The sequence below is a fragment of the Chroicocephalus ridibundus genome, chromosome 1, assembly GCF_963924245.1.
Source record: "Chroicocephalus ridibundus chromosome 1, bChrRid1.1, whole genome shotgun sequence".
In the NCBI taxonomy this organism is placed as follows: Eukaryota; Metazoa; Chordata; class Aves; order Charadriiformes; family Laridae; genus Chroicocephalus; species Chroicocephalus ridibundus.
The window spans coordinates 192,094,469-192,238,647 of NC_086284.1; the positions used below are offsets into that span (position 1 = coordinate 192,094,469).

General features: G+C 38.0%; 1 protein-coding gene and 2 long non-coding RNA genes across 9 annotated transcripts; 1 reads left to right on the forward strand and 2 right to left on the reverse strand.

The window, feature by feature from the left end:
• Positions 1–22,875: 22,875 nt before the first annotated feature.
• Positions 22,876–32,873, reverse strand: LOC134510205 (uncharacterized). The gene is made up of 3 exons (XR_010069535.1): positions 32,769–32,873; positions 31,812–31,923; positions 22,876–24,158 (listed from the first exon to the last, which is right to left on the reverse strand). It is a non-coding gene; the product is annotated as an uncharacterized LOC134510205 (long non-coding RNA).
• A 7,555-nt stretch (positions 32,874–40,428) lies between these two features.
• Positions 40,429–48,471, reverse strand: LOC134510204 (uncharacterized). 3 transcript variants are annotated; one of them, XR_010069533.1, is made up of 5 exons: positions 48,228–48,465; positions 47,675–47,879; positions 46,761–47,259; positions 44,415–45,076; positions 40,429–42,245 (listed from the first exon to the last, which is right to left on the reverse strand). It is a non-coding gene; the product is annotated as an uncharacterized LOC134510204 (long non-coding RNA). The 3 variants fall into 3 exon arrangements; XR_010069534.1 differs by having other exon boundaries at positions 40,429–45,076; positions 47,675–47,763; positions 48,228–48,471; XR_010069532.1 differs by having other exon boundaries at positions 40,429–45,076; positions 48,228–48,471.
• On the forward strand, positions 47,067–100,696 carry MDFIC (MyoD family inhibitor domain containing). 5 transcript variants are annotated; one of them, XM_063323219.1, is made up of 5 exons: positions 47,067–47,198; positions 49,362–49,518; positions 61,069–61,200; positions 83,949–84,224; positions 97,100–100,693. In XM_063323219.1, the coding sequence occupies exons 2-5, from the start codon at positions 49,428–49,430 to the stop codon at positions 97,345–97,347; spliced, it is 747 nt and encodes a 248-aa protein (XP_063179289.1). In that variant the 5' UTR covers positions 47,067–47,198; positions 49,362–49,427; the 3' UTR covers positions 97,348–100,693. The 5 variants fall into 5 exon arrangements, with proteins under 5 accessions (XP_063179289.1, XP_063179288.1, XP_063179292.1 ...); XM_063323218.1 differs by lacking the exon at positions 47,067–47,198 and adding an exon at positions 48,019–48,147 and having other exon boundaries at positions 97,100–100,695; XM_063323222.1 differs by lacking the exon at positions 47,067–47,198 and adding an exon at positions 48,369–48,503.
• The last annotated feature ends 43,483 nt before the right edge of the window (positions 100,697–144,179 follow it).

The window sequence follows — 144,179 nt, forward strand, 5'->3', positions numbered from 1 at the left end:
CGTCTAACAACTTGAAACAAGAATTTGGCATTATTTTTACATTTCAAATGAAAGAAAGTGTTTTTGTCTAAACACACACACCCACATGTACATAAAGATGGGAAAACCAATCTAACTGATCTATCAGCATTAAGAATGGCTTGGCGGGGGGGATATTTTTTTCCAAAGCATCAAGACAGCCTCCAAATTAGACTATATGAGTGGGAGTTCTTTCAGGAGCCGCATTTCCCACTAAAAAAAAAATAATAAATTGATCTTTGAAGGAAATATGAAGTCTTCTAAAGCTTAATTCCTTTAGTTATTTGTTTAAAAGTATTACTCATTGGAATAGTGAGAGGATGGTTCATTGTAATTATCAAAAGGATGCTAGTACTGAGGTGACATTTCGGATAAAAAAAACACACCATGCTAATGCGATCCCAACGCATGTATAGATTTGTACGTATACATACACATATATATGTGCATAAATATGCCTAGAGATACAGCAGAAACAGTTGTAAGAACACTGGAATTAGTCTAAGTAGCCATTAGCTGTTATTTAACCCGGCCATCAAGGCAAGACACTGTACACTATGGCACGATGAACCTTCCTTTTGCATAGGTGAAGTTTTCCATTCACTTGGTAAGCCTGAGTGGAGAACATCAATAGCTGGTCATTATGCACCATGTAAAATAATTTGATGCCCTATGATGCATACAGGCTAAGTAAGGCCATCTTAAATAATTTTTATTGTGGAATGATTTCTTCCATTACAGATTCTATGCACTGTAAAATAGCATGGGGCTGTAACAGTCACAAGCCAGTGTGTACCCATGTATCTTGCTGCAGCAAACGGTTCAACGTGAAAATGAATCCTTTCTGGCAGGCTAAACTCACGGCCCTCTGTATTAGTGGCATCTGCTCTGGCATGTGAATCAGCCTTGCTCTTAGTGGGTGCATGCCAAGCAAGTAGAGGTTTCTAGGCAGCAATACATAATCTGTCCAGACCCACACCCACAGCCCCCATGAGTGGATCCATTAAGTACAATTAGTCTTGTAATTAAGGGCCACAGTATTAAGCCCTTCAAGCGTTATTTTTTTTTCTTTTTGACAACACAGAATCAATCTTGCAGCAGCTTCCCTGACATAGAGTCTTAGATCTCCGTAAACAAAGTGCGAGGATTATAGCTAAAATGATGTGAAAGCCGGTAAAGCATGAGGTGCTCTTACACCAATTAGACTCATTCAGACCTGTGGAGAAAATAGGTAAAAATAGAAGGAGAATAAGGCAGTGCTACGTATACACAACGGTGGTATGAAGGTGTAAAAATGTGAGCTTTAGAGACAAGATCTTTGGGTATTTTTACCTAAGACGTTTGCACATGTTGGATATTTTCTGCTGGAATAAATTGCATCTTTTGCAGTGTCAGTAATTTTGGAAGCAGTCGTGTGAATTTTTGTACCGTCTTGGGAAACACTGGATAGTTGCAGTACACAGAAATGTAGAGTGGAAGTTTTGTGGATTAATCAGCCACTATGTGATTTCCTGGGATCATCTGTGTGTGTTTGCAGACAGAAAGGTAGGGACTGGGCTGATCTCAGTGACTTTGGGACATAAATGGGCCGTGAAACTGCCATGTCCTTTAAAAAGTTTTATTGTATTAAAATGTAATCTTTAAAGGGAAATAGCTAAACAGAAAAAAAAAGATAAATCAGTGTAATGTCATCTAATATGAATCACCACAGAGCTAGCTCTGAATAGGACCCAGAGTTTATAGACATTCAACAATGTTTGCGGACAAACCAAAGTGATCCTCAAAAAATGGCAAGTGTCCTATAATCTGATCCTGTTTTACTTACAGCTAAAAGGTCAGGTTTTTGTCTGTTTGGTGGTGCACAATAGTTACTCAAATATTTTTACTAGCTCTGAAACCTTTTGAGGAGAAAAATACAAACCCAACCATACTGAAAAGCATTTAAAAGTGTTCAAATATTGTTACTTATAAAATACAGTAGCCAAAACAGTTTTAAATTTTCTGCCATATTTCATAGTTTAATCAATGCTTTTATTGCTTAATAGAGCACTTTAAAAAAAAAACAAAAAAACCACAACCAATCAAAAAATTCAGCTGACCAACAATAACATTACTGTAATAAAGACAAACCTTTGTGACATTACGTTAAATCCTAGAAATCTGAGGTTGGATCCAGCCTTAAGTCATGGTATAAAAAAATCTGAAGATCCTGTACAAATCACCCACAACAGCAGACTGTAAAAATCACCACTAAATCTGACGCAGTATGACAGCACTACTGGTCTCGCTCACACTTCTGGTGCTTCACTTCTTCCTATGTGCTGCACCTGTGTTAGCAAGGAGGTTCTTTATGTAATCACATGAACACAGCTGGTGAATAGGACTGAGTTTGTTAACATCTGATTTAAAGTTAAACCAGCTGCCTTTTCTCAGTTTCTCAGTCATCAGTGAAAAGGCCGGTAGAAAGGTGGGCTGACAGCAGCTTCCCCCGTTTAGGTGAGAGGAAACAGGTTAGGAGCGATTGTTGTCTTACCCTACAAGAAATACTGCCTGATGATCTCCAGGTGAGTTTACTGATGAGTCGTGTCTCAGTTAAACTTTGTGATTTGTCATTTGCCTATGTGCTTTGGACATTGACATGAATGCTGCAAACAGAGTAGCAGAATACAAGCCAAATCCTCTGCAGCTCAAAGTAGTTGCTGTGATGTCCTACTGCTAATAACCATTAATTTTCTGACTCTACAGAGCTCGCACATGCGGAAATCCTCTAGATTTTCCTGACCCCTGGGACACTTAAGAACAGCAGCATTTTACTTAAATCTGTAACTGTTTGTGGTATATTGGCTTTAAGCACGGCAAGGACCGAGGTGATACTGCACGTTCAAGAATAGAAATAGTCCAGATACAGAATTTGCCAGGCAGCCTCCTAGTTGCTCGCAGATGCAGCTGGTTTGGGTTGGAGGCTGCAGCTGAAAATGAAGTGTGGCTGGATGCAGCTTCTAAATATTGGGCCAGAACCCCAGCTGATGTATCCTGGCACGGCTCCGCTGAAGTAGTTGCGGAAGTTTATGCCAGTTAGGCTCTTGCTCAAGAGCTTTTCTGATGTGCTAACTTGGTGCTGTTGGCATTTGTCTTTATTGCTCTTCTGATCTAGATAAGATAACCCTGATTTCTTAAAAAGGCAACATTAGCCTTCCCAATGCAGGGGCTGTTTCTATGTGTGACAACATCAAAGTAAAAAAAAAAAAGTTGACAAAACAAAAATGCTACTTCAGTGTAGGAGAAATCTCTCACCGTCACTTTATGTTGAATTATCCATCTGCGTTGCAAAAAAAATAGTAGTGTTTGGATTAAGTAAAGTGTCATTTGTAGGGTGTATTTTGAAATACGGTGTATTTTGAAAGTGATGGACATCAACATTTCATCAGCTTTATATTACTGAAATATTTGGGGATTTCCTAATGACTGTTAATAGCCAATGAGTATAGATTCTTCACTACCTGCTGGTCAGTAGACTATTATGGAAATATGCTTCCATCTATTTTGGGAATATAGATCAAGTCAAAACTCTATTTCCTTGGTTACTCAGTATCAGGTATTTCTGATGAACAACTACTTAGGCTTCCTGATTCTAATAGTGCTTTGAAATGTGAAAATTTAATAATGCTTGTATATTATGCAGTATGCAAACTTCAATGTTATAAATTAAAAATTGAAACCATTTACATGTCTGCATGCTAACTGCTTGCCTTCTGTTCTATATTGCGTAAAACGTATCTTCTCAACACCTATTTCAGGTTGTTGGTATGAAAAGATTTAAAAACATTTTTTACTATGAAAACTAAAACACAGAGTGAAAATATTTGTTCTGAAGAACTGGAAATATCTGACAATTTGAATTCTATTTGGAATGACAGAGATTCAGCACTACAAAATAATCGTGGGATTAGTATTTGGCCTGTGACTATTCAGGCTATTGCTCAGACAAAATGACAAAAACAAATGTGAAAGTTCTATGAAAAAACATGCAAGGCTGTGAAAGTCTAAGTACAGGGGACATATTCTTTAGTATCTATTCCCCATCTTTCTATGGTTTAATCAAATACCGTGGTAATAACTCTGATACTGTAAGACCTTTTACTAGCTTGCTCTGATGTTTTTCTGTCAAGGGCTAACTAATAGTTTTAGCTCTCCAAAGAACAACATAACAAAGATAAGGCAAATGCCAGGAAATGTATTCATTAAATAGTCAAGAGAATGCCAAGGACAAGCTCACTGTATAATGTGTTAGGAGAACATCAATATTTGAGAAAAGGAAGATGCTGCTTTGGTATAACATATTTGTGAAAACTGGAATAAGCATGTTTTAAGCAGGGCTTCTCTTTAATTATTGTCTGAGTTTCACATAAAGTCTGCTTCATCAACTGGATAAATATTTGACTGCTGTTCAGTAAATTGCATTAGTTTACTTTAACTGTATGCTCAGCCTTATTCAGGCATCCTACATTAGGCAATGTAGTGTGTAATGCATCTCTGCAGGTGACCAGAGCTATTCTCTGTATGAGGTAAATTAAAACTCATATTTTAAAAATTAAACATTCTTGCACTTCATGATTTCAATATTTAATTATAACCTGTGTCAGGGCCTAATCTCTGACTGAGTCAGGCATGAAATTAATCAAAAGCGAGGCAAAAGCTTAGCAGTTCTACTGCACTGTAAAAATAATTTTTTTCAGCAATTCTGTGATTCTTACAGAAGTTTTATGAGAGAGATGCTCGTGAGCATGTAGTTAGGGCAACAGTTAAAAGGTTAGTAAGTAGCCAAAATAATGATGATTTTTGCTGGTTGCCTTGAAAAAAAAACCCAGCAGAACAGTTTACTCCTGAGATGTGAGCGCACTGAGGATGTTGTAACACTACAGATGTGATGAGGAAAGAAATCTTTGACTCTTTCTAAATCTATTTCAGGAAGAAAGCCCAACTACATTAACAAAGCACAGCTCTGTCACTCTCATGGAAGTCGCATCAGGCTGCTAATACAGGACTAGATTTTATGTGAAGTTAAGAATACTGCAGCTATAGAGAATACAACTATATTTTACTTTGCAAAGTCCTTGTGCAAATTAATTTGCTGTAAATGAACTATTTCTGGTTATACTTTTTTGACTGATGGAAAAAGCTGGTGCAGAGCAGTGAGTTTCTTTTTCACCGTGCATAATAACCTTATCTTTCCCCCCTTTTAATCCGCTCTTTTAAACTTCACAAGCTCAGCGCCAAACTTTGTAGCTGAGGAACAAAGGAAATGGTGAGGTGCTGAAAAAGGTTGAAAATAATTCCTGAAATTTCACAGAGTTCAGGCTTTTTCTGCAAGCTCATGAGATTGTGCTTCGGTTTTACATGAAAAACACAGATTTGGCTGAGTTTGGTTTATTTTGATGAATTTGTGTGTTTTTTTGTGGCCTCAGCACTTCCTGAAACGAATCATCCATAAAAACAGGAAGTGCAGATGCGGCCCACAATAGTGGAAAAATTCCCAAACGGGCTTCTAAAAGCTGACTGAGTTACTTTTAGGCATAACAATATAAAGTATATAAATATGTTTGAACATACGGCATAACCGGTAACTTTCTCCCATCCTGGCACAAAGCTGACTGTCTTCTGAAGGCACTCAGGTAGCAGGACCGGCAATTTTATTTAGCTCAGCTCTATATTCTGCTCAGACACAGGCTGCCTTTGTGGTTTTAGGCTAATCATGTGTAACCTCCCTAGTTTTACCTGTTTAAAACACCTCACATTGCTAACGATTTGTCTGAGAATTAGGAAGGTGTTTGGCATATGAAAAATTTCTTATTATTCCTGGAAGAAAGATTTGGAAGGCAGTAGCTGAGCACGAACTTAGCTGCTGGTTTGTTTATTTGGGAGAAGGAGCCATTCTAGCAGGCACAAGTCTTGAAGTGCCGCATTTTAAAAAGAAAAAAGTTTTTTGCAGAGTTTATTCCTATGAGCCAGCTGCCCAAGATGGCCAAGACCGAGTCTAGCCCTTGGTGATAATTCAAGAACCACCAACTTACACCCACTGTGTTCTTTTGTTAAGATTATCCCTTAGCCCTGGATTCACACTGAATCGCATCGCTGAGAATATTTTACACCCACTAAAGTACCTTGGCTGGTCGCAACTAGAAATCTACCTGGCTTCACCTAGCCAAGCTGGTGTTCTCAGGGAAACCTCTTGCTCCCCACACATACACGGTATGAGACAGCTGGAGTTGGTATTGTGCCACTATCATTGCTTTAAATGCAGGTAGGATCACTGCTTTCATTCCCCCCTAAAATAAAGTAAGTAATTGCAGACTAAATCATTCCCTCCTCTATTCAATCCAGTTGTCCTTGGGAAGCCGAATCTTGTGGGGGCTGTGATGACTTACCAGGTGGGACTTCCCAGGCCGAGCTCTGCCTTGTTACCTGGGCTTAACTGAACCACACCACTTAAACAGGATTTGCGGTCATTAACATACCTTCTGGTGAATCTACCAATTATTTTAATGCCACGTACCCATCCTTTATAAGTAATTTAACTTTATGATAACATTTCAAAAATATACAGAAATACTGCATGAAAAACAATCTATGTGATCTAATGCACTGATAAAATAAATTATTACAAAGTATATTTGTTTTTAATAATGTTGGACAGCTTCCATTATGTGACTCAAATATTACATTTGGTCATTGAGTTGAGTCTGTTAAGAAAGGTTTAGCAGACTTTCTGACTATTTTTAGTAGACTGGAGTACAGTACAGAAATTCAGAAGCTTGTTTTTCAGTTGATTTAAGAACACTTTGGTCATGTTAATATACTTTTCTGATTTCCTTCAGGCTTTTTGGGGTTCTCTGAGATCTGGAGTTCCTTTTGTACTTTTCAGTTACAGGATAAAATCGGGGTTTTTTTATAGGTTTCTAATGTGCAGTGAATGCAAATTATTTAAAGCAGTTTGGTAGGATTATATTAGCCAGCGTAACTGTTGCTGTCACTCAAGCCTCCCCAGGCTTCCCTCAGAGATGTCTCAGCTGTTGAGCAAGCAGAGCCCACAAAAATTCTTCAAAATCAGAACCATGCATCTCATGCGTGCTGCTCCCTTTTCCACGTAGGGGAGAAAGATTTACACCCAGGTCTCACCTCAGAGAAAAGATATTTCTCCAACACATTGAATAAAAAAGTCAGTTTAGAACAGGTCCAACTTTTAAGTGAACTCAAATAATTTATTCTTTTTAAAATAATGGATGTTATCATTTGTCTTTAACTTTTTTAGAGTTGAGTTGATATGCTGAAGAGTTATGGCAGAGTATGTGTGATTGCATTTTGTAAGCATTACACAATTAGATTTGTTAAAACATTTTTTTCTCATTTAAAGTGATGTAGAATGCACTGTAATCAGAATGATAGCTGCTTTGCCTATAAAACAAGATTAATGACAACAAGGATATTTTTGTACTTATTGTTATGCGGTAGTGGAAGCTAGATAAAAAAGTAACCATTGTCTTTTTTGTGCAATTCTAAAAGGCTTTTCTTAGCAGCCTGAGGGTTATTTGGTGTAACACCCTATTTACTGGGAAACGTCAATAATTTCCCAATATTTTCCTTTCTAATAATGGCGTAAAACAATTACAGTTTTAGGAGTTCAATAGCCGTCACTGCTCTAGAGGTTTTCTAAATATTTTCATTATCTGATAGAAAATGGCTTTCTGCTCAGTATACCATACAAATCTGACCATGAAGTTACTTACTAGGGTAAGTGAAAGGTGTTGGTCTGTGCTTTTATTGCCCTATTTATGGAGTGATTGCTAAACCCAACAGTACCTTATAACCTCATGAATAAATCATGGAATCAGTCACTGTATTTATAAAAATGTCTGATACTTCTTTCCAGTTTCCAGCATTTGAACATCTTTGGGTGACTGAAATATATAATTACTAAATAGCGAGCAAATAAAGTTACCAGAGCTGGCTTTTGTGGCTCAAAATGCTTCTAAGTAAGGGCTCCCCTGAATTAAGGAACTTTAAATGGCAAAGCTAATCCATCGTGTCTACACGCAAAAACACACTTTCATATTTTTGTGCCTGGAGTTTATGGAGAGGCAAAAATCTCACATTTGAAGGCAGCTGTGTCACAGCGCCGTGCCTCCTACCTAACCCTGCCCTTCCTGCACAGTCTTCTGGACCGGAGGACATGAAGCTCATAGCCATGAGCAGAGCCAGCAGGTCCCTAGGCCGACTGCTGGAGCAGCAAAGCAGTTCCACCATGGGACAGTGACAGCACTGCTGACTGCACTCCTGGTCCTGCTGCCGTCCCCCAGCTCCATCCCGCCCCGTGGAGTCAGGGGATGGGCGCCAGCAGGGACAGCGGTACGGCTGCGCTGAGTTCATGTTCCTCTTGCCCCGTTGAACCCTGGCTCCATCTGAGAGAGCAGTGAGTTCTTCTTGCTAACGCGTAAAGGCAGAATCAGAATCGCGGCATAGGGGTTGGGAAATCTAATGGTGCTGCCAGATCCTGAAAGTTTTATCATGCTTCCCTCAACGCTTACCTGGATATTGCCAGCTATTTCCCACCGCATGGCTGAGTACTGCAAGAAAATGACTACAGCCACAGATCTCGTTAGATGCCATACAAACACAAAGCTGCATTAATGTCTCGTAGACCCACACGCTTGCTCTAAGCTGTTTTGTGCCTTTTATTTAGAACTCCATCATCCCTTTTTATGACTTTACTAATGTGCTCCAGACAACTGTCACAATGATTGACAATGTCTCAATTTTAAACAAACTGGCAGTACTCCCCGGGCTTCCTGTGTTACCTCTTCCAAAAAGACAGCCCCTGAACACCCAGTGGTCCTGGGGGTCTCGCTGAGCCTGGACTCGCTAGTGAGTCCTGCAGGCGGTTGGAAAGATGCTGGGAGCGGTGTCATTGGTACTCGCCCTTAGGCACTAATCAAATAACCAGTGGATCCTGTAGCAGGTACCACAAAGCCATGACCAAGGCTGTTCCTCTCCTTCACAGATCGCATACATGAGACACTGGGAGCCACCACTTATGCTGGCTCTTTGACACCACAATGCAGGAATGTTGCTGCTGATTCAGCTCCTTCACACAGCTGGGCCAAAACCCTGTTAACTCTCTCGGGCCTAGTGGTAAGACCATAGTTTTGAATGCTGGTTTCATTTATTGAAAGCAAGTAAAAAAATCTTGTAACAAGGACTATGTCTCCATATTGCTTTTATTGCAAAAGATTCTAGCTGGTTAAATCTTTGTTATACCCGTGTGTGGTACATATTTGGCTGTAAATAATCCAATAATGTAAATAGGGAAATGATAAATTAGTTTTCATTTCAATGTACCAAAAAGTAAGTTTAGATGATTTATCTTGAAGGAAGCGTAAACATTTCCATGCAAATTGGGTCAACCTGGGACTCATTTGAAAAGGATATCAGAACATTTATTTCTTTAAATGTCGAAGATATCTAACCTAACACAACGTAGATTCAGTGCTTCAGACAAGCACAGAGTGTTCCTTGGAGATCTTGTGAACAATTTCTCTCTATGTCTGATTTACCAAGTATAATTTCTTATCTATCTATCTCCAGCACTAGCTGCATTCTTTCACTCCTTGTGAAACACTTGCTCGGATCCTATTTTGAATTGTTTTACATCTTCCATGCTATTTTGTTGTATATTTCAGGTGCCTGAAAGTAAATCACATCTTTTAGTATATGAAAGGATGTGTCAATATAATTTTATATATATAAAGTGCTAAAATTAGATACACAGATAGGTAACTGAAACGTGGACTTTCACATCATGATGTTTTTTGTGCACTGCTGGCGCATTTTCAGTCCTTTTCAGAAATGACCTTCTGCCTTTGGATACACTAGAGCAAAGTAAACCAGGTAGTAATTCAGTGAAAAGACCGTATTTTTAATCTTTTTCACCCTTCTACATTCTAGTATTAAATCTGTACACTCTAATATTAAATCTAATGACTGATTGTTTTTGGAAGCATTGGCAGCATTCATCTTCTACCTGCTGGTACCCTTTCAGTGACAATTTCTGTGCTGTGAGCATTTTTAAATAGTTCCTGATGCATGAGAACAGAATGGACTCAAAATGTGGACAGTTTAAAATGCATGACAGGGGAGTTGTCTTCATATGTAACATACACTTATCAAAACATCAGGAACATATAAAAGCCAATTCTTAAGTAACTGTAGTAGTATATATAGATAAAAGTAAAATTTTCCATGTAAATGAGGAAAACAAACCTACTGGTAGTCTCAAGCTTATTGTCAGATAACTGGAAATCCATTTTCATTTAGATTATTTCAATTACTTGTTAATATTCCATTAACATTTGGAGGGTAGAACCAGTATGAGGGGCAAATACATTTTTGCCAGGGTTCTTCATTATCACTGTCTTTCATCTCATGTAAAATATCTATTGACAAAGGGAAAGGCTGATTCAGAAACAGAGAATGGTTTGGACTGCATTTATCTTAAAAGACAGAGCCATTGGGTGACTATATCAAGTGAATATCAATCTTTGTTAGTAGTTTCATCCTATGGTAGTCTCCACATCATGTGGACAACCTATTACTGCTTTTTTTTGATTGCCACCTATATTGTCAGTGTCAGTGGAAAGATATTAAAATTAACTTAGGGACTAAACAAGTTTGTCTCCAGTTCAGATTTAAGGCATATTGGCAAGGTAAGGTGGGTGAACTCCCAGAGGCCAATAGACAGTATGTCTGTCACGTGGGGAAAAAAACCCTGGAAGATCTGGGTTTCAGAGCAGCATTTAAGCCAGTTTGGGGAAAGTTATGCATAGGATTGCAGTCTTTCTATTTCCATGAAAATACAGATCCATGATGAGGTTATTTTTCCTTCAGTGACACACTGACTTATTCTCATCTGTATGTCGATGTAGAGCTATGTGATTGCATTAGGCTATTAGGATTCCCCAAGACCTCCAAACCTTTCTGATGTTTCCAGACTTCTGGAATCTTGGATGAAGTAGGATGAATCCTGCCCAAGCAGAACTTATAGTGGAAAAATCATCAAGACCAGGGAAACTCAGACATACAGTAGCTTTATTAAAGGTGTTGGTTTTTCTTCAGAATGTTTCTGGTGAGAAACTCTGGTAAGAAAAAATGTAATATGTGATATTATGTCTGTGGAGAGCTCGCATTGTTTCAAACCTGTATTATTTTAAAAAACAAATACCTCTCTATATCAAGTTAACCTGTGTTGCTTGTCTTTTAAACTCCTCTGTATTAGTCATAATTGAAAAATTGCTGTCTCTGAGTTTAACTTTTTTTCATATTTATGGTCAATAGAAAGCCAAAAGCGTAGTTATTTTCCTAGTATGTCTTGTTACTCTACTCTGCTGTCAAGATTTATAATTCATATTCATTTTAAATAGCAAAAAATAAAGAATTATGCATTCATGTGACTGAAAGAACATTAAAACTTCCATTACCCGTGATTTCCAGCTAGGAGAGATGGCAATCTACAAAACAAAGTTACCATGATGTGGGACTTCATTTCACATATCTAGAACATTCAATGAATATCTTAGTAGAGAAGTACTTTTACATCTCTTTAGCTATGTCCTTTTGCAATGAATTTTGATTGATGTTTCTTTGGTGACTACAACAATAAAGTTTGAAAAAATTATTCTAAGGAATAGCCTGTAGTATATATTTAGCTATGTTAATGCAGTGGCACTACAATAAACAAGAAGAATCAGGCTGCAAAACGTAAGTTGGCATGAAACAGTATTTAGAGTGTGCAGTGGTCAATCATACTTGCTTCAATATAACTTATATTTGGCCCATATTTATTTCACAATCTCTGTGAGTAACTTGCTTGTCATCTGCAAGTGGTGTCTGGGTTAGAGCAGTGATCCGCTGCTGATGGACCAGGCACGGCAGCTGCTGGGGTTGGTGTTGAAGCTGGAGCTGGTGGGTGCTGCCATGGTGGGACAGCTGGGGTCTGTGTTGAAGCTGGAGCTTGTGGATGCTGCCAAGGTGGAGCATGTAGGGTCAGTGTTGAAGCTGGAGCTGGTGGGTGCTGCCATGGTGGGGCATCTAGGGTCAGTGTTGAAGCTGGAGCTGGTGGGTGCTGCCACCCCTCAGCACCGCGGGGCTCATGGACGCAACTGCAGCCACTCACTTACCATGGCAGCAGCTGCCTCCCTTTGCTGCATCATTGCTGGCAGTATTTTATGCCTTTTATTTTAGTCTAGCAAGTCAACAAAGACAGGCTTAGAGACTGGACAAAACCTGACTCTACGCATAAGACATGTAAAGCAGAATTAGGCAGTCCTGTCGGTGGGCTCTGATTGGCTCCATTTATCAGCCAAATAGTAAGCAAGTAACATGCCGTGGGCAACGTTTTGCTGTTGGCTTTGGTTTTAGCTTTTTAATATATACTGGCATGAAGCACGCCAGAAGAGCTTACAGGCTGCCAGACTGGGAGTTACTGATCTAATGGTTATAGCAGAAACTGCAGAAACAGGACATCTGGTGCTTCTTCCTACTATTTTCACTGGCTTTCTCTATGACCTTAAGTAGATCATTTCCCTCCTCTCTGTCTTAATTAACTCACCATCTATATTATAAAGGTATTAATTCCTACCCATCTTGGACTAAATATCAATTATTAGTATGCTCTGGCTTCATATGAATATGCATTTTATAAGTAAGGGATATTTCACAAATAAAATTACTTGAATGCCTTTCTTTTGTTTTGTGCTATGTCAGTTAGATGCTCTCTTCAAATCTGAACATGGTTGATTGTCTCCTATATCTTAAACGATTCTTCTGTCTGACTTAATCAAAAAGAGTTGTTTCAATGATGATTAGAACTCCTTCATTTGTCTCTAATACGGCTGTTTTTAAGATTGGAAAAGCTGTTAGTCCCTCTTCCGTGCAATCAAACAACCTTTATCTGCCATTTGGTATCACAAGTAGGAGTTTTCTTTATGCCCAGAATGCACCCAGATACTTTTGGTACACGAAAGGAAATTTTATCCGTTTCCTCCATTTTCTCTGCTTCATTTTCACTGAATGAATGGGTGGGATATGCCCTTGTTCTCACAGAATGGGATGTTATAATGCCTGAACTTTATCCCTTGTATTTCCAAGTGATTGGATCATTTCTTCCGTTCTAGTAAAATTGGACGGTGTACTCAGGTTTTTGTAATACCATGTTGTAGACTGGCAAATAAACCACAGGATGCTGCCTTTTTTTTTTTTTTTTCCTATTTCAAAGTGACAAGATCATCAGAAACTCAGTAAAGAGACTTTGCAAGGGGGTTAAGAACATTTTTCAGACTGTTTCTTCAGGAAGATAAAAGTAACACCCATTTTTTTTCATTTGGCTGTGGGTGGCCAATTATGAAGACCTGTCTTTGGATGAAAGAAATAGGGAGCGTGAGGCACCTGCCTACTTGAATCCACTTCATACAGAAATACTTTGCGTTGTGTGGATCCTCAGCCAGCTAGCTGTTCGCTAGCTGTGCAAGTGTCCGAGTGTCCGCCAGTGAGCAGAGTGGGGTGCTGATGCTCCTGAGGCCAGGCATTTACCACCTGCCTAAATACCAATAAGATTCTCTAGCTCGAGTCCAAGACACAGGTTCAAACCTCAGAAGTGTTCTCAGACCTTACAGGAATTGGACGCCGTAGCAGAAAATAGCTGGAAAGAGACGCTGGCTTGGCATGTGTCTCTATATACAGGGCAGGAGCTCCTTAAGATGCTGCAATTAGTGTAATTCGAAACAGGAATCTGAAGCCAAATCCCCCACATCTGATGTGGGAACGTCCTAATCACCACTGTTCTCGAAAAGGAGGTAGAGCTTCCTCAGTATTTCCCGTTAAGGCTATTAAATGCTGTATTAAATAACTAAATGTGAATTAGGAGAAAGGTTAAGGGGGGAGGAATCCCTGGGCACAGGGAACTTACATTCACATACCTGTTCCAAAGAATGCTTAATTATTTACATGAAATGCTGGTCACTTGGTAGAGAGAGTTTCACCTAATAACTGTCAGATAAACATACTGAAAGCAGGAAGACTGAGCAGGAGACAAATACATTACTGTTGTCCCTTCAGCCCCTGTGATATCGCATCTGCTTTTTCGGTAAGTAATTTCCTTTTGATAAAATAAATGGTGAAAAATAAGTCTTTTCATATTACCCATTTAAGCTGGAAATGATTTCTCCCCACCCCCTTTTTGAAACAAAGTAGAATGTCGTCCTGGTATTGCGTGGAGGGGCAGCAGGAGCTGTGATCTGGTAAACTAATTTCATTCCTGTAATTTAGATCTAGTTGCAACCCCTTATTGCGGAACCGGCACTCCCAGTGAGTAATCAGGGAAAGATGGTTTACCTTTGAGTTTATACCAGTACGGCTTAGGCTGAGTAAATGCTAGGTGTGCAGAGTATCATCTAATTGTCTAGTTTTCCCTACAGGGGTCTATCCCTGTTAGGCAAACGCTGTGCCAGCCCAGCAATGGCTTGAACCTAACCTGGGTAATAAGTGCACATGAAATTTAGTAGCTCAGCAGAACCCAAAGCTTTTGACAATCAAATGGTTAACCCTTTCACAGATCTGTTTCTTGGGAATTGAATAAATGAGGGTATTGTAATGTAAAGAACATTTGTTGGCTGAAGGCCACCATGAGGGAGATTAGTGGGGGGTATTAAAGATGAAATTATAAAGTCTCAGTGAAAGAGATTCAGTTGAATTCAATGATAAATGACAGTGAAAGGAAGAGAGGGATATTTCTGAGATGAGCTGTATTTCCCTAAAGAAAAATACTTGTGAGATCAGATTTTTAAAGAAGGAGTATTCTTTTTTTATTATTGAAAAGGTTAGATTATATCATTTTTGAGAGCTCTGTTCTACTGAATGTAATAAAAATTGACATGAAGTGTTTTAAGTTTGTTGATAATTCCATACTATTCTGACCCACTTTATCTGAATATCTTAAAATTCAATTTCACTTGTAGAAGGTATTCTCATATTATCCCGCTATATAGGCTACAAAAGGCTGGTAAATCCATAGATGTTCACGACCACTCATGCAGAAATGAAATATTTAACTACAAGGGTATCTTGTATTTCAGAAGTTATTTGCTGACACTTCATTCTCTGATCCTTGTAGTCCATACAAAATGATTTGCACATAGGAAATACAAGTAAATGCTTTACAAATTGACTTTTTGAATATTTTGTTACTACTGCTAATAGATTTTATTAAGTGCTTTCTGCTCAGAAATGTTTCAAATGTTGTGGTTTTTTATCATTTAAAAGCACATTGCATGTATTAATCCTCTTAAAGGATTCCTCGGTTTTCCTCAACAAAAACAATAAGAGGATAGGGGTGTACATTCTCATAACAAGACATATGAAAGCTGATGTGTATTAATTATGCTTATTAATTTAACTTTTGTTAAAAGAAAGATTAATTATAATGCTTTTATTATAGGAAAAAATCCTTACATGTTTTACCTAAGTCTAAACAGGTAGAAGTCACTGGGTTTTTTGCTTAGTTTGAGTGGTTATTAATATAGAAATCTAACTAATCTTCCTCCTTTAACATTTAGAACAAATTACAGTGCACATTTCATCGAGTAAAAATGCAGCCTCATGTCATTCTAAATCACATTAAGAATCAGTTGAAGTTGGGGAGGTGGATGTCGAACTGTCAGATTTTAGAAAGAGTGGAAAAACTTGAGATCAGATTTTCAGCCTACAAATTCAGATGGAAGAATTTAATCAGCCACTTTCCGTGTGCTTCACTGACTATCAGAAGTTCTGTCTGTCACATACAGATGTGGATGCGAATGTCTGATGTGTGTTTCCCAGCTCTACCTAATTGGATAACTACAGAACTGGTATTAGAATAGACAGTTAGTAGTCAGACTTGTAAACTGGACAACAGCCAAATTTGGAACAGGAAGCTATATATTTTCAGCGTACCTTCTCTGTCGATAAACAGGTAAAAAAATATTAGCACTGAATCAGCCTTTTCATGTTGGTTTTTGGGATACGGTTTCTATTATAGAGAATAGGTTTCTGTTGTTTGTTTGAAAGCATAACTCTTCAGTTTCCATGTGTATTAAATAGCCCTTATTTTTAGCTCATGCACCCTGGAACGGAAGGAGAATAGAACGACCCTTAGCAAATGCTAAAAAATGCCTATGAAACATCTCGCCCCAAAGATTTCCATTCTTAGTCACATGCCCTGGTAACCCAAAGGGAATCCCAAAGTGTTACTAGCCACTGTCATGGATGGAAATGAGAACATTACAAATTTTACCATTGTAAAACATGTTCTGAACCTGCTTCTTATGCTATGCAAAGGCTGTTACTCCATCCAACTCAGCAAACAGACTGTCCTTTATTATGTGTGCAATAGCATTAGCATCACAGACAGTGTTCATTTTCTTGCCGTTCCCCACTACAGGACATGTAGAAAAAAGATTCATGATCGGAGCAGACACTGTTCAGCGGGATTCGAGCATTGACAGAGCAGGTTGAATAGTAACATACATTTCAAACATTATATTGTAAAATTCCTGTAACACATCTGGTCAGTGCTGTTGCTAGAAGTTGTAGCCTGACTCCACTGGGCACACCGTTTTGCCTCAGTTCAGTTACTTGCATTTAAATACAGCCTAGGCAGAATGGAAAGGCAATGAGATTTTTGAATAATTTGCTGGAGGGCTTAAAATATCTTAGTAGAACAAGATGACTATCTTAAAAAAAAAAAAAATTCTCCTGGGTGGCACATTCATGGCTTCATGACTAATTTGAGATGGCATAATTTTAGAGATACTAAGAAATCCTATGACGAGGACAGAGCTGCCACATCCTAAGATTTCAACCTACTGTCGTAATGTGAGGGTATAAGGACTCTAGAAGGGGCCCAATACTTGTCAATTAAATTAAAAGTGCCAGGATGATTGTCCATGTTGTTGAGTTTCTGAAAGGGCAACGTGTCTTGTTTTGTTTCAGATGTTACCAAAATCCATACTTTCATCAACTAAGCTATGGAGTGTTTCAAATTCTCCATGGGGAGATACACTCTAAATCAAATTGTTAAGTAAAGCAGGAGATTAATTGGTTTCTGGTTCCTATTTGGTTTTGGGTAGAATTCAAAGTTTTGGGTAGAATTTAAAGTTTTGGGTTATGTAACCTTAAACAGTTTGAAAACAAATTATTTGTGAGGATTTTATCTCTCTCGAGATGCAGTGCCAAAACTGCAATTGGAAGGATGTTTAAAGTAAAGTTTATTCATATGAGCAGGGGATCTGGTACTTGGTGTTCTCTGAAGTAGTTCTTCAAACTGGCTTGTTGCCTTCGTTTGAAATAGTCCAAACAGACCAGTTTACAGGAAACGGAGGAAGATCTTATTTAGGTTCCGAGGAAGGCAAATTGTAATGTGGAACAGCACTTTAAGGTATGATAGAAAACTGGTAGGATTTTTTTTGTTGTTTTATTTTATCTTTTTTTTTTTTTTTAAGTATAGCATCACTCGTTGACCTCCTTATACCTGTTTTGGAGGAAGTGCCTAAAGAATTTTTCTTTCAAGATCAAAAAAAAAAAAGATAAAGAGATGTCTAAGTTAGGTGAGGCCCTCAAGTTAATATATTTAAAGTGAATTTATTAAGGGTGGAGGGAGTAAGGGGGTTGTAGGCCCTCTCCCCACATTTAGTGCTCTTAGGTATGATGCGTACAGTGTGACGGCTGCTTTTCTGTGACGTCCCAGCACATTCCCTCCATCCACACACTCCTCCCTGTCAAGCACACTCTGCCTGCATCTTGAACATATTCACGCTTTACTAGTTATAAAACTAAATGAACAAAGAACGAGGCTTTTTAGGAATTTCCTGGAAATCCAAAGTGTTCTGGATTCTTAACTGTAATATCATTTGAGAGTAGGATGTGCCTTATTAAACTAATGATACTACAAAGCGTGTCTGAAATCTTGATATTGAGGCCTTCCAAGACGCAGCTATATTTATACTGCATAATAATAATGATTTAAAAAGAATATTCACCAGCATTGAAATGCTCCTTCTCTGGCAAACAAATCCCAGGTTTCTGATGGATTATTACTGCTGTTCTAGGGGCAAAACGGGTTGAATGTATTGAATGTATTCTTTTACTGTCTTACCAACCACCAGGACACAGCAATGCCAGATGGTTGGAGTTTATAGCCAGCACTTTATGTACATTAAAAAATATTTAATGACACTCTAATCAGGCTCAAGAGTAGCTTGGATTTAGAAATAATGTCTCAGCCACCAATCACCTGCAAACAATGAATAACCCCTGAGAGACTGCCAGAAAAAACAAGAGATTGTGTATACCTTCCTGGAATTATGAACAGATTTCTGACTTGATGGAAATTCAAGTAGTGTCGAAAGTTGTGGAGAGGAAAGGTGTAGAAGGGCCATATACATAATAACCCAGAAAGACAGCTATAATATTAGGACAAAAATGTTTAAGTTTAGCATGACAAGAAGTGTGAAGAAATCGAGTTGAAGTGTAGCTAGATATGCAGATAGTATCTCGTTGAAAATTTTCACCTTGTGCCTGGAAAAGGTCTTTAAAAAGTTTAAATAACAAGAAAATGACACAAATATTACAGTACTTGAGTCACGCCAGACTTGAAGATGACATTTTCATGTCTTCTGAAACCGTTAGAGATTTTGAAATTATAAGTAAAGAGCTGAGTGCAGAAAAATAAAGCCAGTAGACTAAGGATAAGTATGTGGGATGTAAAAAATTAGGCAAAGTCAATTATTTTTAAAAAGTTGTTCATGTAAAACCTGTTTACACTCTAATAGAGAGAGCTCATCAATCATTAAAACTGCTTCACGCTTCCCAAAATAAGAGCCTGTTTTCATTACTTGTAATTTTGCCAAGCCTGAAACATCTGTTCTAAAATTTCCCATACAGACTGAATTTTTGGAAAATTTCAATCCCGATAGATAAGTTTCTTCCAAGAACAAGATTAGACTGAAAAATGTGATGACTTATCCAGGGCCACAATGGAAAATTGAAAGAGATGAACTAACCCTGCACCTTAGAAATTGTAGCATAGTGTCTCAGTCACAAGGTAGCTCTTCTTTACAAATCAACATGATATGTATGTTTCAAAATTCAATGTGATTTACTAAAAATCTGTGTCCCTAGAGAGAAGCACTTGGCAAGGTTATTTTTTTATATTAACCCCTCCACACTTTCAACACGATAGTCACATAAAATTGCAAGAGCATAACTAAGTTGTTCTGGTATCTCTTGGCTGCAATGTGTTGCTAGTTATCAGGATGTGATAATGTGGATGCTAGAAAGGAGATAAGTGATCTTGAAGATTTTTTTCTTCATGTGTATCTCATTATTATTAATTACCATAAATGATACAAATGCATTTTTAGTTGTACAGTGTTGGGAAAACAGAAACTGTGTCAGAACATGATAGAGCTGCAGAATTACTATCAGGGAAGGTTTTATTTTTTCTCAAAGGAAAGTTAGTTACACCAAGAGATTTCAGTTCGGTTGTCAAAAGAGCCATCTACAGTTCTTTGTTAATAGAATTGGAGAGGAGCCTTATGTAAAACCCAAATTTAGCCCTCTCTATTAGGAGGAAACCTGGATCATGAGCCCGGCTTCACACTTTGGGCCCATTTCCATAAAATTCAGAGGGGTTTAGTTCAACATGTACTGTTTAAGATGCATGTAATTCAAATAGCCTTCTGTAGAGAATCTTCAGTGCATTCATCCTTCCACAAAGAAGTTCTCCATAAAAGCCCTTTCTTTCAAGCCTGATAGCTCCTGCACATGAATAACTTTCACCATAGGAACTCACTGAGGCAGCAAACCCTGAACTTAGTGTCTTTTCAGAAATAACAGGCTCCTGGAACAATATTCGCTTAGCTCCCTTCAGAAGCAATTAACTGCTTCAAGTACACCTGGAGCTTATTAAGTCTGGGAGAGGCCTTAAAGCTACAGTTCACATTTCACTTCAGTCTGGTAAGAAATCAAATAAAAGGGTGATTTTAAGAAGCCGGGTAATGCTTATTCCATACTTCTGGAAAGCAAAATATTCTATAGAAGGTGCTTGCTTCCTTTGGCAAGCAAAACCCTATTTCCAGCCTAGGAAGCTTCATATCGTATGAATATTTCATTTCCTTTCACTTTAACTGGAGAAAATGTACAGTAGGACATTTTAAAGGCTTTTCTCAGTTTCCAGCTGTGTGATCTACACGGCCATATAAAGATCTATGGCATCTGCTAAGACTGCCTGCTTTCAGAAGTGACATAGGTGTAGCTATAGTCACCAGCTTGTCGGGACTCTGAGATGGTTGGTTACGGGACCACGGTATCAAGCCATTAATTGATAATGGTACTTGATGACATACATTAATTGAAACCACCAAAGTAACGATGGCTGCGTTACTCTAAATATTCCCCTTTTGGCTTTGAGTCTATTCTCAGCACAAGGACGACTTGGAGAAAAATCAAATAAAATTATGTAGTAGCCTCTGTTTGGACAGTGCGTGTATACTCTCTGCTGTCCCTCAGCAATTTGTGTCCCTCAGACTATAACAGTTCACAAAGGGTGGTATTACCTGGATGTGAATTTCCTCTTCCCTTAGAAAGTGAATCAAACCAGAAAATTGGAGAAATGAAAAGCAATTAAAGAACATCTAGGGCTCTAGCTTTCTTTTAAAACTAGGATAAGTTTTTGGCATGGTCCAAAGTCCTGGTGGTCAAAGAGGACAAGAAATGGCAGGACTAAGTACATCTGAGTATCTGGCATTGAACAGAAAGATTTCATAGTCTGACCACATCATTGACATCCCTGTCACATTTGATCATGCTCTATGTAAAATGACAAAGATGTGGATGAGATAACCCTGAAATAAACTTTTTGCTCTCATAAAACTGCATGGATCTGAGACAGCCAGAGTCAATGTAATTGGGATCTAGCAGAAAGGGTAAAATACTGATTTCTAATATGAAAGAGCCAAGACTTAAACGTAAGCATAATGCATTTCAGAATGAATGTGCCAAATCAATGTGGTTGGATTTATGAGCTAATAGAAGCTGCAGACAGCAGATCAACCCCTTCCTGGAAGATGGATGAGAACTGACCTGCATTTCACTCGTTTCATGGCTTGCCTTGCTACTGGCAAGGAGAGTTTATACCTGTTTAAAGGCTAGTGATTTTTTTGTTGGTGGTCTAAAGGCTCCACATAAGGTCCAGATGATGTTCTGGGAAGTGGAAAATAATGCAGGATTGAGGAGCCAAGGACACACAGACAAATATGAAATTTGGGTAGATAGTCTTTCATCTGGCATTCCCTAATATGCGAATCCTATCTAAAACACTGGCTATTCAACTTTAATGTTCTTCGAACATATTTTAAATAGGCACAGTATAAATGATATTCCCTTAAATTGGCACTTCTCCTGGGACTTGCATGCCTTAGAGCATTTTTAATAACTTACAGACATTATATGAATGCAATGGAAAACTGTCTATTGTTCTTCCTCTGGCCGAGGCGTGTTTACCTTAATAAGAGTACCAGGAAGTTTTGTGACTCTCTCTCCAAAAAGCAGCTCCATCAGGCTGAGAGCAGAAAGAAAGACTAGGCTGACCATGGCCTTTAATCCTAGGTAATCCATCAGACTGGGCAAAGACATCACAATATACACATAATTGTAGACTAAATGAAAATATCAACCTAACTCAAAGTGAGACATTCACCTGTGTTCCTATTATCAGTAACTCTTCCAAGGTTGGCGAGAGATTGTTCCGTATGATTTCAGCACACTCAGGAGGAAACACAGAGTCAGTTTGGGAACACTGATGAGAGTGAGGACATGGGTCTTGAAGAAACCAATGTTAAAGCTGGGAGGTTATTCTCAGAGCATGACTGGTAGCTTGAAGAGTAGCATCAGTCTTGTATTTAAATGTTTTCTGTTCTCATCTGTTTATCTTCTGGTGTTTTGAGAAGTAGCTGAGCACTGTCATACTGAAAGTGTCCTGCAAGCAATGCTAAGATGACTCTTCAATTCACATCTTCTTATTACCTCAAAATGCCTATTGCATCCTGAATTTAGAAAGGATTTTTTTAGTTAACTTTTTTTTTTTTTTTTAGGATTTAGTGGTGGTGGGTGTTGATTGCATTGATCCTTGTTACTATTTTTTCTTATTTCAGTTGAATCGGTTGTGGCATTATTGGTGGGCAACAGTCTGAGTGTTTTTTGTTTGGCTGTATAGCAGAGCACCAATTATAATTAGGTAAATTAAACCAAGTTAATAATAAAAAAAATAAAAATGGATAAGATTTTCAAGGTTTGTTTTTTTGTTTCTGATTTATTGGGTAGGTAGTTTTTGAGACTCAGTCTTTTAAAACTTCATTGTTACAACATACCAGGAATACAGTACAATACTTAAAAGTAGGATTGGAAAAGAAAAGCTATAAAAGAAAAACAATGCTATGTGAATAGCACAAGGGAAATAAGAGAAACTAGAAGAAAAATGTTTGAGAGGCCTGCAAATTCATTTCACTACAGCTTTGGGAAAAGTGAGATTCATGGGATTGGGATTTCGTATTTTACAATTGAGACAGAAAGTGAGATCCTACGTATTTGACAGTTAACTTTATCAATTGTATTTATTTGCATTTATAACTTTGAATTGAACTTTTCCTTTTGGAAGTGTTCAACTACAGTAATTCCTAGAAAGAAGTTATGAAAGATCTTTATGTTCAGCTTTACCAATAAGTTTACATTTTCCACATAATATGTTTCTTTCTTTTTGTATTAGGTTTGCTGCAGTCCTTCTTCCCCACAGATTAGTTTATTTCTTTTTTTTAAAGAGACTTTAGCCGAAGAGAGGAAAGCAGTTTGGATCCAGTCTGTGCAAAAGCGGTTTCAGTAAGCAGCTATCTTCTTCTAGTTTGCATTTTTGTACTTATGCCAGAAGAAAAAGGATGTGGTGTTAGGCTTTGAAGATTATTACTTTCATTTTGTCTGCTTCGTGCAATGTTTTGTAGCTATCTTGAAAAATCATATACAAAATAAAATTGTTTTAGCACTTATTCTGGGTGTTGATTTTATATCTAAGAGTGTCTAGAAGACAGTCTTTCAGTACCAATGGATTTTTCACCAGTCTTAAGCTTTAATGCTTCCAGAAGATGCTCTCCAGATAAGTCTTCAGGCCCTCCTTCTGCAATTAAATCCACTTGGGCGAAATCATGCGAAGACACATTCACTTCAAATAACTTGCAGGTGACTAATGTTTTCAGGTCAAAATTTAGATCTTCAAAGCCATTTCTCTACTGCTGTTTTATGGGTCCAAGATGCTGTCTTGCTATACTTGACATGTTTCTGGATATCACAATCACAGTCCTGGTGGTGCCAAACAGGCCAATGGTTAAATACCTGAAGATTTCACAAATCTTTTTGCCTTTTACATCTAATCATGTAGATATCTTTAAATCATACTTACTGTATAATTCCTTGCATGAAAGGGACCAAAGAGTTTGGTTTTGCTCCCCAGTTGCTCTAAGCACTGCACCACGGGGAATTTTCAACAACGACCTGAGAGACTGAGTCAGCCAGAGTTGGGACTTGAGCGTGGGTCTCCTGCAGTCCCAGTGAATGTTCCAGTTGGGTCTACTGGATGTAATACCTACACTCTCTATGTTGTGTCGTGGTGAGTAACCTGTGTTAAGCTCCTGAAATCAGAAGAGAGTTCACATCTGAGAACCTCAGCAGGGGAAAGAGTCAATCAGTGCCCAGCCAGGAGACGAGTGACTGCCTGCCGGGGGATGCTGATAGATATCCTTATTCGCATTTCCTACTTTGTGTCATTTCCCTGCCTTTGGTGGATGTTATTCTCCCAAGCCTATTTCTTCAGGAGCTTCAAGGCAGCGGAAGCCCATGTGCCTGTCGCAGGGTTACAGATTCCACCAAGCATCAGGGTAATTAGGTTCAACATTGCAACAATTTACTTTGAAGTCCATTACGTGGACGTAGGCTTGTTAGTTTATCTCTGAAGGCTGGAGAATGGAATACAGGGATAATTATCAAGAACGGTAAAAAAGACAGCCCCAACAAATAATGTCAGGAAAATTAGGAGGTCTCAAAATAAAAGAACTGACCTCGTAGTATATAAATAATGACAAACAGTGGGACAAAGGTTGCGCTTTTATTTTGAGAAATGAGACAAAGGACCTGACAATACCCACAGATAAATAGAAGCATAACATCCACAGCAACCCCAACTGTCAGAGGTCATTCTGGAGTCACATTTTACAAGTCACAGGCTTCAAGACTTCTTTGGTAATATTTCAGCAAATAAAACAAAACTGAACTTCCAAGATTTCTCACTAACCGTAGCAGCTATTCATCATTCTAAATCTCTACCGGCATTTTCAGAGCTTTTCTGTCACAGCCACCGGAGTGGCAGGAAATTCCTGTACGGAGCTTGTCTTTTCACCCAGCAGTTCCAATTACTTCGGTCCTTGACTGTCGCTTTGACAGCATCACTTCTGAGCCATCCAGCAGTGTGATAAAAATTAGGAAACAACAAAAACAATGCGTGGCTTTTGAATAGGCTATTTCCTAAAAAGTGTTTGAATACGTGTCAGTTAATTACCATGCTCCATGGTCATAAACCAGAGCGGATTTCACCATTTGTATTTCTTTCATCTGTAGTCAAGCGTTTCTTCTCTGAGACCTGTCACAATAACTGATACAGTTTCCCCGTGTCTTCATTGTGAGGCAGAGTTGGGTTTTTTAACTATTATTGGAATTATCCCATACTTTATAACGAGTATAAGTGGATTTTTTAAAATAACCAAGTGTGGTCAGAAATTCCTTGAGGTTTTCATAGACAACACTTTTGCATTTTAAACATGAAAAACTTGAGGTACATGCACAGAACTATTTTAAATTTATTAAAAAATTGAAGTAGAAAATAGTATCATTTTAATCAGAAAATACTGTTGCTGTTTCAGCACACACTTGTCATTAATTAATAGTCAGTGCTTTGAGTATAGTCATAGCCTTGCTATTTGAAACAATTCCTTGGGAACAGGTTTTACAATAGTAAAATTTATTAACGTATTTGTGTCCACTGGGCTTGTAAAGACCAATTTCTGGGAGACTCTGAATAAAACCATGACAGTCCTGCTGAATTCTGTGAAGCCTTAAGACTGAGTTTCCCTTAGTTAAAAATCAAAATGTGTCAGAAATCTACTGACTCAGAATAAAATTGCAGGTTACATTTTCACCCTTGGGCTTAATCAAACATGTGGTGTAATATCAAATTTATTGTGTACTTTTGCTTTGAGCTTTGCTGACATTTCAATGCCATCAGCTGTAGAAATGTCGAAAAATGTGATTGTCTTTTTCTACATTTGGATATGGTGCCATAGTTCACCTGGGCTTTAACAAGTTTCAAGATATTGTCCATTTTTTAAGCTGATAGAAGCCATTTTAAAGATCATATTTGTGTATATAAAGAATCTCATATCGCTAAGGTTGTTATCATGAAAAACTACTGTACTACTTTTCACATGCTACTACATTATTGTTTTTAAAGGCCACAGTTACCGATTACCGTATTTGTGAATGCAAAGATTATGTGATGGAATATGATAAATATAAAAATATATAATATTTTTTGTGCTTTTTTCCCTTTCAGATATTCATAATTGTTATATTTTAGACACCAAAGCATATTTTTTACCTTAATAAAACAAATAAATAAACCTGCAAAAAATATATGCATTCAGTATCATATTGCAATTACACTTAGTTTTTCAAGCAAATAAAAAGCTGTCACGCAGCTAGGACACACATGTGTATAATGTATATTTTTTTCCTGTATTAGTTATGTTGTGAAAAATACTGTTCATCTATATTTGGAATGAGTGTTGAGTTTTCTGCTATTCAATTCTTATTTTATTCGATTTTGCGAAAAAAATCTTGAGTGCTTAGAAAAATATCTCCTTTCTTGCATTTGATACAAAAATAAAAAAGTAATTATTACTCCACAACATCCTTTCTTCAAGTATCTCAAAGCAACTCATATACGCTAGAAATGAATGTTTGCACACCCTGGTGAAGTAGGCATTATTACCGTATTTTGAAAGCACGAAAGGTGGGACATGGGAGGACTATATGGTTAGACCCACAGATCTAGGTGCCTAACTGCACCTGTATGCTGAAAGCCCTCTCAGCATGCTCACATATGGAGCTTGTGGCAATAGCAGCTCTCCTATGTATGGCAAACCCTGCTTGTCCCAGCTGCCACTGGAATAGGGGACATAGGGATGGCAACTGCCTACCTTGGTGGCGTCTCTAGAGACCATTTGTCATGAAACCATTCCCTCACCTGCCACCTAATCAGGATGGTGGTTACAGTCTTTTTACTAGAAGTTTCCACCAGCTGAGTTACCTAGGCACCTGTTTTCAAGTATGTCCAGACGTGCTTGCCTCAATACCACTGACCTAGTAGACACCCATGTGCTGCAATATCGCAACTGAAAAGATATGTTCAAGCACCACATTAATAAAGACCTGAAGCCAAATTTGCTTAAGCTTGCACAGGATCTTATGCCGTAACTGAGAAAATGCAGCCCTACTGAAAGCTAGTGCTAAAACTTTAAAGCTGTGTTTTCTTCATGTTTTGTGGCTGATGCCCTTTAGGAAATCAAATTCTTTATTTCCTTTCCGTAACTATGAAGTCCATATGAATTGCTACTTATTCAGTGCCGTGTGAATATCAGTGATTACCTTTTAACATAAGTGCAACTCAAAAGATTATTACACTCTGATTAGTGCTTGTTATTATTGTTTGTTTCTAGGCTCCTGTTTTTCTGTAGACCCTCATCTGCTGCCTACGGAGAATGCTAGACAGCATATGAAACAGAAATGAGCTTTAAGTGACATTCACACCTCCTAATCTGAGCCATTTGCAATTATTTTATAATCTTACAAGAGAAACATTAACAGCTGATTGAGAGTACAAATGCTGCAGGTAACAGCCACAAGGATAAGTCATGGAGAGCCTACTGTTGCAGGTCTGGCTGGGATCCTACAAATTATAAGCCAAATGTTAAACATGCTCCATGACTGACTACATTCTGAACTGCTCTTTGGCAATCCTAAATACAGAGTGACTTTGTAGCAGTGAGTATTGAAAGCTATCACATCATCCAAACTTCTGTGTGCTGCTTTTGGCTGGGATAGTTTTCTTCATAGTGACTAGTATGGGGCTACGTTTTGGATTTGTGCTGAAAACAGTGTTGATAATACAGGGTTTTAGTTACTACTGAGCAGGGCTTACACACAGTCAAGGCCTTTTCTGCTCCTCACACCACCCCACCAGCGAGTAGGCTGGGGGTGCACAAGAAGCTTGGAGGGGGTACTTCTGGGACAGCTGATCCCAACTGACCAAAGGGATATTCCATACCATGTGACAGCATCCTCAGCATATAAAGTTGGGGAAAGAAGAAGGAAGGGGGAGACGTTCGGAGTTACAGTGTTTGTCTCCCCAAGTAATTGTTACACATGATGGAGCCCTGCTTTCCTGGAGATGGCTGAACATCTGCCTGACGATGGGAGGCAGTGAATGAATTCCATGTTTTGCTTTGCTTGCACTTGTGGCTTTTGCTTTACCTATGAAACTGTCTTTATCTCAACCCACGGGTTTTCTCACTTTTACTTTTACTCTTCTGATTCTCTCCCCCATCCCACCGGCGGGGAGTGAGCGAGCATCCGAGTGGTGCTTAGTTGCCAGCTGGGGTTAAACTATGATAATGTTCAAATTTTGTCTTACCTATTAGGCGAATGAAATTTACCACCCTGTGAAGTAGTGACCGTACTGAAACATCCCTTACTTTTCTGTGTAAAAATCAATTGCCATCTCTGTCACATTTAATGTCATTTTTGCCAGGATTATCCCAATTTTCTCTTGCTATTCAGTGTCGCCTGTCATATTTGATTTAATATTTTGGGCTTTTCCACATAGTCTAGTCTGTGGGAGTCAGTCCTAGTCCCATCTGTGGGGGTCAGAGGTCACTATACAGACTGTTCTAGGTTGGAGGATCATCTTGACATCTGGACTGCAGGTTGGCCGCCATCAGGTGCTCATGGAAGGCCCAATACAATAGTTGCCTCCCTAACATGCTGCCCTTTATTTCTTTTTAATAGCCATCTATTCTGCACCGTGGATGACCCATCACCTCAGCAGGCAGCTCTATGCAGGGGCCCTACCTGTCACTGCTCTTCACCACCACAATGACCTGACTGCCTGAGTATACTGTGGCAAGACAATGCAAATCAGAGAAAGGTGTCAAAAAGAAGTGAAGCTCTGTGAAAGAGAGGAATGTGTTGTCACGTGAGGCAACATCCCCATGCTTGCTGTGGGAGCAATCATCTGTTCTGCCTGGGACGGAGAACTGCACACTGGTGCTGACAATGGTCCTGAGCACAGCAACATGCATGGGACATTGTCCACGTGCCACTGGCTGGAGCTGATGTGAAGGTCAGTTGCACTGGGTCATGCTGGCTTTTGGCTATTGACATTCCCTATCTTTGGGTTGACCAAGACCAATGTTAAATTCCAGGATACTACCCTAATAGCCTTGTACTACAATCTACCACTATTTCTTTACAAGGAGCCTTTTCTAGATACATCAGGAGTTCATTTCATCTCCTCTTCATTAAAATAAAAGATGTCAATGTAAATGTTATTGCAAGCAGACCTATAGCAGTTTTCAGTTTTTTAATCTTGGTTTGCAATCAACACAGGAACCTTAGAATAACTGAGTGGCCATAATGTACTTAATTTCAAAATCATTGCCAGAAAAACACAGCCAAAAACACCATTAATTTTAAAAAAAGGAACTACATGAGAATGAAGACACTTCTTAAAGAAGAAACTGAAAAGGACAGCCAAGAGGAGAAAATATGAATTAAGGAAAAACTTGCAAAATACATACAGAGAGATTTTTTTTTTTCAAACACATGAAGAACAAAACGCTTACATGAAGGAAACAAGAGTTTGTAAAGACATCAGATAACCCAGGTATGCAAAAAAGATTTAGGGAAGATAAAGCTGAAACTACAAGTATTTTTTCTGTATCTGTGCTAACTGTGAAGAAACTTGGGTCCCATATAAGAAGCCCTTGAAAAACAGGTTCTGACATCAAAGCATCTGTTTCAACAAAAGAATTCATAGAAAGAAGTTACAAAATTAAAAGATAATTTAGCGTGTATGAAATAAAAAACTTTAGAGTAATTTAAGGTAGGAGGATGTGAGATTATTTACTACAGCATATAACCTTTTGCTTTAAACTGCTTTGATACCTAAGGACTGGTATGTAATGCTGATTTAAAAAAAAGAATTCCAAGGAAGATCAAGGAAATTATTTGTTCCCACTTGAACTGGGAAAATACAAACAGAAGAGAAGAATAGAATTGGTAGACATGTGAATAAATATAAGATACTTCGTGAGGGGAAGCCCTGTGGCTTTTGTAAAGCAAAGACACATCTAAAAAAATTGAGTATTGCTCACTGGACGAGTCAGCAATCACATAGACAAGAGCAATCCAGCTGCCAAAGTCGTCATGCAATTCCAAAAGGCATTTTACAATGTTCCTTATGAGGGATTTGTAAAACGGACTACACTGCCATTAAGTGAGAGGGAATGTTTTTGAATGGATTAACAGCTGCTCAAAATGTAGAGAAAGAATAAGTTTATATAGCCAATTTTCTCAGTCAAGGGAGGCTACTAGAAGAGCCCAAAATTCTGTGCTAGACCTGTGCTCTTCAACATAGTAGAAAATGAGGTGGCAAGATGGGTGAAAAGTGAGATGATAAAGTTTGCTGGTATTACAAAGTTATATAGGACAAGGATGAGGACCAACTGAGAAAAGTTGTAGAACATAATACTCGGTAACAAAAAAGCAAGTGAAATGAAATGTAAATAAATGTTAAGTGACGTCCATGGGGAAAAATAACCTCAGCTTTAATTATATATAAATCTATGTTAACATACACAACCTGTCACTCAGGAATGAGATCTTCAAGTTATAAATAGTGGATAACTGTAGAGAAACAGTTCTATGAAAATGTCAGCTCAAAACAGAAGATACCATTTCGCCTCTCTGTAACTCCACGGTGTGCCCTCATCTCAAACACTGCATGTACATCTGGTTCACTCCTAACCACTTCTTCCCCAAGTCAGAAAGATACAGAAAGGTAACAAGGATGATCAAAAGTATGAAACAGTTTCAACATGATTTTTTTGTTAAACATATTAAGCCTCTTCATGCTAGGAAAAAAGACAAGTGAAGAGGGATGTAACAGCAGTTTATAAAATCATCGAGGTTATAGAAGGGTTAAAAAGGGAATGATTGTGCACTGTCACTTCTAGAGAGAAAAGGTAGCTATCAGATGAATTTACAATGTGGCATGTTCAAAACAAACGAAAAAAGAAATAACTCTTCATGTAATTAAGTTGCTACAGGAAATTTGTGGTCTTAAAAGTTGATAGAGGCTTGAAAAAGAATTGGGAAAAAAAAGCAAAAAGGCTACTGAATAAGAAGAATTACCTAGTTTAGCTAGTTCTCAACTGCAAATATGTCCTGGAAAAGTAGACTCAGGAAATATAATTGTTCTTGCATAGGCATGTGCTGCTGGCTAGCAGTCAGAGACAAGATAATGAGCTACTTTGAACTTGGTCTTACCTAGTACAGAGATGAGTGGTATATTATGTTCTCTACTTTTTTAAATTTCATTGAACAAACATTCTTTTTCTTGTATATCCCTATGAATAGAATTAACAAGCGCTTAATTCTTCTTCATGTTGTATTCGGTACGGTTTTCTTTGTAGACAAGTTTATTTAAGTTATTGAGATACGCAAACATACCTCAATTTTCATTCTATGGATGGAGCACAGGACACTGCTGCTGTAGCCACAAAAAATAGTGACATTTTGGTTTTGAGGGATGCATTATAAAAATACTATATTGCTACTAATAACTACCTTTTGTTGTGCTAAGTTCTTGCTTAAGACTGCTCACATTTGAGGAAGCAGGGAATTCTAAGCCTTTCTGGGTTTTAAGGACTCCACTAGCCCCACAAACTGGAATTCAACAATCAAGTGGAACATGATATATAGGTTACACCTATGCAGCCAAGCTGATCATCCTTTGTTTTGCTTGAGTCAAGTTTGTCCGATTATCAACTCTCCATATATGTTAATCTCCAACCTCAGCTACAAGCATTTTTTGGCAGAGAAGGCCAGGCGTCAACGAGAGAGAAGTTTATGCAAAGCTCAAGACCTGACCTGCCGTAAGGACATGGAAGCAGCCTGCACCGGCTTGGGCTGGGGGCCACAGAACATTTTCCACTGTGGATTGAAAAGACGAGCCAGTCCCTGAGACCCCTTCCTTTCTGCCCTGGTGTGGTCTCTGAGGAGGGAGTGACAGAGCAAGGAGTTTAAAGTCAACAGAGCCAAGCGGGCGCTTTCTCCTGAGCAGCGTGCTAACGGCGCCGTAACTGCCCTTTGCACTTGCACTGCTAAGATCTGTTTCCCAGCACATTTCCTATTTCACATGGCACGCAAATGAGTTAATCTTCACAGTGTTCCTATGCAGTAGGTAAATGTTGCCCTTAAATAAAAAAAACACCAACTTGTCAGGAGTGACAGGAAGGCTTCTGAAATTACCCTGCGGCTGGGCTCAGAACTCAGGAATTCTTTTCATTCCTGGTATTGCGTTGAGGTCATCTTGCTCTTTGATGTAGCCTAGAAATGAAATGAGCTATTAAATTCTGGATACACTTCCCCATTAAATTAGAAACATTTATAAGTCCAGCATTGCACATAAAACTTAGATAGCATTTCTCGTGATAAAAACATAACTAGATTTTGTTTCTCGTACATTCTGGATTGTGTGACCTGTGGTCTCTCTTTCTCTATTTGGCTTGTGGTTTGCTTCATTACGTAATTGTTAGATCTATTTAAAGGTCAGCCAAAGTAAAATTATATTTTGTTGGAGGTGAGATGTAAACAAGTGTTTCATCTTGCCCTGCCATTTTTCTTAGGCCTTCTGCAGAGCTGGGTTACAATCTGCCAGTATTCATAAAAGGAGACTATATTTTAGAATCTGTATTGTATTATTCATAAATATTTCAAGGTACCTGCAAACCTAGGTTAAGAGTTATCATGTCTCAGGAAGCTAAAAAGGGAGCTATTGTGCATTCATTGTATTCTCTACAACAAAACTCTGTTTGTGCTCAACTGGACACATATGAATATGTATTTACAAAGCTCACTTTCACCACTGCTTCTCCGTCTTAGCTTGAAAGTAACCAACTAAACTAAGAAAAGAAAGCAAGGAATGCTTGCAAACCAGGTTGCTCTATATCTAAAATCAAACCCCCAAATATAAATTATTGAATACTTTGTTTTAAGAACTTAAGCATTTGCTCACTGCATTTTTTACTTTAAACAGATGCTGTAGATACAGATGTAGTCTTTTTGCATTTACATAGGGCTAGTGTTATTAAGAATATCCACATGAGAAAAGGTTATAAAGATGATCCCTGTAAGAAGGTGAATCAGATAGCATATATTGTAATATAGAGTACCTTTCGCTGTAGCTGACTGACACGTTTAGAAAAGCTGATACTTTGATGAGAAGATCAACTGCACAATATTCTCCCAGCATCTTCTCCAGAGTCTCAATGCAAACTAACATGAGGATGCAACGTATGTGTCAAGAGAAATAAACACACATTAAACCAGACATTCATTTTCCTCCAACTAAGCTCTGAAAGCATATGCAACAAAATACTGAGTAAAGGTAGAAATGCCAACTTTACGGCAACAGTCACATTTCAGATAAAGAAACGCTTTTATATGAAGTTGTATCCACAGTCCCTAGCATAAAATATTAATAGTTCCAGCTATACCACTTCATAACCGAGGAGGAAGTGTTCCTAGGAGAGAATAGCTTGATTTAAAAAAATCCTGCTGTTCAACAAGTATATAATGTTTGTAATTAAAAAGGTTTATCTGTTTGCTAATACATAAAAACATTGGTGATGTAAGTCTGATGATTTTATTCAGGTGTCGTGTGATCAGAGTTTAACATACAACCTCATATAAAATTGCGAAGGACTACTGTTGAGCTCATATACTGAGGCATTAAATGACCTTATTTTTAATAACTTGATTAACCTAAAATGATCTTCCTGTTTTTCGTGTGAGGAGAACTCTAGTTAAATGTTGTATTCATTTGTCCTCTTTTCTTAAAATAGCCTGGGAGGAACTGAACGGCATTGTACTTCCTCTGTCTGTATGCTGGAGGTCAGGGTTTTTTGTTTCGCGGGGGGCACCTCTGCTTTACTCTGCCTCACCCCCCTATAACGTCCAGAAGAGGTGGCAAGCTGCTTCTGACAACGTGAGCCTCGCTACAGTCAATGTGAAAAGGGAGCTGGTTGTGGTCAGACGTGGGCAGCAAGTTGTCATTTAGAAAATAGTTCCCAACTAATGGATAAAGTATTTTTAAGCATGCTGGAATGGTTCCACAGCCAAGCTGTTATAAATGAATAGGTCTTTTGTTGTGAGCCTTGATCTCTTCCCTCCTTCCTCCCTTTCTCCCTCCCCCCCCCTTTGTCAGGATGAGTCAATATCTTTCTAATTGGGTGTCCTTTCTGGACTTTTTCTCCAGGTTTTAGGCATTAAGAAAGTTCAAATCCTTAAACACATAGCCCTGGTGCCCAGAAACCATTTTTCCCTTTAACGGATTTATTGCTTCAAGAGGTATTCATTTCAGAAGGCTCAACAGTATTGTTATGGGGTTTTTTGCCGCACACAGAAAATGTAAAAGGAACTCAGTTGTACTTCAGTGAAACGGCATTATCATCCCAAGAATGAACAAACTGATTTGTTATGTCCTTAACAAGAAGCCAGTCAACTTCTAAACAGTGTTGTGAGATTGTTCTGAAACCACAGCCCAGTGTGCTTTCAGAGATAACTACCCTGCTGTCTCGGTGGTAGCTCTTATTTTGTCATCACATCCTTTCTGCCTGCCTGAGGAAAGCGCAAGGGGGTAAAGCCGTCTCTGTCAATAATACCACAGGTGACACAGGCCAAACTTAATGCCGATAGTGGGGCAGGTAACGGTGCCTCCTAATGGAGCCTCCTGACACAGCCCTGTGGAAGATGATTGACAGGTGTATTTCCTGATATCCCAAATTCTTGAGATTTTTAACAAATAATTGTTGCTTGGGATTCATTGTTACCTGCTGTCCCAGAATCTCAGGTGAATATAACCTTCCCGGGAAGCAAATACTGCCATCCTTATTTCATAGTTAATAAAAAGAAGGCATGCAAAGATTGTTTTGCTTGTAGACACAGTGAAAGCTTGTGGTTTTAGTAGAGAGCTGAGGTTTCCTGATTAAAAAAAAAAAAAAAAAAAAAGCAGTGGTAGATGCAGAAGAAACTCTGTGTAAAGAAATGCTGCTGGGACTCAGAATTCAGATGCACTGAGACCATGTGCAGTTTGACGCTTGAGTGATTTTTAGAGAAAAAAATGGAATCCCTCATCACATTAGAGTGAGATTTTATACATTTCTTTGTGAAGAACAGAATGTAATGATTGAACTGTATAAACCATTTATGCACAGGGACAGTCTCTTTTATGGACAAAGTCTGATAATCTGAGGTAAAGAAAAAGCAGCTCTTTGCAAGTTAGTATAAGACCTCATCACCTGTAGTTGTGAAGGAACTATTCCACACGTTTATTACTGACTTCTTGCACTTTTCCCTGAAATACATGGTGTTGCCTGCTCTCTGAGACAGACTGCACTGGGAGAGTCTCTGGAGTGGCTCAACAGGGCAGTACCTCGGTTCTGCCCTCCCACTGCGTGAGACCATGTGTGTAAGGGAGTTACAAAGCATCTGTGAGCAAAGGGGAGCGAAAATCAGTGTGCCCCTGCAACGCTGCATTCCCCTGCCTTCCTACCTCCTTCTGAAATTACCTAGGGTGAAGAAACTAGACATTGAAATTAGAAATCTAGCAATTGTAAATAAAAGTACTCATGGATTTTACAGTGCAGTAATAGTCCATTTCCAGTCCTTGCTAGGATGCTTTTAAAAAAGACTATTAGATACCTTCAGAAATCTGGCTTTCATCCCTTTTATCTCTGTGAATCATTTTTACTGGATATGAAGTGAGAAAGTCAGAAAACTGAAGACAGAAAACTGTAGGGGCAAATGAGGCCTTCCTTTTCTCCATAACAGTCAGTGAGAAGGACAAACACTTTATGTTTCTTTTCTGACTAACAGTTAGGGAAGTGCCAGCTTGCCACGGCAAGGAGTGGTACCTGCTTTCTGTGTAGGCTACTTGGACAGACTCTCCAAACCTGCCTGCCCGACTTTCCAGCATCTTCCTTCCACCTTTGTTCTTCATTTCCACTAAATAACAAGAGGGTTGAATTTTATACCACTTTAGACTGACGCATACGAGTTCAGAGGAATAAGACAAAGGAGAATGATGACCAGAAATGTCACTGGCTCTGTACAGATTGGCTGCCCCAGTACTGGAAGTCACCAGATTACAGCTTAATGTTCTTGCATTTAGTAGTTCAGCTGCAGAAGATGTTACCTTGTTTTTACATGAGGACTAGTGATGCCTTCTTTGTAAAAAAATAAAATAACATACATTGCTATTTTGTGTATAGCAGACTACTGTATAAGATCTCTGGATGATTTGAGTCTCTTGGTATTCACTGTCTAAATAAATATGGAGTAAAAGGCCTGCATTGGCCTTTTACTTGTGACTCACGGTATTAACTAAAAACAAAAGTCAAAAAAAATCCCCCAAATTCTCAACTACAGCTTCCTCTCCAAGCTCTTATGAGGGTTTTCCATTAAAGCCTCCCCCTTCTTAATTCTGTAGTGGCCTCTTCCTAAGGCGTCATTCCTTACTTCATTCATATTTTTGGAGGTATATATGAAACATGCCTGTTCCCATGAGACCTGAGGATTGCAGTCGCTTTGGACTTGTTTCCAACATGTGCTAACAGGCCAGTTTGGCAGATGATAATTGTTACTCGTTTACAGTAGCAATATGAAAATGGGTCATAAATCCTAACTCAAATCATGTACGTTCACACTTCAGCCTCAGCCCTCAGTTTCTACACAGGTAACTCCCTCATGCAATTATTTGTCCTTTACCCTGCTTTTAGGGAGAGGAACGTATTTTTTCTGTATTCTATATATGCTTTACCTATAACTGCCCTTCATGGGACACGAGTCAGAGTTCTCAACTGCAGTTAAATCATAGAATTTCATACCTTCATTTACCTAGAAAAATCTGTCTTCTTAATGTTGTTTGTTAAATGTGCTCCTCTTACTGGCTGATGGGAAAAATGTTCATGTGGCTGGAATATTCCAGCAATAAATAGCTCTTGTGATTATCAAATGCCTTGGCTCCATTTCAGCATTTAATCACCCTCAAAAGCCATAAATTGCCTCATATACTCCTCCACTAAGAACATTGTCTCTTAATCAAACTGGATTAATAAGTTTAAGAGACATTACCCATTTATATGTGAATTTTGGTAGGTCATGAGAATAATGAGCCAGATGTACAAGAGATGTAAAGAGCAATATAAGTTGCAAGTCCATAACTTAAAGCTTATACAACATGCAAAGAGCAGAAATATGTGATATTAGCAGAGAAAGCTACCCACAGGTTCATGGTCATTTACACTTGACATAATATACTTATTTACATTCAACATGAAGATGATGACCTGTTGGACATGGACCTGTTGGAGTGAGTTCAGAGGAGGGTCACAAAGATGATCAGAGGCCTGGAGTGCCTCTCCTTTGAATACAGGCTGGGAGAATTTGGGGTGTTCAGCCTGGAGAAGAGAAGGCTCCAGGGAGACCTTATAGCGGCCTTCCAGTACCTAAAGGGGACCTACAGGAGAGATGGAGTAGGACTCTTTGTCAGGGGGTGTAGTGATAGGATGAGGGATAACCGCTTTAAACTGCAAGAGGATAGATTTAGATTAGATATTAGGAAGAAATTTTTCACTGTGAGGGTGGTGAGGCACTGGAACAGGTTGTCCAGGAGTGTTGTGGATGCCCCATCCCTGGAAGTGTTCAAGGCCAGGCCGGATGGGGCTTTGAGCAACCTGGTCTAGTGGGAGGTGTCCCTGCCCATGGCAGGGGGGTGGGAACTAGATGATCTTTAAGGTCCCTTCCAACCCGAACTGTTCTATGATTCTATGTTCACATTATTTCTTGTCCCTAATAGGGTCAAAGACATGCTTAGACCTGTTGACGGGGGTAGTTTTCAGTACTGCCTGATACTCGGCACTGCCTGAATTTTTACTTGGAAAGGGTTTTTGTATCCCGATCCAGAGTGAAAGGTTTGCTCCAGAAACACTTCATGTATTGATTTTACGGTACTGTGAAAGAGACTGCTTAAATGGTTTAATTATTGCCATTTTTGAAGTTTAAATTTTCATATCAATTACTGTATATATGCTATTTAACCATACTTAAAGAAAATAGCACAAATATGTGCTTATTCTAGGTGCTGCAAGCATCCTTGCTGATAGCTGTCCATAAACATCTACTGTACAACACACCTTACTGCTGCTCATTAACTGAACTAGAAATTAAAATTTTTAAATGCTTGCCTATCCCACAGTACTAAAACTCAACTACGTGGGCTAACACAAAGTACAACATGAGCAAACCCTGTCTGTGCATGGCAGCAAGGAGTGTGTGTGTGTTTGTGTTTTGAATCATAAAGTTGCAATGAAAATATTTTATAGCAGGATCCTCTCAGCCCCAGTTCAGGAGCTTCAGATCTGTAACACTGTGATGCAGGCTGTGCTAATCTAAATATAACACCGACTTGGTACAGTAGCGTGTGTCCACAATTGCAAACAAAAAAGTTAGGTTTTGCTAGGGGATTGCAGACGTAGCCTGTAGTTTGTAAAGATAAGTGAGATAGCATAAATTGAACAAATTTAAATCTTCTCATTTTGCGCAGAGTACAGCACAGGTGACAACAGTACAACTTTTCCAGTCTTAATAGAGTCACGTCCACTTTAATTGATCTACTTATATTATCAGTCTCCCAAATTGCACGCGGCAAGCAGGAAACTGATTCTTTCCCAACAGTGATATTTTATGAGATTGCCTGCAGACTTATAGCCAGAATGTTTTAAAATGAAACCAAAATCCAAAGACCAAAAGGAAGACTTAAGTGGAAAGAACCTAGTCATAAATTGATGGAATTAAACAATCTTCATACATTAAAAAAGAAAATTGTAGTATTGATTAATGCGGTGAGCAGCACAACTCCATCCCATTGCTACCACATTATTGTCACTTCAACCTGAACTTGCAATTTTTACAAGTTTCAGCATTTATCTTTGGAATTGTCACCTGTCATGCTTAATGAAACTAAGTGACAATTGTATTTCTTTTAGTACATTAATATAATCAGGGTTTTTTAAAACCCTCTTCAGGGTTAAAATAAATCATAGAACTTCATTAACTATTGCAAGATAAGAAATCCAGCTTGCTGCTTTTTTTTCAAAAGTACTGTAGGTTTGCCTTACTGTTACTTTGTCTCCTTTAATAAATATTGATTAGGATTAAATACTTCGTAATATATCTTTTTCCATTCATGAGTTCTAGGCATCCACCTTCACAAATGAGGATAAATGTATAATCTCATGGTCTACTGTAGCATATCCTTTACGCATGCACATTGTGAGTGTAGTTAACTACGGGTGTCTAGACAGATACTTAGACAAACATTAATGTGTACGTACAGAAATCGGTTGTGTATTTCTAAAACCTTCACTTTATTTTACCGAATTCCCAGATTGTGTATTTCCCTGTAAACTGCAGACCAAATTAATGCAGTATTTTAGATTGCTATATCCATGGGTCAAGATTCTGATGCTGTTTGCAGCAATGTGAGGCCAAAGTCACTCCATTGTTCCGAAGTTCACTCATTTATGTTGAGAAAACGAGATCAAGTATCTTCTGCTTTATTTTAAAATGTATTATACTGTCTCCTTTGTCATGGGAGTTTGTTGGTACTATTCACCACTTCTCATTCCATAACAAATCCCATAAAGGAGAATTTAAAGTGTGACAAGATATTAGAGGCTGTGGATGTCATAAGAGAGCGTTCTTTTTTTGGTATTATAAAGGAAAAAATAGCACACCTTTGTATTTCTGCTTACCCTCGTGTTTTGTTTTTTCCCAGCTACAGTTTTATAAAAAGAAATTCAATGGCTGATAACTTACATGCTCCTCAAGATTTAGGGTTTCTTGTACTAATTCTTCATGTAAGGCACCAAGTTTTTACAGTATGACTTGCATAATTTTCACATTCTCACAGATTATCTAATGTCTTTTTTTTTAATTCTTAGCATATTTGATCCCATTACAATGGCGGACAGAAGGAGATACTTATTGAATACAGGCCTTCAGTGCTCCTTCACATAAATTTCCAGAAGTAAATTGCCTTTTTTTCCTCAAGAAAATAAGACATTGGTGATGCTATGGTGTTTTGAGAGAGCACCTCACTAACGCTTTTCTAAATTTCATATGATTCTTTTTCAGAATCACCCAAAAATGGTAATACAAGGAGGCAAGATGCAATTCTGGTGAGAAGTACTTATTCTTTTGGGTGAAAAGTGTGGGGTGACCGTAGGAGGAGCACTCCTAATCCCAGCCTCAGAACAGACTGACGTTGAGGTGGGGGAAAATGGAGTGGGCTGGAATGTCTCGTGTCCCCGCTGCAGTTTACAAATGCCTGAAAATAAAATGGCAGTAGCATTTGTGATACTCCTTTAATTTACTCCTTAATTATATTTATGGTGTAAACTAATTAAAAGTATACCTTTTACCCTAAAAACCAGGAGTCAAGTCTTGAAGCCCACAATAAAAGTGTGCTTGAAAGTTTAACTAGATTCTGGAGAGTATCGGATCAAGCTCAGGATTAGTTTACCACTATTACATCAAAAATCTGACTTTAAAAAAAAAAAGTTATTTTACTAACATAACAAAATTAGGCAAAAATCAGGGAACTGGTCAGAAATCCAGGACTGGACTGCAACTGGACTGGAACACCGGACTGGAACACCAGAGATTCTACAGTGAAAACTCCAATGCCACAATTGCTTAAATTTTACTTGGCCGTAGGTCATGTTTATCAGAACTTTACTTTTATTATAATAAAGTACATTAAGCTGAAAATCCAAATAGTTTACTGAGTAGATGTAAAGCTCACTTTGGAAAATCACAGAAAAGTGTTTAACTTGATTTTGTTGATCATTGATGATCAAGGTGATTGATTTACGGACAGCTGGCTTTTATATCTTGAAACAATCTCTGACAGAGAGCAGCTAGTATGTTATAGTCATAAAATAATTGAGTACAAACTATCTTACTTTTATTTACAATCATAAAATAAAAGAAAACAGCTCAGACCTCAAAATAACTGCTTGTATAAGTTTACAGGAGCCTGTTTATAGCTCTTATAATGTAAAACAATGTTAAATAAATTTATACTTTAACATTATGACTTTTACAGCATTTTCATTAATACTTTAAAATGTTTGAAATAAACCACAGAAAAAGGAAAAGAGAAACGAAGGAATTTGTACAGTGTAATAGGCTTCCTCACTAAACTAAAATGTAACCATTTCTTTTAAAGGGAAAACACTAAAAATCCAGTGACTTTATGTCCACATACACACACACACACTCTCTCTCTCTGATATGTGGCAGCTATTACACACCGTAATGGGGAATATAATCGTGTCCATCATTCAGTGGGCAGGACTGCATCCCCCTGTATGTGATCCAAAAGTAGCTGCTATATGGGGGATCTTTTGAACCTAATTTTTGTGTTCTGATTTGATTAATATTTTAGCTGAGGTATTATTATATTCATGAATAAATATTGGCTCTTGTACAGTTGGTAGTTTATACTTGCCATTAATTGCCAGAATACTTGCCTGTGTACTTTTTGGAGTCAATGTCTCTGTGGTGATATCAGACCTATAAAGTACCTTTCAGTGCTGCTTATTAAAATAATACAACTGAAAGTATTTTTAAATTAATAGAATCATAGAATCATAGAATTGCTGAGGTTGGAATGGACCTTTAAGATCATCAAGTCCAACCTTTAACCTACCCTGACAAAAGCCACTTCTAAACCATGTCCCTAAGTGCCCCATCTACCCTTTTTTTAAACACCTCCAGGGATGGTGAATCCACCACCTCCCTGGGCAGCCTATTCCAATGTTTAATAACCCTTTCAGTGAAAAAATGCTTCCTAATATCCAATCTAAACCTCCCCTGACGTAACTTGAACCCGTTCCCTCTTGTCCTATCACTTGTCACCAGGGAGAAGAGGTCAGCCCCCATCTCTCTACAACCTCCTTTCAGGTAGTTGTAGAGGGTGATGAGGTCTCCCCTCAGCCTCCTCTTCTCCAGGCTAAACAACCCCAGCTCCCTCAGTCGTTCTTCATAAGGTTTGTCCTCCAGACCCCTCACCAGCTTTGTAGCCCTTCTCTGGACACGCTCCAACACCTCAATGTCCCTCTTGTAGCGAGGGGCCCAAAACTGAACGCAGTACTCGAGGTGGGGCCTCACCAGTGCCGAGTACAGGGGGATGATCAATTCCCTAGTCCAGCTCACCACACTATTCCTGATACAGGCCAGGATGCTGTCGGCCTTCTTGGCCAGTATGATCACTATGCAGTCCTTGAAATGGTATAGATAATTTCCTCTTGTGTCTTTCTAGCTTTTCCAGCAAGTCTAAAGGATGAGGAAGGCAACTGAGCAAAAGCCAAGTTGGCCTTAGCTTTTCTTTTGCTTCCTGGGGAAAATCCCCACCCCAAGAGCATAGACACAGAATGATATCAGGCTGGACCCAAGATTTGCATTACTTTCATTTCACAAAGCAAGAAACGGAGGCAGAAGACTATTTTCCTTTAATTTCCTGTTTTAGACAAGCAACGGTGCCTTTTTCCATTTTCACTTGCAGGAGTTGCCAGGATGCTCATCTGTCAATGTAGAAAAACAATAACTCTTTGATCCGAATGAAGTTTTGTAATGAAGTTATTTTGTAATTTTATTCCGTAATGTTGTTTTGTAATTTTAGTTCTGCCCAATCTAGGGAATTGTACACTACTGGCTGGCAAACCCCCCTGTTATTATAGGCAAATATACAAACAAACCAAATTGTGATAGTTAAAAATACTAGTAGAACTGACTGAGGTTTATTTTTATGTTTGTTTTTCCTATGACCTGTATTTCACATGTAATATCCAAATGAGCATTTGATGCTAAGGTCTCAGTCCAGTCAGTTATATGGATGCCAAGATGATAAAAATGAAAAATTGCCAATATTCATGCAATTAAGCAAAATATGGATTATAGTTTTCATATAGAACAAAGAGAGGAAAAAAAACCCTTATGAAAAATTTTACTTCAAGAAAACTATACTTCATAGAATTGTTGCAGTACTGGATTTTTTTATCTTTGTGAGTTGTAAAGATATGGGTGAGAAATGACTGTGCAATATGGCACAGTTGTGAGTGAGAAGCATGAGAAAATAACTTCTGCTTGTATGTATAGCAATGACTTTTTATCAAAGATTTGATTGTGCATTCAGTGTTATGGACTCATAATATGCAAATGCATTCTGTGGTTAATACACATTCACAGCGTACATGTTAGTGGCTCCAAAGGTGCTGTTACAATATATGCTCTGAATAGGTACTAGGAATAATACACAGTATGTAAGTGAGAGCATTCTATATTATGAAAATATAACACAGAATGTGCAATATTTTTAATACTCATTCATAGTGTACCCTCTGGCAGCTCAAAAGGAGCAACTCTACTGTGTATTATAAACTCATATTGAAGATGGGCAAAATTAACTAAATTTTTATAGATCTCTGGATGTGATACCACGGTCTCACATAGCAATATAGCATACAGTCTTCTGTTCCACTGCATTATTTATTCTATTTGTAAAATATGCTTTTAGTATTTTTCATTTAAATATTTTTCAGAAGGATCGACTAGGCATTCTTTTCATATGGAAATATTTTTATTTTTGTAGAATTCTAGATACGGATTTTTTGGAAACATCATTTGATATTGGCAATTAGTTTGATACTGCTGAGAAAAGGTAATGTAAATTTCATGAATACTCAAAATTGTAAGGAATGTGCATAAAATACTAATGTAGAATAATGCCAGATCCAGATACTGCTCGGGATGCAGAAGCAAAAGACGCCTTGTTAACCTGAAAAGCAACAGAAACATTTGGCCTAGGCTTTTTTTGCTTGCTATAAATACAGCCTCTAGGATTATTATGAGTAAGTGGTTCGGGTAAATTCATTAAGGTATTCTGAATGTACTAGGTCTCTATATAGTTCATGTTACAATATTCTGTGTTCAGTCAGCCACACTTTTTAACCAATATTCCCTTAAGCTTCCTGTCCCGATAACTCAAAAGATGCTGTTGTCCATTGTTTGTCTTTGTTGAGATGACCTTTAATGTCAAGACAAGTCCCAGATAATCTTGAATGCACTAAAAAATCAGTACAGAGTTTGAAACATTCACTTTTGCTGAATTTCAAGTTTCTTCTTCTGAAGACCTAAATAAGTTCTTTTATTAGGGTGCAATATTAACTGCAAACTGAAAAGCTGAATAACTGAAGGGAATCAATGCAAATAAATTAACTGTTGCAATCCAGCACACCTAGTTGTAATTGAATGCTGAATATTTCTTCTTGACTTATTTGTAGGAATGTAATGAATTACTAGTTGACATTTTGTTGTGATGAAACGTCATTTTGCATGCCTCAATATATGATCTGTTACTTTTTCATGTGAGATCTATTACCTGCTTGAGTGAGCTACTTGCTTGAGCTTGCTAAGGAATAGCTGAAACTACCATAAACCATGCCATGTGATGTGTTTTGCCCGAAGTAGGATAAAGCTTGTTGAGCTGAATTCATTTTCATGCTACTCCTTGGACTTCATTGGAGTTACATCAGAAATAATTCATCTCAGAATATTTTATTTTGTTTTACTTCATAATTTACCAATTCTAATGAAATCTTTGCCATCTGTGTTAGAAAATATTTTACAGAAACAAAATGTTTCTTATTCTACTATACTTACTATAAACAGAAGAATAAAATGGAGAAAAATACCTTTTCATATTATATTTAAATTCACGTTTACACTGAGTTTAATTCTCAATTGCCAGCTCGAGACAACAAAAAGCAGTCATTAAGCCTCATATTCCCTTTCTCCCCACTGTGGAGTCCATCCTGTGGCAGAAAAACATCAAACCTGGAGAAGAATCATTTACGGTAGAAAGGCTTCTTCTCGCTCCCAGGGTAATGTACAGCATTACTGGAACCAATTACTTCTCTAAAAGAGAATGCATTGCTTTATTCCATTTCTGGTTATGGAAGGAGTTAGATCTGCATGTCTCTAATTTCATTTTAGGCATCCTACTGTTTATTTGTTTCTATGTTTGCACTCTGTGGAGGTGGATTTCCTTGGACTAGAAGGGTTTGGTTGCCCTGTTAGGACCAGCTGGTGTCTAAGGCACCATCACTCCCACAGCGCTTCAGCGGTTGTGTTTCGCAGAGCACAAATCCCCATCTACCAAACAGCTGCATCCAGCTCTCTTCTGGCACCAGACAATTTACTTGGCTTTAAACAGTGCGTTTTGGAGAAGGGTAGTATACAAACTAGGCCGTGAACACCAGGAACCAAAAGTACTCCAAACCAGGCATGGTTGTGACCTTCAAATTCTCTTTTACTGTGCTTTTATGCATATACTGCACGTTTTTCTGCTTTTGGTCTAAATTAGAAAAAAAAACACAAAAAACAAAACAAAACCAATTTGTAAGCTTCACTTGTAATACTGTTATTTTATAATATATCTTATATAATATAATCTTTTAAGTATAGCAGTCTTCCCATTTCAGTGTTGCCACACTATAAAATATTTAGGATAGAGATCCTGCCATGATCCTAAAACTGAAAAGAGCTATGAAGTTTAGAGTAATACACATGTACTAAAAATGCATCTTACAAAGTTGAAAATCATGTTCTTAGACATGGCAGAAGAATAACTTGGACTCACAGGTACTAAGGTACAAGCAATTGATCACAAAAAGATTTACTAAATATTATTGTTCGTTTTTTATAAACATTTAAGTGATCCAGAGAAGGATGCAACTCCTTGGACTTCATTGGTGTTACATCCAAGAAGGATGTAAAATGCTTCCAGTTTCCTGTGTTCATGCTCATGGAAGGAAGTCAGCATCAGTTAAAGAGTAGTCTTGAGGAAGGAAAGGTAAGTGTCAGGATGGGGAGGAAATTTGGGTACCTAGACCTGCATTCATCCATAAGTAATAGCTATTGATCACTTCACTGTGTAAGCAGTAATATTTTTAATAAAACATTTCTTATTTGAAGAGTTATGCACAGATTTTTCTACAGCATTGTTGAGATGAGCAACTCTACTATCCAAAACTTCCTCCACAAGAAATTATCTGATATCCAAAAACAATAAAACACTAGAAGTTTGCCTTGGAAAATTCAAGTTAGGAATACAGTTTGAGTTTTTAATAATGTAAGTAAATAACCTTTGCATCAGTTAATTTTGGGATATTGTGGGCTTACTTTAAATAAACAATTTGTGTCTTTTCAAAACACTTTCGTTCCGTGACAAGTCTATTTTGGATGGAGGTACTATCTATTGTATGGCTTGTGCAGGGGCTCAGACTAGAAAATGGTGATGATCAATTTTGTCATGAAGACATACGATTATATTCTGCATTATTTTTTTTTTTTGCATTTTTAATAGGACTCTGTTTTACAGAAACTTTTTAACAGGGAAAAAATGTGAAGTTTTGGGATGTTTTGGGTTTTTTTGTGGGTTTTTGTTTTGCTTTGTTTTGTTGTTGTTGGTTTTCTTTCTTTCAGGAAATTTTTACCTGCCTATAAACTATATTTGTTGCCTATTTACAAGTGTTTTGAGCTTCTCTTCACATCCACCCCAAAATCCGCCACTAATGGTCTGAAAGACCTTACCTGAATTTTATGACCTAGCAATGGAAGAGTATATTGGAATACATATGTGCAACAGTCTGTAACTTGGTTGCTGTCGTAAGATACAACATATCTCATATTTGTAGGCTACTTGAAAGGTTGCTGATATTAATGTCTGAACTGCCCACTTCCTGACAATTTTCAGTACAGTTTGAGATTAATACATGTTTTAAAGGAAAGCAATAAAACAATTATTTTAGATTAGTTGTGTTTTTGTTAGAATGATGTTGCCCCATCAGGAAGTGCTGTATGGTTAGCATACGCCAATGAACTTTGCCTATCTGTGGTATCTCATCGACAGTGACCACATCTGGACCCAGCTTTTTACAATCACCACAGTCTTTCGTATGTAATGTATTATGTGTTGCACAATATTTTTAAAGTGCTATTTCAGTGAATTGTGCTTTTTGTATATTGAATTCTCTTACCTTTTTTTAAATCTGATTTGGGTTAGGGTTGTCTCCCACTGCATCAGTTGCAATACGGCAGTATCACCTGAAGATCCTCTTCCACTCATTTAGTTGCTTTAAACTCTATGTAGGCTGCTACACAGTTGAACCTTAGCAGGGTGAGCTCATCCCATCATCTTTTTTAAGAAGATAAACTGAATGCCATGGAGTTTACCATGTGGGTTTCATAGATAAAGGGAAAAAAAAAAAAAAGCCAAACACCAATGGATGGTATCTGCTCTTCATAGATATTTATTATCCAATGAAATATTTTGAAGGCAGGGTGTGGTTGGCTAAATTATTGCTCCTCCCACTGTTCTCTGCTGTGTTTCCAGTTTCAGAGGGAAAAACAGAAGCTTGTACGTTGAGTATGAGTCATAACCTCTCTTCTGCTGCTGACTCACTTGGGAGTTTGAGGTAAGTCACTCTACCTTATGTCTCAACGGCTCTGCCCCCAGGACAGCAAGGAGAGAAGGCACTGTGGAAAATTATGCAATGTTTTCGTAGATGAAAAGTGTAGATATTCAGACTAATATCGTTATTATGCAATACGATATTAATTTTGTGTGCCCAAAATGGATTTTTTACATAGCTTCTATCCCACATAGCACATTCTTTTTCCATTTTGTCATGAAAATGTTTAAAGAAAGATTATGTTGTACCAAAGAACATGTTACTGAAATACTTAAAACTTACTGTGTTTCTCAGAGGAAAACATATGCATCTTAAATAGCATTTCTTATCAATTGAATCATGCTGTTCTCTTTTGCACCAATAATGGCCAGTAATAAAGCTATACAGTGGTGCAAAATTATTGATGACTTCTGAAATAAGAGGAAGGCCCTCAAGTGTGTGGTGTCTCACACGGAAACGGTTCCTACTCAGGTACTTACACTCCATCCTGGTGGTTTGCAAGCATTGCAGGGAAATGCTGAACTTCAAGACGTGCACTTTTAATACCTGAGCGTATTCCTTACCACTTCTGATACCAAAATACATATCCACTGGTTATCTTCTCTTATGTTAGGATGTAGACAGTTTATAACTTGGCTGTTTTGGCTTCCTACTTTTGATTCCCAAAAGATACCTGGTTGTACACTGCAATGAGACATACTGGTAAAATACATTTACTGAGCCATAACAAAAATTGTGCTTGTAAGTTTTAAGGAAACTACACTTTAAACATGAACAGACTCTGTTAGAGAATGGTGACGTTACTGTGATAGCGTAAGCAAGGCAAAGCATGTAGCTTATGGACACCAGCTCAGACACGAGCAATAATTGCGGTACTCGATGGTGGGGGCTGACGACCAAATCAACCTGTGCCAGGGGAAAGAAACGTATTTCCCATCTAGAGACAGCACAGGTGACACCGCTCGGCGGGTGACAGCGGGGGGAAGCAGTTTGCTCTCGGGGCGTTTAACTTTGGGAAAACGCTTGTCCTACCCTTCCTGTTCCTTTGAGCGTTTTTGTACGCCGGCTCTGAAGTCCTTTTCGCGGAGACACCCGCGTGTGCGGGGTCGGGGGCTGGGCTGTGTTTGGGACCGCTCCCGGCCAGGGCTGAGGCCGCCGGCGCTGCACGTGCCGGCCTGCCCCGCGCCGCGCGCGCAACTGGTGGCCGGCGAACGGGCAACCGCGGCCGGCGACTCCCGAGCCAGCGGCTGCACCGCCGAAAGTGCCCCAGCGCCGCTGCCAAGCGCCACAGCTGCAAACCCTCTCCAGGCATGAAAGCCTCCCTTTCAGATTTATTTATTTTTATTTTTTTTTTTTTTTCCCTTCCCTATTTCTGCTTGACGGGTTTCGGGCTCCTGGGGGAATTTCCGTGGCTGGAGGCCCGGCTGGGGGCAGCGAGGCGCCCCGCCGGCCGCATCCCAGACCCGTCCCGTCCCGTCCCATCGCATCCCATCCCATCCCATCCCATCCCACCCCATCCCATCCCATCGCATCCCATCCCATCCCACCCCATCCCATCCCAGCCGGCGGGCCCGTGGCTGGCGGGCGGCAGGACCTGCACAGGCGCCGCCGCCAGCCGGAGTGGGATGTTTCATTGTCCGGAAATGATGGAGAAGGAGTGACTGTGGCGGCGGGGGGACAGCGGGTGTGAGTGCCGCTCTGTGCGCGACCCTGCCCCGGGGGGGGGCATGTTTAGGGGTGTGCGTGTGGGGGGGTGGAAGGCCCGCGGGCGACGGAGGAGCCGGAGCGCGGAGCGGCGCGGAGGTTCCGCGGCGGGGGCGCGGAGGAGGGCCGGGCGCGGCGGCGGAGAGGGAGGAAATGCGGAGGTAGGGCGCGCCGCGCTGCCGGCCGCGGCGGACGGTCCCCCCCCGTCCTCCCCGCCCCGGTTCCCCCGGCCGCCCCCCGCCGCCGCCCCCCCGGCTCCCGGCCCGCGGCCGCCCCCGCCCCGCGGCCACCGCCCCCCCCCCCCCCCCCCCCCCCCAAACCCTGCGCCGGCCCCGCGGGTGCGCGCCCGCCGCCAAGTTGCCGCCGCTTCGTTGCTGTCCCTCCTCAAGTCCCGCGCCCCCGAGCCGTGAGTTTTCTGCATAAAATACATTAACGAGCCCTTTCATTTGCTTGTTCCTTCAGGGTCGCGTGTTAGTTTTTGTTGGAGGGGGGTGCAGGCGCCTTATTACTCGGCGAGAGAGCTGGCAGATGTCCCAAGTGAGAGAACCTCTTCCTCCGGGGCCTGAAGGGCCAGAGCGAGCGCCGACTGAAAGCAGCTCTTTGATCTCCCTCCCTCGAGGTGAGTTGCTTTAAAGTTTCGCTGTAATTGTTGCGCCTTTTATTTGAATGATACGTTTACTGATTTGTTTTGTGGGTTTTAACCCCTCTTCTCTTCCCCCCCCCCCCCCCCCCCCCCCCCCCCCCCCGCGACACCCCCTTCCCTCTTTGGTGTAACTCTGTAACACTTCCACTTCCACCTCTTTATTGTTTTAACTAGAAATTCCTGTGTAGAAAATGCAAAAGAAAGAAGAAGAGAAAAAAAAAAGAAAAAAAAAGATGCACTGATGTCAGCACCGGTTCTCAGTACTTGAAAAACTGCAGTCATTCAGAGGCAGATGCTGCTCCTTAAAAATCACTTTCTTGTTTCTCAGCTTTGTGTTTGTGTTTAGAAGCTTTTTCCTGTAAAGCTCTCCTTCCAGGGCTTGCTGTAAATTGAGAAAGGTTGATCCAGGAGCGTTGGTCAGGTTGGAGGTCACTTTGCTGGTTTTTTTCTTAGATTACTCTGTGATGCTGCAGCTAAAACCAGTTTCTGAGAGTATTAACTTGTTTTGTACCAGCTGTTCAAAAGGTTATTTAAAAGTACATTAATCTTGAAGAGAAATTCTTTAAATTATTTTGTATTTACAGTTGGACAAAATACATTGATATTCTGTTCACCTTCATGGAGGGAAGGTAGACAAGGTGTATTGCAGGTTATCCTCAAAATAGGGAAATAGTTTTGCGTCCTGAGTCCTGGTCTGTGAAGATGAGACTTAACTATTTTGTTTCGTTTACAGCTACAGCTTTGTTTTCCAGAATTCTGACAGGAGTTTAAAAAGTCTCTGAAGAACAGAAAAATAAGCTTGTTCAAAAACTGTAAACTTTATTCATAACTGGTTAACTGGAGCAGAGCCTGGTAACACAGTTGTGCAACTGTGGATTAAAGATGCAGTCTTGTTTTTGTAACTTGGAAAAATCAATATCTATGTGAAATCAAAGTTGAAGTCTCATTTGAGAAACCAGAAAGTATCCGTAGCTAAGTAAAAAATGTTCTGGCAGGGAGACATATTAAATTGGCTTATACTTATCTTATTGTTGGGTTGTTGGGTTTTTTTTTATGTCCTAGAGAGTGACTCATAACTTCTAAACAGTAAAAATAATAATAAAAGATTAGATACAGAAGATCAAGCATGCAGAACTGAACTCTTAGAATCACGCTTTTGCCAGAAACATCAGTATCTGCGACACATGTTTATTTTCAATGTGTTGTTTTTAACTGTCATGTGATCAGGTGGCCACACTGGTTAAATTCTGCATGTAGGCCATACATCAAAGTTACTGAAGTTGTAATTCAGTGAACTAACTAGCCTGGAAAGTCGTCTCATTCTCACAGTGCCACTTTAAACTGAGTCTTCACTATGAAATAAAGTCTTATGTGATTCCATTTTGTAAGGTTTTCAATACATGCTCTGCATTTTATGAAAAGTAAGGAAACAAATACTGATCTTTCCATAGACGAGTTACGTGCAGAAAATCTGAATGACACAATTACAGCGCACAGCTGTTGAGGTGGAGGATTATAAAGTTACTTTCTTAGGGATCAGCAAGGTACAAACAAGTGTAATATATTGATTTAGGTTTGCTCACTGGCCACACCTTTCAAGGCACACACTCAGTTTTAAAGCATGTATATAGTTCACAGAAAGACAAGGCTGGTATTTTTTACAGAATTCTTTATTCAAATACATAATTTTTATTCTAATGAACTCAGATTTAAGGATAACTGTGGATATTTGTTGCTTTTTTTCTAGCCTAAGTCTGTTGGGGAAATGGGGGTGGAAAGAGGAAGAGGTGAGTTCATAACATTTCCAGTCTATATTCCAGCATTTCTGTTGTCAGCTTTGCAGTGTGTGGTTACAGGGTAAGGTAGTCCAGATATTCCAGGACTGAAGATCTGAGATAATATGTCTGGGACTTTCAGCACCCCCTACACTTGGTATACTACCCCCAGGACATCCAAAAGTACATGGACTTCAGTAGAATTTGACAATAATTTTAAAAGCTGTGGTTGAAATTCATATTATTTCTGGAAATAGACTAGAGGTATTTGGAATAATAATAATACTGCAATAATTTGAAATAATTATTACTTTACTTAGAATCATCACATCATACTTATGTGATGACTCTGTATATTTACAGTGAGATACTTGACATCTGTGTCCGCCTAGGAATAAAGGTTCCTTAATCAGAAAAAAATGGCTTGTATTGCATGTGTAATAAACTACTAAGTGCCTTCTAGTGAGAAGATTTTTTGATTGGTAACAGCAAACTTCAATATGTTTCCATATTTGTTTAACTGGTATAGATACCTGAGAAAATCTTGAGAACAAACTTCTGTTCTCTTCTGTAGTTCTGTGAGGTATCATCAAAAAATTCAGATCTTCAAAGTACTGCCTTTGCTGCTATCATATACATTCAGATGCTGAAGCTGAATTGTATTTTTCCATGAAAGGAAAAGAAACTTCAATTGAATTTTAAATATTCAGTAAATAGCTATCCCACAACCTAATTAAAAACCAGACAAAAGTAATAAAGCTTAGGCAGATTGCAGGGAGAGACATCAGTTGTGGAGATGGTGAAAACTGTGGGTTGGGACACAGTTCGGCCTACAGATGTGGCATGCACCGGCTTTCGCAACTTAAAAGAATTTGTGTGCGTTACTTTAACCAACATGCTCTCTCAACAAATCCCCTGTCACTGTTCTTCCTAGTTGGTTAATTTTTGAATTAATGCATAAATATTTGTGAGATTATTGGACTTTGCCCCTACACAATTAGCATTCTATAGGAGAAAGCAAATGAAATCACAGCATCTTCTTTTGTGGCAATGTCAACACTCAGTTTCAGTCTTTAAACCATCATCTGTGCCAATGGAATCTGGTGCTCTAAGGTACAGACTGCAGGATGAAACGTTTAACCTAATTTCTGCAAACATCTAGTTAATTTTTGCCACATCCTTCCAAAAGTGTAACTCTACTCGTGCACCCTTGTTCAAGATCCTGGTCAGGCTGCCTCTCTTCTCCTGTAGCTCCACAGGCTTGGAATCAAGTTATGACTACACCTTTCTGTGTGCTTTGTAATGTAGTCAGTGAGTAGTGTCATCTCTACACTCATACCACTTCAATTTGGCTATGATCAACTATTTTCTCCACTGGTAGGTGCCAAAATAATGTCCCTAAGCAAGGAATGTGACAATTAGTGAGCATTAGCCTCTCTGCTTTAAGGAAATTTTTTCATATGTTAGAGGTCATGTTGTGACTATTGCTTGGACTATGGTCCTATTTTTTTCATTAAGTCCTCTGCATTGACTAACCAATGGAATGCAAGAGAGAAATCCGATGAACATGGAAGTATAGTTAGAAAATGTAGGACTGTCATCTATAAAGTATTTGGAATGCTTTTACCTTTGCTTGTTGGTAACTAAATGTAACCTAGACCAACAAGTGAATAATATTTAGCAAGACAATAGATAAAATAATAATAAATAATAAGAAACCTATTATGAAATTGAGCCTGATAATTGCACTTCAACTGTAAGAACTTTCTACTAACTCTTTAGATGATGAAAATCCACTAGAATTTATTTTCTTTTAATAGGGTGGGAGATGAGGATGGAGAAGTCTAGTGGGATTATTAAGGGTCCAGTTCTATAAGCGACCCTTCTCTCTGGTGCAAATCATGTCACGGTTGCTGGATGGAGTTGCAGTTCTGATTTGGTGTCTGAAGAAACAATGTTCAGCAACTAATACTTCTATTCAGAAAAATACAAAAAGCACATGCTCCTTTTCAAGAATGTGATTTGAACCTCTTCATGTTTTCTGTGCTGAACTGTTTTCATGATGAGGACCACTAAGGGAACGTGCTGGCTGGATGAGATGGGGCGACAGATGACTTACTGCGGGGAATGTTTGGACATTCTTGAGGCAGCAACAATTGCTTTCACCATAATTATTGCGCTTTACCAGCAGTGCCTCAGTGTTATGAGTAATAGATTTTTATTTTAACGGTTAACCAGTGCACTCAGATTGCTCAGACCTACCAAAGAGTTCCTCTATATTTGTGTTCCCACTTGCAGTCTGACAAGAGTTGAGTGAATCTGTATTAATTTGTTTTGTTGCTGTCTGTCAGTACTGAGGCATTTATTGAACATTACTGACTAAAATCCCTCAAACTTTTATATGTATCTAACACTAGTTTGTCATAAAAATATACTTCTGCTTTCAGTTTCACGTGCGTGCCGTTCCAGTACAGTGATTCATGTCCACATGGGTGTGATAGGCTTGTATTTCACAGAGCTGACTGTAAAGGTCTTGCATCAAATTTGAAATACTTTTGGTCCATCTCATAGGCTAATTTTATATCAGAATAATTCTTCTCAAATTCCATTCCAGGCCCTCAGAAGTTAGATTTCTCTTTGTTTTAAAAACTTCTTTTTTCCTAATAAGTAGCATCCAGCAATGAGTGTGTTATGCTGGTGTTCTCATTTGGATCAGCAATGCGGTTTTGAAGTGAATCTCCTGTTGGCCCCCCCTTTGGTTTGCATTGTGGAGTGATCCTGGGGAACGACCTGGGCTGGATTCCTTTTGGACAAAATAATCTAAAAGATGGGCTGCAGGAATGTGCCTAATGCACTCCAGCCACTAATGGGCCTTCAGTCTTTGAGATTAAATCTGAGAGCTAGTCCAAAGTAGAAAGCCCCTGGAACATGTGTAATATGGAATGTGCTCTTAAAATCAACTCTTTCACTGTACAGGCCCACTTTCATTGGTTCCTACTATTGCTAATACAGCCACAGCCACTGACTATTGCTTAGCACTTACGTGAAACTAGTTTTGTACACATGTGAAACATTGTTGGATGAATGACATAAATTTGTAACTAACCACATGACAATTAGTGGACAATAGGTGTGATTATTTGTGAAAAGAAATTTTCGCTTATGCATTTGAACTTTTAAATGATTTTAATAGTGCAGAATACCTATTTGCATGTTGCTATTAATTTTTAATTTATCACGACTGAAATTTGTCCAGGGCTGTCAAACTTGTAGTATATTCATAGCTGTTCCATAGCTTGCACCTGGAAAATTCTGTGTAAGAGCTTTCCAAGAATTTCAGTTGAATTGCTCTAATTTTAAGAGACCTGAATTTTTCAGTGGCGTTTTTGAGGCCACTGAAAGTTGCAATGAGACTTTTAAGTGAAAGCTACTGAAATGAAATAAAAACAAATTATGTATTTTGTTTTTAAAACAATCCAACATCTAAATGGAGGCTTCAAACTCCATTATTTGCAGATTATGAATAGTAATTATATAGTACAACCAGTCATCAATGAAATTAGATTCTTTCAGGCAAATCATGAACTGGAATAGGTATTCTGTTACACAACTAGCACAGCTGAACTTTCTTGCTATGTGAAATGCCTAAAACTTTTAGGCATTTCATGACGTAGCTGGTGGGTGTTACAGTTAATGGTTGCATTGTGGAACCTGGTATTATCGCGGTTCCTTTGTGTTATTGTTGTGAACAGTGGAATTTTTGGTAGGAAATAGCATCCTCAGTGGTTCCTTGCCAGCGAGGATATTAATGAACAAAGGAAATGTTAGAAATGCAGTGTTTGCCACATGCTCTTCAATCCCTCCCTACCGCCCTAGGCTTGAGGCAGAGAACCATTTTGTTCTCTTTCTTTTTGGAAACATGCTTCAACTTTTTTGTTCCTCATAGACCTACTTTTGTAGTTGTTGTTTTGGTTTTTTTCTTCACTTTAATAATTACTCTCTTTGCTTTGAAGGACAAAATTCCATTTGGGATGGTTTGAATTTTGCACATGTATGTTTAAATCTGCGTCTGCTTGTTCAGGGATAACTTGGGCCTTCTGAGGATTCATGTTTTCATCCCACCAACTGGGTCAAGTTCAGGTGCTTAAGTGAACTTTGCCCTGTGTTCCTGTCATTCCTCGTCCCTTCAACAATAAAACTGCTGGAGTGTTCCCATCTTTGCATTTTTGGAGGTCGCAATGACTCCACTGTGCCAGCTCGTTCTGCTTATCCCTCTCTCCCTGGTGCACACAGGTTTCCAGAAGCCTTTCCCAGCAGTTGCTTTTGCTTAACTTGTTATTTGGTGCCATCCACCACTTTGTTGGTGAACAAAAAACGAATGTGCCATAGCAACAGAACCTTCTATTGTTGCAGCAATGGAATTTTTAACTCCTTTTACATCCACAGTATCCCTGTGTCAATAAACAAACTCTAAACCTGTTTCTCAAGTCCAGTTTGTTATATTACTAGTCAAGCATTCTTAGAGTTCACATGCTTGGAAGAGATGGCCGAATGAGTCAGTGTATAGGTTTATCTGTCATCTAATGAATAGAAGTCAGCCGCCAATCACACTCTGAGGACGTGCAACCCACTTAATGTGGGTACTTATTCCCTTTTTTTTTGCATATTCAGGGATTGAATATTACATATGTGCTGATGCATTGAGGTATGGTGCCATGTTTGAACACAGTGAGACCTGTTTCTGTGTAAACTTAAAGAGACATAGTGGGGCATGAAGGGGCAGCAGAGTGTGAATGTACAAATGGACGAGCACCTGGAGATGAAAAGGTGGTTATTTGTCAAAGAGTTGAGCTCTGTGGGATGTGTTCTGCAAATGTACATCCATTACCTATCTTTTTTGTGTATTTTCTACCAGTTTCGCTTATTACTGGGACCCCCACTCAATGTGCTCTACATTATCATAGGGAAAGACAGAATAATTATAGCTCTGAAAAAAAGGATACTTCATTGGAAGTTCTAAGAAATTTTCAGGAATGAATTTGACCTATATCCCAGGAACTTTATAAAAGCATAGAGGACAGGATTGTAAGGGATCTGGAGAGATTGCCTTGTATACCCTTCTTAGCAATACATAAGCCTTTCCTGACAGTTCTGGCTATTTGTCCAATTGCTTTTTGATAGGGCTATTGTAATAGTAGCCTTGTTGCTCACTCAGAGTGCTGCCACTATTCTGTTGGTGGAGTCTTGTAAAATATATTTGTCATGATACAAAGAAATATATGTAACCAGAGGCACATGCTCGGGACTAAAACAGGAGTTAAAAATCAATGTTACAATAGTCTCAATGGTGAAAACAAAGTTTCATTCTATGAAATACATGTATTGCTGTGTAATTTTAAAAATAAATATAACAAGGTTATGGTAAAATGAATGTATGTGTTGTAAAAGTGATTTATATATACTTTAATAATTACAAATAACAAAAAATTAGGAGTTCACTTTGTTCACTTATTTCATGAAACATTAATTTTGAGATGCGATTAAAATTTTTTCACTAAGCAGCTTACCAGTTGTCTGTAATATAGATATGATTTGGGGTGTTAAACATCTCAATTCTATACTTTGCCAGCATGTTGTATCTCTTCCTTATTTAAACCTTAAACTTGCATTAATCTCTGCACAAGTAAAGTGTGTGCCCATGCTTACCTTCAGGATAAATCGCAGGGTGCTCTGTGTGGGTGTCACTCCTGCGGGGCTTTTGGTTAGAAGCTCTTCAGACCAGGGACTGCCATTCATTTAGGAGAGGTACGCAGCCACACAGGTTGCTGTGGTATGTAAAGAAGAATGTGTTGCTTTTCTGACGTGACTTAGAGTAACTTACAGTGGTTTTAAAGAGAGGTTGGATTTTTACTTCAACGCTGCCAGACTCAGAACATAATGAGCCTTTTATTTCCATTATTTGAACTGTTAGGAAGAACATCTCTTTTCATCTTGTCTGTCAGTTTTGGAGGTTAGTCACGTGAGAGTGGAAGGGTGTACTAGAGGAAGCAGAAGCTAAAATACTGAGGAAGCATTACATAAAAATTCTCAAGGTTAAGCTTGGTTAAAAGGGAGAAGTGTTATAAATTTATTTGGAGATGCATCTGGCCATGCCTGTCTACAGCCAGATCCAACCATTCGTATTTGTGCCAGCTGCAGGCTTTATTAAAACTACTCTGCCACATGCATGGCACATCAGACAAGGTTATGGTCTTTGCGTGGATTCTTACTGGACCTGTAAATGTGGTATCTTTCAAAAACTACTCATCACTCTTCTTATGCACCTAACACAAAAATAATGGGATCAACAAACTACAGACTCAAGAGTGGTTTTGAGACTGTTTTCATGTGTGTTTGGTTGTAGTTGGTATGTTGTAGTTGCACCTCTAGAATTAAAAAAAAAAAAATAAAAAAAAGTTATGATCCCATCATCAGCTGTTTATTATAAGGGAATAACCAAGAAATTCCTTTGTACTAAAACTGAGACCTGATGCACATTCAAGAAAAAACAAATAAATCAATCAGGAAACCAGTGTTTGTCTATTTTTGGTGTTCTGATGCGTCAGAAGTGATGTATGAAAAAATCTTAAATAAATGTAGCTTAAGGTCTACTTTTTCTAAAGCCACATAGTATTAAATCTGGCTGGGATGGAGTTAATTTTCTTCGTGGCAGCTCCCGTGTTTGGGATTTGTGTTTTGGATACAGCAAGGTTGATGGCACACCAGTGGTTCAGCTCTTGCTGAGCAGTGCTTGCACAGCCCCAAGGTTTTCTCTTTTCCCACTCTGCTCCCCCAGCGAGGGGTAGGCAAGGGGTTGGGAGGATGCACAACCCAGACAGCTAGCCCAGGTTGACCAGAGGGGTATTCCACGCTATATAACATCATGCTCAGCAATAAAAACTGGGGGGAGGAGGTTTTGGGGTGAGGTAGCTATTGCTTGGAGACTTGTTTGGGCTGCTGGTGGGAGGTGGTAAGTGATTGCTTTTCCATCACGTATTTTGTTTTTTCTTCCTCTTCTCTTCATTTATTAAAGTGTATCTCAATCCACTATTTTCCTTGCTCGTGCTCTTTATGTTCTTTGCCCTTGTCCCGCTGGGGGTTGGGGAGGGAAGGAGCGGCCGTGTGGTCCTTGGCTGCTGCCCAGGGTCAGCCCACCACACCCACGGAGCAGCATCTGCCAGGAGATCAGCTGCTGCGGTGGGTCATTCTGGAGTACAAAAAGATATCACATAAGTGTTTAATGTCACTGGTGTAGGCTTCTGTTATGAACTTTCATGGGGAAGTCTTCGTATGAATTCAATAGATCAAAGAATGGGTACTCAATTAATGTTAATTGTTGTAAATTACCTATCAAAATTGTTTGGTGTTCAATTGCAACCTTGGTGGGTTGTTTCTTTTTTTTGACTTTTTAATAGTGCCTTGTCTTTCTTGTTAACTGTTAATATTGTTTACATGCTTTTGACTGGTTGTTTACCATATCCAGCTAGGATAATAAAAGTAAACATGAAAAATACATATACTACCTATATAGTAAAAAAATTTTAAAAAGAGAGAAAAAGATACTGAACACAAAACAAGCAGAGGAATGAAAACTAAATCCCTATGAATTATGATGACTGGTTGTATTCTGCATTCCTTCAAATTTATTAAATAAAAATATAATCTAGAACACTGAGAGCCTCATAATATTAATGTTAATGTTTCCTTAGAGCCATTTATTGTTTACTACATGAAATAGTAGGGCTCTGCAAAGCTGTATCCTATACAAGAAAACTGTATACAGTAACTCTCTGGTTTTGTACTGGAGAGTAGATATTGTTGTAATCTTGTGGTGTTACTGCAGTGACGTAATTTAAGAGCAAAATCTCTTAAAATAGCTCATTGAAGCTTACTCTGCGTGGAAAGCAGAGTGTATAGTGCTTGCATTTCTTTTACAGTAGCTGTCTCCAGGACACTACTCATTTTCACTCAGTCTATTTCAGGGTACTTTTCGAACACTTTTGAAACATATTTGCACCTAAATACCTCACTGGACAGGCACCATCATCGTACTTCAATACAGTCAGATTTGTATCTGGTAAATATCAGGTAGAAATAGTTTGTATCTAGTGTCTGTCAAAGGGGTTGAAAAAATTGGGGTATTTTTTGGCTAGGATGAGTATCTAGATGAGATTAAGTCGTCAGGGCAAGATGCAAAACTCATTGAAGTCAATGTCTGTCTTCCCAGCCACTTCAGTAACCTTGCGCCCATCCCAGTGAAACGGTGCATCTCAGGATGGGCTTGAGGAAATATTGACAAGTTGTTGAAGAAACGGTGATGGGAGGGAGGTCTGAGAGAGACGTACCACAGAGGTGGCTGGGTCAGACATTTCAGAGGTGGAAATTAATAGAAGGGGAGCAGCAGTGCTTGAAGGCACATGCTGCTATACATACAATATGGCATATATTATTTTGAGTGATGTTCAATGCCTCAGTTTAATAGGGTGGATAACAAAGGCAGAAAGTTAGGATTTAAAATCAAACTGCCATTGGTTACATAAAGAAACTAACCTTTAATATGTCGTGGTAGCAATAAGTGGTTTTTCTGTGTCCCGGGATGGGAATCATTGCGTTACTAGAGGATACGGTATCATTACATTGTGATAAGTGGTTTATAAACACGTTCTTGTTTGAAACAAATGGAGCTAACAGACTTTTCAGAAGTTGCTTGTTTAGATTTACTGTAAATATTAAATGTTGTATGTATACTCAATAAATACTCAAGACTGAAGATATTTAGCGTTTTACAGATCCCTCTAGTAAGTGATATAAACTGATAATCTATCACTGTGAATAATAAACAAAGTAATTCCAGATTTGGAAATGTTTCCTTGAAAGCCAGTAGGAAAAACCTGTAGCAATCAAGAACAGAAAGATTTTTGTACATGAATTTGGCTATTAAAACATTAATGATGGCGAAAATGAAAGCTGTCACCTTGAGAAAATGCAGGTCTGCATCTGTTAACTGGCAAAGTCATCAAAACAAGATCTGCTATCTCGTGAAATAAGCTTAAGAACCCCTCAAATAACCTTAACATGGAAATTTCCCTGTGTCTTGTATATACTTGGAGAGAAGAAATAATTTTTCCTTTCATCATAGGTGAAACTTTTATTTAGGAATGGCTTTTAAAAGGTTACTTTTTTTTCAATGAAAAATAGGGAATTGTTTTATAATGAATTTTCTGAATTTCTGTACTAATTAGTTTTGAAGTTTCAACAATATTTCTCTTTAATTATATGTTCAAAAGTAAATAATAGAGAACAGACATTTGTGGAATTTTTGTGGTTTTTATATGACAGAGACACATGTACGTGAGCAAAAAAAATTTTGTGTGACAAAGCGATTCAAATTTTTATCTGAAAATTTTGTGGAAGGTAACTAAATATAAACAAACTCAATCATAACCTGTTGTTACAAAAGCTGCTGAGTGTTATTTTGCATGATTAAATACAATACGACAAAAAGATGCTTTTAAAGAGGAATTGTTTTGATCTGGACAAGAAAACAAATTGAAAATCAATTTTATTAGGAATTATTTCTAAGGAAACTACATGAGATGCTAAGACAAGTTATATTTTATGGCCTCTTGTTTTTAATTTTCAAAGATGAATTTTGCTCACATAGAGGAAAAATACCACAGAAACTAATATCTTGAAATTTCTTTTGACTTAGAAAAAAACGACCAAGAGAATACTGCAGCAGGAGATAAAGACATAAAACAGCCTTCCAGTAACCAAAGTACACAACCAGAGATACAAGACCAGTCTGTCTGGGGAAATCGCACTGATGGTGACCTCATCAGAAGTAAGTATTTCCAGAACAAATTGCTGCCATTTAGGCTTGCTTTTGCCGTGTAACGGGATACTGCCTGTTGACTCAGTTAAATGTGTGTCAAATGCAATTGTGTTGCAACCCTAATGCACGTCTACCGACTTTATTTCCCAGAATGACTGCTGTCCGCATGCATAAGCAACCAGTTCAAAGAAAGGTGTGATTTGAGTGGTGCAGTATAATATAGACCTCTACATTTTAAAACCTTAATGTTATATTCTTATCATTCATAATGTGATCTGTATATTTAGTAGGCACATGGGCTGCAGTATGCAGCTGTGCTAGGTGTCATTGCCCTTAATTTCTCAGGCTGTACATTTAAGTGGCAGAGTTAAACTATGCTGAGAGCAGTTGCTTCCAGAGTGCTGGTCAGGTGTAAGTTTATAGAGTTTTTAGTCCTAAAGTAGTTACTCCTTTCAGAACTAGAAGAATACTGTAAGACAAGGTTTTAGACCTATGCTATGGAACTGTGGCGGTTTTTAATTAGTTTTTACAAGTCCACATTCCTAGTGTGTGTCTTGGACGCTTTAAAACATAAAAAGGTATGCAAGACTATTCTCATTTTTCTGCCTTGAACTGAAGATCATATGCTGTCCAAAAGATCATCCACAATTGCACCCTCCTGAGGCGAAAATATTTCTGTCAACTGCCAGAGCTAATACTGCTTTGAAATACTGTGAATGCTTGAACGTTAGTTGCTCAAGGGAGGGGCAGCATGAGAAACTGTTCCTTAATTATAGGGTGTATTCAGAAAGCAAATGGACTGAATGCTGAGTGGTGCTCCAGCTCTCTGAGATCGTTGTCTGACCGCACACTTCAGGGTCAGTCTGTCTTCACGCTGCACACGTACTACACTGTACACAGTGGTGTAAATTCATACTTCTGAACCTGCTGTTGTCATAACTGGTGATTTTCTTTAGAGTTATCTGGGGGGTTGGGCGGATTTTTTGGTTGTTGGGATTTTTTTTTATTTATTTTTTTTAATCTTATCTATCCAATCAGCTTCTGAACTTTGTCTTAGCATTTGAAGTTCTTTTCAAATCTTAGTTAATCCTTTTTTCTGAATAATGAATCCCAGCAAACACTTATACCCTTAATGTATTGAATAGTTATCTAGATCCTTTACAGGAAACTTGAATTTAGCATGTCAGATATATATCTCACAATTTAAAAATAATTCTGTCCTGCACAGCTTGAGAGTTTACTTAATCACAAAAGATTATTATTTTAGATCTAACTGTCCCTGGACAAGCAATTGCTTTGTGCTCGTGTTGAGGACATGGGAAGGTGCCTATGGCATCTGGTCCTTTTGGAGTGGCTCCCTTCTCATTCCCTCTTCCTAGAGGCTGGGAATAAACCCAGGTCTGTGGGAAAGCAGTTTTATTTCTTAGAAGTTAGCGGCATGCCTGAACTATGGAGGAAAAGAGCAAGGACAGTAGGGTGGTGCTGTGTTTCCTCAAACCTGTTCACCTCAGGGATGTACTGTAGTGGCTGCACTGGGAAGTGGGAGAGGAAAAGACAAATTTTTTCAATGTATAGTAGAAATTGCAGCAGATTGTGCAAGTCCCTGGTAAAGTCACTTGACAGTTATATGCAGTTATATGTCTCTGGGATGGGAGGGTTTGCTGTTGCTGAATTAAAAAAAGTACTGGGAAAAAGGGCAAAAGTAGGATAAAATTTGTAGGTATAATGTACTGCTTAAGTGTGCTCCTCCTGGAGTCACTAGTAGTTTTACCTTTGTGAAAAGCAAGTTTAGGTGAAAGCTGGAAGTTTCTAAAACTCCTAGTCTTAGTAACTGAGTTTTGTGTAGTGGTGGCTGATGAGACATGTTTGAGTGGCTGCTATGATGCAATCCTCTCTTTGTTTGAAAGTCATGTTTTTTTTAACCTTTAAAGTCCTCTAGATGGAAGAAACAAAAATGATGAAATTAAAGCAGCTTCTTTTTCTGCTTCTTTTTGGGCTCTGGCTGTGAGTAGGAAAGGCTGTTCTGCTTAAATAAAATGAGGAACAGCATTTGGCTCAATTACAAGTCCTTCTTGTAGTTTGCAGAAGTTTTACAACTTGATCTACTTAGTAACTCAAGTTTGAAAAATAGAAAAAGCAGAGCAAAGAGAAGCTTTTTTTTCACCAACATTAATTAGGTATTTAATCTTAAATAACAAGTATTGTAGCTCAGAATGGCTGTGATTCAACCAGATCTATTACCCCCCCAGAGTGAAGTTTGCAGAATATTGCATATTGAAGGAAGCTTGAGGTTAGAAATAAACAATGTTTTGATCGTTATGGTCTATTTTAAAACTGTTCCTTTAAATTGTTTTAGGGAGGGCATACTTTAGTTTTCTCAGGTATTAACAGCTATTCAGCACTATCCTAATGATTCAGTTTCTTTTTTTCCCGTGCAGATTGTTTTCCACCCCCACAGCTGATACATACTCCATTTGTGTTAGCCTTAGTTCTCACTTCATAAATGTTTCCAGCATTTAATTTCCAAGGTTTTCCTTGTTTGCAGCTGTTTTATCCCGCTGTTATATGGAAGTAGATTAATCAGTCAGTTTTATTGGCACACCAACAACAAAGTCCAGTGTTAGAAACTCTGTAATGACTTCATTATGTATGATTTCTCATTTGCACTTGTGAACTCAGTTTACCAGGCAACATCAATAAACTAAAATGCTGCCCCCGTTTTCCACAGTAAGATGTTTTCAGTTCACCTTGCCCTGCCCTTGCAGGCCTTTTCTCAAGCTCCCTTTTTTGTAATCTCTAGATGTTATTTCCCCCAGATTAGCCCTTTCCCCACCTCCTTTGGGGCATCCCTTCTCCCCCTCGGGTAAATTCATACGTTCATAATATCCTGGGTAAATGGGTAATCTTACGGGAAGCTTCAACCAAAGAGTTAATCGCTTTTGAAGAGAGCTAGAGAGTCAAGAGGTTACGGTATACTGACATAAACAGGGCAGAGCTAAATAAGAAGAAAATGGCTATATTGCCTTTTTGTATTAATTGTCAATGCACTTGCATAACCGTTACTGGAATACTGCGTTCAGTTGGAGAAGGGTCAGGGGAGAACCACAAATATCTCAGGAATGATTGGAGTAGTTGAAAACATGCCTTGTTGTGGAAAAACTCCTGGAGTTCAATCTGTTTAGTGTTAAGAAGGAGGATAAAGAGGGGCTTGCCGAGTCCCTAAGAAGCATGATACCACAACGAACAGAAATTTGGTAAGACAATCCTTCAACCGTAGCAGACAAAGGGAGAACTAGATGTAATGTCTGGAAGTTCAGTTAGACTAGAAATAAGGTGTACATTTTTCAACGGAGTATTTGAGAACAGGAAGAAGTGCCAAATATTTGGTGTTTTCAGGTGTGTTAAATTGGCTTTCCTCTTCGCAAGGAGGCCATTGCTACCCACAGCCTCCATTTTAGAACCTGAGTAAGGGAGAGTCTCTTTTCCATAGTGGTTCCTCCAAACTGGGATAACCTTAGAATTTTCATCTCAGGTATTCTTCCAGGCAGTGTTGAAATCTATTCCTTTTCCTTATAAATGCACACATACTTTGCATTTTATTTCAGGCTTGTAGAGGTTCTGCTTTTCAAAAGATCTTAGCCTTAGAATAGCTGCATCTGCTTTTCCTTCTTCTTCAGCAGTGCATTTTAAATATCTGCAAACACCTTCTGCTTATCTTCATTGTATGATCTGTAATGGAGATGTTCCGCGTCTGTTATCACTCACCTTTAGCAAGTGAGGAAGAGTGGATGTTAAAACATGCAGCAGGGTAACCTATGGCTATAGGAACGAAGCCATAGGAGTTGTTGCTGCTCCACATTACCACAATGCCCTGCTTTGTTCTTTGGGAAAGGGGGGAGTTCCCCTTTTTTTTTTTTTAAAAAAAAAAAGGCTATAAAGGTGGATTTAAGGATATTTAGGCAGAATTTTTACAGAGGGTACTAGGTTATCATCAATGTGTGCTGTTATGTAGGGAAAGGAATGTTTAGGAGGGAAGAAAATGCCAATCTTGAACACTATTTGCTTGTGAGGATTTAATCTCCTTTCCAGTTCTCAAGCAGGACCTTAGCTAGGTGATATTTAAGAAAACAAAAAACATCTACCATAGATTCAAATTGTCATGAATAATTGATTAATAATAATCCAATTCTCAAGATTAAATACCTAAAATATGCCCATGTTTTACAGATAGAAAGGTCATCGCTATCCATCATTTCCTAGCTTCAATTGCCTCTTTCTCCTCCATGAAACACCCTCCTGATAGGAGTGGTTCTTCAGAGAAAGGGATGCTTCATTCAGCTCTGTGGGGATTAAACAATTTTACATGCTCTTGTGCCCACTGTTCTATTTACTACATTCTTCTTTATTACATTTTCTTTTATTGAAATATAAACCTACATATTTTTATCTTTCTGTTTTCTGTGTTTTTATGTTGACATTTTTACTATACACGGCTATTTATTTAATTTTAATGTCTGGAGATTCCCTTTTCCTTCTGGCTAAGCGAGTGATTTCCGCAGTTTAAATATGCAGTTTGGGTTTGGGACTTTTTTCGCCAATAAGAAGATAATCTGCTGTTAAAACTATTCTTTTTGTTTGATATTAATACAAATATCTTTTATTGGCAAATTTATGGTGCATAGTCATCTTACAATTAGTGTGATTTCAGATGACTGTGTTTATTCTATCTAAAAAATAGTGCAAAGTTCTTGAGATTACTTAAATGGTTCTCTTCGAAGCTGGAAAGTATGACAGATACAGTATTCTTGCAGTGTAACTGAGTGTGTGAGTACAGAAATAGTGCAGAATAGATTAATGGAAATTATTCAAAATATATTGCTGACTCTGAAAGGTGTATTCTTTTAGTTAAAGAAGCGATTTATGTACAATGTTCCAAATATACAGTGGTATAAAAAAGTCTGAGCCCATGAATGAAAAGAACTTTAATCAGTTCAATGTTTACATACAGAAATGCAGTATTTGATATTTAGATCCTTCCTTAAAAAAGATAAATCTCTGTGGAATCTGGCCAGTAGAAATAATGGAGGTGTGAAGGTCCTCCCTGAGAACTCCTCTGCCAGACAGATTTTCTAATCCTCTCCCCAGCAGAGAACTATCCTGTGTTACTTCTCTTTCTCCCCCTGACCTGGCAGATCTCTTACCACTTCCATTCCAAAAGTCCTCAGAACCTCCTCTCATGGCTATTGAGAAGCCTGATGTATTTTTAATTTCTTCCCAACCAGCTCTAAGATATCTGGCAATGCATTAATTTTTTAAAATATTCTTTAAAAATACTGTGCATCAGCTAGTTCCCTTAGCACAACACAGGAGGTAAAATGTGATTTATTACTACAGTTTTGTACTGGTTTTGGCTGGGGAAGAGTTAATTTTTTTCATAGCTGCTTACCGGGGTTATACCACAGCAAGTTTTCAGCCACTAAATAGTGAAATATGACATTGATTATATAAACTGGAAGAAAGCTATCTGAGTATGTTGTACAGCATATTCGGAATATTCATGCCGCTCAAGATAAAGCATCTCATAAAAGTGGTAGTGAAAATTATGTTGTTTAACAAAATTTCGGAATTTAGATGGCTTCAAGGCAGGTCAGTGTGTTGTGCATCAGAAGTACTAGGGCCTGTGAAGGACCCATGGAATTTATTCCTACTGATGATGCACCAGTTGAAGCTGAGGAGAAGAATGAGTAGTAGTGCTCCTGAAGTAGGCTGAGCACATACAAATGAGAAATTGGAAGCCCGTGCTATCAAGAGACCAAACATTTTCAGTATTCCAAATAAATAATCGGAGTTTGCAGCTGGTGCACACATACGCAACTGGAGCTCATGTTTGCTACTGTTCACCTCAGTCTTGACGATTCAGCTGGGGTTGTTTAGATTTCCTTCCTCCTTTTTTTAATAGATGAAGATGATGAAGTCTTTCCAGTGTCTACCTGGAAGACTTCTGTGGAAAGTTAGGCCTTTTCTTCTCACCATTTTGATTTCCCCTGGGAATTTCTGGGATCAGCTGAGACATTTTTACATCCAGGGAATTTCACAGGTCATTGTTGCACAACCATAGGATTTTCATTTAATTTTCATTTCACCCTCTCCTGGGCAGAGAGGCATTTTCACAGCTAGCTGTATCCTTAACAGTTACAGTCTTCAGAGTTTAAGACTGGGTCTTCGGTGTTTACAGAAGTCACCTGTGGAAGGACCAGAGTGTCGCTGAAGTTAGTAGTCCCTTGCTTGTAAACAGTGCTGCTGTGGGGTGAAGATATTTGCTGCGTAGCCTCTCCCCTTTGACTCTAGGTTGAATGTTTTGAAGGAATGCAGTTCATGATGGACTGCAATAGGTGAGGAATTTGTATACTCTGTGGTGACTCCATGTGGAGAAATAAACTTCTTGCTGTTGTTGATCCATTTACAGAGCAGTAGTCAAACTTCAAAGAGAACCTTAAACTGCACCAGATGACCATAAGATAGATGCATGTATTCTGCATATCACTAGTAGCCAGAATGACCTGGAGCCTTTCATTTTCTGTTTTACCTTACTTCTGACTCACAGAACATCACCTGAATTTATGGTCTGAGGCTGGGGAAGTTTGGATGTCAGTAATCATCAGTACCAGACAAAGGTGAAATTCTTCAAGTAACGTAGAGTTTACTGTGCTTGCTGTGTTTGAGCCTGAAGTAAATTGTATCTTAATTTCAGAATATATTCCGTTGTTGTATTGGTACTGTCTCAGAATTAATGTGCTGTTATGCCTAGATGGGAAAGAATATTTATATTATTTTCCTGATTAGTTCCTCCTATAGGGGGAAAAGTACAATATATTTGTAGTGGTTCCTTAAAGAGGGAGAGTAGTAAAACTCTGACTGTGTTCTACGTGAAATATTATACTACAAAACCAATGAGTCAGTGTGGTTTCAGTCTGCTATTTTCAGTACTAACGGTATTCAGTTAGCCATTTTTAGCAAAGAAAACACCAAATTACTAAGTGCATGAAAGTATCATCATGCAAGTTGTACTTTTAGGAACCTGTTTTCTGGCAAAAATGTGTTGAACTTAAACAATAGCAAAAATCCTGTAGTTTTTCTCTTTTTAAATTTTATATTTGCTGCCATGTATGTGGAACACTTGGAGTAAGTTTATACAACTGAAAAGTAGTACTTTATATTGCGTGTACATCGAAATAATTAAATTAATTCTTCAAAATGCAGTGAGACAAAATAGTTTTTAATCTTTTGCATTTTGTATTTAATGATAAAAAACTGAAAGATGAAGAGAGACTCATGGTCACAGCAGAAGGTTTAGCTAAGTAATTATGGTTAAACAGTTTTCTTCTTTAAATAGCTATAAAAAGGAAAAAAAGATCTGAATACTACTTACTTGTGCTGCATTCTGGTAATATCTGCAGTGTAAAAGTACCCAGAAGTACCTTTCCCTGGAGGTATTTTTGTAAAGGACAAGGAAAAACAGGAGCCTATGACCTATTTGCATGTTGTTGTGGTGGTAGTGGCTTTTTGTTTTTCCCTTTAAAAAAAAAATAAAATTCTTCATGATCCAAACCCAAAGGATGTCCTTGAAAAACATTCAAACGTCAAACAGGTGTGGTCACTCAAGCTATTTCTAATACTGGTTTTGTTACCTCATTATACTGGTGAGGTAGGCCTCCAGAAATATTGAGGCTTGATTTGAGAGAATGATGAATTATTTGCCACCTGAGCCTTCACTATTTTTAAATGAACTGTAGTGTTCTGACATGTGAGAAACATGTTTTTGTATGCAAAGTGATCTTGAAATTTTGTGATCATGAAATGCAAACCCATGGCATTCAAACACAAGAGCTTTCAAATTCTGAGTTTTATGTCTTGACCCATGAAAATTAGAGGCTTAAATTTTGCTTTTAAACCTGCTTCCCTCAAATTCTATGCAGTATCTCAATTATCATGTTTTTACTTTCATCTGAAGCTATAAATATTATGACACTATTTTAAAGAAAACTGGAAGATTTAGCAATGCTAATGTTAATTACAGCAGAATTTCAACTAAAAGAGTCTTTCCTGTTGCAGAGGTTCCTCAAGCTTAAGTGGCTTTTATTGATTTACAGCTCAGACTTAAGGTTGTATAATGTTTGCATAAAATGTTAAGAAGTTTGCTTTTGAGACAAGCCAAGTAGAGCAAACTGTTAGGCAAGCCTATAAAATATGTGGCCTACGAGTCAGATTTGACCTTCAGGGCAAGTTTTTGCCCCTGAGAGACAGCACAAGCCATTTGCCCGTTCCTCAGTGGAGCAGGAGCAAGCCTGCCTTCAAGTATGGGTAGCTCTGAAATACATCTTTCTCCAAAAATAAAACCTCTCAGCCTGTTAGGAAGCATGGACCTTTTCCCATCTCCTTTCTTTATTAGGACAGATGCGTATTTTAACTGCATTCTGTAAGTTGCAAGTTGAAATAAATTTCACATTTTAACAGAAAGGCAGTGAAAGATTATTACACTGACCAAAACTAGCCATAAGAGCACTGTCAAACCAGAGTGAACATCTTTTAGGTCTGTACAATTCAGAAATACAGAAGATTAGTGAACAATATTTCTTGCTTGAATTTCAAAATGAAGGACACTGGAAGTTTTGGTGAGAAGATTTGGGATCAGCCTGCCTGGAAAGCTTTGTCTCAGTGATCAAACTGAGTTTTCACAGAGGTCACGTAAAAAAATACTTGGATGGTGAGGCAGGATACAGAGCTAACTTTGGGTAATGCACATATAGTTGTCATATATATAGTTTTATTAAATGACACCGGCTCATCTAACAATTTAGTATTTCCTAGCTCACTTTGTAACTATGACTTTATAAAGTATTTCCCTACCTCAATATATATTCTTTGTACTGTGTGCTGACTTTTTAGTGATAATTGCCACTATCATATTTATATAGTAAAATCAGTATTGAGAAATATTTTTATATGGGAATAGATCTTTCAGTGGGACTAAACACCAATCCCTCTATAAAGTATCTAGCAGTGTATGTTCATGCATCTGAAATAGTTACAAAGATCTTCTACATGTTTTGTAACAGTCTTCATCACAGCCATTCTGTAAACTGTTCTGTGCTCAAGACTTGGAAACTCGAAATTAGTGTGAGTTTTGTATTTACAACAAATAAGACAGTGTGTAACTTTGCAAAGGTATGGAAGGGAAAAAAAAACAACGCACCATTTTAAAGGAGGAATTCTAATTAAAGTTATATTTTTTTCTCCCTCTTCTTGTTCCTTTCCTTTGATTGTTACTTCATCTACTTCTCTGTCCACTTGATTTTCTGTTTCCCATCTGTAGGGTAGTGTTATGCCTGAGGAATCTTTTCCCTACAATTTAATCAGCAAAGTCAATCATAATTCTAAATAAATCACCATTTCGTTTTGATCATTTGTGTATTACACAGCATCTTCTACTCTAGCTCCATGAGAAGAACAAGCTAACAGAGACCTCATTTGCTGTGCTATGCTCCCTCCTTGAACAACAGAAAATAACCTGGCAAAAGCTTTCTATCATTATCATGTCTGCATCCACACCAGGGCTTCTGCTGGGATAGCTGGAATAGGGCCAGAAGTTTAGGTCTCATTATCAATATTTTGTTGGATATTTGTGGAGGGCGTCCTTATAGAAAAGAAGAGAAGACTTGCACAGGAAAGGTTCCCGTAGAATAATCCACTTTCATGTCAAAACTTAAACTCAGAGTTAGAAATCCATTTCACAATTACTATAATGCAATGGCCCTTCAAAGTTTTGATCATTAAAAAAAAAAATCCTTTAGTAATTATGGTAATTTTGAAAGAAAGTAAAGGGTATGGATTGGTGATATAGTAGAAAGAGAAGTGGTGGTTATAGTGGTGGATTCCAAGTTGGAAGAGTGCTGAAGGCTTGTTACTATTCTTATTAAATTGTTCTGCATCCTCTTTCCCATATTTATTTTATAAAGTAGAGAGAGAAAAGCCTAACCCATCCCTGTTATAGTTACTGTCTGTAAGCCATTTTTCCTTTTTCTGTTTGCATAATTTTCTCTATTCCCCACTTTTCCTCCTTTTGCTGTTTGTTTGAAGAGTTCTTTTTCCTGTAAGCAACGACAAGAAGGTTGTGTTTAGAGGCTGACTGGAAATGTTTTTAAATTGCTTCAGTATAAAGGTCTGTTCACTCCAGCTTCTGTGTGTTAACATCAACATTTAAGCTATGTTGTAAGTAGCAGTGAACCTTATTAGCGTGAGTATTTTGACTATTGGAGAATTAACAGTAAATTAAGCATTTTTATGAAAAGATACTGTGCATTCAGGGAAAAAACCACAAACTAACTGTTAAATATTACAAAACTCTATGAAAATTTCAGCTTCTGGAGTCATGTGATTATGTGAGATTTAAATTTTCATAAAATAAACAAAAAATTAACCTGGTCTTAGTCTGTAGCTACTGAAAAACCGGAAAGTTAAAGACTCAAAAATGAGAATGCCAATTAAAAGGACGTATTTAAAAATAAAATATTGATGATGATTGAGTAGTTTGGCTTGGCAGTACCTCACAGCACAGAAACAAGAAATTTTGTCTAAATTAGCTTACCACCAATTGAATATTAGGTGGTAGGGAGATGTTCTCATTGTGAGTTCGTAATTCCAGCAGTCTAAGAAAATGATATGACACAATAAAACGTAGCTAGTTATGCTGACGGAACAGTAAAGAAAAGGGTGCTGGAATTAACTCCAAGTGGCAGGGCTATGGCAGCAGTGCAAATAAAATGGCAGATGGCGTGAATCTTTAGTAGAGTGGATAAGGATGTATGAAAACCAGGGCAGCTCTGTCCTTTTGGCAGTTGTCTGAATGGTTTCCTAAGAGCTTTTCTGTTCGGGGCCAAGAAATGCGAGAAGGGAGGCTGAGCTCTTTCCCAAGCACGGCACAGCTGCACAGCACAAAGGGATGGAGGCAGCAGTTTGGCTCACCCACCGCCAGCCTGGTCGAGCTGCGGTGGCTTATGATGACAGGAATGTTTTTGTGGGGCTGGAGGCTTGTACAAGCGGCGAAGGAAGGTTGTTTGCGTGTGATGTAGTTGCTGTCCTTGCTATGAGACAAGGGTTCCTGCTGTACTTTGGGTCTTTTTGGGTAAGAGGAGGTTGCTGCCTCAGCTGTGACTTTTTATAGCTCTTCAATTGTAAAAGGACAAAAAAAAAATAATACATGTGACTGCAAATTCTAATGCTTTCACTTAAAATGCTGTTTCTTTTCTGTGAAATCCTTCAGCTTATCTGCAAAACCTTGTAACAAAATGTTTTTAAATGTAAAAATGGACACTTTTCAGTATTGTGAATAACGTTGGCACAGCACAGATTTCACTGCTGTAACTGCGCTCCATTAAAAAGAAAAATAATTGTGATTAGTGTACAGAAGAATTTTCTTTTCTCAGCAAATAAAGGGAAGCATGTCTTCTAAATAAGACAAAACGTAAGGTTTTCAGAAAAAAAGATCCTTGTTGCAAGCACTGATTCAAAGCATGGGCCTCGTCCAAATTTAAATGCTACTTAGAAGTATTTTTAAACAAAAGGTGAACTAAATAAACTTCAGTGGGCCAAATTACAGTTTTATAAGTTGAAAGAAATATTTTTTATTTTATTAATAGAGAGTGAAAATGGTTCCATATGCAATGTTGAATGCTTTTAAACATGTCGAAATAAGAATACTCCCTTTCTGTATGTTAGAGATAAAACCCAGTATTCTGCTGCTATTGAGTCAGTTCTGCAGTATAAGGACTTGCAGGTGCTACTGGCCTCTATTACATTGAAATTGTTTGGGCACAATAATTTCATAGAGATTTATATCTTGTTTCATGAACAGAGTGGAGAATCAGAATTTTAGCTCAAGAAAAAACTTTTACAGGTAATTTCATCCCTTTAAAACAATTGACCTGTTTCTTCAGATAATCTGGTGCTTTCTCCTTTGCGTTAATGCATTTGTTTCTCTGAATTTTTGTGCTCGTAGCTGTTGGTCACTGACGTGACACTGTATTTTTCTAGCAGGACAGATTTGTAACTGCGTGGCTCAGATATCAGAGCTTTCTGGTGAATTGTTTGAGCAGCTTATGCTTTGCTTCCTCTCAGGAAACTAAGTGCATCGTTTTTACAGGAAGTTCAGTCTTCCCCAGGCACGGTCAGCAATCTGACTTTTGCACTGCTCTAAGGGATGTGGGTGTGAGCAGCAGGCAAAAACTCATTTAGCATACTTTTTTTTTACTATATTGAATTCATGTAATGGAGGTAGTGTATGAAAGCTTGGCCAGGATGGGTGGGTTTGTCCAGCTGAGTCAGAAAGAGGACTTCCTAGATTATTTTGGTAGAATACAGTAAATAAGAAGTAAGTAAAAAACATTTTCCTCTGTGCTAAGTATTGATGACAATGATTACGTGTTAAGCACATTCAGCTTTGAATTGAACACACAAATCTCTTAGTTGATAAATTCTTACATTCTGAAATACAACATTGCCTTTCCCTTCAGCATATGAAACTACACTTTTAGTGTAAAACAGTGTTAATCTGCCCATGGGGTGGGGAAGGGAAGGGGCAGTTAGCTCTGATGCAGAGATGCAGCCTTTAGTCCACGGCTGCCTGCAGTTTTGAATCTAGGGAAGGAAAAAAGAGAATTTAGATTTTTCAAGGACTCTGATAAGAGGTGTTTTCAAGGTGTATTCTCTAGAATCTGATTTGTACGGCTTACACAAAAACGTTTTGGGTGAGATTGTGCCATATCTCTTCAAGGCACACCAAAACAGTTAATTCAAAAAAGGAAAAAGAGATGTCATTTCTGTGTCATCCCGATGCCAAGCTGGTGCATTAGTGGCATAAAGCAGGCCAAGAGACAGCTTTGGTTATGGCAGCTCTGCCTGGACTTTCTGTGTGTGACTCAAAATCCTTTGGTGTCCTGGGGTGCCTGGAGTGCTTTGGGATGGGGAAGCCCCACTCATCCAGCCCATGGGCATTGTGGCCAGGTGGGAACAGTGATTGGGAGTAATCTGGTCTAGTGGCAGGTGTCCCTACAAATGGCAGGGGGTTGGAACTAGATGATCTTTAAGGTTCCTTCCAACCCAAACCTTTCTATGATTCTATGGGCATAGCAGCCAGGTGGGATCGGTGATGGGGTCCTGCGGCCATCTCCTAGACCCTGCTTGCCATGAGGGAATTCCCATAGCTGAAGGACGTCTGTAGCAGAGACTAACTCAGTGTGTTTAATGTTGTCCGTGCAGATGCATATGGCTTCTCCTTCTCCTCACACTTTGCTTTTTCAGGATTGGGAAACACATAGACACGTTCTGCACTCTTTGCTACGTTCCCACATCTTTTTTTTTCCTGCTGAAAAATCAATCTATCAACTCTCCAGTCTGTAGTAATGACAGGCTGGGTCATGAAGAGTTATTGTTGTGGACCTCAAGTCCTCGCCCTGCTTTCTGACACAGAATTTCCATTTTCCATCATGCTGCTATTGCTGAATGTGGCTGATTTTTGGCCTGGGCTCCAGTAGCCTCTCTGACCTCGAGCAGAAGGGGAACTCTTGCTTCAACTCTAGATCACTGTTTAAGTATGATGTTTTTATCTTCGTTTTATTTCATTGCTTATCATCTAGTGATTTATCATTTAATTCTTTTCTTACTTGTAGAAGTTGTAGCAAATACTTCAGCTCTAGTGGGATTTTACTTGTGAATTTTTTTGTTTCTTCTTCCCTACTCTTCTCTGCCCTCACAGACTGAAGTGGCTCAGCTCACTATGTATTTTTTCCCTTTCTGTCTCCTTCCCCTCCAGTGCTGTCTTCTTCTGGGTGGTTGCTATCTGCTCTTTTTTCTTTTGATGTTTTTGCCCTACTATTGTTTTAATAATGTAAAATCCCAAGTTTTAGCCTGTTCCTCGTGGTTACTGCCCATTTGCTTCTCCTGTTCCATTTTCCTTGCAGCTGTGCTTTCTCGTTTCTTCCTTTGGTTTTGTGGTACTTGGTATCAGCTGATGACAAACTCAGCATCAGCCCTAGGTTGTTGGAAAGAATAGCAGAGAGAAAATAAGTGCAGCAAAGGGGTCAGAAGCTCAGATATCAATGTACGCATTCCTATTTTTGTGCTGATAGTCTGCGTGTTATCCTGCTACCTTTCTACATTACCCCCTCTTTGTTGCTGTCCTGGTTTTACTCCTATTTTTTCTTTCTGCATCTTTTTAGTTTTGTTAATAGCAGCATTGGGTATTACTTAGAATTATAGAGATGGCAAAAGACAGGGCATTAAGAGGAGGATGCCAGATTCACACATCGGGTGGAGCACTTTTTCGGGTCTTCCGAAATTCTGTCACTTACTTGAGTGGAGGGCTAGAAATCAAGGGAGCAGTGAACATTAAGGGAATTGCTCATTTCAAGCATTTGCCTTCATGTTCTTTTTTAAACCAAGTACAGCCAGGTTTTGTGTGTATTTGTGTAAGTTTAACTGAACACTGTAATCTCATCGCCTGAAAACTCAGTGGAGAATAAACTTCACCTTTGAGTATTTTCTCACTCAAAGGCGAATGGCTAGTGCTGGGCTGAGAAGCTATTTGTCTCACCATCCCATGTTTTTTCTTGCAGTGAAGTTTAGTTTGTCCGTGGCTTTTGAGGAAGGGAGCGGGAGGTGGTGGAGCCCAGAGGACCTGTTTGTGCACTTGCCCAGGTTATGGCTGTTAATGACATTGAGGTTATCTCTCCTGTCTGGTACATCCTGCTGTGCTGCTTATGAGGCAATACCCAGCAAGCGATATCCTGTTGTTTGTAGCTTCTCTTTGATGTTTATTATTTGATTCGGGAACAAGTAACACAATGGTGAGGGGCATCAAAACTGTTCCAAATATTTGACTTAGTGCCTTGAGTTCCATGGGACACCAGTGTGTCTTTATGCAGTGGTATAACCGTATGTTGTAACAGGTACTAATTGCATAACTGCTGTAATTGTCATGCCAACAGCTTGAATTACTTTTTGAGTCTAGTGGTTAATTAACCTTCCTTTTAAAATTAAAGCTCCAGAAGCAAAGCATTCAGTTCCTTGGTGAGGTGGGATAGTATTAGGTTGGCACCCCTTTGTATCCTTTATGATTTTGGGGACTGTGTTCACGTTTACTAAATTACTGATTATTTGTGTTTCAGAAATAAATAACTTTCAGCACTATAGAAATTAATGTAGAAATTAACAAAAAGCCTAATTATCTGATTTTTAATTTTTGTATTATTTTGTTCTCTTACCCAATTTCTACAAGCCATGGTGCATTATAAAGATTTAACAATAACAACGACAACAACAGCAAAAAAAATCAAAAAGATCATTATGCCTCTTAATAAGTTGCCTATGTAGAAAATAAAGAAATAAATAGGCATTTCACCTTAAATAAAAAAAAAATCACCTTCAGAAGTAATTGATAAATGTATGAAACACCATGAAATGTTGGAATGGTGACGACAAGTTAACCTGCCACTGCACATGTCTGTGCAATGGTTGCCACTGCTCTAAGTAGTCGTAATGCTATGAAACATTAGAGCAAATAGACTGCAGTTCTTTTCCAGTCCTCTAGCAGCATGTACGGGGAGAAAAATGGATAGGCAAATGTTGCAAGAGGAGAGCTTGGAGTAAAATTTCCCACTTTTGAACACAGCTTTATATAGGAGTTTATTCCCCAGGTGTCTGAGTGCCTATTACCAACAATGTCCTGTCTTGTGTTTGGCTCTTCTCTTGGATTTTTCATGCTGAGCTATTGCTACTTGTTCTCAAGAAATGAAAAACTGTATGCTACAGTAGGAACTATGTGTCATTGATGTAGATGTGGCTTAACAATCATTGCGTTATGTGAGTCATCTTTATTTGTATATCACATGTATTGTGATCTAGCAAGAATATTCAAATAGTCTTCAAAGTTTGTCATAGATGCCGTTATTTTCAGTCTCATGAAAAACATTGCTAATGATTGTAAGATTTGTGTATGATAAAGAAGGCGAATTTACTGATAATCTAATGGTAATTAGAAGACAAAAGGATATTTGGATTTTGATTTCATTGTTAAAAGACAGGTAATAAAAAATGTTAAGGATTTACTCATTTCAGCAATGATTAAAAATGTACTGTTGCTGTCATTAAAAAAATCAGCATGCGTTTTTTCATTTTGAAAAATCATATCAGGAAAGAGGATTTGAAAATAGAGAAATTCACTCTACATTTTCCGTGGGAATACCTATCAACTTTGTAAACCTCTGGCTACCAGCCCTTTTCATGCTTCCCTGTGGTAACTGCTTCTTTCTGGGTACGTCAAAGACATCTTTATACAATTCCTGCAACCCTTCAAACAGCGTGTAAGGTCCTGCAGTGCTTCCAAAGGAAGGCACTGCAGGTGTCTTTGCACAGATTTAAGAGTACTCTTGGCACCTTCTCATGCACTTGTGTCGCCTTCTCAACCCATAAACACACACACAGACGTGCGTTTGCCATTCTTGTCAGCCCTTCACCGACTGAGAGCCGACGGGATAAAATGTCTTTTCCCTTTGTCCCCTGCCAGCCCCATTTCTGTTACACCTGGTGTTCCCTGGATGCGTTCTCAGACGTATTTTAACAAAGTGTTCTCAGTGTGGGTCCTGTAAAACTCGTACCAGCAATTTTACTACAGTATTTTCATTACAAAGGCCATCCTGTTTCATAATAATATATTGTATTCATTTTGAAGACGTCCTCATGTCTTAGAAGAAGCAATTCTAAAAAGGTGGTTGATGCTGTTAGTTGGTACTTTGTTTTCCTTGTAAAGTCAGCATGGTATAAAAAATTCAGTGTAAAAAATTGATTTTAAAAGATAGATTGTACCTTGATGGTACCTTGTTATTTAGTTAATGTATGCCTTCTGTGATATGGAAGCTGCAGTATATGCTATTTATGTCCTAGAAAATATTCAAAAATAATTGCTGACAAAAGCCACTTCACAGGTTGACTCAGAGGTACATCTTGTAATCTGAATGTTAATATTCTGGATAGCTAGGCAGAGAAAACTATTGATGTGGTTTGAAGATCCATGTAGAGACTAGTCAGGATTTTAGTTAGAAAAGTGGGGAGGGAGAGAGATGGAGATATTTGAGTTCTCCCAGCTCGACTAAAGTTTTATGCTTATCGAGCGTATGAATGCATACAATTTGTAATAGTTTTGAAAAGGTAAGATTTTTTGCTAGTCAGTTGGAAATGTTGCCTTTTATGTCTCAGGAATTTATGTCTTTTCCAGAAGCAATTTGGAATCACCTTAATTTTACTCTGGAATCCAGGCAGCCCCTGGTTTTACTGTGCAATCCATGACTATCTCTCATCTGCTTTATTTTTCCCCTCAAGCTTCGTGTTACGAAGAAGCGCTGATAAAATCCAGAGGCCCGATTCTTACCTCCCTTGCATGTGGTCTCTTCCGTGTGATCCATGAAGAGGGAGTAGGAGCAGCTACCACTGAGATCAAACAGTTTCCCCAGCTCAAACTAGCATGTAGATCTTGGCTTTCAGCATTAACGGACCCAAGCAGGACCTCTGTATTTCCTCAAAGGAGTTCATCCTCTCATGGTGGTTGCAGCTGTTTTGGGAGGCAGAGAAGTGTTGAGGGTATTTTCTAATGAAATGATACTTTGTATTTTCTCAATATTTGAGAATACCAAAGGTTACATTTTTTTACACCCGGGAGTCCTCCATTTTATTCCTCCCTAGTCCACCTGCAAAAATATTGTGCCTGATCTGATGTCATAAACTGTTGTGTCGTAAACAAAGAAAACCACCATTCTGACCTCTCTGGGTACGCAGTCAGATGACCCAGGCTGCAAACCGGAGGGTAGTTTTTCCATCGGTGGCATTGGCCAGCCTAGCAAACTCCACGGGCATCTCTATCAGCTGCCTCGGAATTGCTTTTGATGTGATTAGGCTACTAATTAGCTGTCTCAATTCTTCTCTCCCTCCTGATGTTTTCTTTTGATTCACTTTGACTCTGAGGAGTCTGTATTCCGTGTATGTTTGTTTTTGTGTTTTGTCTAAAATCCCTAATGATAGCTTAGACTGTCCTCTTTCGGTTGGGAGTTTCCCTGTGTTGACATATATTTTTCTGTTAAATGCATCCATCAGGATTTTTCTCCTAAGAATAGCTGTTATTTTGCAAGGTGTAAACAATGTATTGTCAGTATGTATGTAGACGTGCATATTTCTTTAAGCTGTGCTAAGGATTTTACATTCTGAATGAGAAGGCACATAGTTACTTCAAAAACATCAAAACCATAGTAAATGCTTAGTACTGGAATATTTATTCACCAGATAGTAACCTCACAATTAAATTATTATGTAAAGTCAGTTAAATAACAGCAGAAGTTATTGTATTAAGGCCCACTTTGCAAGGAAACCAATGACAAGGAAGCAGTGAAACACGCTAATAGATTATACGCTATAGCAATATATTGGCTTTTTATTGCTTTTCCACAGGCAGCAGATTCATGTATAGTTATTACTAGCTACATTATCTGCTAGTTTTCTATCAAAAAAGATTCAGTCTATTGAATCATTAATCCAATATTTATCATTCTTATTGAAAATCCACTAGTGTTAGCACTGTATAAAATATTGACTTAAATCTACTGCTTTTGCTAAAGATTAAAAACACATTAACCTAAAAAGCACAGTATTTCTTAGGACATTTGAAACTATTCATTGTGGATGTTTGAAATGACAATGTTTCTATGTTGTGCGAGGAATGATTTTTTTAAAAAAAAAAATCTTTAACGTATAGTAAGTGACCAGTGCCATCCTGATTTGAAGATGCTGAATGTTCATCCAACTCATATTTGAAATTTTGATGTGTATTGCATTAGTTACTGAATATCAAGAATAAAATTTTTGCTCATACATAGGGTGTAAAATGGGATCTTTTGTAGCAGCACACGGCCTGTTTAGAATGATATAACAGGCGCTGAATGTTCACATATCAAACAAAATGCCATCTTTCTGTAGAAAAGAGGTGTCAAAAAGTTTCTTTGTACCTTTAACGCATGTGATTATGTAGTACAAAATGCAGAGTTTGTAAAATTTCTTGAATATACAGGCAAAAAATGAATAATTCAAAACAACTCATAAGTTCTACATTCTATTGTATCTTTTATAACGCAGGCAGAAGATAGCATTGTGTTCCCAGTAGAGCTGAATTTGCACAAGTTACACCTCTGAAAATGCCAGATGGTCTATGGTCTACTTTTGAGAGCTGTCACATATGTAAAGATTTGAAAAAAGAAAGACAGCTGAATGAGAGCAGTGGATCATTAAAGAGAGAGTGAGAGTCCCTGGGTATCACTGTGTTTTAAGAAGCATTGTGTCGTTCCCCATATTACACCTTTTTTTTTTTAAGATATACACAACCTTTAAAAAATAAGGTAAAAATATTTCTGTTTTAAAGTGAGTGGTTGCAGCTTAATCTTGGAACTGTCAATTGCTTTTGTTCTTTATGCTAGAATGCGGTCATATGGTTCCTAATTGGTTTCAAGTGTGTTTTAACCATAAGATTCAAGTCTCCCTAGTGCAAAATTATCAATAAAGTTAAAATAAATTTAAATTGAGATAACTAATCCATTTGGGGTTTTATTCCATTTTGATTTGACCTGCGTATCACATGTGAATACTGTAAAGCCAGTCAGCTAAAAAGTTGTATGTAAATGCTAAAAGACTGAAGTAAGAGTACTTTGGGAACATGATTATTAAAAAAAAAACAAAACCAGAAAACCCCTTTAACAAAACCCACCGCCTCCCCCCCCAAATAATTTAGTAAAAATAGTAATGAAAGCAAACACAAATGACTGTTAAGATTCCCCAAGACATCCCATTCACCCACAGCTTGACAGAAACAACCCTAACTTTGAAGGTGGAATTTTGGATAATTTGCCAAGTTACTGTATTGAAGCAAAGCACCAAAAATATGCAAACAATTGTGAGCTGCCACCACAAATTTAGCTGTCTTGGAAAAGGTCATAACTGTCAGTTTTAGAAACTTGTGTGTCCAGACATACAGAATTTTCAGTATAGTCTGTTGCTGTTATTTATTGAGGACAGTTAACCCCTCCCCAGTAATTCTAGGTTATTGGTGCAACTGCACCACTCCACATTTGGGAATTGTAGGCAGCAGTGCAGTGTGGAGAAATATTGTTAAATGGAATGTGAAAAACACAATTTAATAGTACAATTTACATTTGAGCAGGATAATCAAAATAAAGCTATGGAAAGCTATAAGTATGAGCACTGAACTTTAGAGAGTAAAAATTTTGATTCCTATTGTTGATAAGGATTTTATTTTTGACTGTAGTTACATCTATACTGACAATTTTTAAAATAGAAGGATTTGATTAATTTTTAAACAAAATTTGTTTTGCACATATTCCAACACAAAGGGTTTCTGGTAGTATGATTTAAAGAACCCTGTTTCAGGTAGGAGAAAACTCCCTAAAAACTTGGTTTGGGGCTTTTATGATAGTCTGGAAATGTTAGCAGAATATATGCTACAAATGGAATTCCACAGTGCAGAAAGTGTCTTGCTTATGCATATGCATAGGTTTTGGGAGCACTTGTGCAAAATTGAAAGGTGAAGGAGTTTCTGTATTGCCATCAAAAACTTTTTGGGCAACAGTTAGATGCTCAGGTGCCAGATAGCATTCGTACTCCTGCTCTGTTGCCTTGGAGGTTTGTTAGCAGCCACTGCTGGTAATGGAAAGGAGTAATCTTTGTCTACCCTGCAACATCTCTGGGGAGACTAAAGCATAAATGTTTCCCCCACCCCGCCCTTTCCTGCAACACAAAATTATCAGTTTTGTAAAGTAGGTTCAATCAGGGTTACTCTGACCTACATAGATGTGGGTAGTCTAGGGCATCTTCCTAAAATCTTAGTCGCAGTGACTAAAAAAATCAAATGGCAAGAAAAAATGAACCAGTTCATATTTTAACTGTTATGAAAAATATCTCTTTTTGCCTGTGAACGTGACCAGGAGTTAAAGTTTAAGATTTATCTGAAGTTTAATCGGGACAAGTTTATGATAGTTGGAGGAAGCAATCTGAGAATATCAGTGCCCTTGATAAAAAGGAAGCACGGAGGGTTTGATAGGCAAATTCAGAACCGAGAGCCTTTTTAGAGACCGTGGGTCTGTGTGTCCCAGTAGCATTTGTCCGAAAGTTCGGTCACTTGTACCTGAGTTGATCAGTGGCAATGTTTCTTTTAGAGGAAGCCAACTATAATTATCTATACATATTGTTATCTTGGACACAGTGTAATCTACATATGAAGCAATGCTGTGAAATCATTGGAAAATGGATGTGAAAGTTCATTCTCTAAAAAGAGAATGCTGCAGCCCTGTTTTTCTTTACTGCTGGCACTGTTTAATCTCTCTTATGTTGAGTGTTCAGTAGCATCTGGGCTTTTTCCTTGATATTAGATTTATAAATTGTTGAAGATTGGACTGTCTGAAAACCTCTTTATGTCCAAGCCATGATACAGTAGTGTTCTGATTAGGAGAGGTGATTGGGCTGATGCTTTTTGATTATGAAATCTTGTTGTGTTACGATGTGTATAGTTTAATTAGTTTTTGAACAAAGTCTGCATTTTTTTTCTGAATAAGGATCTTTAATTGGATACTACTTTTTTTTCTTACAAACCTTTACATAAAAAAAATCCGGCATATTTTCCTTTGTTTAGATACAGACTTTAAATACATAGGTAATGTATCTTCCATGTTATTAAAAATATGCTCCTTTATGATACAGTAGCTCAGCAAAGAATGGTCAAGTTCCGTGCTCTCATTAGAATGTACTCTTGGAGTCTTAACCAGGCCCCTGCAGATTCCTGCCTTGACAGGTTTGGTATTTTTTTTTCTTTGACCATATCAGTGTGTTGCCATTAAAGCCCCAACTGGCCCGTTACAGTCATTTTTCAAATCGTGATTCTGAATTGAGGAATATGGTCAGGGAGACTCTGGCTCATGGTGTTTGAATGCACATTCCTTCTCATTAGTGGATCAGCTTCTCCACAAAATCAGATTTTGATTGGTTTTGTTCTTTCCAGCAATACACAATCTTTATGAATTTATGCTCAAACTGTTGTTAGTTACCTGCATACTCTTATTCTTCTCTAATATACCGGTCTGTTCAATGTCAGGGGGGGGGAGCCCTACCTTGTCACTCAGGTTATTTTCTGAAGACTGGCAGGTTGGCCAACCTGCAGCTTCACTTCTGTTACTGCAGTCTGTATCTTCTCTCCCATACCTTTTTCTCTCCTTTTGCCTTTCCCCCCATTCTTCATTTGGCTCCCTTAACCCAAGTTTATCTCAGTTTTGCTACTTTTTCTCCCATTCCTGATTTTTTCCTTCTTTAAATTTCTTGCCTTATTCTTTCTGTCTAATTCACAGAGCATTGTGAACCTTTCCATGCAGTGATGAAGAGGGAATCTAAGCCTCATACAGACGTGAGGTGCTTTCTGAATACCTAATAATTATTTTTAATCTAGAGATATTTTTTGCATTCTTTTTTTGATGGGGGCATGTTACCTTTTCAGTCTATTCTTTGATCAATACAAGCAATGAAAGTTGCTTTCCCAGTCTAGCCCAAAATGTTCAGTTATCAATTTACAGTTGAAATTAACTCTTTCCTTCTTTCATTTTAAGCACAACCTCAACGTTTGCCTCAGCCGAATACGTCAGCACTGGAAAGGGGTGAGGAAGAAAGTGGCAAAATCCAAAATGGCCATGCGGGTCTGAGTAATGGAAGTGGAATTCACAACGGGGTCAAGCACGTGCCTGCAGACAACAGAAAACTTTCAGCTCCTGTTTCAGAAAAAATGCACAGAAAAATTCAGTCCACCTTGTCCGTCAACAGCAACAGCAGCAAGAAGAGTAAAATAAGCTCTGTGTTTTCTCAAAAGCCAGGTACTTCACCTGAAGGTAAGCAGAAATTCTTATTAAAAAACCCCAAACTGAATAAAGACTAACCAAACCCCATTCTCACTATAATTACACAATCAACTGAAAATAATTGAAGAGCATGACTCATGCTCCAGAAGCAAATAGAAATCATTATGATAAAACACAAGTTACTTCCCCAAAGGAAAATATTAAGTATTTGAAGGAAATTGAAGCAACGGGAGATTTCTTGCTTTCAAACATTTGGCCAACATAGTCTGATAATGTTTTAGTCTCTCCAGTTAGCATCCTGAACTGATAGAAACGCCTGTCAACATTGTCACATACACACCAGAAAAACCGGTAAAGCACTATTTCAAAGCATAGTAAATACTTAAATCCAGTAATGGCAGGCTCCATGAAGGTCGAGTTTGCTGTTAAAATGTTCTCTTAGGAGATATTCTGACTAGTCATGAAGTCTGAACACTAGGTAATAAAATTTGGATCTCTGCTTCAGTGTTTAACATGCCTTATGCTATATTTGGGCTGTAAATAATTTGCATGAAAAAGCTTCATAATCCCTATGCACAGCTTAAATAAACGAAAGTAAATAATTTCCCTTATGTTTTAGCTGTGTGTGTATGTTTTCACTGCTTGCAATTACTCTAATGGTCCCAAAGTTCTCAAGCCTCTCCTCAATCCACTGCCTTCCCATTAGCACTAATGTACTCAACGGGCTTTGCTCCTGCCCATTACAGAAGGGCGCAGAGGCTCTATAAATTTTTATCAGTTTGAGGCAAGCATAGATACGACTGGTTAAAAAAACTCTGGAGGGTGGGTACAGACACAGATTCTTAGAGAAATGGGAAATGGTACTCTTCAGTGAAATGGGGAGGATTCTCAGCCTAGATGAAAGGAAGAGGGATCAGAAGATCTGCACGTAGTGGCCTGAATGAAGCCTACTGATGTCAGTGGGGTGACTTCTCTTGACTTCAACTACTTCAATCAAACCTACTGAGAGAATCTGTGTAGTAATATCCTGAACGGCTTCTCTCGGACTGTGCCGTGGGCTGCGCCTCCTTGCTGTGGTTTATTTTCATATTTGTCTTCAAGAACCTACTGTTATTTTTCTATTGCACTTTCAGTCCTCTAACATCTCTTTCCAAAATCACAACTTCGTACTTGTTATATTCCCCTTATCTCTTTCTTTTATGTGAAATCCAGTTCACCCTCCGGCCCAATATCAATCTATATCAATCTCTATCAGTATCTTCTATATCAAAAAACTGTAAGTCAAGAGACCTGGATCTGTTCTCATGACTAGTACAAAGTGCAGGCCTCTGAATTTAGCAAATTCAGCCTCTAAAAAAGAAATTACAGAGTTCTAAAGAGACAGTGCCTGACCTGCTCATGCCCTTATAAAATTATTTATACAAGCAATTCCTTTTTTTTTTTCCTTCTAAAATTATATTGGAATAAATACCGTTAGTGCGGGTTTTGTTTGTTTTTAATAACCTTGGCAATGATTATGTCAAGTTACTGAATGATTGAGGAGAAAATTAATAAGATACCTTCAGACATAGCTGTAAATTCTAATGTCTGATTTTGATATCCAGCACATGCTTGTGTTAGTTGCCTGAAACTGCCAATATACAATTTTCTATATTCAGTCATAAATGTTGATATTTTTAAAAGTATGTCTGATTAGAAGATAATTACATTGTGTTGTCACACTGTCTAACTAACGTACTTTCAAAGTACAGAAATGCAGGGTAATCCTCACTGCCAATGTAATTTCTTGAGTCACCTAATAGCCAAAATTAAATATATTCAAGTTATACCTCTAACCTTGCAATGTTCTCATTTTGAATGTGGGAACTTGGCTATATGCTCTGAATAGCTTGACTCACACTGTTAATATATCCTGCTCTAAGTTTTCCGTTAACTAATCTGAGTGAAGCACAAGTTTTATTGTGCGATGATTAAAGTATATCTAGGGTATTTGTACAAACCTTCTGACAATTTCTTCAGCGTTTCAGTGATTTACCTTGTAGGGCTGCATGGGGGAACTGTAGGCTATAAGTAATTTTCTTATCAAGGTGTTACCTTGCAGGAAGTATCAATAGACAAGTAATTTGTTCTATCATCCATCATTTTTTTGATAAGATGCATAATTGGAGACTCTGGCAGTGGTCAGTTGAAATATCTAAAATAACACAAAGAAGAGATCCCTATTTAAGGAAAAAATGTTTATCCATAACTTAAAAATAATTATGTTCATGAATTTAGGAAATGTTAATCCCTTATGACTACTTCTGGAAGACTACACTTAAAAAACTTGGTCTAATTAGACAGGTTATTTGTTCAAAGGAGTTTAGTTGCATTTAAACCAGCAATATATGTACTTGATGAATACATCTCACTATAGAAAACCGGAAGAGTACACTAGAAAGTCCTGTGACTGAGGATCGCATAGACACTCTTTCAAACTGGTATACACAAATTAATTTGAACATAACATCTACAGATTCTTCGTATTGGGAATCATATTTTTGTGGGCAAAAAGATATTTTTGTGAGCAGTTGTGTCTTCTGATCCAATGAGACCTCTGTAGAAACTATTGAAAAGGTTTACAGGAAGATGGAAAAGATAGGAAACAATTGGAAATTATTTGCAATGTTGCTTAACTGCTTGGCTTTGCTTTAATTTGTACCATGTTAACCTCAAGCCATTGGTTACTGCTGAAGAGCTGCTGGGTTTGAGTTTGCTTGAAGATGTGCTTTTATCTTTGTGCACGTCCATACAGTACAATAATATAACTTGTATGCAGTTTCTTATGTAATCTTAAGCAGAAAGAGATAAATTATATTAATTTTTGTACTGTAAGCATTGAATAATCAATCACCCGAATTAACTCAGCTACTTCAATTTACTATAGTGTCCAGATAATTTTAGTAGAAAGAAATACAGGTAAACCTGAACGCTTTCAGATACTCCAGTTCACTTTAATTTTGCTATTCCTTATATATGACCTTGGAATGTATAATCTGATTCATAGGTTTTTGCTTTTTAAAAAGAACACTGAAAATATATGCCATGCATTTTTACTTCATCTGCCTTGTGTTCCACCTTGAGTGCTGTGCTCTATTGCCAATCAGAAGAATAACCGGTTTTGTTAAGTGAAACAAAGTATCTGGAGAAAAGAAATAGATTATGCCCTCAGAAGGAAGAAAAGTGAAAATTATGGTCATCCAGCTGAGGTTAGACTTTAGGAAAGAGAAAATATTTTTGACTTTTTCTTATTCCCTCCCAAAACCTGCTTTTTTCTTGTTCTTCTTAAAAGACAAGATGTGAATATTTCTGGAGCACTACACCTATTTGTAATGCAAAATAAGTCCATATCTGGTAGTTATTTTGCTCTAGAACATCTTATCTGTTGACAGAACAACCTGGTAGTGCTTGAAGTGGGGTAGAATCAAGGCTTGCCCCCTGTCCTGTGCAGGAGCGTATTTGGGCTTATCCTTATTTAAAAGGTTAGCAAATGCAGCATGCTGCATCATATACTGCAGACTTCAGTATATATCCCAGAAAGCCAAATGAAGTCTAGTGTTCCTGGGTAAATGATGTCATATCCTCCCATGAAGAAGGTCACTACGGCTCCTGTTGGTCTCCAAAGTACTAGACAGCCCTAATGCAAGCTACAAAGCCCCCCAGTCCTCCAACCCACAAAAATCCCTGCACCATAGTTAATAACCCTTTTATTAATTGTTCCAGCTGCAAACTCCACTTGTGCTGTAGATCACATCTTGTGAACTTTTGTAATTGAAGTTGCATTGGAAGTGCTTCAAATGTAACAGACATTTTGGTAGCAGTAGTAGAAAAGCTTTAAAATCTGCCTTTTTGAATGAGCCTGTGGTGTATGGAGTCATGTCAGCATTCCAGAATATGCTGTTTAGAAACACTTTCACATCCAGTGAGGCTTAGGAGGGTGTGAGTGCACTCACCAGCTCTCCTCTTCCTCTGCATCTATTATTAATCCATATTGTCCCTGAAGAAATCTTAGTCAGCTCTGTAACTTATACTACAAAAAACCAAAGGAATTATGAAATAGTAGGAGTGCCTCTCTTAAAAAGCAGTTTTTAAACCCTGTTTCAGTTCTAAAGATTTTTAAAAGGGGATGGATAGGTTTCAGTGCATATTGGGAATAAAGATCGTTTTTTGTTCAAAGAAATTTTAATAATACTTTAAATTACTGACATCAGAAGTGTCAAAACTCTGGTCAGTAGACCACTAGCAAAGAGAATTGTCACTCTCTTGCACCTCTTACGCGGAGCGTAGAGAAACACCTTGGAAAGCTGAAAAAGCAATTGTAAATGAGTAAAAAGAAGGGAGTCTAGCTGCTGTGTTTGGAAGTGGTACCTGTCCAAAGCAACCTAAAGAGGGAAAGAGGTCTGAAGGAGACAGCAATGTGGCAGCTGAACAGTAAATCTAGATATTAGGAAATGAATTAAAACTGAATACATACATATGTGTTTCAGGAGGAGGAAAGGGAAGAGGAAACTGGGCAGTGGGAAGAAGAAACTGGGAAATTTCCCATTTCCCAGAAACTGGGAAGAGGAATTTAATTAAGAGGGTGGAGGGGGCAAAATTAATTAGGCATTAATTATTTTGTAAAAACCAAACCAAGTTTTCCTACCAAAACCTTGTGAAGCTTGATGTCATGCATTTTTGTAATCAAAGCAATCGTTTATAAAAAGTTAATGATGGAGAGAAGGAATACAGATTTTAATTCCGTTTTGAAAATGGAGCTCTCACTTCTGGTCAAGTTGCTGTGACCTCACAAGTTACTACATTTGTCAGGGTAGCTCCCACAACTCCAGTCACTTGTGATAATTTGAGTTTAGGGTGGTACTTTACATATTCAAAAGGCTGAGAGCATGCATAATTGCTGTATTCATCTGGAGATGGTAGCTTGTTAAATTATAGTGAGCAGATCATGAGCCACCTCTTATACGTATGGTGAGATCTTCACTTCATTCCTTCCCAGGCTCTCTAAACCAAAGAAGGCACCTTCTTTTCAAGGATTTTTTTCAAGACAGGTCTTAGGAAGTACAATAAGGCTAGATGCAGGAGGGAGGTAGATAAAGAAAGCCTACAGCATGGGGGCAAGGCTCTGGGGAAGGACAGGCAATGTAGCCTTGCTGCCAGATTTAAGTTGCCACTCGTGCTTTTCCAGGAGCAAGGCCTGAAGCAACCTTCCTCAACCTTCTGCGCTGTGTATCTTGTGCCACTGAGCTTAGAGATGTGGTGAACAATCTCACCCAACGTGTGGGGTTTTTTTAAAATCCAGTGTTTAAAATTCAACATTTCAGGGTGCATTTGAACGAGACTTTTTTCCCCCTTCTTTTTAATATAATGCAACTTCATCTGTTCTAGATGTTGAATACAAGCATGGGGCTGGTGGCTACTATTTAACTCATGCTGCTGACTACGTTAATTTATTAGAGTATCCCAAGTGATACTGATGACTTAGCTGAAGACAAAGGAAGACCATGAAACAGCCTTTGTGTTAAGCCAGGGTCTTAAGAACAACTAGGTTCGTACACATGGAAAGTAATGAGTAGTTCTCTTAGCAAGGTAGCAGACCTCTGAAGTAGGAGCATCTTAGGTTGGTTTATGTAACTTTGTATAAACCGAAAAATAGTTTTCAGTCACCTTTACTTTCCTTTTGGACATACAATTTTGAATAAGATTTTATTTATTTATTTATTTTTTCCTCTTGAGTGCCACAAGAGCAGCAGTAATTTTGCTTTTATATACTGTTCTGTTATTGGATTAGTATTATTTACTGAAATTCAGTATGAGTGCGCATTACACCATGAAGAGCCTAACGTTGCAGAAATATCTGCTGGCCATCTCTCTCTCTCTTTTTTTAAACATACATACACTTCTGAAATCTATCCCGTAGCATTAAGTAGCATTTAGGCAGCTACTTAGTTAGTATCCTGCAAATCTCTCTACTTGGGCCAAAATTTCCCTTGTTACCTTTTAGAAATTGATTCAAAGTGGATTTCTGCCTGAGCATGAAGTGCTAAACAGAGGGTTTTCTGTTAGACAAGGTTGTATCAAAACGCAGTTGCCAATCAGGCAGTGGGGAAATAATATTAACATATGGTCAAACCTGTGATTTTTAAGAAGGTGTTTTTTTTTTTTTTAAGAAGAGTGGTTTGTTTTAAGCATGGTTTGTATTTTTGTTTGTATAGAAGTCTTGGGAGGTGATTTACATGTTGTGTGACAGGAGTGACTGGAAAACAGGGCCTGTAAAGAAAGAATGTCTTCCCACAGTATCCATTTTATAAGGTTATGGTCTAGCTAGTGCCTAACTAGTCTCAGTATTTGCAGTCATGAGTGATGGCAATGAAAGCTTCGTATTCTAAGGAAGCCTTAGATATTGTAAATTGGCATGTTTCTTAGTGTATCTGTATGTTTGAACTGGATCATTTTACTCCTGAGGTTATATCTGTATCGAAAGTTTAGAATACAAGCTTTGATGGAAGTTTCTATGCATTTTGCAGTGTAATTTGCCTGTTCAGGCAACATTTTAATTTTCTTGATCAATAGAGATGATTGTTTTCTATTTTGAAATGCTGAAATATCTCTTATGATATAGCGGCCTTCCAGTACCTAAAGGGGGCCTACAGGCAAGATGGGGAGGGGCTCTTTATCAGGGAGTGGAGCGGTAGGACAAGGAGTAACGGTTTTAAACTGAAAGATGGAAGATTTAGATTAGATATTAGGAAGAAATTCTTCACTGTGAGGGTGGCGAGGCACTGGCACAGGTTGCCCAGGGAAGCAGTGGATGCCCCATCCCTGGAAGTGTTCAAGGCCAGGCTGGATGGGGCTTTGAGCAGCCTGGTCTAGTGGGAGGTGTCCCTGCCCATGGCAGGGGGTTGGAACAGGGTGATCTTTAAGGTCCTTTCCAACCCAAACCATTCTATGATTCTATGGTTCTATGATTCTCTGATTTGTAACTGTATTTTCCCCTATCTAAATAAAAGTAGCTCTGTTATCTAGGGATAACTATACTCCATGCGACAGGTCAGTTTGTTCTTTCTGCATTTCTTATTTTTCCTTGAGCATTTTCTTCAGTGCAGGGAGTTTTCTGGAAAGGGATGGGTAGCAGGGGCTGCACACCAAGCTGTGTGTTGCGGGAGTGGTGGTGTGATGGAGTGGTGCTTGCTGCTGCCCCACCTCTGTGTAACACACACCTTTAAGAAACTTGTGCCAGGTGGTTTCTCTTTGTCTCTTTGCCTGCAGTGCCGCTTGGCTTGTGGGTTTTCTCCACCGTCGGCGCCACATCTTCATCCCCGCCGCCGCCAGCCGGCAGGATGCCTGTAGCACCTGCTGGGGCTTCTGTTCAGGGCTCTGCAGGGGCCCGGAGTAAACCCCTGCTGAGGACCTCGGCTGCCACTTTGATTGCGGTTTTGCCCTTTTTGATTCTCGCTGTGAGACAGCAGAGTGCCTGGAGATTTGTTTTGAGTTGTCTGAACTCAGTGAATATAGTTAGTAAGAAGGCGACCAAGGTCGCCATCCTGTAAGTGAGCTTATTTACCGTTGCAGACATGAAAACCTTTTATCATATGTGACCTGCCTGCTTGGTATGAAAGCTTATTGGGTCAGTCTGTGACAGGTTAGTGTCAAACATTACAAAAGCAGCACAGATCAGCCTGCACGCATGTTTCTCTGTACATTTTTCAGTTTAACTTCTGCATCCCTTGTAGAGTTTCGATGGCCAATGGTTCTCTTAAAAGTCTAGTTCTCAGGCAGAGCTGCATCTTTTCATAAAAATGACGAGCAGGTGATAAAAGGGAAGTTGAAGTAAAAGGAATATGTATTTCGGTGCTTAAAAGGAATTGGATATCAAGGTAATATCTGTATGCAAAGATTTTAGAAACCGAAAGTGGTGTGCAAGTCCAAATGTTTAAAGTCATGGACAGAAATTAAAGTTGGTTTATTGTTGATGTTGTTTCTTTTCCTTAAACGAGCATAGCTGTTACAACTGGGATAATGTAGAGAGTGGGGCCCTCTGGGCTTTGAATAACAGCGTGCAAACTGTTTTAAGGGATTTTAGGCTATTTCTTATCTGGATATTGTCTGAGGTAACACTTATAATCCAGTTAAAGTAGACGTTACAGGTACTGTATACACTCTTCGGTTAAATCAGCACAAAGTAGCTGGATGTGCATGTGTGATATAAGCCGCAAAAACTTGGATGAGTTGGTTGGGTTTCTATTTGCCTTGGCATTGTTTAACAGTTTTGATGAAGTTCCCTAACAAATCTGTAACTTTTGGGGATGTGCCAAAGGACTAAGGAAACAGCTTTACTTACATCGGTATTTAAAAGTGCTGCATGGGGTGACCTTTTTAACTTCAGGTCTAACTTTCATCCCAGGCAAAATGAAAGGATAATTGAAGATAAATTTGAGTATCTGAAAGCTCATCTTTTTTCCCCAGATGTGAGTTGGTCTAATAAAATATATTATCACTGCCTACAGAGCAAGCCTATCGTAATTCATCACAATGTGATATGGTGTTTTGATGAAATCATAAATGCATGTGATAAAGGAACTAGGGCAGAAGTACTGGTTTGGCTGGTTGGTTGTTTTTTTAAAAATAAAGCATACCTCTGTACAGTGTTTGACACCTCACATCCTTACTTTTGGATAGTGCCGGCCTGTTGTGCTGCATTTCTACATTAATTAGAGAAAAGTGTAATAGAAGAACTGAAAAGCAATGGAAATTTGAGACTGGTGTGGTGTAGTGTGGAAGTCCTGAGGAAAAGCTTATCTTCATTAATGGTGGGCTTACGTAGTGAGACATAGACTAATTGCTTCTTTCTCTGTGAAAGTATGTAATGGAAACTTAAACCCCAAGAAACATGGGAATTCACTATTTATCAACAGTACTGCATCATGAACATCAAGGCAGATGGAGTTTGGCCCTGGATAAAGGCACACACCAAATCCTTAAATTGCATTAGTATATCTAATGGGAAAAGAAGAAAGAGAAAACCTCCAATTCTCAAACAACAACAACAAAAAAGAACTTAAAGAAACAGATCATTTTAAGCTATCACATCTTTACATTAATACAGTGTCATAACTGGTATCACTGTATTATTTCTTTATCAGAAAAGACTAAAATATATTCAAAGTTTCCAGAAAACATATTGTCAGACATTAAGATCATCAGATTTACTTTTTTTTTCCAAATTCTTCCCAAATGTATAAATCAAGTTTAGTTCCAGTTGGATTAATTCACTCACCTGCAAAAACTATTAGGATTTTGATGTGGTAAGGTCAAAGAGTGGAAGTTAAGTATAATCTTTATTCTCAACATGTTAAAATAGTATTGAAATTTAAAATAATTTGTAATTTAAAATAGTCTCTTTGGTTTTGGAAGCAGGAAAGAATTATTAGAGAATCTTGTGCAAGCAGTGAAGTATTTTTTAGTGGTGTCCAACATGGTAATGAAAAATCTGAAGTCATCTCTTTTGGAGGGAACTTTATATAGCTTCTTCTTCATGGCTGGATTCCACCACCCTGCAACAGCAACCAAAGGAAGTGGGTTTTAGCTATATATAATTTTTTCTATGAAACTGACAGGTTGCTGTAGGAATATGGGTATTAGAGAAGGATGTGTGAGTTTTGGGTAGCATGTAGATTTGTTATTATTACAAAAAACAACTGTGACTGTACCTTTTCCTTTTCCTTATAATTACATCTGTAGATAAGAAGCTAAGGAGTCATACATGGAAGAAATTATTCTTCCACCCATTTTATTCAAATGTATTGCAGACCTTTAGAGTCATGGTTCTGAATTCAGCAAGTTAGGTAGGACTAGGTAACAGCATGCTTTGTCATGTGTTAAATAATTGCTACCTGGATAGCTATTAAAAGTCAATAACATGAAGAATATAAAAGCATGATTATTTCAGGTTTGTCCTTGAAATGTGGATTAAAGTTTATGTTCATTGTACGAATGAGTCATTGCAAGAATGAAGAGAGCAGTAAAGGGTATCTCCGCTTTGTGTTAAGTGTTTGTGTAGGTTAAGTAAAACTGTTATATAAAGATTTTCTGAATGGAAAATTAGTTTTGCCATCTGGGGAGAGGCAAACAAAAATAAACAGTAGGTAAAAAAATCCTTTTAGTGTTTCAATCAGTGAAGAAGAATTGGAAAGAAAGACCCTCCACAGAGTGTCCACTATAGCACTAATGGCCAAAATTTCTTCCTGTGTGTTGGACCATTTTTGATAGCATTTATCTTCGAAATACCTTTTTTTAAATCAACACAGACTCTTCTTGGAAGTACTGATTTAGTGTTTTTTTAGATTACGAGGGAAAAATTCTTTTGTGGGTCCAGAAGGTGCTATCTGAGTGTAGTCCCTTTTGTTTAACCTATGAACTCTGTCTCTTGGCCATCAATAAATATGTATATTATAATTTATGTGAATGTTTATTTCTCTCCCTGCAATTGTACATATCCTTGCATGAAGCAGGCAAGATTTGTTTGGGCATCTTATTTTCAATGCTGATACACATGAAGATTTATTATGGTGTTTCGTTTAAAAATACATTTGTAGAACAAAATTTGTTGTGGTATTATCTTCTTTCAGCCGTGTTTTAAAGATGCAAAATAGTAAAAATCTCAGTTCCTCAAATATGAAGGCTTCTTAGAACTCTTGGCTTCTTTATCTTCTTTCTTCATATTAAAAGAAAATCTGAAAGGAGATTGTACCTGAACAAATTTAACAGCATCTCCATGACAACCAGCTAATTAATCGCTATCGGTCTGGCTTTGGTCCTCTTCAGTGAACTGATACTCCCCAGCTTTATTTCACATATCTTCTGGGTTTTCTATGAAGGTCATTTATTTAGCGACAGTATTTCTTCAGGAAAAGCAGCCTTTTAGTGCAAGCAATAACATCCTTTAAAAACAGCTCAATCTTACCTGTGATTTCCTCTCAGTTTACTTCCTGCACAGTAGTAGGGAGTTTTTGAGGTTGGGTTTTTTTTTCCTTCTTGCTTTTCCTGATATTTCCATTTTTTCCTTTGGGCATAAGTGTTCATTATTTATATTACGACTGTGGCCATATTGCAGTACAGGTATTCCCAAGCTAAGTTTGGATCTAAGTAGTGTAGTAAGTAGGAGAAATCAATCCTCAGCAATGTGAGGTTTAGTATGGCCTAAGAGATCAGCTACCTTGCTTCTTGGGACAGATTTTGCAAGTCTGAGCCTCTGTCACTGCATTGCTGTAAGTATTCATGGTTACTTGTGTAAAGTCATCTGCACTATCCTGCTGTCAAAGTTCCTGCAACGTTAGAGGTACTTTGAATCAATCAAGGTATTTGCCATAGTTACTGCATCTGATCTAGTGAAAGATGTCCCTGCTTACTGCAGGGACGTTGGACTAGATGACCTTTAAATGTCCCTTCCAACCCAACACATTCTATGATTCTATGATTTTTGACATTATGAATATTTTTAGGAGGCCTGGCAATTGTATCACTGTTGCGAGTAATTGCAAGCTTTCCCCTGTGATAATAGTCTCTAGCCTGTGAACTGTAAGAACGTAGCATCTGTAGGTGGTGAGAACAAATGCCCATGTAGCTCAATATCCTGTATTTCCTACCTGTGATAGACTGAAGGGACAGGGAAAGGGTGAGATGGTGCAGAGTATTGTCCCCAGAACATTTTCCCAATCTTCAACTGTCTGTGGCTAAAGGAGTTCAAGGCTTGAAATCAGTAAAAAGAAGAATGAAAGCTGAGGCTAGGAAAGAGCAATAATTCTCTATCCTGAACATTTCTTGTATTTTTAAGTTTTCCTTTTGTTTCTGGATGACTGTTCACTGCCTCTTACAAATTAAATATGCTTTATGCATTTTACGTGCTTACTATGGGAGGAGACTGAAAACGACTGAGTACATCCCTCGCTCCTGCAGTCTCCTTTTCACTGAGTCATGTTTAGTTCCAGTCTTCGTGTTTTCCTGTCAAGTCTCATGGCTATATTAATTGTTTGAAGTTACTGCATGTATTTTCTCTTTGGGTGCCATATTTTTTGCGGAGTTTGTGGGACACCTCAATTACCTCATGTAATTTAGTAGTACTTATGAGATGGATATTGATGTTCAGGAGTAGGTATGAACTCTATTGAAGATTAAAGTAGTACATTAAAAGGATTACCAAGAGATTCGTGTAGAAAAGCAATAGGAAAATCTGTATTTTGACTGAATCTTTTATATATTGTTGAAAGTGCAGAAATACATATAATGTGCTGTTATGCTGGTTTTAAGGTGTGCATAAAACTATAAAGAAAGCAGAAATGTTGTGGCAGCTCCCTTATTTTTCTTCATAACTAGCAAGCCAACAAAACGGATTCAGAAGAGCAAGATGCACTGGGAGAGGCTGGAAATAGGTTTTGTTTCCTTCATAAGCTGATTTTCTTATTTATTTTTTTTTTAATTTAAATCACTTTATGGGCCTGCTGGAAGAAATTATGACTGAAGATAAAAGATATAGATATTTTACATATAAATGACTGGAGAAATGGATCTAAGTGGATGTTTAGTACTTGAGATTTGCATGAAGTGAAGTGGGGAAAGGAAACTTGCACCAAAACCAATACTAAATTGGAGACAAGTTAGGCTGCAAAAGTGACCTTGAATGTGGAAAATGTTCCTTATGGTGTTAGCTTATGTCTATTCTGAACCACTGGCTTTTGGCTATTTATTTTGTATTGTGATATAATTGGATTTAAAATAACATACTAATGCTTTCTTCTTTTTTCTTTCCTTTTTTTTGTTTTTTTGTTTTGTTTGTTCGTACATGGCATGCTACTGAACTGGTACGTATGAAGATTGCTGTGTTCACTGTATCCTGGCTTGCTTGTTCTGTGAATTTCTTACCCTCTGTAACATTGTTCTGGGACAAGCATCCTGTGGCATCTGCACATCGGAGGCCTGCTGCTGTTGCTGTGGGGACGAGATGGGGGATGACTGTAACTGCCCGTGTGACATGGACTGTGGCATAATGGACGCTTGCTGTGAATCTTCAGATTGCTTGGAGATCTGCATGGAATGCTGTGGGATCTGCTTCCCATCATGAAACATTTATCCCTTTTTATTTTATTCTCTATAAAACTGGAGAGCTTTTCTTTAAATACATTTGAAGAAAGACAAGGTAAGATTTTCACACAACCAACTGGTATTGCACTGTTAATTCCCTATATATAAATATGTTTTTTTAAAAGCAATCCTCAAATATGTATTCTAACACAAATTGTATAGTTTTGTACGTGAAACTCAAGCTACATTCCAGCTTCCTTTTGGCTTTGCAAATGGAAGACTTTATTGAAACCGAATTATAGGTCTGGTACCACAGGCCGTATGAGGGCAAAATTGCCATTCGAATTGAGTGCCGGGTTTTGGTCAGAGAAGAGACTACAGGGCAAAACCTTAAGTATTTGCCTTTGCCAGCTTTAATGTTTAAACACTCAAATGCCTCCATGCATAACATGCCTTTACAGGCATTCTGAAAAGCAAAATGTCTTCATTTCAATCTCTTTGGGGTAAAAGCAACTTTGGTCTATTATTTTAAACTTAATTCAAAGTCAGCGTCAGGAGTCTACTCTTGGTTTTGCTACAGTGGTCACATTGGCAGTATTTCTTTTTTTCTGAATATCTCGTTGGTTTGGGAGAGATTCCTGGTATTTTCCATTGTCAGTATTGATACTATGGGAATATTAGGCAAACTAAAGTCAATGTAAGTTTTGCCATGGACTACAGTACCAAGATTTTGTTGTTATCAATCAAGCCAGAATAGAGAACTTACATTTTACTTCATTACTAATACTACTTGAAATGCTTCTTTTTCGAAAGAGACTTTGGAAATCTATGTAGACATGAAATATATCCTTAGACTAACAAACTAACCAATAGACAAATCTTAAAAAATTGGCTATAAAAGGAAAATTATCAGAAATTAATTCAAGAATCTAAATCTTTACATTAGTGGCCTTGTCAGTGTTTGTGGTTTTACAGCCAGTATCACATAACTTAGTATTTATTTCTTCACTGTGTGAGAAAGATCCGCAGAGGATGGCAGAATTTAAACAGGGTATAAACATGAAATTAAAACTGACTTCATGAAGGAATTCTGTCATTGAATGCAAAAAGCAAATGCAAAAATGTTTATTCTCAGATACGTTTTAAGTGTTATTTTTAAATAACTGCGTAAAAAAAGGACATTTTAAAAATGTATGATATCCTTTAAAAATAAAAGGAATGTGATTTAAAATGTTTGAAAAATACAGTTAGGATCTGGTGGGCAACTTTTTCCCTGTTACACCATTAAGTTTTTCTGTAATTGTGAAATGACTTTGGTCTGACACATAAAGAAGTTTATGGCATTCCCAGATTTAGGGAGTAAAGGTACCCATTTTCTTTAACATCTGCTAGTTTCTCTCCTCCATGTCTGTAGCTCATTAACTTTTCTGTGTAAACCACCTACACATCTCGATCTCACACACTTAAACTTTCCTATCTACGCTCCAGATTTCCCATTTGTAGATTGTTGGATCTCGTAAATTTAGGCCTTGTTACAAGAGTCATCGATAGCCAATAGTACATTTCTATTGAGTGAATTGACCATAAGTGTCTCTTTCCGCTGTAGTGAATTCAATTTATGCAAATGTGACAAGCTAAAGATCACAGGAATGTGAAGCTAAGTCAACAAATGGTCTGATATTAACCAAAGCTTCTCCCTGTGAACACTGACTAGTAGTGCCTACTACTGCAAGTTATCACTGAAGGTAACATAGCCAAATCCTCAACTATACTAGGGAGCTGGGAGGTGTTACGTTTTGCCTTAACGTCTGCAGTATTGTGGTATATTCTGATGCAGCACAGATTTACTCAGAGGGTTTCTTATCTGGTTTTGATAGTTACTAGAACAATCGTTTCTTATGGGTTTGGTTTTTTTCAATGTATTGGTCCAGATTCAGATCTGTGTTGCATAAACTAAGCACGTTTCCATTAATGTCAGAATTTTCCATTGGTTTAGCTCCAGCTAGAGAGCACAAAGATATTATGGTAATAGGCAGGCTAATAAGGAATCATATAGTTAAATTGATAAATTCCCTGAGCTCAGAATCAGGCCCATGGGGCTCAATTATGACTCCTAAAAATCTGAACCACATTGGGAAAGGGGAAGAGGTGCCTTGGTTGAGTGGCAGCGCCTGGAGGCATTTTGCCTTTGTAAGGAATAATGCCTCTGGGGAAATTGGGGGCATCACAGTGAGCACTGGGACTAGATGCACCTTGGAAAAACTCTAGACAGTGCTTCGCCCATCGTTGGTCTATGGTTGAGACCGTGGTGGTGGGGACGTGCTCTCTGGGGCTAGGCAGCACCATGAACTGTTCTTCCTCGTGTTCTGGCCACAGAGATGGGACTTGTGGCTGTTTCTTGTCTGGTTGTGCTTTTAGGGATGGACAAGAGGACTTTCAGTCTCCTGTCCTGCCCTGCTGGAGGAGTTCCAGTTTTGTGTTTGGAAAATTGCACATTAGCATATCAAGCTTTTAGCAAATACTGGATGTTAGTAAAAATCACTTTTACCACAGGACGAGATAATTTAAAAATAAAAGAAAATACCAACCTAGGGAGTCCTTTAGCTGCGTAAAAGTTTATTTATACTCAAGGGTTTGCTCTGCGCAAACCCTTGTTTCTACTTACAGAAACTCAGAGGTTTTCTTGATTTACTGAAATTATGAAAACCTGGGAACTGTATTTACTATTAAGCATTTACTTCCAGTACTGTTAAAATACAAATAATAATTACAAGAACTCTGTTCATGCGTACATGCGTATGTGTGCAGACTCTCTCACACACATGCACACACACAGACGTGCAGATATATTATTTCACTTGTGAAATACTAGAAAGTGAAAACAGTGTTTATTAACCCTCATAGCAATTAGTATCAAAGTATTACCGACAATTGAAGAGTAAAACATTGTGTGATTTGTTTGACATTTAAATGTAATCTGCTACTGTTTGTCATAGAGATATTAGCACTTTTGTAAAATGTATCTTTGTAGCAGAGAATATTAGTATGTAGTTTAAGGAATTCCTTTCTATATTTATATTCTTAAATTCTGTTTTTTAATTTTCTCTCTATAGACAATCTTGTAAGCACCTTGTGTAATTAAAACAAGCAGAATTAGAAGGAGACAAATGTGAAAATATAGTTTAAATAAAATTAAAACATCAGAACTTAACTGTCTGTTTTATAATAGTTCTTGTGAACTTGTACAGTGTTTCAGTACAGTTCAGCTCTGCAAACTGTCCCATTTGAAAAAATGGTAACTTGCTGTTTGTATTTTATTATCAACTGGATGTGCTATTCTCAAACACTATTTTGAAATAAAGATCTTTATTTTGAAACTTTGGGATATCTTCTTCTTCTAGTCTTACCCTGTTACTCTTCTGACTGATAATTTCTTGTCTTATTTGTGATTTTTTTTCTGTTATAAGACTTCCTGGAGGCTTTGGCTTTTGGGTGCTTTGCACAGAAGGTGAGCCTGTAAAGGAGAGTCGTCTCCCAGGTGGAGCTAAACCAACTCAGGCACTGGAAGCTGTGCTAGCATGAATCTCCAACAGTAAAAAGAAGTTCATCATTAAAAGGGCAAATTCATTCCTTAGTGAAATTGTATTACTGAGGTGGAATTCCAGTAATGATTAAATTTGAACAAAATGAAAATTATTTTAATACATCTGCAGCAATAGTCTTCAGTTTACCCAAAACAAGCTGAACAGAGTGCAGGCGATTCATAGTATTGCAGTAGACATGCTAAGGTCTAAGGGCCTACGCGGCCTAAGAAATGGAGGCTTACACACAGTACCACTATTTTAAAGTAAGGTATGTTTTTAAAATCAGTTTAAACACGGATAGAATAGACTGTTTCAACTGTGATTTAAGCAAAGATATTTTTTTTCTTGTTGTCTTAAGCTGAGTGTGAACATGCTGATGCTACTTTAAAGCTGCAGAAACTGCATATCTAGTCTTTTGCGTTAATTTTTCTATTTTTTTTCTATGTCTGTTTTATATTTATTGAATGTTATACCATGTCTGTGTATATTTGGGCCTTTAGAGGGTCTAAAAAAATTCCGATATGTCTCCTCTGGACATTACAGAGGTAAGATGTTAAAACTGACAGAAATTGTGCTTGAGTGTGTACAGTGAGGTCTTGCCATTGAGACAGCATGCCAAAATAACTGTTTGTGTGAGAACTGATAAAAGCATAGACAAATATCAGCATTTTAGACTTATTACAGGTGCTGTAGCCCGTATCCATAATACAAATTATTTCTAGAAAAAAATGGCTTCTGTGAAGGAGGATCATGAACATTTGGATTGAATAATGACTCTATTTCGGCCATAGTGCTCATGTTAAGAACCGTTTGTTGAGTTTCGTGAATCATTGTTTTTATGATCTTCTAAATTAGAAGCTTTTCTGAGTTGTTCACACAGTTTTTAAAATTTTAAAAATTGTTGTAATGATGGCAGTATTTGATGTATGCTTTTGGAGAGCAATGCCAATTGTATTGATATATTTCCACAGTAAAGCTCCTTTTGTCAGCAGTCTTATGACTTTCTAAAAGGCAACAGATATACCATAGAATGAATCAAAGAATGAATCGTCTATCTGAAATCTTGCTCTTGGCTCCAAAATTAAATTAAAGATCAGAGAAATATCTCTCTGGTACCCTCTCTGTCCCTCTTTCTGTCTATATGTGAGTGTGTACATCATGTGTTGGAAGAGTTCAGAAAGTGTTGGTGATAGTAGTAGCTGTAGAATCCTACAGGCATTAATCTTACTTTTTTCCTACCTTCTGGCCCTTCTGCCAGTTCTTATCACTTCCAAAGAGAGCAGGGGGACCTTAGCTCAATTGTAGCATCAGGATATTGAAAGAAGGTCAATAAAAATTATATCCTGCACCCATTTCCGTGATGCACTTGTTCACTGTCCTCAGTATACTCAAATGTGAAGTTGATTGCTTGCACAAAATTCAGCCTCTTCATAAGCACTAGTTTATGCTATTTACCAGTGATTTGGTGCTAGTGACATAAAAGGATGGCCTTTCTCTTTAGAAGTCTTTGATATGATGGGTTATTTCTACTATAGTTCAAAAGAGAGAAATTTCTCTGAGTTACCATTCTGCAAAACAGACAGATGTTGAGTTTGATTTGGTGATCTTAATCTCTATATGGTTTTTAGTTCACCTCACTTAAAACCGAATTTAGTAAAACACCACATACATTTCTGTTTGCCTCCTTTTTGTATGTACATCACAGCAACTGTTAGTACATTACCATTCGATACTCATAAAAACTGAATGTTAAATGAAAGATTGTATAATACCTTTTATACCTTCAATAGTATCTTACTAATTTTTATTCTGATCTGCATATGCTATTTTAACTGATGGAATACTCCACTATAATTGAGGCTCTTTATGTCATCTCAGTAGGGTATGTAATTGGTGCCCAAGCACTATACAATTCCTCTTCAATCAGTCGGGTAGGCTTCTGCAATTTGTCTCATCTCCAAGTTGCAGAAAGTGACCACACTGTGAATACGCTGTACTCCAACTTGTATGTGTTTCATATTACAGTCTTTTTCCACAGTGCCTACTTTGCTTTTTTAGCTTTATCACAAAGTGGTTTGTTTGGTTTTGTTTTTTTTTTTTTTTAATCTTTGCTATTCAAAGAGAACAGAAAGGGCTTTTATTATGGAGGTCTGGGACAAGACCAAGGTGTATGTTAAGTTATAAATTATTTCCTCGTCTTTTCTATGTTCACTGCTATATGCAACTCCTAGACAAATAGTCTTGTAAAAGTGATATCTTTGGAACTTTGGAATGTATCTAAGTAACTGTAGCTCAACAGTGTTTTATATCTGGATATATGAAGTTCAAATACGTTGATTGTGTCTTGCTCGTTGAAGTAAAGAACTGAGAGTTCTGTTGAGATGGACTCTGCAGAGTCTTGCAAACTGGCAATCTTCAAAATAGTTCTCACAATAATAAGACCAGTACGTTATTTTAAAACTAATACCTTTTACAGTGGCATATATATGGTAGCTTTTAGATTCTGTGTTACTTTCAGTTACTGAAGACTAATAAGAACACGCTGGAGGAAAAAAATGTATTAAACGAATGGGTTCGCTTTTCTCCCTAGGAAATGCAACTCCATTTGTCTGTTTCTTCATGTGAGGAGGAGACACCTTGATTACATATTTAATGTAGACTAACAGCAGTGGTTTAGAATCCACAATAACTTCAAGGTCATTACAAGCAGTCTTTGAAGGATAAAGGGAAACACGGTGCAAGGATTCCGCTACTATTGGCAACTGCTGTCTCTGCATCACTAATCTGCTTTGCAACTATCAAGCTTTCACGGGGTTAAGTTTAAGAAAATTAAGGTATCCATGACTGAAATCTTCTATGCAGTCTTGCTTCTTCAGAAAGAATAATTAGCCATATTTACACAATTACATTTTAGTAAACTATTATGCCAGCTTAACTGTAACACATATTCTGGTAAAAGTACATTAAACAGCAATCCAAAAGCAATTTAGCTGCTGAAGGCATTATTTTCTATCTAATTATTCACAAATTAATGAATAAAATTAAATTCCAATCACTGAAAAAATGAAGCAATGGTGAGAATCAGAACTAACGATTAGTTAAAGCTATGCAATGCATAACAGAATTAAAGCTTTCTTTTATTCAAATTCAATGCTTAAAAAAGAACAAATCCATCATCTTGAAATTTGACTTGTAGCTTGACATTAAAAATAATATGAGTAGAATTTTCAGTGGGGTAAGCACAAAACTAGTTCAAGTAGTGTCACTCTCAATTAATGTACTCAGGTGGTGTGCCCATTAAAATTCCCACTTGTGGGTTCAGCTCTCTATGCAAATGGGGTCATTACCTGGAGAATTTAATTGGGTATGACACTGGGAGTAGGAATTTTCCTTTCAAAATAAACCTACTTGCACACATTTTCACTAGAAATTTGATTGTTACATATACTTCATATTGTTTGGCTCTATAAATATTTACCAAAATTGAGAATGTCTTCACTTATTTATTTTTTTACAGGTGATTCATAATTCATCAAAATGATTTTTAAATTGTTCCATGTATTGCATATGCAATTCTTGTTACAAAAACCTGTGGTGAAAATGTGGGGGGTTTTTGTGTTAAAATGATATTTTTACATTTTTCACATTTTTTTAAAGCTGATATTAATTTTTATAGCATCTGAAAGCAGAACTGTAATATTTTTGTAGTATAGGTACATGTAAATGAAAAAAGGCTGTATCATGCTGATTTGTATCACAAGTGTTTGGAAAGGACAAAAATACACTGTGTTTCTGTGTAATACTAACTTCCAACTTTTGCTGGAAATTACTTTGCAGAATCATTTGTATAAATAAGGCCAATGCTGAAAGGTATTAATTCTAAAATATGCACACAAATATTGTGGAAACACGGAAGTACATGGTTGGAACGAACTTCTAGAGAACTTCTAGCTCAGCAGTCTAACCTTAAGTAGTGTCTAAAAACATGTTCTTGAAAACCTCTGATGAAGGGAATTTTGGACACTCTTGAGATAGTCGGCATTAGTGCTACAGGAGTCTTACAGATAGAAAGCTTTTTTCTAACATCACATTTAATCTTATTTTCATTTCTGCAAGTAAGACTGATGTATCCATGTTCTATTCCCAGTGGATGTGTAGAACAATCACCATTCTCTTGTCATAACCTTTCATAGATTAACCTTTCATATAGTTTGTGTACTCCTGCCGAGTTTTCTCTTACCTAGTCCAAAGAAATCCAGTCCGGTTTCTTCAACCTGTCTTCTTCAGGAAGACACTCATTTCAGGCTTTACAGACTGTATGAGCTATGCTTCTCATTTCAAAGTAGCACAAGGCTGAGGGAACAACATGCAAAGGGACTTTCTCTGCTAATGAGAAACGTAGTTGTCGGATGGTCTATTGAGGTAAGAAATCTATTCATGCCTGGATTTCTGTGGCAAGAAAGTTGGTGGTATTTCAGTTGCACCTTAACTTCTGTAAAGGAAACAATCCAATTAATCAACATTATTGTCTCCTGCATAAACACTTGAAAGATTTTCATGAGATTTGTAGAACGCATTTTAAAATTCCAAGGTGGAGACCTGCAAGTGTTGTCTTAGCAACCAAAAAAAGAAAATGTATCTACCATGTCATTAAAGCTTATCTTCATTTGTTACTTCCGTATTTTTGCTCCACCTCAGCTTTCAGTTTCTTGCAACTTCTGCTTGGCACTGTGTTTTCTAATCCAGCGTCCTCTGTGTTTTCACTAAAGCTTTTTGTCCAGTTCTATTGGTTCTTGTTGCTTCTTTGATGCCTAATACATATTTATCTATGCACAGAACCCCTGCTACTGAAGAGTGGTGTTTTCCTTATTAAACTTATCTGCAACTTTGTCATAGCCTTACAATACAGTATTAAGACCCTTCCAACCCTACCATTCTGTGAAGACCTTAGGCAAGAGTGCATTTTAACATAAGCAAACTGCATTTCTTTGAAATGATTGATTGAAAAGATTGATGCTACCTTACTACTCTTCGTGTTAAAAAATGATAATTAGAATTTGGGGAAAACCCATTTTATTCTCGGGGAAATTCATTGGAAGCTTGATCTGGATATAATGACGAATTAAATTATGGAATAAGTACTAGTGCATGTCAATATAGTTTTATGGCAAATACTTCTCGATTATTATTCACTAATGAGAACAAAAGTTTGGCTGATAAAAATAATTGTATAGCCATAATATCCTTGAGTTCTTCACACATTTTACTTAGGACTTATATGACATCCTGATTTGCAAGATTATACTTTAATATGTGCAGATGATGTAGACTGAAACTGAGTAACTGATAGGTCTCAAACAGTAGTTGTCAAATGAAATCATTGTTAAAAGGGTGATTTTAGAGGTACTATGGGAATTGCTACTGTGCCTGCCACTGTTCAACATTTTCATCAATGATCTGGAAGCATTTCTAGCAGAATTTTTAGATGAATCAATAGTGCTGGAACAGTAAATTAAGTACATACCTTGTTATAAGGTGCTTATTTAGAGCAATCTGGACCTGGTAGGATGGACGTATTCTGAGAAAATGTTTTTTCGTTCTATGAAAGGGAAAGGAAATATTTAGAATTTACTTCGTAAAAAAATAATTCATTTTAAATACTTTGAAAAGACTTGAGGATCACGATAAAGAAGGTACTGAATGATAGTTTTCAGTTGAAATGCTGTGGCCTTTCACTGTGACCTTTCAATTTTTAAATGGGTAATGCAGTGCGTGGAAGCAGGGAGGAGCGTGTACTTAGGAAACCAGTTTCAGAACGCTGCTTTCTGACCTTCATGTTTTGAAAATCAGAAACAGTCCAAAACAGAGCCAGAGAAATGACTTAGAGACATAAAATTGCTTTAAAAGGAGAGAATTGCAGAGCTTATTCTACACAGTTTATCCATCAGAAGGCTGAGATATGACTTCATCATATGACCTGGTATCTTCACAGGGAAAAACTACTGTGTTATGAAGCTTTTCGTGTTGTCCCAGAAAGAGCTAAAATCTAAAGCCAAACAAAAATTGGTGTCCAATTTCCTACCCGAATGTAACTGTGAAGACATTAATGAGCAGAACAAACTGCCAAATGCAGCATTTTATTACGCACCTCTTGATAGTTTTAGCTCTCGACCGAATGTTTTTTGGAAAGATTCGCTTGCCTTTAAAAGGCTGTGTGCGTATATACATATATACATATATATAGAAAAAAATATATATAATCAATAAATGTTGAACTGGATGGAATTTTATTTCCTTTCATATTAGAGAGGTTAAATGAGATGGTGCAGTAATACCTCATGGATTTGTTGTCTAGCAGCAGTAATAGATTATTTTAATCATTTGAATGGGGTTTGTAGAATTCTTACTTTTGCCAAACATTAAAAAAGTGTAGAAGGAAATGTTTTTCCATAAAACTTTCATTGGCATAATATCTTTATATATTCTAGATGTATAAGAAAAGTAGCAGCATTCTGGGCTGTTTATCACCTGTGTTCAGAGAGATTATCTAATGAGGAAGTGACGTTTTCTGACCTGTGCGCTGCAAGAAAGATGAAGGCATCAGACAAAGCAGGGACAGGTCTTCAAGGTGGATTGCTCCTTGACTGTCTTCCCCCAACAGGTTCTACAACATGTCTGTGGGTTGGGGTTTGATTGGGTGGGGTTTTTTTCTCTCTTCCTTTCTTTCCTTACCCTTACCGGGGGGAGCATGAGAAGTGCCAGTGTATGTGTTTAATCTATTGAAATGGACTTGAAATGGTGCTTTTTTTCTGCTAGCGCTGGATCTCCACAGCACAAAGATGTATGTCCTCTCTCATGGTAGCTGTCTGGGATAACGTGGCGGTCACAGATGTTTCCCATACCAACATTCAAATATGGTGAATGTAGGTTATAGTTCTGGGCTAATAATTCAAATAAAGATTAATTTCTATTGCAAAAATGTAAAACACATTAAATGTTAATTTCAAGGGCAAAGCTAAATTGAAGTCCCTAAGAAAATACTTTAAATTAGATGAATTACCTGTAGAACAAACATCATAGATAAAAAGTGAATTTACTTAATATAAAAAAGTTAATAAAATGGGCTGTGAAAGGAAGATGAGCAGCAGTGTTAAGATAAATAGTCCACTCACACTGAAATAAAGGATGAAAGTTCACCTTATTTTCCAAGTTTATGGAAAATTTACAAGACACAATGCATTCTGTTGTATTAAACCAAGGACCACTGGGATTTGTGTGTTATGAGCTTTCAGTAGGCTCATCATAACCATTACAAATCTACCCTGAAATTTTAAAAGACCAAAAATACAGAACTAGAAGGTCCAGTTCCTCTGGGCTGGGGAAAAGAAATGGGTACTGGCCTTTTTTTTTTGTACGCTATTCTTCCACATGTTGCAATGCAGGAAATTATAGAGCAGGTGGAAAGGTCAGGCGTGTGTAGAGACTTTACTGCATATTTCACTTCCCTGCTCCTTAGTTAGAGGTTACTACGATGCTGTGTTACGTTGATTCAGCAATAGTTTTGCATTCCTCTACTCCAGAAGAAATTTAACTCACAAACGATACCATTAGGTTTATTTATTTATTTATTTCCCTCAGGCTACTTCTTTGCTTCTCTGGTGTTCTTGAGGGAGTCAAATGGTAAAATGAAAATTGACCCCTATGAAAAATCATAAGCAGTTTGTTAGACTATATTTTGAGGCATATGGGGATTTCTCCAATGACAGAAACGAATTTTCCCCTTTTCTTAGCCTGGTTCCCAGAGAGAAAAGGGCTTAATAATCCACTGTGATGTATACGCTTGCATGCATGTTTGTCCATTTTCTTATTCCCTACTAGTAACTTTTAAGCCTGCTGGTCCCATTTATACCAAGTGGAAAACAAGAGCAATTAAAAAACCCCCAAACCCTAACAAATGGGAGTATGGGCCTATCCTTACCCCACCGAGGGGGCACTTTCTCAGCTCTTATAAGCAGCCAGAGAATCCACAGAAGGGAGACTTACTAAAAATGTTTAATTGTGGAAAAACCTACAGCTGAACTTCACATTTTATTAAATGGAAGAGAATCAAACTGAGACTGAAATCACCTGAATGAAAATTAATTCTGCTACTCATGGAACAAGTTGTTTTGCATGATTTAAGCTTGATTTCCATAAGTATGAATAGTTTAAATTGCTTTCAAAATAAATCCTACTTCTTTGTCTCCTGTTTTGTAATGTTTGCTTTCGGAAAAGTTACGGTATTCGCCTTTAATGATGCAGGGTTTTTGTTCCCACCAAATAGCTTTCTAAATCAGTTGTTCCAGGATAGCCTTCAGGAAGAAAACTAGAAAGGACTGAAAAAATAATTTGATAGTGGGTAAGAAAAAAAGTCTGAAGGGTTGAAAAAGAAACTCAAGACTGATTTTTAAAAATTGTAATTCCATATAAAACACTGAAGCAGCTTTTTTCAATAAAAATTTTCTAATAAAAAAAAATAATATACTGCTTAATTGTGCTGCCGGTTAGCATTAATAAAGTATTATATGTATAATTTTTACAACTAGAAGTAGCACTGTGGTTGTCACATTTTACTGTACACATAGCTTGATTTTTGCAGCGTAGACATCTGCCAGAAACATTTCAGTTTAGCATGACGAATTTACTGTAACCCTGTCAAAAATCACGTAACGTTGCCAAAGTATTGCTTTGAATATAGGTTGAAAAACAGAAATAAGTGTGTTGAGGAAGGTTTTCAAATTCTCTCAGAATCCAGTCATTACTGGTGTTACGGCCGGGCACATAGGAACGCTGCTGATCCGCGGGGGATTCCCGGGAAGTGAACATTACCTACTTAATCAGGGTAGTGAAAAGCAAGATCCTGTTGACTGTAGGTACCCTGAGCAGGCTATCAGCACCCCAGCGAGGATGCTGGTGCACAAAGGGCAGGCAATTTGCACAAAAGTGTAAAGACTTTTTGAAGCCTTTTTGTTAAAATTAAAATGGGAAGGGCGCAATGTGTGATGTCTTCTGTGCTGACTGTATTTCAGATGCTTGATTTTTGACTGCTTATGTATGAAACACGGTATGCAGTTGGGTTAATATGCTAGTTGAAGCCTTGTGGTCTGAATTATTTGGGCCTAATTCTGAGCTCAGATAAACAATAGATGAGACAATCAGGGAAAGCACGTGCTGTCTGGCAGCTTAAGGGGAATTCTCTAGGATCCTGATATTTCAAGAAATAATGTATCAGGAAAGGTAAGTGCTCCTGCATCTTTGATAAAAGATTCTTCAGTGTAGTATGCGGTTTAAACAAATGTAGGATATCTCACTTTTTTCTCAGGTTAGATCTTTTTGTATTTTCAATAGAGGCCAAAGGTGTTCTAGCATGTTTCGAATAGAAGATAAGATAGGATTCTGGGACGTAACTGAAACACCACATTTGTATATTTTATAAAACTATTATTTATGAAAGGGAATTACAAATGTGCATCTGCATTTGCATAGGCCCACTGTCTGCCTACCTGTATGAATATTACCATAGCCCTCAGGTAAATCCTGGAATTAAGAGTATCGTATCAATACGTAGTCTTCTTTAGTGAACTTTTAAACCATAAACAACGGAACTGATTGCTCATATGTAGATACAATTAGTGTAAATGACTATTTCCTGACATTAATAGGCTAAACAACAGACATGCATTGTTTGTTCTATTATAATTTTCTATTGTTAAGCTGATTTCAAACAGTGCGCATAAAGGTCTGATGGCAGTGTAGCGGTCTGCTACGGCACGGGAACTTCTGCCTTCACTGATTTGTATGAAGAACTTTACCGTTTAAACCAATATTAAATGGAGGAATCTGCATCTCCCTCTTCCTTTCCCTTCTCAGAAATGCACCTCAGAGTGCTGGGACAGATGGTGTCAGGCAGTTTGGGAGCAAAAATACCCCAAACCAAAACGAAAACCAAAACAAACCCCACAAAATCTCCTGAGAGGTGCTAGCCTGGAAACCTGGAAACCATGCTGAAAAACAACCAAAGGAAGATTTTCTTTATTCCTTCAGAGAGCTTTGGTGAGGTATGTGGGAAAGCCCCTGTCCTGCGAAGTTTCCTTTCAATATCTACAATCACTGAATTTATCTGTATAAAATGTATTGCTATGTGACTGTTAATAGTGGTTACATGCACGTGAGCTCCTCTCTAACTAAATATTCTTGCTTGGAGTGCTTATGGCTCACATCCCACTCTGCCCTGCTCCTGTGAATAACCCAGTGTGCTGATGGAGTGACAAGGCACCCTATTCTGCTACAGCTGAATTAGGGCCGATACACATGTTACGCGCAGTGCTGCCTGACAAATTGAATCAGCTACTCTAAGTGATTTTGCCTGTTTCAGAGTACTGGGAAACTCAAAGGGCATCAAGTCAAATTACACATTGATCGCAGTTTGCCCTGTAGCTTTTGCACACAGAAGGAATCCCATGCAACACTTAGAAGATTAGTGGAAGAGACTGCATCTGGGGAATATCACATGTAAGCATGTAGAAGTTGGACTTCTCTGGACGGTAGTAATGTCGCAAGTCTAGCCATCCAGGAAAGAGCAAAATTTATGTTGATGTGCACTTCCCAAATGAGGCAGTCATAGACTTCATCATCCCTCCTGTAGACCTTGTAATTCCCAATTTAGCCATACCATAATTCATGTTTGATTTGGGGTTATTTTTCGTTCTTCAAATAAACAAAATGTCAGAATATCACAAATTAGAGTGATTTGTTTTCTATAGAAATACAAATCCATATGTACTAATGTTTATGAACTGCTGTGTATTAGAATCACTGATCTGCTCCTGTGTGATCTACAACTATCTAGAGTCTGGGTGACAGACCAGCAATCGGATGCCTGAAAACACAATTTCTGTGTTCAAGCTTTTCTTTGGAACCACAGAGGCTAAATGCTTCCTTAAAACACAGTAGCAAAAATAACTTAGAAAAAAGTCAAGAAAACAAAAATTCTCATATGAAGAGCTTATTGCAATAGCTGACATTTAAAAGACAATACAAAATACTGTTTGACTTAAATGATATGCCAGGCATGCACACAAAGGCTTATCTTTATTTCATTTGCAATGCTTGTGCTAGATGGGGCCTCCTCCTTCTCCTTGTTATACTGATGAGCAAATTTTGCACCGACAGCATACTTCTCAGAGCAGTGCCATAAGTATTACTAAAATAATTTAAATAAGCCTCTGCATACTGGATCTCAGTTTATTGATCAGGAATTTATCTACAGCAGGATCAGCTTCAGCATGGATATCTGTGTTGCAGCTTTTCTGAATGATCTTCCAAGTCATTTACTACACTAAGGGATCCTGAAGATTTCTAATTTCTGCCTGTTGCCAGGTAGGTTTCTTATTTGTTCTGTGTTTTCTTCCAGTTATTAAAAGCACTAACACCATTTTTCTAAATTTCATTTCTATTTCTAAGAAACCAGTCACTTGGTTTCTATTCTTGATGTTCTCTCTTAGTCATCGGCCTGGTAAACATACCAAGAAAAAACATGTTCTATCACTTCTGTTAACTGAGGTTGCCAGTCAACGAGAGGTGACAGCAAATGAAACGGACAGATTTGTATTGTTGTGTATGTAAAAACTTAAGGGTTGTTTCCTGTCACATTCTGTGCTTTAATTCTTTCACTTAATGCTTACTTACTACTCAGTCATGATAAATATTTTGGGAAGAATGTGCTGCTCCAAACTCTTCCTAACACAATTTCTGTTTGTTTGCTTAGGCTGAAAGCTTTTTTGTTTGGCTGGTTGTTTCAGTGAATTCCTTCCTCAGAAAGAAATAAAATATGCATTTTTAATAGCTTTCTTCACCAGTTATGGAGGTGGTTTGGATTCAAGGACTGATAGTCTTTTGACTGGACTTAAAAATCTACTGCATCTGTTGTTTAAGGTCAAATGTCTCAATAAAGCCTTTCCATAGAAGCGACTTGTTAGCTTGTACTTTTATCAGGTCCCTTCTGCAACTTTTTTTTCCCCAGCTTTCTTGATTTCAAAAATGACAATGATGGTATTTGAGTTTTCTGGGAATTTCTGCACTGCGATGCATGTTGTGAACAGAGTTTTTTCCTAGTTCTGCTTCTGGGCTCCCTCTGATCTTTGTAATGTACAGTGCAGTGCTGTCTTCCCTAGGCACTTCTCTCATCATTTTCCTAACTTGTTCTTCTGTTCCTCGTACGGGGGTAGCTTGTGGAGCTGTGCAGGGGAATCATTCACAATACTAGCTAAACTGCGAGAAAAACCTTTCTAAGAAGGTTTTCCACAGAAATGAAGAATTTTGAACGTTTGTCGTTTTTAAGCTCAAAATAGGGAAAAAAGAAGATCTCACAAGCCTCCAAAAAGCCTTCCACCTTGACCTGCCAAATCAACACATAAATACAAAAGTTTTATCCATTAAAAATGAAACTTTCTTCTGTAGGAACTGCTTTGCTTAGGACTGTATTAAGCTCATAATGAGTAAACAAAGAGACTATTGGGCCACAGCCAAGCACTTGTTGATAAACATATAATTTAAAAACTTGAACAGTTTTTCTTTCCTCCCCTCCCTGCACACACCAGCAGATCATCACCCTTCATACAACGCAAATCACAGCAGGAGTAAATTGCTGTTCTCCCTGGAACAAAAGACACTTAATTTTTGAATAAACATCCAATTGTTTGGGGTTTTTTTCCTCCATTTTTCAGTTTTTGGTACTGTATGAATTGCTGAATTCGATCCTCTCGTTGAAAAAGTTGTTTGGAGGTTTGCTCCCTGCTTCAAATCAGAGTTGTGGATGCTGGAGCTCCTGTGGGCCAGGCGACCTGTCTCCTCAAGGGACTTACAGCGTGTGTCCTACCAACTGGCACCCAGAGAAAACCTACTGCTTCTTATCTTCTCCCACTTTGGTTTCCTTGGTACACATGCATGTAAATATTTGCTTTCTATGTTGTTTTGATTTCTTCTTGTAGCTACTTTGGGCTTGAGCCAGTGTTCACTAGCAAGGCAAGAAAGAGGCATTCAAAGAGATTATCAGAGAGATACTGTTTCGTCTTGAAAAGTAACCAATGCTCATCCTGAAGTATTTGAATTGTGTGCTTGCAGACGCAAAAGACTGTGTGCAGAAGCAGCTTATATTCCTCCATCTGTCTGCAGGTCTGTCTCCATAAGCTCGATCATAAAGTGATTATTCACTTTGTTTTCTGTTTAATACCAGGTGGTAGTTGGTTACCATGAAATTAGTAGATCCTAGTACTGGACCTGCAACTTTGTTTTGCTGTTTATGTTCTATAGCTTTGTGTTTATATATTAGACTGTCTTAACTTGTCAGGATCAAATGGTCTGATACTTCTAGAAGCATTTTACCCTGCTACCTGGTGTTTTCTTATGTCTCAAGATGGAGATTTACATTATAGAAGTACTGTAAGAGGTAGCCAAACTAAATCCATCAAAAACTGAGAAATTCTCCTTTGATTTCACTGTTGATTTTAAAAAGAATATTAGTGCTATTTTGAAACTAGAGAAATTACATGACTCGTGGGGCAGCCATGTACACCTTTCCCCATCATATGAAAAGCGCGTTGTGCCCACAGGCGGTTTAACACTGATTTTGGTTTTGCTTTTTCCAGTGTAACTTGGCTGTGCCTCTATCTTATTTGTCTGTCTTTATTTATTTTTCTTTCCCCTTTATCACACTGTGAAGTGTTTTTGGCCTGTCTTTTTCATGGCTGTTCATGACAGTCTCTTGTCTATTTGTACAGAGCTTCTGCCCTTTTTCTTTTCATCACAGCATGGCTGGGCAGCCAGTCTCACCAGCAGGAGTTAACTGGAACTTGGGTACTTTTCCAGTTGAAGGACAAAACTGTTCTTCCTGCAACCTGTATTTCAACAATGAGTAAAGAGAAGTTTTGTAGTCAACATTAAATAAAAACACATGGTTTCCTGCAGCTGGCGTCTTAATCTTGCATTAGGCTTCCCACAGCCTGTGCTGCAAGTGGCAGCTTTTAAAAGCGTGTGGTTTCGGCAGCTCTTGGTTTTGCAACTGCAAAACTCTCCTTTCAGTTAAACTTGAGTTTATGGCTGCCTGTCACAAAAACTACCAAAAGAGAAAGAGCTTTTGCAGCTTCTTGCTTTTGGAATTGCTGCTGGGAAATCAGCAGAGCCCAGTCCTGTTATTCTGTAGGAGGCTGCGGTTTCCATACCAAAGGCAGAAAACCTCTCTAGACTGTATTCAGCAGCATTGCTCTCCATTTAATTAGACCTTCCATCCCTCTGTCCTTGGATATCTTCCTTTCTGGAATTAGCCAAGTTCTCTGACAGTGGAGTTATATAGCCTGTAAAAATTATGCTAATCTTGTTGTTTTAACAGCTGCATGTTTTGGTGTTCACTTCCTATGTTGTTCTTGCGGAAGGTGCCATAATCTTAAATCCTCATCTGAAAATGTTATGAGCCTGTCACTTTTTTTTCCTCTTGACTCACATTTCAAAGAGATCTGCTTCTTTTTATCATCCTGTCTGCCTTCCCATTACAATTTTACATTATGATATTGAACCAGGCTTTGATCGTTTTGTAGTTTGCGTAGGTCCTTGTGTAATATGTTCACTTGCTTGTCTAGTAGCATGTTCACTTGCTTGTCTAGAACGCTGCACGTCAGTGAGACAACCTGCACAAGCCTAATCTCATCTGCCTCGGTTTTTTGAATAGCTGGCATATTTTCTCTGATGTGCTATATAAATTGTCTGAGTGTTTGGCTGAGCCCTTTTTGATAATTAATATATTATTCACCAGGGATTTTTATGAAACCGTTTCCTCCAACTTTCTCTTCTTTCTTTTTCTGAATAATAAGAATTGCCTATGCACAGGGTACTGTCACTACATCTTCCCAGTTGCTCCCCACCCCCTACACTGACAGGATTTTACCATGATGAATAGAAAATCTGGTGTTTGTTCTGCTACTGATAGTTAGCATATGATAGTGAAAATTATTTTACTATTGTCAACAATATTAAACTCTCTTTAAGCACCTGTGTTAAGTTTCAGCATCCCTGTGCAATGACTGTTATAGATCTTTTGAAACAGAAAGTGTTCTTGTTATATTGGCAGATGTCAATTACACTTAAATTATAAATTTCATTAAAATAAAGCAAGCCAATGAGCGAGGAAAAAATGTGAGTGTGAGTGGCAGAATCTGCTTCACTGTGTATATGGGCAAATGGCAAGGATTGTCTCCTCACTGCACCCATTAAACTGAGTTTTAAGGGTTGAAGACTGGTAAAGTTTATTTCTGATCACACAGACTGATGATTTTGAGACTTGTTTTTTTATTAGGAATATGTGTAAAGTGAATTTACATGTATTTGCATGGATATTCAGAAGGAATTTAAGACTAATATAAATAAGAAACATCGCAAGCTTTCAGGAAAATGTTTTTTTTTTCTATTCTATTCTATTCTATTCTATTCTATTCTATTCTATTCTATTCTATTCTATTCTATTCTATTCTATTCTATTCTATTCTATTCTATTCTATTCTATTTTTCATTTTTATTTTCCTTTCTTTTTTGTTTTGTGGCATTGCTTTACAAAAGAAGGGGCAGGATTTCTGGTTGCTGTGTAATACTTGGGACTACTGATGGGAAACAGGGAACTGCCAACAAAGTTCCTGCAGGGAGAGGAAGGGGAAGGAAAGGGACCTAAACTTTCATTTTGGCAGCATTCTGCATAGCCTGAAAGCCTCGGGGAAACTTCCAAGTGTTACGGTAGGTAGGCTACAATGTACTGATCCAGTCTGAAGATAACCAAAGCACAGCTGAGGGTGGGGAGTCTTGAAACTGATTAAAAGTAATCACAGCCCTGTGGCCTGAGGCATGCAGAAAACAGAACCATTAATGCTATCCGGGAATCCATATAATGTCCTACATAGCAATTGCCAGTAAAGAGAAGAATAAATTTCTCTAGCACTTCTTCTTGAAGCCAGGGAATTTCTTATTTCTGCCGGTGTGGCGAATAAGAGCGTTATCCTGAAGTGTCTCGAGTGTCAGCACTGATGCTGGTGGGGAGGTGAGGTCTCTGCTGCACAGAATGGACTTGCTATATCCAAGGGGTGCCTTGACTTTTTGTGGTTCTTAATTTACAATCCAATTTATATCCGCCTTAATTCATAATCCAATAGAAGCTATACTGAGAGATACCAGCATCTTATTCTGTGCTCAATATATTGTAATATATAGAATAACAGTGGGAGGAAATTGCTGAAAAATAATTGCAATGAGATATTTCAATAATGGCTTGCACAGGACCTGCTGGGAATACCTCATATACTGTTGATTTCAGTAAGAATATTTACTGTAATAAACACAGTAGAGCTCTATTTTTAGTTTAATATAAAGATTTATGTAAAAAAAGATGAATTACATTACTCAGTTGTATCTCTTGAATTATCTTAACCATATGTGGTTGCTCTTAAAATTAACCGATTTATTATTTTCTAAAGACCAGCTGGGGAACTGTTTAATCTATAAAACTGAAAGCAATGTAATTACAAACAGAGGGGCAGAAGTAATATTATGTAGTCACAGTTTAGAAACTGAGCCTTGAGTATCTTAATATATGCCTGCATAAATGATTAGTATTAGTTTGCTTCCGCACTTATCTCAATGGGATGTTTTTGCCAGAGCACGTTTATTCCACCTGTTGGTAAACCAATAAACCACCTCGTTCTTATTTCTTCTGTGATTTTCTTCCTTGTCATTTGTACTAGTTTCAGCTTGTTTTAAATAATTTCTTTATTTACACGCATGCATAAAAATGGACCAAATAACAAAAGAAGCGGAGAGCATTTGGAATAGAATTTAAGAAATGTAATTATTAAAACAAAAGAAGGATGACATTTCAGGAATCTTAAAAGTACACATGTTTATGTATGCATTTACAATGATAAAGCTCAGTTAGTCCTTGTGAAAGATGTTTCGGCATGGAAAGATGTACACATGTACCCTCTGCATGGGTCTATGACTTTTGTTCTTGGTACACAAAGTATTACGTGCGATGCAACCATTGCTGCTGGGTCAAACTGATCTCTATCCATGCTGTATATAGTACCTACCCACGTATTTGTAAGGGTTAAAATTATAGAGAATGATATGTTTTTACCCTAAGTGACCACTGTTTTTAAAACCAATGGTCATAGTTTTAGAAATCAGGGTTTATTCACGCTTCTCAGCAGACATAAGTCTGTACAAGTGTCATGAATTGCTACTCTTTTGCATTATTTAGGGTAGCTCAGATAGGGGGCTTTGAACTAGAGCATTTTTTTCTCACTTTATTAAAAATACTGAATTCTCCGTATTTTTTCAGTGTCATACATTTTATAGTGCTTCCTTATTAATGCCTTTGTTTTAAAAATGGGGCAGAGAGACTCCTGATCTCAGCAAATATCTTAGTGAGTATACTTTTGCTTTGGGGCAAGCACAACTTAATATTCATAAATCTTGGAATGCAGAGGCGGAACGTGAAGAGAATCAATGTAGATTCTCAAGCATTAGGTATTGGGGCTAAATATCTGATGCGAACAACTTATCAGAGGTTTGGCAACATTATTATAGTATCATGTAAGAGCCAAGCTATTTCTAAATTTCAAGAAACCATGGAAAGATCCCTAGTACTGGTTGACATTTCAATAAAATACGGCTAAGAAGAAAATACCTCATATAAAGAGATCTCAACAGACGAACATAAAACGAAACAATAAAGTAGAATCCAGTGCAATAAAATAAAAATAGGTCCTTGTAGTGATGCTTGAAATCTGAAAATCAATTAAAGCTAGTTTTTAAAATGACAAGCAAGTAGTTCATGTTACAAAAGACACAACAAATCATGTGTTGCATGGTGTATGTGTGGTTTAAAAAATATTTCTTTTTGATGGTTGAAAAAGTCTCAATAGATGCCTATTCCATGCACTGCTTCCTCCAGAGCCATATTAACAGTCATTGTCTCAATTTGTATCATAGATAAAAATTGAAAGGCAAGTATAGCAGAAAATAGTTAATAACAAATATACATCCTTCTAACTGGAGCTCAGAGTTGGGCTAAAGATGACCCAAGAGGGAAAAAGCATTCTGCCAACAGTTGTCTCTCTTCGATACTAAGAGGGGTCTGTGTTCGGCGCTGTGGATGATATGGACACAGGCTGGTACAGCGGTGGTGTGGGGCAGCCTGGACACCAAAGCCTGGTCTAGGATTATAGGGTTGCCTCGGCTGCTTCAGAGCCAGCGGGATTCTGGCTGGAAAAGGCCAGTCTCTGATTACACTTAAATGACTTTGGGAATGCGAGCTGGTTTTCAGTTCATGATATGTGTCTCCTTCTACGTTTGATTCAGAGGAGATATGTATTTCTTCCACGTCGTTTATGAGGCACCTGTCCTGCAAGCCTATATGCAGGCAGAGAATCCTGCTTCTTTAGCACAGTTCATGCCTGGGAACTTCTACATTTAATGACCTATGACAACCAGGCATTTTTTTTCATTGGCATTTTAAAAAATTCTATTGAAGATGAACAAGAAGGAGCAGAATCCACCTTTCTCGGCTGTGCTGGTTTTGCATGTCTAGCTGCAATAAAAAGCATTAAATTTTTTTTTTTTCTCTCCTTACTGAAGTCAGCAGATCCAGCTCAGAATGCTCAAAAGGACTGGCTCTGTGGAATAAAACCATGCTATTATTACTCAGACACGGTAACACTTCAGGGTGGGGGGGGGGTGGAAAAAGACTTCTAAGAAGTGCAGGATTACTCTATTTTACCTGTGGCTCATTGATGTTAGCTAGTGTACAGTTTGTCAAATTCCTATTCTTTTGGTCATCACTAGTGATTTTTTTCTATAATATCTGGCTTTGGTTTCTTTTCCTTGTCCAGATATTTCATTTTTTAATTTATTTTAACTTTATGAAATAATGTTTGAATACATTGATATCAAATAATGGATTTTTTTAATGATACCTGCTTCTCAGATGTTTATACTTTTAAGATGATAAACTCTAATTATTCCGGTGGAAGCTGGAAATCCCTCAAAATATATAGGTGAAACATGACACCTAAATGTGTACAGAGAGCCATTTCAGAACTCTGGTAAAGATCTTTTTGTATTTATCTCAAAACAGGGAAGGCAAAACCTACGAAGTCTACATCCTTATCAGACCCAGCTAGTGATGCTAACTCTATGACGTCATCATGTGTTTGCAGCACTCTGGGAGTATGACTGTCCCAGACACTCCTAAAAATGAAAATGTCAATAGTTTACGGATGTATATTTTGGTTTTAAAAATATTGTCTACTGGAGTGATTACTATAAAATTTGTGAAGGAAGCTGTGCTTGAGTGACTGGTTGAGGACTTCTGCTTTGAACAATTTACTGATAACCGCGGTGAAATTTTGTGCTGTGTCTTTATGAAAGTGCAACTTTCAGCCCAGAGTGCAGGACTGAACAAATCTTTATACCAGCATTGCACCCTACTAAGTTTAAGCGTGGACACAGAAACTGAACGCATTGCAGCTACTGTAGCATAGCAAATATTGCCTCTCAGCTAAGCAGTGGTCAGGGCCATAGGTGTGATCTTCATCCCACACCAGTTACACCTGAAATCCAGTCAGTGTTAATTCTATTACTTTTGACCATATACTATTTTGTAAGTGCTTTTAGGAGCAGGTATGACCTTTAAAGGCTGTCCCCACTTCCCTTTGAGCAATAATTATAGCTGAAATCCCTCCTGAATTGTATTCCTGCCCCTTCATTAGAGGCCAATCTGCCCCCATTTTTGGGCCCTCCAGCCGTATTTGCATACTACAGCAGATACCGGAACACATACTACTCTGCACGTGGAAGATTCCACAGGCATATTTTAAAGAGAGAACATACTAATTGTCAGTAAAATTGTCCTCAGTCTGTAATTTTTAAACATCAGTAAAGTAAGTATAAGCACATGAAAGTTCTGTGGAAGAAACAATTTGTTACTTTGTAAGACAAATTATGTGTAATTCCTATAAATGTATGTTGTATGACAACTGTGGGTAGAATCTCGCAAGAATTATGTGGAGGATAATTTAGAAAGAGTGTACGAGGAACATAGGCTAAAACTCTTGACATATCTACTGCTACCAAATGAAAGTACATATGACAGAAGACTAGTAAACTTCAGATTTCAGTTCAAGATGATGAACGCAGGCTTCCTGCTTTTTTCCAAGTAATTTGAACAGTGCTTGAGCTGTTTACTGGCAAATACTTATTAAAATAATAGTTGTTCATTGAATTTAACCTTTGCAAATCCAACAGAATTAATAGTTCGATAAACATGGTCACACCTCTCCAAACCTGTTAAATTTCCTTGAGAGAATACCCCACAATTTTTACTAGCTCTAAATTTTTATGGCATTTTTTCAGAGCTTTACTTTCTTGTATACTGTCACAGGTTCTGAATTCATGCATTTTTATGTTTTTAGCAATATTCAGTAACAAAATTTCTTATTAAAATGCGGCCTTCATAACTTCAGAAATACTTTAGGTATCCTCTGTAGGAGATGCAGGAAATTCCCTTGGTGGTTACATAAAGCAGAAGATGGGGAGCACCACGCAGTTCAAATCCATTTTCAGTAGCAGACAATCAGGCAATACCAATGTACGCCATAAAAGAGTTTACCGAAGTGGACAAATAAAAAAACCTAATCAGCATTGTAAATTACCTACATTGTTATTATTGGTCCTCTTTGGAAACTTGTGTTGTCTATTCATGGGAGCACAATTTTACAAGGCGAAAACAGCCACTGCTTGGCTTAGCAGAAAAGCTCCACTGAATAAGAATGACTTGTAGGTTTGTATAAATAGGAATTAGAAGGCATTTTCAGTGAAACATTTGTATTTCTTAATGAAACTTATTTTTCTGATATTAGAAAAAAAAGTTTTATCACTATGTGGAAGTTTTTTACCATCCCTTCCATTTTTTGTTGTTGTTTACCTCCTTTGGTAACCACTAAATTTGTAACCACTAAATGGGTTACCAGACAAGGCAAAATGGCACAATGATGGGTAACAAATAAAGTAAGATAGTTTCCATGGATGTTTGACAAATTCGGTGTATGTCTTAGTATCGTTTTTTCTTTTATGTGCAATAAAATTTATTTTTCTTCTAGAGGTTAGCAAGAAAAGCTATAAAATATTTCAACTTTCCAGACTGTAAGCTGTTCTACATAGCTTACATATCCAAAATGTGACCCTTTGGACCCTCAAATTTCCTAACAAAGATCTGATTTTACACTAGTTCAACCTGTCTTATAAACTTTGTAATGTATGCTTATCTCTTATCTAGTATTTTTTCCATTGTTAATTTGGAACTGTGAAGATTTTCTTTTCTCCGTTTTGAGTAACAGAGATTTGAACCGATCTGTGTTACGTGCGCTGTGAAAAACATTGTGATCTAGTAGACAAAAGACTTATATGCCTCATATTTCATGTACTTGGATTTTTACGTTATTTAAACTTTTGGAGTGTGTTAGTGTGGTCTGGCCTACCAGCAAAATTCATAGCTTAATTATTTGGAGATAGGCTTTATGTAAGGGAAATTCCCTGGCATTTTAGTATCAGTAAGGTGGTATGCATGAGTTTATGAAAAACATGAATCTTATTCTCTGCAAAAAGTATTTTTGCCCTTAAATCCCCAGGGTGAACGTATGTTATTTAGCAGATATAGAGAAGTGTAGAAGACTCTCAGAACAGGAGCAGTCAGACAAGTACTGTAACAAGGGAACGTTTTGGTCTGGGGAGTGCAGGAGAAAATGACGACCTGCCAGTCAACGCCGGACTGCCACCTGGTGCTCACAGGGGTAGGAGCTGCCTGCCTGGCATCCCTCACCTTCCAAATAAATTGAAGTCAGCAAGAGAACTTGCCCATTTACTTAATTGTTCATAACTTTAGGACTGTATGAACCAAATTATTACATTTTTTAGCAATGCAATAATGTAAAATGACAAATTTTGTTAAGATTTAATTGTATCTTTAAATTATTTAGAGGTCTTAACTGTTCATTAAAAATCACCTTCATAAAACATGTAATTGTGTTTTTATAGAAGAAAATATGTATATTCTGACTGTAGCAACACTGTAGAAGTTTAGCTAATTAACTGTTTCTGAAGAATTCTTATGAGGAAATATGTGTGCGCAGGATTTTATTTGGCAAAAGTTGTTTCAAATTTCTACAAAAAGGATAACCTGATACACTAACTCCTGTATATTTTCAAGATGCTTCTTTGAGTCTGTCAGAATCCCATAGATTGAATGGATACATCAAATCTTACTCCTTTCACATAAACTTAGGTTCATAAACTCCGGTGAGGCAGCTGGGCTCCTTCTATGGTCTGCAGAAGCGGAGGGGCACTTTCAGAGGGCAATGCATCCTACCCGAGACTGGTCTCCTAAGACAGAAGAAAGATGAAATCAACTCTAGAAATGGCCATTTCTCCCCATTGACTATAGCCCTAGAAGTTGGATTAGACAAGTTAAGTTAATGAGAGGAATTTCACTTACATTTTCTTATTTGGGAAATTCTATTTTTTTGACATAAAGAGTATATCTCAGCTGTGAGCCATGACTGGCTGATGCCGCATATTAATTTTCAATAGATTTCCCTCCATGCTGTGAAATAATCATTTAATAAAGCTTTCAGGGGCAGTGTGAACCTTAGTAATATAGCTTTAATGGATCTGTTGCCTGGGAACTTAAATCAAGGCTTAGGCCCAATGCCAGTATTAAGGTAAAGACCCCCACAGGTGGCCTTGTCCCTTGTGTAGGTCTTAGACGATTTGAACCAGTTTTGGTAGCATTTTTCTTGGTGGGAATGTTGACAGCAGTGCTCAGTGCAGACCTCTGCCGGAGGAAAAAACATCCCAGTTTGGAAGAGATGTAAAAATGCCAAATGATAATATTTTCCACTGCTGAAATTCATCTTGTATGATCTGGTCCCAAACCTTAAACAAATTATGGAAGCATACTGTATTAATTTCTTGCAATCTTTTTAAAAGAATACATTACTTTTTCAAACACTGTCACCATTATGGTATGTACAATTTTTTATTTTTTTTAATCTACATATTCACAGTAAAATGTATCCAGAATTAGGTCATAATAGTTCACTCTTGAAAGAAAGGTTTGGTAACCACATAATGGGCAGAATGAATGGTTATTACAGTCTCTTTTGACAAAACATGACAGAGGCACATCAGGGTCGTCTCCTTCACCTTTAAGTAATCTTCTAGCTTGGCTTCTCTTTCTGCTTAATAATTTTGAAAATTTTGTACAATTATGTAGTACGTTTTAGCCCAGGAAATATCGAAGTGCTTTTGTAAGTTATGACCTTGGTACAGTTTTTAGCCAGGGAACCAGCCCTTGCTACCAAGAGGGCCTAGTGACAGTTACTCTGTTGGAGGTTTGGAGAATATAATGTGAAAACAGCTGTTGCACCACTTTTGGGAGTTGATATGTTTTTTTTTTTCTCCTCTGTGCTTACCTGGTACTAAGACCTATGTTGGAGAGAACCTTCACTTCTCCATTTAGAGACAAGAAAAATAGTTGAATTTTTGGATTCCATGAACACCCGCAGTCCCTCTGTGATAAGATTATGTGCAGGGGCTGCAAACAGAGTAGAAAGATACATGGAAGAATTATTACATGCTTTCCAGCATTTCTGCAGTGGAAAGTGATAGCCAAAACGTTCATCACAAGTTCTTGATTAAATACGTTCCCTCATAATGAGGCTTTGAATCAGTGACTGGGTCCACTTCTGCTTAAAATATTTTGTATTGCAAGGTGGTAATTATATTTAAGGTCTTTAGGTAATATATAATTTAGTCATTAAGTTCTGTGTAGCATAACATAAATAGTAAAAATTGCATGTATGCTTTTAAGTTGGTTAAATTCTGACTGGATGAGACTTCATTCTTTATTATGTATAAGCAACATACATATGAAAGTACAAAAGCTTAGAAAAAAATGTTGCCATTGTTATTTTTAGTAGTACATTTTAAAATATTTGGACAAAACATTTCCGAGTCATATGCATCTACAATAACATTGGATTTGAGCAGCAGGTACACAAATAAAAGTTCATCACTGTGTCTAGAATGCCCAGCCTAAGACTAATACATAACTAACGTAATTAGTCTTTTATTGTTCTTGTAGAAAACCAAATTCACTAGCAGTGGTTGGAAAAGTGTAAAATTTGGAAGCAGTTTCCAACAGGACAAATTTAGGATCTGATGATGACGTCTTGGAAGACTGTACAATTAGAGGATTAGAGGTGTAGGACTGTCCCATAGTTGACAGCCCATCAATTAGCAAATACTTTAATGACACTTCAATCAATGACAAATAAATTTTAAAAATCCCCATGACCTTTCAAATCTTGGAAAGAAAAATGCTAATCTCAATCCTTGATTTCCCTTTTGGCAGCTTCTGCAAGTGAGCTGGAAAGTGTCTGTTAAAAGAGAATAGCTCAACTGAAACAAATTCCTCTTGCTTTTGTCTCCAAGTGAACCGCACTGTGAAAGGACATGAAATGTGAATGCACTGCCTAAGAGGTTTACAGTAAAAGATAAGGTACAGTCTGAGGGTAACTATTAACATCTCCATTGTACAGCAAATACTCAGAATGGTAAAAGGTTGTTGTTCAAGAAACAAGTAAAACAAAGCTTTAGTGTTCTTTAAAGGTCCTCTGTAGATATCTAAATTTTTCATGTGAATTTTCCTCGTAGCCTTGTTAAGAGCTGTTATTAGAGCTGCATGAAGAAACTGCTAGTTATTCAGGTGTATGAAGTTATATGCAACAAAAGTCTGTGAGAAGAGAGGGAAACGGCCTTATACTCACTAGTGATGATATTAATGAATATATTCTGATCTTAAGAATGCTGCTTTATAATTTAGCTGGAGAAATTTTCTTCTAAAATTTATGCTGATTTGTGTTCATGTATGGATCAAACTTTCAAATAAATGAGCTTTATGTAGTCAAATTTGTATGAAACATTGTATGTTTACAGTTGTGCCTGTAATTATTCTACGTGGGGGCCTACGTAGGGGCTTACTCCAAAGTTCATGAAAGTTAATGGTAAAGTAACCCACATTGTTTTCAGTGGATGTTAGATCAGGCCTTACGTACCAACTGGAATTTGAACATACAAACATTGAGATAACTAATATTTCATTTGCTTTTATATATCTAGGCTCCTGGACCGGACTTCTGAAAACATTGAAAATGGGACTTTCTGAATACCTTTGTGTTCTGGCAGGCAAAAAGAAAGCTATATTGTGTATCCTAGTTAATCTCCTAAATGCTGACACCTCCTTTCTGGGTAAAGGATGAACTGAATCACCTCTCCAGACCTTTGCAGCAGTTTTCTATTCTTTTAATTACATAGATGTAAGAATAGCTGATTAGTGGTGTTGAAAAGATTTAAAACATACTTGCTGGCTTATGCTCGTGAAGTTTGATTCATTCATCTCTTTTTTACCTATTATGATGGCAAAATATCCCTAAATTCTTTCACTAGGATAGCAGTTTAAAGAAAAGAATGCAAAGTTCAAAAGTGTGTTTCTGCAGCAAATTTGTATGGCTACACTGTAATGTGCCACAAAGTATGATTACAGACGAAGTCCTTCTACTAGGAGAGTTTTAGGGTCACAGAGCAGACTTTGTTGCCATTTACACTGGACTGAATCCATTGACTTCAAAGGAGTTAATGTAAATTTAAAGTGCTGTACCTGAGATGTGAATACAGACCACAAGCTGACATTTCTTGAAAGTCACACGTGATTTCTGTTAAATTAATTAGAACTGCAGGAATAAACCAAAAGGTACATATATAATTTTATTATTTACTTCACTGAGCTGAACATGGAAATTGAACCAAAACCCTGTTCAGAACAAGCCTGTTGTGTTGTTTTCTCTTACAAAACATAAGTGTAGCTTTAACTGCTGAAATTTTGTGGGAGCTGCATAAAAGTACAGAGAAGAAATGGGACTGAAAATTTCTGTTCCATCACTCTTCAGAAAATGGTGTGAAACTCCTGAAAAAGATCCAACAATCACTCTGTGAAATAGCATCAAGGTGTGGACAAAGAGAGCTCAGAAGAGATAGAAAATGTGACTTCCTAAGCCAAGGGAAGGCTTTCTTTCCTTTCTTTTCTCTCCTTCCACTAGAACAGTGTGTGACTAAAGACCAGAGTTGGGATTGATCTTACCTAGTATTGGAGATCTATACCTGAATGAGTTACTCCAACATTTTTGGGAGTCCATGGAGAGAAATAGGTGCTTTTGGGTACCTATTTATCTCACCTGTTTTAGAGGAATTGTGGCTCAGAGGTGACTGCCACTCCGCTATAAAGATGGTCTTGGATCAGAGGAGTGTGAGAAGTTATATTTCAATGGCCAGCTGGATTTGTGACCTAAACCCGTTTCTTTATTCATGGAAGCAATCTGTTTTTTGTATTAAAACACAGCGTAAGAACCACGTGCCAGAAAGCTGGAATGCTGCCACTCTCTTTGTTTTAGCTTGGAGAATAGAAGAGTGGTAGGTCATCTTCCCTGTCTCTCTACTAATAAATGGGTAGCTGGATTGCCCTGCTACATTACATCTCCTGGGGATTTTCTTTAGTCAGATTAGCTAAGAAAGGCTATTATTGGATGTGTAATATCTTGATCATGCAATCCCCCCTGGTGAAGGAGACTTGGAGCGCAACTCTTGGCAGACAGTATGGCAGGATTTCCAAATAAAAATATTTCCATTTCTTACCTTTTGCTTCATATTTGAAATTTTCCATGGGAAAAATTTTCTGACTAATTCTGACCACAAATGTATTTCAATGCATTTTTTACAGTGTTTTACCTAGTATCCCCATCCCAAGGGGAAAAAAGGTATGTGTTGTAATCCAGTTCTAAATAACCATGATGGATGAAACTTCAAGCCTAATTCATACATTAAAAAATGCTAAATTCAGCCAACATAAATTATTTTATTGTAAACATTGATTGTTTTGTACAAATGTTTTGTTCAAGAAAGGCAACTCATATAAATAAAACCAAATATACTTACTCAAAACTCTTTCAATGGAAAAAGCAAGGCATTGTTTAAATAACTTTATTTTCTCCTCGATAGACAAAGTTTTGACTTTTCATTGGAAAACCAGAATATTTTAATGAAAATTGTTCTCCCCAGGGATGAGAAACATTTCCAACTTGTATCTAAATTTCTATTTTCTAAAGAGCAGCCATTGTACAGCTTATAAGAAGTGAGGAACAGTTTTCTTCTTTTCTAACCCACTGCAGATTTCACTACTGGAAAAGTAAGTAGTTTATTAGATTAAATTCAGTTAGATTAATCAGGCTATTTTACAGTTAAAGCTGTAGAACACACCACAGATCTTAATTACTCCTACTGGTTATTACAGAATTGTAACAAATTTGCAGGTTTTATTTCTCTCAGAAAGTCTGGTCTCCCTGCCTCTGTAGAGCAGCAGGATGTGAGTGGTACATACCCGCTCATGACTTTGGGTGACGCTCCCGGTTCCCGTTGTCTCCCTGCTACTGTTTGCTCTCATCTGCATTATTCCTGGCACTTCAGGCTGTGTTTTGCCATAAACGCTTCACAGGCTGAAGGTCTTCAGAGGCCCTTAGTGTGCAAGTCAAAGGGTCTCTTTAGCACAGACACTGCACTTTCTGTACATCACTGAAGTGCCTGCTGTACCTTGGCAATGAACAAGTGGGTGACGATAAAACCACAAATTTTGTTGGTCTCAGGAAGGAAACAGGCGGATCTATAGAACAAGAAAGAAGGACAGACTGGAAACATCCAAAAGGCGTGCTCCAAGATGTGCAGAGACCAATGAGAAGATAAGCATGGGTTTCACTTTCTTTTGGATCTGGCTCAGACAAATAGCATAAGATAAATGCTATGTAGTGCACGTTTTATTGTAGTAAAGATGTATTTTAATATAGAGAACATAAAAGAAAAAATGTGTGTCGTTGCCTGACTTTGCTACCGTGTTTTTTGCTTTGGAAAAAGTTCGAGTGCACTATTAACTATTACTCTCATCCTTTAAAACTAAGATGATTTATAATCACTAATGCATATATATTTTAGGCAGAACTGAAGTACAAATCACACCTAGTTACATATGGAATCTAAAAAGCCCATGTAGTACTTTGCCCATGAGGGCAGGGTTTGTGGGAGTGTGGTAGCAAACACAATTGTTCAAAAAAGCCTTTGACTAAAAATGCTATAGATAATGCTTTAAATTTTTAAATAGTTTGGGTTTTTTTTCCTGTGATAGATCTATTCTTTTTGATGTTAGTGATAACACACATTCCATCGATTTGTCTCCCCAGTGACCTGCTGAAGTTTGGTGGTATATCTATTAAAATGTTGCTTAAAGTTCATCCACCTTGTTTTTTCTACACTAAGGTATCCCTTCACAAATTATCCCTTGTTGAGAGGCAGGGGAAAAAAAACCCACTGTGTATGTGAGGAATATTTTCCACTGGTCTTGAAAAAGCAGTTCAGGAATGTTCCATTTATTCTTCCAAAGGCAACGTTTACCTTTTTGAATAGTTTTGATTATTTTTCCCCCTCAACTCATAGTATTTTTCAAGTTTTGCTTATTGCTTTTAAAGTAATTCTGTACCTGCTTGTGTTAGATATTTATCACTTGCAGGGAAGGCGAGATTGAGACAAATCACTGGAAAACAGAGGAAAAATCAGAACCTTTGAAATATCTTTCACATTTTGCCACCATACAATCTATCTTTTTGAAGGAATATGTATGGGAAAAATATACCTATGAAACGATATTATAGTTTTAAAAGTTAAAGTATTATGAACCAGTTTTTACTGAAATCAATTATATAGTTCTAAATAAATTTTTATAATAATCAAAGGAAAATATGTACAAACTTTGTTGCATTTTTATTGTATATTTAATTGTGCTGTAGTAGGCTGTAAATCTCCAAATCTCTTACAGTAAATATGTTCTAAAATTCAAAATACATACAATTTATTTCATTTTGCATTGGTTACTCTGAATACTCAACCACTTACTCTTACTGTGTAATATTCAGGCAGATTTTTGCACGCTGTACTTGGATTTATACAAGGTGAGCATATTTATCATATTGCAACAGAAAAATCCCATTGCACGTTAATAAACACTGGAAATATTTTAAAGATTCATTGCATGAAAAATGAATTTCCACTCTAATTTAGGCAATGAACACTTGCATTTTAAATGATATTTATATAGGTGTGAATAACTGTTCTATAAAATCTTTTTGTACTGCTGTATTGCAATAGAAAATATTATAAAGCTTTAGTGACAGACTTTGTATAGTGGATGTTTCTTAGAAATTATGATTATTAAGAAAAAAACCCCAAACATAAAATGCATACCTAAGAAACCTTTAGTGTTATGAGCATTGTAATAACTAAATTCTGGAAATTCAAAGTCTCAAACAGTTCCATAGCTCATCCTATTCAAACCTAATACAGCACAATGCAATTTTTACAGTGCCCTTTGTGCTAGTATCCTGGAGCACTTTAAAATGAATAAAGTTAAAATTAGCAATGTAGCACTCAATTTCCTAAAGGAGTTACTTTAGAAAAACTAAGTAAAATCAATGCCTTAAATGTTTGGATTTAAAACCCTGCCAATTGAAGCTCTTTTTATTTCAAGTAGCAAAGTATTCCAAATCTCCTGAACAAAATGTCTGAAGGCTCTATAGGTTTAGGATATCAAAAAAGTATTTAAGAATTATAAAACCATCATCTATCAATCTCTGAGTGCATACTGATAGGCATGGAAAGTAAATGTAATGGCTACGTAGAGCTATACAGCAGCCTCTGCATCAAATAATATGCTAGTGGTTTATTTGCATTTCTATAATGCATTTCACCTGAAGACCTCAAAGCAGTCCCTCTCCTTAATTCCAGCAGAACAATATAACCACTTACTAAACAGAGCAGCGAACTGCAGTAGTGTGCTGAAAAAAGGGAGTTTTGTCTGAACAGCAGGAGAGGTGCAGCCCTCCAATAGACCATGGGGTCAATTGCACATCAGGTGGCATCACTTGTGTAATGGGGCTATTCGTAAGTGATTTTATTGAACTGTAGTTCTGAAGTTGATTACTGCAGGTCCTGTATTTACATATGCAACCATCATTTGCAAGAAATAGGGTTTTGTAGGAAGTCGACAACTGCAGGTGTAGCAGCAAGCAGTGTAGAAGCAATGGCTGTGTTCTCTTTCTTCTCTCTTGCAAAAGCACGTAAATATATACCAGAATCCCTAGATGGAAAAAAGGAAATCCATAAATAGTATGAGATACTGATAGGCAAGCAGAACTCTTGTTATTTCTGCTAACCAGCTTTGATCTAAAGATACAAATAACTTTGTCTTCAAACTCTGGATAGAGTCATGTTTTGAAAAACGGAAAAATAGTTATAATTCATTTTGATAGTGTTTGGGAGACCTGAAACAGGAATATAAGGGTCACATGCACACGACGGGAACTTATAAGCGGCTCATGGTGCTCAGGATGAGGAACCTGGCCACGAGCGTGTCCTGGAAGCAGGGCTGTGGGTATTCTTAGTCTTGATCAAACACTGGCGGGCAGGAAAGTGAAGATCTGCAGTGGTGTCCATTAGCACAACTCATTCAGTGCCCTGTGCTGTAAGGCAACATGGGAACAAGATGCAGGGTGTGTAGTCACCTGCAACTTCTATTTGTGGCCACAGTCTGACTTATTTTTATAGCCACTTTTGAGTTTCCTTTCCCTTTTCTTCCCTATTGCTACAATTCAGCCTATGACAAACTACTGACCTCCTTCCTTGTCTAGCTGTCTCTAATTTCCATTGTGCCCCAGTTAGCTAGTCATTCACCACTAGGGCGGCCTGATCCAACAATGGACCTGCTTTGGGCACAAGGTTGGACTAGATTGTTTCTGGAGCTCCCTTCCAACCTCCGCGGTTCTGTCATTCTATAATTAATCCTGAGTTGGGTCACCTTTTTCTTTATATGATTTCTGCTTTAATTTAGTGTTGTAATTGAGGCCAAGGTGCTGCTTAGTTATCATTTAAAAGTCTTGCTGTCATTGCCCTCCATTTCTTTAAATAATCTGTTTCTGAACTCAGTGAGTAAATGAATGCTATTTGTATAAGCTTGCTGTTTTATGAGTGTATCCACATTTTTCTCTCTCTCTCTAATGATACCTACACTTGTCCATGATACTGTGAACTGCCAGAAAGACATTTGTGCTGGTGCTGCATCCAGCTGTGGCTAAGAAGGTTACAGGTTTTTTGAAAAACACTGTTTTCTGAAACCACTGAGACCAGGATTGGTTTGGGAATCTCTATAATCTGTAAAATCTTTCTCTGCTTCCTTTGAGAGAAGAAGGAAGATGCTGCTTTCACTGTGGGTCTTCCCCAAAATCACACCCTCCTCCTCCTCCTCCCTTTTTTTTTAATATCTTTCATGGTCTGACAAAGGCAGCCAATTGGCATTGGACGGATTTTGTATGGCAGTACAGGCACTGATTACACAAATAATCTGCGTTGTGAATGTGCTCTTAAATGCATATTCCTGTCTTCATAAAAAGCTTTTCTGCATTTGCTGGGTGATGGAAACCCACTAAAATCTTTTCAGTCTGAAAAGGGAGATGTGAAACCCTTTGCAGATGGATCTTTGCCAGGGAAGTGGCAGGAGGGCATGGGAGGGGAAAGAAGTGAGACAAAGACAAGCCAGGTGTGGAGAAAGGAGTTGCCTTTGTAAGTTGGAAAGGAACGATGTGTCAGAACATGTCAGGTGTCAGGAGGAATGACAAAATACATTGGCATTGGGAAAGTAATAGTTCCAGAAATTACCATCTACAGGTGTTTAGTGTAGCAAGAGACTGTGGATGAACTCTTGGGTTGTTGAAGTCCATAAAAGTCTTGCCACTTACTGCTGTGTGACTCAGGAGTTCCATACATTTCTGTGGCATGAGAAGGTGTTTGAAACTTGATGTCTTTTGTCATATTCTGAATGACCAGAAGAGAACCCAATGAAATACTTAGCAGAAAAGCAGCTACCTCCATGGAAAGCACAGGATTTTAAAGGAAGGCATTTATTAGTTGATACAACCAGAAAGAAACAGAGGAAGAGTACAATACCCGTCCTCCCTACCTCCCTTGTGCAGCTGGGCTCTACAGGAGGGTGGCTTGGAAAAGGAAGGAGCAAAGGTAGTCAAGGGTCTGTTACAAATGGAGTCTCTAATGAACATCTAGTTCCTCATCGCCAGCCTTCCCTCTCCAAGGGTGTTTTGATGTTGTGGTTTTTTTTAAAGTTTCTATATTAGGCTAAAGTAACACAAAAGTTAGCTTCTCAGTTTCTGCTACGTCTAGCAGAAGCAAACATATTAGCTTAACAAGAGAGTAAACATGGGCACTTTAAAACATTCATTCCAACTAGGGATTCCAAATCTTGTTTTAACATTTTAGGCTTTTTCCTATTCTGTATATCCATAGTGTGACATCTTTACAATGCAAACCCTCTGTCACCTCTTCCATACGATTAGTGTTTTAGATGATTTTCAGTGTCAGGTTGTGTGGGTTTTGGCTCATGAGAGGAGGCTGTTTAAACTTCTCCATATAGGCAATGATGCAGACTACTCATAAGAAAAAAGGAGCGAGAGATGGAAAAAGTTATGACTATTTTCAGGCAAGTGGGCTTTCAAAACTGATGCATTTGCTGCCAGGAAGAATTTTCTGACATTATCACAAGGTCTTTTCTTCCTGATCCTGGGGTTTTCTTTGTTGATTGTTACTCTTTTGCACAGTTCACCCCTTTCTATGAACCATTCATAAAACAGCCATCATGTTTGCATGGCACACGCACAAATACTCCCATCCTTGGAAGGGGTGCCCATATCTCATCCCCCTCTCCCGAATATCCAGGTAATGCAGCCTGAAAATAAAGCTCCTAGTTAAGGGGAAAACTCAGTCATTACGCCTGCTGACTTTGATGGGATTTAAGACATGCTTAACATTAAGTGTAGGCTTTACATTTTCTGGAGCGGAGAAGTCAAGGAAGAAAACGAAGAAAACATTTTCATGTTCTAAATGCCATAAACAACTGAACAACTGTTTTCCAAGAAACAAGGACTGGATAATTAATTCTTTGTCAAGCTTTTGTGTGCTTGCTAGGAATGAAGAGATTGAAAAACGATGGTAGAAAACTATGAAGTACTTGACAGATGCTTTTTAAGTGATAATAATAGCTACAGTAAGTGTAAGATGGTATATTGCTCAGAGACGTTTACTGAACTACCAGGTATTCATTTGGCTATAGGCAAACACAGATCAACGGCAACTGACTGAAAAGGAGTAGGGGTAATATTTTTTTTCTCACCAGTTCTTCTAAAATAAATCTCTCTAAATTTGTGACACAGTCGGTCATGTGCATCATATTATGGCAAGTTACATCACATGATTTTATGTAGCCTGCTGGTAACGTCACTTTGCATTATACATTTAAAGAAATATCACTTCTTTTCACGTAGGGTGGAAGACAGTAATCAACTGACAAGTATTCTCCCGCTACCCATGAGAAGAAGCCAAGTATCACATCTCATACTTTCCACCCCCAACAAATAATTTTCTGTAAACGCGTGCGCATGACAGAATGCTAGCAGATAGCGGGTATTTCACAGCCGGTGACTCTCTTATTGTTTAACTGTGATGTCTGCATCTTATCACTCTGTGCAAATTATTTAGCAACTGCCATATTATTTATAGGTATGAATTGCACAAATTAATCTCATAAATAATTCATCTCTTGCTGTGAATTAACATTCTGCCACAGTTAAAAATCTATTTTTGCAAAGGAGTATCAATTGCTATGGGCACGTTGTGCTTGATTTTTCAAGCCAATGGATTTTGAAAAACATAGATTTCAGAGGAAAGAATGAGAAGTTGTTTTTTTTTTTCTTGAACTTTACACACACTCAGCAGAAGCTTTCAGGTTATGAAAAGTACTGCCATGGTCTTTAATAAGAATTATGTCATGTTCAGGCATTTACGGGAAGAGGAAAAATATTGGATCTCATCCTAACAGTATGGCAGTCTGTCACGACGTGACACCAGTTTGTAAACAAAAAACTAACTTACATGAATAACGATCCATTTTTATAACTGAAACCAGAAAATAATAACATTCTTTTTCTTTCCACAGTAAGACATAAGAATGTCATTGTGGACCTAACAGAAAGACAGTCGCAAGTTTGTTTGCTAGTAGACTCCTAGGGAGCTGAACACAAAAATCCAATAAATAATTAGCTCTCCTGTGACAGGCTTCTGAATTACTGTGATACATTAATTGGACAAAATTAGCATGAATTAAGGCAAATAAGTATAACATGTAATTTATTACTTACTAAGCATGGTGCTGCAGTGGAAGCCTCAGATTTCCCTTAAGATTGCTTTAACAGCTATAATGCATTCCTTAATTTACTCTGTGGAAAATCAATTTTTTCAGAGTTCATTAAGCACCAATATGTTACAATGCAACTCCCTAGAGCATAGAACCACAATACGTTATGCAAATTCATACCAGCGTGTTACCAATATGTAAATAGCAATAATACTATTGTCAGCTTCCTATTGATAGCCATGCTGAAAAGGATAATACTTAAAACTTCTTTAACTCTTTTGCCTTGTTTCTGATATTAATCAGTACTCCTTTTAAATGTCATTTCTTAGGAGAGCTGTTATTTTAAAAAATCTTTTTCCTTTACGGTTCATTAATGAGACTGTTCTGAAGTCTCTGTTTGCAAAGAAGTGGCACAGAAAGCTTTCTAACATGTTCATAAACATCAGCCTTTTCACTGTGAAAACTCAATATTTCCAGTAGATGCATAAATGGACAATGCTGGCTGATAGTTACAGATATACCATACAAAAACCGAAAGAGAAGGCATTTCCAAACTGCAAGCCTATGCATAAATTTATTTTAGCCTTTTTCTTCCCCTTCTTAGCACAAAAAAAAAAAACCAAAACAAAAACGATACATTGCATTAATTCCAGCCAATCAAATGCGAGTCACAGGAACTAGCATTAAGAGAATGAAGTCCCAGACTGTTCGATATTCACCTAATCATTTGACAGACTCCAAAGCTATCACAATAACTGCCTCCGGAGCTCTTTGGGGAGACAGATGTCACCAGTGGAAGGATGATTTCCACATCTTGGCACTCTGCAATTGTCAAACTGAGAGAAGGAGAAGGAGAAGGAGAGGAGGATTCTGCTAGCGAGGAAGCATCCTTTGTGGAAGGAGGAGGAGCTACGTCTCACTCCTGTCATTCTCCCTTTTATCAGATTTGTTTTGAATAAAACCTTTTCTGGCTAAATCGCACTCTGAGAAGCAAGGAATGGCATTGCCCTAAACTATAAATGCTTGCACTTTTGAGTCCACAATTTGGCCCTGATCTGTAACTATCATTAAAGGCAGCAGGTCAGAAAAGTTGGCTTGGAGGGTTTGGGCCTGTGAGGGCAGGATTTTTTTTGAATATACACAACTGGTTTATTATTCCTTTAAGTTATAGTGAGACTGGCAGAAGTGCAAGGCATTTGGTCATTATATCTTCATCCTCATATTAAGCAGCAGTGACGAACCTATTGGGCATTTAACTATTGCAGAATTTAGCCTGCAGAAGGACATTTGTTTGAAGATTTGTTGTTGTCGTTGTTCAGGTTTAATAAAGCATAAAAGATTTCATTTGTTAGGGCATCCTTGTGTATGCAAACAGCGAAGTCCGTGTTGGACTTGTATGTCATTTTGTTTACCACAATGTTTGTAGAGTTTCTTACTATAAATGCAGGAAATACAGTGCTAGAGATAAGTAATATTGTGTAATGCTCACTAATGCTCAGTGGTAAAACATATTCAGGACTTTACTCAGTCCAGTACTTTCTAGCCTCTGATTATGGCACTCCACACCTTGCAACTATGATCAAGATGGTGACTCCTGGTCTCCCAGCTCCCATCTGTTGAAGAGCACTATCGAAGTCTCCACAAGACAGCTAAAGCAAAACCAATGCATCATAAATGTTACCAGTGTGTATAGGAAGTATAATACTCTGGAACCACTTTTACAATACATACATATTTGAAACTGAGCCTACGCTAGAGGTGGACTCAGTCTGCAAATTCAGATTCACTGCACACTTAAATCTCATCCCTTGACATCCTCAGCCCTTCAACATATTGCAGTGCCCATACTTGATGCTATAGTTGTGTGCTGGCGGAGACTGGGTCTCTCTGGAGCCAAATCAGGTGCTTGCGAACTCTGACCCTTTAAGGATAAAAGGGATATGGAGTAATTGGAAAATATTTAACTTTTGTTTATGTTAATTGCAACTTCAAATAGGGAGCAGGGAACAATATTTGGCTCCATCTATGCAGGGGTTGTATACAACAGATATTTTGAACTCGTGTTTTCAAATTCCCCGTGATCATTTGCAATAGTATCATGTATCTTCCGGAAAATACTACTTTTCACACAACTTTATGTACCAAAGTGAGTGGGCATTTTTAAAACCAGATTAGTGGATTTGTATTTTCTATGGGCCATAAATAGCTTGCTTAAAACCAGTCCCTCAGAGACCCTTAAAGAATCTGTAATGGGAATGAAAGGTGAAAAAGCTGTGGAAATTCTATCATCCTTATTGCGCATGTAAACTGAGTACCAGAGAACACACGCAGAGAAATTTTGTGGTCCATATATGCCACATGGCAATATCGATTTCACTTGCTTTTCAACTAAGATGTTGTACAATATTGCAAGACAGTGAAAAAAGAAGCTTGGTGAAGTAAAATCTGTGGTTAAGAAAGAATACAAGGAATGGATAGTTTTTTCTCATCTGAAAAAAAAGAATGCTTTTTTGCTGTTTGTTTTTTTTTTTCTTTTTGTTGCTGCTGGGTTTTTTTGTTTTCCTATATGTTTTTTACTGGTTTGTTTGGTTTTTTTTGACAAGAGCCTGCTAAATGCACAGGGCACATTTATTTACGGATAGCGTGAGGAAGAGCAGCAGCTGCAGCATTTGCTGGCTCTGAGTCAGACCAAGTTACAGTGACAGAAGTGGGAGAGTTTAAACCTCTGAGGGCTTCTCTTGCCTTGGTGTTGTACTCCACCACTTGTTTAATGTCTCCCGGAGGCCTGCCCTGACTCACTGTCGTGTGTTACGGAGTGGAGAGGTAATGTTTGTGACATCTTCCGATTGGGTTGGGAAGTTTGTTGTCTGAACACATTGCACAGGGGCAGCAGTGGCTCAAAAATAATGCATGTCAAGGATTATTATGGCTGCACAAGTTATGATTCTGTGCAAAGTGTTCCACATTTTACTTATAACGGCACTATTGGTGCTGGAAATCTTTCCGTCAAAACCATCTCTCTGACGTTGCAGTGTTTTCCTATTCTGTTCATTCCTCTCAACTACCTCCACATTCTTGTCTGGAATTGAGACTGAAGGCGTTTTTGTTGCCTTCCCATTGTTTATCAATTGAAAATCACAACAACAAAATAATGTACTGATAGCACACTGTAATTTTATGTAATTTTATACAATTTAAAAACTTTTAGTTACAGAATACTATGAATTTGTAACGCAATCAAATTATTTTTTTGGAATAATTTGTCCAAAACTCTAGGCATTAACATGGCGAGTGTTAGTTTCTATCACCACTTAAGTCTCAAAATATTAAATAAATGCCAGTTTGGCTAATTTTCTAATCATATACCTATTTCTTTCTGACATTTTCATCTTGCAGAATATTGAAAGCTACAAGAATGGTCATTAATTGGGTAAAAGGAGGCTTCCAAAATGTTTCTATCTTTATCCACTGTATGTTCCATAAATGAATTTTTAAAAATCCTAAAAATGGCTAGGGAGTGGACTCTACCTATTTATCCATAGGTGGACTCGGCCTATCTCCATCTATCCACAGACCTCAAAGTTAGACTCTCAATTTTGTATTGTCATTTGACTTCAAGATTTTTGCCCTTTTGACTGCACAGTGGCCCAGCCTGGAAAGAAAGGTTAGAGAGCACCTTCTCACTAGCCTCTTCTACTGTTGCAGTTAGCTCTAGTTTTATGGTAAGGCACTCTTGTTGGGTATGGCATTTTGGGCAACAAGTCTCCTTAATCTGAGGAGAAACTGGAACACAGGTATCTCTTCTCTGAGTGCTCTGGTCAATAGAATATTTTGCAAAAGCCATGCTTAGTTATGCATCAGGCCTTAGGAGATAGCTCTGGGGTGGGAGCCTGAGGGTAGAGCCGTACCTGAGCTTTTGTGAGGGGCCGAAGTTCAGACACAGACCTGTTCCTGGCCAACTCTAGCCATCTTGGGTTTTTTTGATCTCTCTTCAAAGTAGCTTCACTCTGTCTGTTGACTCTAGAGCATGTTGGTGCCAGGGTAACACATTCCGGATCTCCTGACTGGGGTCACGTGCCTGCTTTTTGTAACACTTACTTTAAGTGGTGTAGTTTTACTGTTAAGTCATTGCCGTCTGGATAAATCCATCTCTTACTGGTTAAATAGCAGCTCTGCCAAGAAACTACCAAAATACTTGCTTTTCACCTAATACTCATTTGTCACTTCTCTTGTCAAACCTAGATATTTAATAACTGGCTACAGTGGTAGGAAATTTGACAGAACTGTGCCAGGAATTTATTCAGTGTATGGCTCCATGTGGAAATCAAAAGCGGAGTATGGGGTGAAACACCCCTATTGTCTGTAGAAGGTCTGATTCTTTGCTCCCTGTTGGAATTACAGGTCATTATTTTCCTGCTTTCTTTTAGCATTGAGAGAATAGTGACACATACCTGAATTTATCCTTTAACTTTCAATCACATTCTCTCCAAATGTAACAATTCCCTTCTGGTCTTTGTTGTTACTAAAATTGCTATAATATGTCTGCCCATATGTGCGCCTTATGGTCCCTCACTTAACCTGCATCTCTAAAAATGGCTTACTAATATATGTTTGTGTTAAGAGATAAATGTCACTTCCATTCTTCTCAACAAAGTCAAAACCAGTGAGAGATAAGGCAAACAATTCAAATGCTACTGAACAGTGGGGGAAGTTGGCTACCCACGGGTATGGCAGGGTAATTATCTATCTGCCCACAATCTATCCGCAGCTGGAAATTGAGTTAATTTTATTTACTCTTCCAAAGAGAAATTGAAACTCCAAGAATAGAAGAATCTCATAAACCTCTCCAAATAATTAAAGTTAAGACCCTGCTTCAGAGTCCTCTCCTTTTATTATGCAGGATACTGTTCTGCCTCTAACTCATTCGGTCATGAGCATTTACATTTGCAAGAGAAATAACCTATGTCCAAAGGCATCAGTCCAGTGGCCCTCACTTCTCCATGAAACCTGTCTTTTTCTTTAAGAACTCCACCGAAAGGTATTTTGATAGAGTTAAATAAGTGGGATAAAAAGATTAAAGAGCTCTTGTGCTGGTGGTTGTGTTTAGGGGAGTGTTCGCCTGGACTTTTAGAGTGGAAATATTTTTTTTTTTACTCATTTCAGGTGCCTCATGGTAAGTGTCAAGTGCCATTTGATACACTCTAAGGTATTCTGCTTGACTTCACAAGGTTGTGAGTCTTCTGTGGGTCCTGTGTCATATGTGCACCCTATGTGTATGTCCCAGATATTCTAATGCGTTGTCAGTATTTAGGGTACTGAAGTTGCCTTTAGTGTTTTGTTTCACTTGTCTCTGTTTTCTACCTTTGCACATTGAGAAGATGCATCAGATGAGTTAAGCAAAATTAAAGGATCTTCCTTATATGACTTTGTCATTCTAGCACATGTACTTGCCATGCTGTAAAATTCTCTAAGCTCCCTTTGACTCCATCCTCCAATATTTTCACATTTCCTTTAGGCCTATGTAATTCTGCTTCTATTCAGCTGTTGTCATTATCATCTATTTGGCCATTTTACCTGTTCTAGTGATGAATTCAGCTGTCTTGCCACATTTGGTTGCTGTCATGGAGTAGTTTTGGGTAGGCAAAGCACTACCATCTCTGCATTTAGAGTGAGATACCTATCAGAAATCTCTACGTGGAAAGGCAGCTGGAAGTTGTTTCTGCACAAGCCTAACACTTGAACTTTGTGAATTTACATCTCTGCAAAAATCGTTACTGTTTTGATTTGCAGATGATTTCTATGTTTAAGAAAGAAAACAAGATGCAAAACATTGCTTAATCAGATCCAAACATATTTTAAATCTGTAAATCACACATCTGTGTTTCAATTTTGCTGTTAAACTTTTAATCATTGCAAGGACTTTGTTTCTGAACAAATTTCATTCTGTCCCTTGTTCCTGCCTTTGGCCAATCTCATTTTGGCATCTGTCCCTGTTCATAACCAATATTCCCCTTTGCCTGCCTGCCCTGCCCGGAGGCTGATAGGCAGATGGTGGCAAGCTCTAAGGAGGTAGGGAGAATGTTATCTGCTGCTATCAATCCATTTACTCTTTTGTCTTTCAGATCTTGTTCCCCTTGTCTCTACTGATCACCTTTGAGTCTTTCTGATGACTGCTTGTGCTCACGTTCCTTCTCTCAGATTGTAAACACTTCTGAGCAAGGATATTGGGTTTTGGTGTTCTGTGCTCCCCCTTTTAGGTACAACTCTAACATAGAAAATATCTGTAAGGCTGCCAAAAAGGTTTGCAAGTTCTGAATCTCAGCTCCTTTCGTTCATTTTTTTTTAAATGGGGCATTTCTACTCCAAACAGAGTATCATTACAGAAGTCACTTTAATGCTTCGTAAAGCACAAATCCTCTTCTCTGCCTTCTCTGCATGGTCTCCAATATCAAACATTTCCTTTCTTGTATTTTTGTCCCCAAAAGGTCTTTAAGAATGAGACCTGTCTGGATCCCACATGAATTTCCTTTTTCAACACCCAGAGTTGGTTAATAATCTGGTCAAGTCTTTCTTTTGTGGCTACTGTTTATTTGCTCCCACATATTCTATATATTGATGGGAACCTCAATATAATTCAGGCTGTGCAGTGTCTGATTGTAACAGATTGGTTTTCACTCCCAGAAAGCAGCACATCAAAGCAGACTCAGATCAATAATACTTTCCCCTTCCTGTCTGTGGGTAGTGTTGCAGGTTTCTGTTCAACAGCCATGAGAAAATGCCTACAAAAATCCAGATAGTGATCACTAAGTAGCAAATACAGAATCAAACAACTGGCACAGTCCCTGGCACATGAAGTATCACTTGAAGTGCAAGTTGTTGGTTCTTAGTAAAAAGAAACTTGAAGTGTGTATTCTTAAGAGCTTTCTCTCCCCCCCCCTTCTCATTTCTTGCCTTTTACTTGGGCTCCTTCACACGGTGCTATTCTCCTTTTTTATACTGTAGCTCTGATAGTGAATGCTTCCAGTCCCAGCTCGTCGTCACAGGATGCAAACGTTAAATGAAAACTTTTTCAATTAAATTTTAGGTTGGTTGGTCAGTCAGAAGTGGGAAATATTTAGGTGAAAGTAAGTAGTGGGTATCTGGATGGCAATTAGTCTCTACTTCCAATACCCTGAGGCAGGGACTCAAATATTTCACCTGTGGAGGAGGGGGTCAGGGCTTTTTCATCCATTCTTTTCTTTTCCTTTTAATTCCCTAACTCCCATAATCTGGCAACGTATTATGCAGCACAGACCAGGAAGGTGGGCTGCAGTAAATGCTGCTTTATGGATCAAGCAGTAGGAAGTGCTATACTCTTCCCCCCAGAGACTGAAAGCTTTACATCAATCAGCATACTGACAATGACTGCTTTTGAACTTACCTGTAGTATAGCAGTGTGGCAAATCATTATCCAGCATTCAATTTTTTTAAAGAACACACATAATTTGAACACTGAAGCACCATACGGCCATTTTGTCTGACTCGGAGCACCTTTTTGACTGATCGCCTCTCTCTGCCGCAGGGAGGAGACAGGATATATTCTTTGCCTTCTGAGTATGGTGCCCAAATAATCTCACATACTATAATGAAGTGTGTGAGATTTTGTGCCATCAACATTCGTGTAAATTTAAATTCAGCGTGAGACGTTCCAGTGCTCCTTAAGCATGAAACAGGGAAGTTGGGTACTCTGCACCAGGCAAACTCAACGGGGGGCTAACACAAAATGTGGTGCTGTGGTATGAATTCAGATACTAATCTTCTTTTGCTGGGGTGGATGTGATGGGATATGGTTTGGGAATGACGCAAGGGAACAGATATGGAACCTAGTGCTTATTAATCAGGAGTTTTCATACCACAGAACATAGTTAGTTGCAGGTCCAAGAATGTGCTCCGTCTGTGTCTGAACTCATTTCACTGCAGGATCAAGACTGTCATAAATAGGATCAATAGCAGAGAGAGCTCTGCTTAGCTTCAGGTTCTTCATGTGAAATAACTACCACATGGACTGAAAATAATGGCAAGAATCCAAAGGCAATTACACACTGTTCTGATTAGGGATAATCCAGCTTCAGTCCTCATAGCAAGTAGGCAGAGTTTCATCATCTTTGCAAGACAGTTGCTAGTTGCTATCTCTTGCTAGTTACCTGAATCTGTATTCTAGATAACGGGAGGGCTGGGAGTAATCACTCTTGGTCCTCTTCTGGCTCCCAGATGAAAAAAAAAAAAGGCTCTTAATTTTATATCTTCTTTTCAGGGATAGTGATTGCTTTTCCTCTTCTATTTTTGTTTTAAAGCATCTGTTAACGTAGGTCTATATTGTTAAATTTCTCTCTATTTCTCTACTTAATTCAGCACTCAGGTCCTGCTAAATTTGGCTGTTCTTCTTAGCCATGTAGGTGGACTAAAATGTGAAGAGAGAAGAAATGATTAGATTTGGAAAATAGAAGACACCCTGGAAGCACATTTTTTTATTCATTTGCTTTATTTGTGGGTTTGGAATTAATGGATTTTTCAAAGTATCTCACTTTCATAGTTCAGGACTATGCCTTTATGTTAGTATTTTGTGTATCTCTGATCTAAAGTTGTACTTTGAACACGCCATTATTTCCGAAACAGATCTTCTAGTGGCAAATTTTCTAGTGACAAACCTTTTAGTGGTCTGCATTGTTCTTTGAACTTCACCTAGGCAACTGTTCAGATCAAACTGCA

What these genes read in the sequence shown, in the direction of transcription:
- MDFIC (XM_063323218.1), top strand. Translation starts at nt 48,034, where the DNA reads ATGGACACCAGCTCAGACACGAGCAATAATTGCGGTACTCGATGGTGG. An exon ending in TTTGATCTCCCTCCCTCGAG is followed by an intron (nt 49,519 to 61,068) that starts GTGAGTTGCTTT and finishes CTTTTGACTTAG; the next exon opens with AAAAAAACGACCAAGAGAAT. An exon ending in GCCAGGTACTTCACCTGAAG is followed by an intron (nt 84,225 to 97,099) that starts GTAAGCAGAAAT and finishes GTACGTATGAAG; the next exon opens with ATTGCTGTGTTCACTGTATC.